At 33.6% G+C, this 143,987-nt stretch overlaps 7 protein-coding genes and 4 long non-coding RNA genes across 16 annotated transcripts; 6 read left to right on the forward strand and 5 right to left on the reverse strand.

Annotated features, from left to right (window-relative positions):
- The first annotated feature begins 7,905 nt into the window (after positions 1-7,905).
- Positions 7,906-9,854, forward strand: LOC108470561 (BURP domain protein RD22-like). Its single transcript, NM_001330035.1, is given in 3 exon segments — positions 7,906-8,024; positions 8,126-8,231; positions 8,648-9,854. Coding segments are annotated over 3 exon segments (1,131 nt in total). The 5' UTR covers positions 7,906-7,988; the 3' UTR covers positions 9,637-9,854.
- Positions 9,855-14,440: 4,586 nt separating this feature from the next.
- Positions 14,441-16,413, forward strand: LOC108470527 (BURP domain protein RD22-like). Of its 2 annotated transcripts, NM_001330034.1 has the most exon segments (5): positions 14,580-14,698; positions 14,810-14,915; positions 15,330-15,654; positions 15,657-15,665; positions 15,667-16,413. In NM_001330034.1, coding segments are annotated over 5 exon segments (1,005 nt in total). In that variant the 5' UTR covers positions 14,580-14,662; the 3' UTR covers positions 16,196-16,413.
- Positions 16,414-38,292: 21,879 nt separating this feature from the next.
- On the forward strand, positions 38,293-43,729 carry LOC128292603 (uncharacterized). Its single transcript, XR_008282588.1, has 3 exons — positions 38,293-38,404; positions 42,807-42,888; positions 43,577-43,729. It is a non-coding gene; the product is annotated as an uncharacterized LOC128292603 (long non-coding RNA).
- A 6,955-nt stretch (positions 43,730-50,684) lies between these two features.
- Positions 50,685-56,779, forward strand: LOC108474244 (protein ANTI-SILENCING 1). Of its 4 annotated transcripts, none has more exons than XR_008283029.1 (13): positions 50,685-50,975; positions 51,317-51,702; positions 52,238-52,406; positions 52,513-53,213; positions 53,830-53,856; positions 53,990-54,082; positions 54,233-54,311; positions 54,773-54,863; positions 55,444-55,543; positions 55,711-55,827; positions 55,911-55,992; positions 56,106-56,186; positions 56,406-56,779. XR_008283029.1 is itself a non-coding variant. In XM_053028043.1 (12 exons), exons 2-11 carry the CDS (start codon positions 51,358-51,360, stop codon positions 55,959-55,961), a joined length of 1,773 nt encoding a protein of 590 aa, XP_052884003.1. In that variant the 5' UTR covers positions 50,685-50,975; positions 51,317-51,357; the 3' UTR covers positions 55,962-55,992; positions 56,455-56,779. The 4 variants fall into 4 exon arrangements, 1 of the variants encoding a protein (XP_052884003.1); XR_008283028.1 differs by having other exon boundaries at positions 56,455-56,779; XR_008283030.1 differs by lacking the exon at positions 55,444-55,543 and having other exon boundaries at positions 56,455-56,779.
- Positions 56,780-57,622: 843 nt separating this feature from the next.
- On the forward strand, positions 57,623-61,463 carry LOC108473998 (protein ALTERED PHOSPHATE STARVATION RESPONSE 1). Its single transcript, XM_017775847.2, has 4 exons — positions 57,623-59,122; positions 59,618-59,793; positions 60,019-60,242; positions 60,402-61,463. The coding sequence occupies exons 1-4, from the start codon at positions 58,117-58,119 to the stop codon at positions 61,207-61,209; spliced, it is 2,214 nt and encodes a 737-aa protein (XP_017631336.1). The 5' UTR covers positions 57,623-58,116; the 3' UTR covers positions 61,210-61,463.
- A 5,009-nt stretch (positions 61,464-66,472) lies between these two features.
- On the reverse strand, positions 66,473-67,034 carry LOC108473298 (uncharacterized). Its single transcript, XR_008282725.1, has 2 exons — positions 66,764-67,034; positions 66,473-66,688 (listed from the first exon to the last, which is right to left on the reverse strand). It is a non-coding gene; the product is annotated as an uncharacterized LOC108473298 (long non-coding RNA).
- Positions 67,035-77,860: 10,826 nt separating this feature from the next.
- On the reverse strand, positions 77,861-80,161 carry LOC128293314 (uncharacterized). The gene is made up of 2 exons (XR_008283489.1): positions 80,108-80,161; positions 77,861-78,138 (listed from the first exon to the last, which is right to left on the reverse strand). It is a non-coding gene; the product is annotated as an uncharacterized LOC128293314 (long non-coding RNA).
- A 3,204-nt stretch (positions 80,162-83,365) lies between these two features.
- LOC108474038 (serine/threonine-protein kinase AFC3-like) lies at positions 83,366-86,609 on the forward strand. Of its 2 annotated transcripts, XM_053028364.1 has the most exons (12): positions 83,366-83,650; positions 83,794-83,899; positions 84,001-84,027; positions 84,117-84,270; positions 84,354-84,402; positions 84,751-84,865; positions 85,026-85,117; positions 85,209-85,356; positions 85,809-85,873; positions 85,956-86,053; positions 86,131-86,236; positions 86,315-86,609. In XM_053028364.1, the coding sequence occupies exons 1-12, from the start codon at positions 83,564-83,566 to the stop codon at positions 86,450-86,452; spliced, it is 1,185 nt and encodes a 394-aa protein (XP_052884324.1). In that variant the 5' UTR covers positions 83,366-83,563; the 3' UTR covers positions 86,453-86,609. The 2 variants fall into 2 exon arrangements, with proteins under 2 accessions (XP_052884324.1, XP_052884325.1); XM_053028365.1 differs by lacking the exons at positions 84,751-84,865; positions 85,026-85,117 and having other exon boundaries at positions 85,158-85,356.
- A 1,415-nt stretch (positions 86,610-88,024) lies between these two features.
- LOC108472512 (DDT domain-containing protein DDR4) lies at positions 88,025-92,519 on the reverse strand. The gene is made up of 12 exons (XM_053028363.1): positions 92,393-92,519; positions 92,098-92,264; positions 91,865-91,975; positions 91,500-91,586; positions 91,373-91,410; positions 91,194-91,275; positions 90,875-90,978; positions 90,639-90,798; positions 90,470-90,562; positions 90,236-90,359; positions 89,351-89,393; positions 88,025-88,785 (listed from the first exon to the last, which is right to left on the reverse strand). Exons 2-12 carry the CDS (start codon positions 92,260-92,262, stop codon positions 88,302-88,304), a joined length of 1,491 nt encoding a protein of 496 aa, XP_052884323.1. The 5' UTR covers positions 92,263-92,264; positions 92,393-92,519; the 3' UTR covers positions 88,025-88,301.
- Positions 92,520-94,239: 1,720 nt separating this feature from the next.
- On the reverse strand, positions 94,240-115,531 carry LOC108471495 (uncharacterized). The gene is made up of 36 exons (XM_053028362.1): positions 114,173-115,531; positions 112,878-113,022; positions 112,137-112,415; positions 111,848-112,015; positions 111,544-111,759; positions 110,870-110,964; positions 109,499-109,670; positions 108,714-109,138; positions 108,006-108,129; positions 106,950-107,045; positions 106,792-106,863; positions 106,098-106,235; positions 105,694-105,847; positions 105,188-105,555; positions 104,603-105,066; positions 104,176-104,517; positions 103,724-103,948; positions 102,944-103,034; positions 102,733-102,810; positions 102,349-102,639; positions 102,040-102,237; positions 101,291-101,776; positions 100,786-100,947; positions 100,248-100,574; positions 100,065-100,147; positions 99,858-99,962; positions 99,377-99,605; positions 98,799-99,164; positions 98,605-98,706; positions 98,040-98,183; positions 97,503-97,591; positions 96,842-96,924; positions 96,634-96,749; positions 95,816-95,901; positions 94,928-95,027; positions 94,240-94,736 (listed from the first exon to the last, which is right to left on the reverse strand). The coding sequence occupies exons 1-36, from the start codon at positions 115,099-115,101 to the stop codon at positions 94,671-94,673; spliced, it is 7,614 nt and encodes a 2,537-aa protein (XP_052884322.1). The 5' UTR covers positions 115,102-115,531; the 3' UTR covers positions 94,240-94,670.
- Positions 115,532-120,300: 4,769 nt separating this feature from the next.
- Positions 120,301-121,117, reverse strand: LOC128292787 (uncharacterized). Its single transcript, XR_008282698.1, has 2 exons — positions 120,824-121,117; positions 120,301-120,516 (listed from the first exon to the last, which is right to left on the reverse strand). It is a non-coding gene; the product is annotated as an uncharacterized LOC128292787 (long non-coding RNA).
- Between the last annotated feature and the right edge of the window lie 22,870 nt (positions 121,118-143,987).

The raw sequence follows: 143,987 nt of genomic DNA on the forward strand, positions 1-143,987 counted from the left end.
TGATTAAGTTAGTGTTGTTTATTAATCCGATAATTGAATAGTTATTGAAAACCATTCTTTTATAAATAACAAGTATTGTTATGAGAATAGTTTTGTCATATTAAAAAGCTGACTAAATTAAAAGAATTTTAATATTTGTATTTATTTATTTTAGGTAGTAACATGGTTGATGGGCCTACTTCAGAAACCCAAACTTTGCCCAATGATATGAGCTTTCCGTAAAGAATCACCTCTGTGGGTTAAGAGTCGAATGGGGTATTAATTATCATATCTTCATTTTGACGAGACTGCTTTAATGGAAATTAAAGGGCGAAATTTTGTGTAATAATAAAGTACAAATATAAATTTTAAAAATAATATTATTGAAAAAAATCAATCACGAATTATAAATATCAACAATAAAACGAGAAAATATTATTTAAGATGTGCTGACCTTTTTCTTATTTATATTCACTTTCAAAAAGTCAACTTTAGTTAAAATATATATTTATGCTTACTTTAGCTAATCACACTGTTTTTGTTGGATTTTCTTTTAAGTTGGTAGGTTATGAATGACTTAAAAATATCTTCGTCAAGTGTTTAAAATGCTTTTGAGTTTATATTATTCAAAATTTTATAATAATAAAATTAAGATTTAGATGAGTCTTTTAATCTTAGGTACGTATGATTATTGCATGTATAATCACTTATTTTTAATTTAATTTTTTAAATGAATTTTTAAACTTTAACCAGTATTTCATATCCCTTAAATTGATTTTTAAAATATTACATTTATAAAGTTAAAATATGCATTATGACATAAAATTTAAAATTTGCTATGTGATAACATATCTATGATATATAATTAAGTGATTTTAACCTAAATTACTTTTGTTATCTAAACAAACCCTAATTTACCACTATCCTTGTACGCTGAAATGTGAAATGACTTATTCTAATTTGTCAACAAAGTTAATTATCTAACACGAATGTTGGTTTGTCCATTAATTAAAAAGTGGAGGTTTCATCATAATTCTGGGGCATGAGATATTGTGCTAATAAGAAAGATGTTTTAACCTAATAAAAAATCTTCATCCAGAAATCAACAAATGGAAGGATCATTAATTAGCTAAGTTTACGCAACCCCTCCCCACCCACAACAAAAATTTCAGTCAAAATTTCCATCATCTTAATTGATGATCATGAGATATATAAGTTGTTAATCCAAATGTTATGCTTGTTTAAAGTGAATTTAGAGATGTTACACTTTGAAAGTGTACAGTCTTTGAAGTTGTTAAATTACGTGGCATCTTTAATGGTTTAACTTTCATTCAAATCATGAGTTATTATGGTTTGAGGATTCAAATTAATAGTGTGAAGGTGATTAAAATCATTCAGGACTCTCTTCTGATAAGTTTCAACTCTGTTTTCATTAGACGTATTCATCACCTCTTAGTGAACGCAAGAGAATATAATAAAATTGTTGTCTGCTTGGTTAAAATGGGTTTAAAAACAAATCAATGATTAAAGACATTTGAAGGAATTTCAAAGGAGGTACTAGCACTTTTTTCTATTGCCTATCCAAGTGGCAATCTCACACATAAAAACATTATGTAATTAGTCTTATTTGATTATTTTACCTGCCAAAAAAATAAATAAATCCTTAAATCATCATGGATTCTTGAATATTAATTTGGTTTGTTTTAGTTTTTGTCTGTTTTGTTGGGCAGCTAAATCAATGAATATGATAATAAAAAGGTAATAATGCACATTATTATATATAGAAAATAGTGATTCGCGTGCTCATATATAAAAATATAAAATTATTAATTATGTACTTCAACTTGTAAAAGTATTCGCAATGGTTATAGTTGACAAATCTTTGAGTATTAGAGAAATATTAAAACCGAAAGTAAAATGTAACCATCTTCTTAATTTGTCATTAGCATCAAATCATGATGATATTTAGTGGGGTAGGAAAGATGTAAAATTAAAGTAAAGTGAACTACTGTGAAAGTTAACCCACGAAAATCAATCATATATATTATCAGAGTAACTAAGAAAATCAATCATTCAAATTAAACCATTAATTTATCTTTTAATTTAATGAAAAAAATGTGCTGTCTAGCATTATTAAAAACAGTAATGGTTGATTTATACTCACCAAACAAATTAAGAAAAAATCACATGCCTTCTTCTTGTAATTTATTATTTTAGCACCATATATATAGTTTCATTGCTCAATATTTTTTTAAACGGAAAAGGATTGTATGAAACAGTGACGTCACGTCATCTGTATCATTTTCCAATAGTTTTATGCCACATCAGTACTCTTATCCTGAATTTCAGGATTTTATCCTGAAAAAAATCCAATCCAAATTAAAATATTAAAATTCAGGATAAAATCCTGAAATTTAGTATAAGAATACTGATATGGCATAAAACTATTGGAAAAAGATACAAATGACGTGGCATCATTGTTTCATACAATCCTTTCTCTTTTAAACATACTTTTTTATCATTTCTTAAAAATATATGTTTTTTAACTTACATTTTATAGCTTCATATGATTTAGTTTATAGTAATGGAAATCCATGAATTAAAGCCTATTAAATTATTAATTAACATACTTTTTCATTAATTCATCCTCTAAAATTTTCATTATTTTAAAGGTTAATATGTAATGCACTAGTAGTGTATAATTTTATGCATTATCTATTGATGAACCAAATGATAACACATCATCAAAACTGAAGTTGAGTATGTCCTGTCACCCCTTTTAAAATGAAAAAAAAATTCCTAAACCCTTTAAAATTTTTAAAATTTTAAATTAGTAAAGGTAAAATTACACTTTGACCTCCCTTAAAAATGATAAAATTTAATTTAATCCTTTAAAATTTATAAAATATAGAATATTAAAATGATAAAATTATTTTTTACTATCGTAAAAATTATAATTTAATTTTGGCCCCTAAAATATCTGACTTTTGCCCCTGAGTAAATCATAATAACAACAAATTTTTATATTGTGTAATTATCTACATTAAATATAGATCTTAATTTTAATATTATGAGAAAAAATAAAAGTATTTAGATGATCATAATTAAATTAGGTCATAAATTTGTCAAAGTGGACCTTTAATTTGCCCACATGGAAGTTGTTTAATGGGATTGTTCTCACTCTCTTATGATTGCAAATCTCTCATTATATATATATATATATATATATAATAAAAGTTCAAATGTGAGCTTTTTAAGCCCTTTTTTAAACCAAAAACACAAAAGAAACAGTTTTGGGTTCCATCAAAATATCATTGGCTACATTTGATGTATCTATTTTGATAAAGACGTGTTGATGAAGAGATTTAAAAAAAAAAAAAAACCAAAAAAGAAGCTAAGGAAATAAAACAATAGCAGAGCAAAATTCCATGGATTTAATTTTGGGGAGAAGAATCTCAACTTTGTGAGAATCATTACTTCCGCTCCCTTGTTAGGGCAACTTAATAATATAACACAGAATCTTTGTAGGGCATGTCTTTATATATATATATACACATGTATGTATGTCTATGTATTATATTAAACTTTCCCAGTTTTTTTTTTTTTTTACCCAAAGACAGTCGTGGGGACTTGTCTTTTTTTCCCCCTAAGATTTAAAGTGCATTTGTCCAATAATCAAGTTGTAGTTCCTAAAGAATATATATAATAAAACATTTTTTTGGGTATAATTTAACTTTTGTCAAGTGGTTATATCACTTCTTTTGATTTTTAATTTTTTAGAGACTTTATTTATTATGTATCAGTGTTTTATGTTCCTTTCTGTGAAATGTTTTACATATGAATGAAAATTATGTTGAATATATATATATATATATATATATATATCATTAAATGATAATATAACGACAGAAGCAATAATCTAGAGTATTAACATAGGGAACGTTTAGAAATGGAGAAAAATAGGGTATATATTATTTATATGAAGGAATGAGAAATTTGGAAAACACCAAACATCTTATCATTAATCTCATCCACACACATAATTTAGAATTATCTTATTAAAATTTCCTGTTATCCTTTCTAAATTTGGGAGATTCCTTCTCCTTTTCAAAAACCATTTAATATATATTATGATTGCAATATGATTATAGTTCATGAACCTAGTTCTTTGGGAATTGTTTCAATAATTTTATTAGGGAAAAAATGAAAATATAACTGATAAACAACTTGGAATATCATAATTGAAATTGACTTTAAAGAATAATACATTTTATTTGTTTCCCTATCTGGTTGCCTGTATGTCAAGAAGCTTGTCCACTGTGTCAAACTCTAAATACTAAGATAGTTTAAGTATATCAGTTTTGCTCATAATTTAGAATGAATATCTGACTCATATAACTTTTATGTGTAAAAAAATTATTAGGTTTTAAGTTTATTTAGTGGGGATTAATTATGAGAGCTGAGCGTGTAGATTGGAATTTTGGATTACAATTATGTGAATAAGACAAAATACTAATAATAAAAAATAGGGAAGAACTGGTTTAAGGGTTCTATATATAGATATATAAATACGATATAATGGGGAACTGAGTTTCAAGGGAAGAAAGTGTGGTTGAGCATAAATGCCCAAGAATGTTTTATAATTAGAAATGCCCGGAGAAACAAACAAAACCTATTGGTTACTTGTGTAATATAATTATATATGCGTATATGTATATATAGAAACATGATTCATGAGGTTGCTTTAATCATTTTCTTCCCCAATAATCTGAGTTTTACTGCTCTCTAATGATTATTACTATCCAATAAAGAAAAATGACATCTTAAACCGCCCCACCAGTGTTGGTTTGCCAAAAAAAAAAAAAAAATCCAACAACAATATTGGTTTTCTGAGCACCAAATAGCAGTGCTGAGAATTTTTTTTAACGAGTGGATGACACAAATCCCCACCAAAGCAAATGGTTATGAAACAAACGGGGTCTTAATGAAGTGGGGGCAAGGGTTGTTTTCAGATACATATGAATTTGGTTTACAGGCGAGATAGATCACAAATATTATATTGATACAAAGAAATAGATATATGGCTCGTGGAAAACCATTAGTGGAATGTAGGAGTTAAGTTCGCATGGTGTTCATAGAGTGACTTTGGAGTTTTGAGAGAAAATTTTAGAAAAATAATAATAAATGGACTGTGCATGCCTTTTTAGATTATTGGAAGATAGGTACATAATTATACACATCTTATGGAATAAGGATGGGTTTGGGGCGGCGGTACTGTGTGGTGCGGTGTGTTTAGCTTACTTTTTGTCTCATGTTACAGTATCGTACAGTATCTAATCTCACCGCCACCGCTGTTTTTACACTAACCGCAGGTAAACGCACCGCCCATCTAAACTCACCCAAAGTGTTTTATATATGTAATATGTTTGCTAAGTTGTGATTAATCTTTTTATACGTGGTTTGTTAAATTATATAAAGTCTTATTTTTGTAAAGAGTTTTAAGTCAATATTAATGTGACAAGATAAAATTCACGTATTAATTATATAAGAGACAAATATCATTAACTGTACAAGCAAAATGTTTGCAGAAAGTAAATTTTTTTTATCAAAATAGGTTGACTTGTCCAAATTTTTCAAGGTGAAATAATTATGGATATTTATTTATGTGTGCAATGTACATAAAAGTACCCTTAGCCCACCATAAGAGAGATGATTGGATGTGGGTTCATAGATGTTAAGAATTACGGCAACGTCAATTGCCAAAACTTTCTTTCCCTAGATGGCCAACCAAAACCAAGGTAACTAACCATGGCCTACAAACTAGATGTTCATATAGGTTTGGGGGTTGAATTCTGGTATGTAGTTCGCATAAGCATATAGATCAGATGCAGGACTAAGTATGTATAGGAAGTAGACGCCACAACCTATAAGGCTAAAACTTGCCACATGCCCACATGACATCTTACCCTCAGAAAAGAAAAAACTTGACATGTTCAACTAGTCTATCGATATTTGGTCAAAAAACCTACCCTAAGGTGGCTATAACTATCAGATTTTGAAGTTTTTATAAAATTCGCCATAAACTTCTGGACATTCAATTCAAATTGTATACAAACACCTGTGTTTGTAAGAAAACATTATCTCATTTATCGACTGTAATTATTAAATTTTACAAGTAAAATTAACAAAGTGGTACATAGATATTAGTCCAATGATACATCCGCTATATACATAAAAGGATAAATTTTATATAAAATTATATATTTTTCTTTTAAATGAATGCTAATTTAAGGAAAAAAAACTATTATATGGCTGATTGATTTTATTGTATTTTTAAAAAGTTAAGTGAGTAGTTTATGGGGAGTGAGTAGTTTTTTTTAGATCTGAAATTTTTAAAGGTTGGAATTAATGAATGTAAAAGTACAAAAAAAAAGGTAAAATTGATTAATTACTGTTTTGTTTTACATTTTCTTGATTTATATTAACTTTTAAAGAGATTTTAGTAATATCAGTTAAGGATATAAACTTAATCAGAATTTAATATTAATATAAATAGTAAAAACCTTCTGGCAGAAAAAGAAAAAAAAATGATAACCTCTTAATCCACTAATGAAGTAAAAAATTCCAGTATTTACTATCTACTTTCCCTTTTCCCGGCTAGTGTTTCAAACTAGAAACTTCTTTGGGTTATCTTCATATTAGATTAAAGCCCAATTTTAGGTTTATGTACCACAGGTTTAGACGTAGAACCCTGTCGGTCCAAATCGAAACCTGAAAATTAAATATGAAGTTGCTTCTAGGGAGTAGAATTAAATATATTGACTAAAAATGGCTTCTAGATTCTAACCTCTACCTTCCAACTCCAATAAACAAGGGCGGTGCACGTGGTTGGGAAGGATTTATTAGGGCTATAAGATTTCATTATTGCAATCCTTTGTTGGGTGTTAAGTATTTGAAACAGAATTTCTAAGCAAACAATTCTCCAAGGCAAATCAAAACTTTGGCCTATTAAATTTAGCTCCCAAATTTTGAGGCGATTATTGTTACTTGAGCCCAATGATAATATTATGTTTAAAGGCACTTTCACCTTGCATGATGCAGAAATATATTTTTATAAATATAAAAATGAGTAGTATATAATAAACGCCACAATGACAAAAATAAGACTGATATAATTAACACCAAAAGTTTAATATCTAGATTTTGTTCTTCTTACTATATTTATTTTAACATAATAAAGAAAAAAATATGAGATAAAACACACATATTATCCAGATCTATTTTCACATGAAATCTTCCTTTAAATGTACTAAAAGTCACGAAATTCAAATATGGTGGTTCCTATATCATCTAATAATATCTCCCAACAATTTATCATAAATGGGTGGCACTGATGGGCAGTTAATGAGACGATGGCGTATATGTAGGCAGAGGAGCAAACGGAAAAAACTCTAAACAATCATTGCTCACCTCAGTGCCTCCCAACAGTCTACATTGTAGCCATAGTTTTGAAACTACTAATTGAATGGCTAAAACCAAAGTTGAATACGAAATTATCTGAAAGGAACGCATACTAAACCCTCATAAATTGGGTAGTTGTTAGTTTAGTAAATCTCATAAAAAGTCCAAAATGAAATTAAAACAGATTATTGTCGAGACTGTTGATGTCACAAAAATTAAAGGCCATAACCAAGTGACGAATGGCCCAATCAGTTATGTTTGGCAAATGAATTTGAATGCACGCACCACCACCCTCAAAGCTCATCCACCAAAGCCCATGTCATAAACTGCATTTAAGTGAAACAGTGGCAGTTGGAGCCATTATGTTGGTTGAAAAATATTGTTGGCAGTGTTATTCAGCAGTACTTGTCCTAAGGCTCCTACTACATTTCTCATTATAAATGTGGAGAATTCTTGCTCTACTTTCCATTCCATGCAACACTAACTTTTAGATTCCCTTTCCATTGCACTGCTCTTTCTTTCTTTAGAATTAGTCACTCCTGTTCTAGATGAAGGTTCTCTCCCCAATTCTTGCTTGCCTAGCGGTAAGGTTTTCGATTTCATGTGATTATTCGTTGTTGAATGCAAAGAACTATGAGGGTTTTTTTTTGCCTCAACTTTTCTTGTTTGCTATTTGTTGTTGCAGCTTGCTGTGGTGGCAAGTCATGCTGCTCTCTCACCCGAGCAATATTGGAGCTATAAGCTGCCAAATACTCCAATGCCAAAGGCTGTCAAAGAAATTCTACATCCAGGTGAGTGTTTAATATCCCAAGAATTATTCTTTTTTTTTTTTTTTTGAATCGTGTTTACTCACCGACAAAACAGGACTATTGTGATATAAGCTCTTAACTTGAGATGGTCAGGAAAGTGAGGACTGTAGAATATCAGACCCTGGTTTCCCATAGAATTGAATTGAGCCTAATACAGCAAACAATCATGTAATCATGGAAACCGGGTAATAATCAGATATGAGGTGCTTAACATAGTTCTGTTCCTGCGATTTATTAAAAGAGAAAGAGCAGGATACGTTCTGTTTAGCAATATATTTCAGAAAACATAGGAATAGGATGTGTTCTGCACATATTGACTTATTATGAAAAAAATTGTTGGAATCATGCTTTCATCAGCATGTATCTGAGCTCTCTTGCCCATTTTGGTTTATTTGCAGAACTGATGGAGGAGAAAAGTACCTCTGTAAATGTAGGAGGTGGTGGTGTAAACGTCAATACAGGAAAAGGGAAGCCAGCGGGTGGCACTCATGTGAACGTTGGGCGCAAAGGAGTTGGAGTGAACACGGGTAAGCCAGGGGGTGGCACTCATGTGAATGTTGGAGGCAAAGGAGTTGGGGTGAACACTGGAAAGCCAGGAGGTGGCACCCATGTGAACGTTGGAGGCAAAGGTGGAGGAGTATCTGTACACACCGGACACAAGGGAAAGCCAGTAAATGTTAATGTGAGTCCGTTTCTTTACCAATATGCAGCCACTGAAACTCAAATCCATGACGATCCGAATGTGGCTCTTTTCTTTCTGGAAAAGGATATACACCCCGGGGCAACAATGAGCCTGCATTTCACTGAAAATACAGAGAAATCCGCTTTCTTACCTTATCAAACTGCCCAAAAAATACCGTTTTCATCTAACGAGTTGCCAGAAATTTTCAACAAGTTTTCAGTGAAACCTGGATCAGTGAAGGCAGAGATGATGAAGAACACAATTAAGGAGTGCGAACAGCCAGCGATTGAAGGAGAGGAAAAATATTGTGCAACCTCACTGGAGTCAATGATTGACTACAGCATTTCCAAACTAGGGAAAGTTGATCAGGCAGTCTCAACAGAAGTGGAAAAACAAACCCCAACGCACAAGTATACAATAACAGCTGGAGTGCAGAAGATGACAAATGATAAAGCTGTAGTGTGCCACAAGCAGAATTATGCATATGCTGTCTTCTATTGTCATAAATCAGAAACAACAAGGGCTTACATGGTTCCTTTAGAGGGTGCTGACGGAACAAAAGCCAAAGCAGTAGCAGTCTGTCACACAGATACATCAGCATGGAACCCAAAGCATTTGGCTTTTCAAGTCCTAAAAGTTGAGCCAGGAACCATTCCTGTCTGCCATTTCCTTCCTCGGGATCACATTGTTTGGGTCCCCAAGTAAAAGTCCTGAAGAGTAGACTCATACACTATAGTTTCATCATAGTGTGCATTAAAACAGCTTAAAGCAATATCCAGTTTGTTCTATAATAATATACCCACGAGTTTAGTCATGTAAAATCTATCCATGAATCATGTTCTTAGTAATGGATAAAATGATAGTACTTTCTGTATCACAAGGGTCTGGCGATAAATTTATTAGTATTTTAAGTAACTTTTCAGACATCGTATTCCAAGTAACTTTGCGGACAGTATGTTTCTCCATTAGATTACTAATTCTCATTCATCTCAGATTAGCCATCTCCACAGGAAAATTCTCTGAAGGTAAAGTATCATGTATCTCGAAGGATGCTAACTTAATATAGTAAGACCAGCATTAAAATCTTTTCAGATATGAGTAGGTTCCAAAGTACACAAATTTGAGCACCTGTACGGAACAAACCATTGTGTGCACTGCGCAGCTCTTCGTGTCTGATTCCTCCACCACTGTGATTAGCAGCTGCAGGCCCTTGATAGACTTATTCAACAGATTATGGTGATAAGTCAAATAATTATATATGATGTCGGCTCCACAGATCCTTTTATTCCTGCAATGCGGATAAATGCCCAAGAATGTTTCATAATTAGGTATGCCTGGAGAAACAAACAAAACCTATTGGTTACTTGTGTAATATAATTATATATGTGTATATGTATATATAGAAACATGATTCATGAGGTTGCTTTAATCATTTTCTTCCCCAGTAATCTTAGTTTTACTGCTCTCTAATGATTATTACTATCCAATAAAGAAAAATGACATCTTAAACCGCCCCACCAGTGTTGGTTTGCCAAAAAAAAAAAAAATTCCAACAACAATATTGGTTTTCTGATCACCAAATAGCAGTGCTGAGAATTTTTTTTAACGAGTGGATGACACAAATCCCCACCAAAGCAAATGGTTATGAAACAAACGGGGTCTTAATGAAGTGGGGGCAAGGGTTGTTTTCAGATACATATGAATTTGGTTTACAGGCGAGATAGATCACAAATATTATATTGATACAAAGAAATAGATATGGTTCGTGGAAAACCATTAGTGATATGAAGGAGTTAAGTTCGCATGGTGTTCATAGAGTGACTTTGGAGTTTTGAGAGAAAATTTTAGAAAAATAATAATAAGTGGAGTGTGCATGCCTTTCTAGATTATTATGTAATTATACATGTCTTATGGAATATAAGTGTCTTATACATATAATATGATTATTAAGTTACGATGAATCCTTTCACATTTTATTTCCTTTCAAATGTTATTTTTAAAGTTATGTAAAGTCTTATTTTTATAAGTAGTTTTAAGTTAATATTGATGTGATTGGACGAGATCCACGTATTAAACATATAGAGAACAAATATCAATAATCATGTAAAATAAGATGTAGTCTTCAAGCAAAATAGTCTTAATAAATGAATTTTTTTTAATCAAAATGAATTGACTTGACAAAATCTTTCAAAAGGAAATAAAAAAATTATCACATATATTTATATATGTGTGCAATATACATAAATGTACCCTTAGCCCACCATAAGAGAGGGGAGTGGATGTGGGTTCATATTACGGTAAAATCAATTACCAAAACTTTCTTTCGCAAATTTTAGACGGCGAACCAAAACCAAGGTACCTAACCACGACCTACAAACTAGATGTTCATATAGGTTAGATGCAGGATTAATAAGCCACAACCTATAAGGCTAAACTTGCCACATGCCCATATGACATCTTACTCTCAAAAAAAAAAAAGAAAAAAAAACATGACATGTTCAACTGGACTAAAAGTATAAATATACATGGTCAAAAAAACCTACCCTAAAGAGGCTAAAACTATGGGATTTTAAAGTTTTCAAAAAATCGTCATAATATTTTTGACATTCAACTCAAATCCTATACAAATACCTTTATTTTGTAAGAAGAAATTATCTCATTTATCGACTATAATTATTAAATTTTACAAGTAAAATTAATAAAGTGGCACATATATTAGTCCAATGATAAATTCGCTATATAGATGAAAAGTATAAAAATTATATATATTTTTAAAAAAACAATTATATGGCTGATTGTTTTTATTGTATTTTAAAAAGTTAAGTGAGTAGCTTTTTACCCTTTGATTCCCAAAAAAATGTTGTTATTGAGGATTGTTACCTATACGCAGATAAATTCAAGGAAAATTATTTCATGCAAGCTAATCATATTTAAAAGCAAGCAAAGGGTCGTAAACATTGTAGATTGGAGCATTTCATGAAACATAGTTACAAGCTAGAGTATCATCCAATGACCCATAGCAGTCTTCTATATTATTGGGTTTTTGCAAACTTGGGCTTGAATACACAAATAGATCAGTAGCGCAGACGGAATATAATTACTAAAAACTTTGTTTTTTGTGAATTGAATTTGGATTTATGCTTTATTTTATTATCAACAATGATATCAGAACCTATTTTAAATCCAACATCATGACGATTTGATTTTTATTTGTTTTAATAATATTTTGTCCCCTAAGTAATTGGCAACTGAAAACTTCTACCTTTCTATGCATGATTACTTTAGAAATTTTGTAAATAATTGTCAAGCAACGTCGTGGTTACAATTCTTGAACTGGATTCCATGATAAGGAGTTTAAGCTTTAAAGTCGACCAAAGCAAATTAGTATCTTTCACTCTTTTAACATATATTTCCAAGTTCATATATAAACATTTATTTATATTCTTGGTTTAGAAACAGGGCTAAAAAAACTCTCTTGAAAACAGATACCATTGGCGGCAGCCATGGGTTTATGTGAAGAAGAAAAGATGCCTGTATCTCTATGAGTAGAATTATTGCAGTGGGTCACAACTTCGCTTTCATTTACTTCAACCTCTCAGGTAATATTTAGCGTTGAATTGTTTGCAAAATTATTTACCTCATATTCCCACTTCCTTTGATCTCTCCTTGTCCCAACCACGTTGGATTTTGAACCATTTGGTCTTATATTACATAACATACAAATGAAAAGAAAAGAAAAACATTTGCGATTCCGGTCATAAATAAATAATGTTCTGTTCTGTGACGAGAAACAGCCAAAGCTTCCTGCACTTACAATAAGAATAATAATAGTAAAAGTAATGAGGGTAAAGGCTTAAAAGTTTTTTTTTTTTTTAAATAGAGGATAAGGAGTAAGGATTATCTTATGATCCAACTTAAATTTAGTGTTTAATTGAAAATTTAAATACAATAACTTTTCTAGCAACTCGTTCTGGGTTGAAGATACCCTATTAAAAGCGATGGAAATGGCAGATTTGGATCGTCGTTTCATCTGACCACCATATTTCCCTCCTCTGCTGCTCTCGTTGTTCTGGGTTGAGAATTTCTGATATTCTAAAGGTATTTCTCAACTCCCTTCCACTGTTTGTTGGTTTTGATTGCCAAATCTCGCAAGGTTTTGGTTGTTTTGGGTTTTCTGGTCACTGAAGGGTTTGGAAGAGGTTTTCAGAGTTGCATCGTGTTTTATTTTCTTTATTTTATTTGTTTGAACTTTATTTTCTATCTGCTTTTGTTGTGTATTTGTTTTGAACTTTGTTTTGGATTTCCAAGCCCATTTTAATTAAAATAGACAGTTTATTAAAAAAATTATTTTTTGACAAAAAAAAAAAAAGAGTACGTTAAAATTGTTTGCTTTTACTTTTGATAAAAAATGTTTTTGTAAAATATTTTTTATCCCAAAAATATTTTTGAAAAATTCAAAAGTATATTGTTTAGTAATATATTTATCTCAAAAGTATTTTTATCTCAAAATAATTTTAAAAGCAATAATAAACAGGCTCAAAAGCAATTACGATTTCTTTGTGGAACTGAAAAAAAAAGTGTTACTTTCATGTATTTTCCAATTATTATATATAAGGAGATGGTAGTGGCACTTTATTTCCTTCAATTTAATAAAAAAATTAAGTGAGTAGTTTATGGAGAGTGAGTAGTTTTCTTTTAGATCTGACCCTTTTAAAGGTTGGAATTAATGAATACAAAAGTAAAAGGATTGGTAAATATTGATTAATTACTGTTTTGTTTTACATTTTCTTGATGTATATTAACTTTTAAAGAGATTTTAGTCATCAGAAATAGTAAAAATCCTTTTTGGCAGAAAAAAAGTAAAAAATAAATAAAATAGGAAAAAAAAAACACTAAAATATGATAACCTCTTAATCCACTAAATGAAATAAAAAAAAATTACTATTTAATGATGAGGAGCGCATTTTTTCTATGCTACTAATACTTGTACTTGCTCTGCTATTCTGCTCAAGCCTAGTTGAGAAGTGTTATGGGGCGTAAATCAAAAAAAAATATGCTTATTTTATTTTGTTTTGGCTGGTAATATTATATATAAATAGAAAATAGAAAAATAAATATACAATAAATAATAAATAAAATGCCACTCCATTTCGGCAAAATATCCACGCCGAAGTTTCATACTTTGGGTCCGCTATCCAGATCATGATTTTCAAAGGTCCTTCCCTTTTGGGCCGGTTGTGGGCGAGGAGGGATTCGAACCCCCGACACCGTGGTTCGTAGCCACATGCTCTAATCCTCTGAGCTGCAGGCCCCACCTCATCTCCACTGGATATGTTCCCAATATATGTACTTCCCTTTTCCGGGCCAGTGTTTCAAACTAGAAACTTCTTTGGGTCATCTTCATATTAGATTGAAGCCCAATTTTAGGTTTATGTACCAAAACCAAAAATTAGTTACGTTTGGTAAATGAATTTGAATACATGCACCCACCTAAGCCCATGACATAAACCTGCATTTAAGTGAACCAGTGGCAGTTGGAGCCATTATGTTGGTTGAAAAATATTGTTGGCAGTGTTATTCAGCAGTACTTGCCCTAAGGCTCCTACTACATTTGTCAGTATAAATGTGGAGAAATCTTGTTCTACTTTCCATTCCATGCAACACTAACTTTTAGATTCCCTTTCCATTGCACTGCTCTTTCTTTCTTTAGAATTAGTCACTCCTGTTCTAGATGAAGGTTCTCTCCCCAATTCTTGCTTGCCTAGCGGTAAGTTTTTCGATTTCATGTGATTATTCGTTGTTGAATGCAAAGAACTATGAAGGGTTTTTTTTTTTTTTTTTAACCTCAACTTTTCTTGTTTGTTATTTGTTGTTACAGCTTGCTGTGGTGGTAAGCCATGCTGTTCTCTCACCTGAGCAATATTGGAGCTATAAGCTGCCAAATATTCCAATGCCAAAGGCTGTCAAAGAAATTCTACATCCAGGTGAGTGTTTAATATACCAAGAATTCTTTTTTTTTTTTTTTTTGAATCATTTTTACTCACCGACAAAACAGGACTACTGTGATATAAGCTCTTACTTTGAGATGGTCAGGAAAGTGAGGACAGTAGAATATCGGATCTTGGTTTCCCATAGAATTGAATTGAGCCTAATACAGCAAACAATCATGTAATCGTGGAAGCCGGGTAATAATCAGATATGAGGTGCTTAACATAGTTCTGTTCCTGCAATTTATTAAAAGAGAAAGAGCAGGATACGTTCTGTTTAGCAATATATTTCAGAAAACATAGGAATAGGATGTGTTCTGCACATATTGACTTATTATGAAAAAAATTGTCGGAATCATGCATTCATCAGCATGTATATGAGCTCTCTAGCCCATTTTGGTGTATTTGCAGAACTGATGGAGGAGAAAAGTACCTCTGTAAATGTAGGAGGTGGTGGTGTAAACGTCAATACAGGAAAAGGGAAGCCTGGGGGTGACACCCATGTGAACGTTGGAGGCAAAGGAGTTGGAGTGAACACGGGAAAGCCAGGGGGTGGCACTGATGTGAATGATCCAGACCCTTTTAATTACCTATATGCAGCCAGTGAAACTCAAATCCATGAGGACCCGAATGTGGCTCTTTTCTTTCTGGAAAAGGATATGCACCCCGGGGCGACAATGAGCCTGCATTTCATTGAAAATACAGAGAAATCAGCTTTCTTACCTTATCAAACTGCCCAAAAAATACCGTTTTCATCTGACAAGTTGCCAGAAATTTTCAACAAGTTTTCAGTGAAACCTGGATCAGTGAAGGCAGAGATGATGAAGAACACAATTAAGGAGTGCGAACAGCCAGCGATTGAAGGAGAGGAAAAATATTGTGCAACCTCACTGGAGTCAATGATTGACTATAGCATTTCCAAACTAGGGAAAGTTGATCAGGCAGTCTCAACAGAAGTGGAAAAACAAACCCCAATGCAAAAGTATACAATAGCAGCTGGAGTGCAGAAGATGACAGATGACAAAGCTGTAGTGTGCCACAAGCAGAATTATGCATATGCTGTCTTCTATTGCCATAAATCAGAAACAACAAGGGCTTACATGGTTCCTTTAGAGGGTGCTGGCGGAACAAAAGCCAAAGCACTAGCAGTCTGCCACACAGATACATCAGCATGGAACCCAAAGCATTTGGCTTTTCAATTCCTAAAAGTTGAACCAGGAACCATTCCTGTCTGTCATTTCCTTCCTCGGGATCACGTTGTTTGGGTCCCTAAGTAAAAATCCTGAAGAGTAGACTCATACACTATAGTTTCATCATAGTGTGCATTAAAACAGCTTAAGGCAATATCCAGTTTGTTCTATAATAATATATCCAGGAGTTTAGTTATGTAAAATCTATCCATGAATCATGTTCTTGGTAATGGATAAAATGATATTACTTTCCGTATCACAATGGTTTGGTGATAAATGTATTAGTATTTTAAGTATCTTTGCTGACATCGTATGCCAAGTAACTTTTCGGACATTATGTTTCTTCATTAGATTACTAATTCTCTTTCATCTCAGATTAGCCATCTCCACAGAAAAACTCTCAGAACGTAAACTATCATGTTCATCACTGGATTGCAATCAGAGAAGAAATTGTTTTTCCTATGTTCCAACAGCAGTAAATTTTTGGACCAATTTACATGGTACATATGAGAATTTTCTATGTCATGTATTCGAAGGATGCTAACTTAATATAGTAAGACCGGCATTAAAATCTTTTCAGATATGAGTAGGTTCCAAAGTACACAAATTTGAGCACCTGTACGGAGCAAACCATTGTGTGCACTGTGCAGCTTCTCGCATCTGATTCCTCCAACACTGTGATTAGCAGCTGCAGCATCCTCACTGGCTAACCTCAGGCCCTTGACATACTTATTCAACCGTGATAAGTATGACTCCTGTTTGAGTCAAATTTGAGATATAATCTTTAAATTAAACTCTATCTTTTATAATTATCCTTTTTTTGTTATTTGAAAGGAATTTTGTATTCAATTTCTCAATTTTTCAATTATTTTTACTTATTCGTTATTTAATTAAGTCAATCTCCAGCAAATAGATTATAATGATAAGTTAAATAATTATACAAGATGCCAGCTCCACAGATCATTTTATTCCTGCAATGCGGGATCTAATCTACATATTTTGATTTTTTTAAAACATCAGCAGAGCTGAATACTGCATAACCACACGCACAAAAAAATCTACTACCAGCTACAACTTCTAAAATTATAATGAGTCATTCGATGTCATCTTCGGATAAATAACATTCGAATTGTGGATAGCTTTCAATAAGAATTTCTCAATTTTCTTCATCTCATCTTACTTGCAAATAAGCACTTCTTTACATTAAAATATTTGAAAGTGAAAAGAGAGAGAGAGAGAGTAAAAGCTGCTTCAAAAACAACAAAGAGTAAAAAAATTGGAGCCAATGCTGTTACCGTATGATAGCCATGATGAAAATCTGAGTGATAATAGGTTTCAATAATCTCCCTTTCCTCAACCTTTACAAAGATAAAAAGACACCATCGACAACTATAAGCAGGGGCGAAACCCGCACCTTCCTTTCTAAAATGGAAATTTTTATTATAATTTTTATAATTTTAAATTAGTAAAAATAAAATTATATTTTTTAACTTTTAAAATAATAAAATTTTAATTTAATTCTTTAAAATTATAAAAGTAAAAACTATTAAAATAATAAAATTATATTTTTATATTATTCTAAAATTTACAATTTAATTTCCAAAAAATTTTCTGTCTTCAGAATATAACATAACAACTAAGCGGTGCTGTAATTTCTATAGTACAACAGAAAACGAAAACGAGCCAAAGTTGCGACTGTAACAAAAAAAATGATAGCAAAGACAGAACAGGGAGAATTACTGCGAGGCTAGGATGGTGATACGCAGCACTGGAAGAAACACTTCCTTCCAACATCGAATCCAATGTAGCACGACAACTTCGCTACGTATCAATTCGTGGAGTAAATATCAATAAACTCACAGTTATCAGTTATCACCATGGTAACTGACAACAAAAAAACCGCCGCTCCATCAACATTCCGGCGACAATGTCAGAAACGAATTTCTTTTCCCGAAGCAGAATAAAATGCCATTGGCTAAACACTAGGGTTCCGGGAAACAATAATAAAAAAGGAGAGTAGAGACGAATTGGGGGTTTTTTTACCCAATTGGGTTAAAAAAAATTTTAAAATATTAAAATAAGGTGTCAAATACATTATTTACGGAAATGGATTGTTTTTTTGGGTCGAGCCTATCTGACAGGCGCGACCTATTTTTTTAATAATATAATTTATTTATTTTTTTAAATATTATTATTTTATTATATTTTAATAATTTTTAAATTTTTAAAATTCAGTCGGGTCAAAATCGGGTCGAGCCAGACCCGGAGGCGTGACCAGTCGCTCCTACTGCAGAGGCGCGACCATCGCTCTCCCGCTGCAGAGGCGCGACTCCAGCCCGCCACGTGTCCCCGCCCCACCCCTACCGCACCTCCCATGCCACCGAGAGAAAAGAAAAAAATTATTAAGTTTAATAATTATTTAGAGTTTTTACTAAAATAATTTTAAAAAATTATTTATCAAATAGGTTGTCATCCCAATTATATACTGAAAATTGGGTTTTTTTCATTCGCGCCTATCCGACAAAGCAAATGATTATTTTATATTAATTTTTAAATAAAATATTATTGTTTTATTTTAGGGTTAGTATGACTTATGATAAATACGAATCAGATTATGCTTACTTGAGAGGCGCGACTAATCGAGCCTTTCTCGAGACGAAATGAATATGGTTGTGGTGGGGCCCACACGTGCTTAACTTTTCCCCTATATATACTCCCGAAAATCAAATGGTTTCATATACACAAAATTTAGCATACGAAAGTTGAACGGAAAGAAGAAGATAGGGAGAAGAAAAAAAAGATAAGAGAAGAAAACAAGGAAGAGGATAAGGTATTTTAGTATTTTTTTTGTAAATAGAATGTAAAGTTTTGTTAGTAATTTTATTATTTGAAAGTTATTTTGTTAGGTTATTAATTTTGTTAGCTTATGAATGAAAATTTTGCATTAAAATTTTATGTATTTTTTTCTATTGAAACTGTTTTGAAAATTTTGAAAATTTTTAATGATCTAGTATTGAAGATGGAGAATCAATTTTTGTTTGTGTTTTTTCGATGGAGAAATTTTGACAACAACCGTGGGATGTATATTTGAATGTCGCAAACAAGTAGCAATGAGATTTAGTAAAAATATCTCGTTTGATGATATGAAGGAAAAAATTAGTGAAAAAATTTATAAACGTTGTGGGAGAAGGATGTCAAACTTTTCTACAAGTTTCCGGTTTGACGGATCCCATAAAATTCACGAAATGGAAGTCGAGACGATGAAGACGTGGAGACAATGGTCGCTCTTTATTGTGGGACTCAAGCAACCAAAATGCACCGATTCGCTTATTTGTCGAGTTAATGGTTTAGAGGCAACTGAAGATCCCACTTCATTAGGTGAAGAAGATAGAGCTCAAGAGCCGTGTATGGTGGTTCCGATATCGTACGTTGATAGCCAATCAACTATACACGGGATCGACATTGATCTTAATGCTACACCCGAGACTGATGTGGTTGGTGATGATGTATACCATAGTAGTGATCCTTCTGATCACGAAGTCGATAGTGAGAGTGATCCCGACGTAGACGAGGTCCCGGATGATATTGACGACGAAGGCGTTAATGATGATAGAAATGTTAACGCGTCTTTAGTCGGGAACCAGATTCGTCGTATTGCGATACACAATAATCCTGGAGTACACATGTCTCGGATAGACCCGATGCAACAGACGCACTGAGTTTCAGAGTACTCAAATACTACCCGCTCACCGGATAGTCAGATATTCGATTCGAGGAGTTGTTCGTAGGCCAAATATTCGAAAGTAAGGAAGAATGTGTTTTTGCCATTAAGCGGTATGGCATGAATATATCAGTAGACTATAAAGTTGTAACGTCTAAACCGACATTATACATTGGAGAGTGTTGGAGGTCGGCGGAAGGCTGCAATTGGCGGATACGAAATGCATTTATCCAGAAGTCGCAGATGTGGGAGATACGAAAATTTGTTGGGCCTCACACATGCACTCAACACGTATGATAGAAGATCATCGAAAACTTGATTCCAAAACTATCTCAGACGTGCATCATGCCAATGGTGAAAGACATGCCTACCATTAAAGTTTCATCTCGATTGCGAAATGCGTGTACGATTCGAAAGATCGAGTATCATACCGAAAGGCATGGATAGCTAAACAAATGGCAATGGAACAATTGTATGGAGATTTCGATGCATCGTACAATGAGTTACAAGGATGGATAGCCGCTATGAGGGAGTACGTGCCTGGACTGTCATTGAGTTGCAGACACGACCTTATTACGGGCCAGATGACCAACTACAATCCGGAAAAAGAATTTTTCATCGAATGTTCTGGACGTTTGATCCATGTGTGCGCGCATTTCCCCACTGCAAGCCGTTTGTGCAAGTAGATGGGACCTGGCTATATGGAAAATATACACAGATCCTACTTCTTGCGATTGCTCAAGACGGCAACAGGAACGTGCTTCCAATAGCATTTGCCATTGTCGATAAGGAGAACATGGAATCGTGGGAATTCTTCCTTACCAACCTACGGAGGTATGTTATTAGCAACGATAATATTTGCATCATCTCTGATAGAGGGAAATGATTAATTGCTGCCATTAGGCGTTCCGGTATGCCATGGAGATCCGCTTCGTGATCCGCACATCGCGCTAACTTCCAAATGAGATTATAAGAATGCGATGGAAGAGACAAGTTGTGAGAATGGGTAAAGGATTGCTTTATCTTTTCAATATAAGTTTTAATGTTTTAGGCGGTGTTATAACTTATCTTTGCTTAATAAATATGCAGCAGTCTGAGTTAGAGCCATACATTTTTCGCCAAAGAATGACTCGACTTGAGAGCGACATGGAGGGTCAAACAAACACATCTTTCCGACAGTGGTTGGGTACTATGGAGCCGTAGCAATGGACTCAAAGTTTTGACGAGGGCTTTCGTTATGGTCAAATGACCACAAACTTGGTGGAGTGGATCAACGCTGTTGTTAAAAACACGACATCTTCCAATTTCATCTGCCTTCTCGCTACATTCTACAAAGTTGGCTACCTTAATGCCAAGAATGGGTCAACAACAAGTTAACCAAATAGAGGCAGGACACGTATTTGTAGAAGATGTCAGGGATGCAATTGCTGCAAACCGTCGGATGGCGAGGTCAATGACTGTAGAAGTATATTCACGACGTAATGAAACGTTTGAAATTATCGAGACTATCGGTCGTCGACCGGTATACCACCTAGATCCTACGGAGTTGATCTTGAAATAGACGATGCGATTGCAGGAGGTTTCAAACACTTCATTATCCATGTGCACATGTTGTAGCAGCTTGTGCTAAAGTCTCACTCAATGTAGAACATTTTATCGATGAAGTGTACACCCTTGCACGCACGTTACGTGTATGGGAGAACGAGTTCCCCGTGCTTCCTGACCTATCTACTTGGGAGGTACCTCCGACGACCTTCGAGCTTGTTCCAGATAAAGGGTTACGTAGGAACCCGAAAGGTCGTCCACAATCATCCAGAATTCATAACGAAATGGACATTAGGGAGAAATCCGACGGAAAGCTGTGTGGCGTATGCAGATTAGCCGGTCATAATTGAAGTAAATGCCCGTTCCGAAACTACCATGTTGGACAATCGTCATAATCGGGTAGAAATTGAGATGTAGTTTCATGACATGTTAAAAGGATTGAATCGAAATTTGTCAATAATTTGTTGCGTTAATCTAATTTGACTTACATAGTTAGTATAAAGTTTATTTATTTAAATAATAAATAAAAACCATAAAATTGATAAATAAAATGGCAAAAAGTCATTACATAAATACAAAGTTAACTATTTAAATTGCAAAAAAATTAAATTGTTAATTAAAATGTCAAAATATTCATTACATAAATAAATACGAGTTGCGCCATTAGGCGTTTTGGTGTGCCATGGTGATCCGTTTACTGTAGACGGCAAATCGCGGTTAACTTCTATTGAGATTATAAGAACGCAGACTGGAAACGACAAGTTGTGAAAATGGGTAAAAAATAACCTTATCCTTTCAATATATTACAAAACCCCTTAAAATTGATGGTTTGATGGTGTGGTTCTAGGGGTATATCTTTATGGAGCTCGACGTTCACGTTGTGGGCGACTACAACGATCAACGTTCTCTTCGTCCATATGTAAGGGTGTAGAGAATGTCTCAAATGCCATCGATGAACTCGAGCCGGTGGAGTAGAGAACGGCTCGGATATGGGCCGGGAGGAGTAGAGTATGATGGTGGATATGAGCCGGAGGAGTAGAGTGCGATGTGGCGTTGGGTGAATATATCAAAATCAAATAATATCCTCGGGTGAAGAGCCCGGAAATAGTCATCGGCCCCCAAATCTGGATGATAAGAACTAGTCCCTGAGTGTAGCTCCGGCTCGCCGCCGCCTGGTCCCAGACCGCCTCGCTCGCTCGCTCGCTCCGGAGCTAGTGCATGATGCGGATCTAGAAAATATTGCCCAATCCGTGTCGTATGAGGGGGAACTACCATCGACCGCCCACCAAATAAAAATGGTTTCCCTTCTCATAGTACCACTTTGTAGAGGTACTGGTCGAGGGTCAGAGATCCAAACAACGATCCATCGGAGGTATCCTACCAAACCGGTTGTTCCACATCGTAACATACTCTTCATGCACATCTCCCCAATCTGCCCAATGCATCCCCCTTCTAGTCATGCCATGAAGCTTTGTAGGCAATCGTACTGGTTGTGTCGGGATATATTGTATACAACCGAACTGTCGGAGTACTCGATCGCCATGATACCACTCCACCGTCTGAAAATGGATAAGGGGTGCGCTAATGCACCATAAGTTTGAGTGGACGTATGCATGCGAGGGAATAACGGCCATAATCTTAGGAATGTATCGGCATCCAAATGAACGCACATGATTAATAACATTTTCATATTAACGTGAGTTGAGTGAGATAAAAATAATAAAATTAAATTGATATTAAAAAAACCTACCCCCTCCCCAGAATGATTCTCGATCATCAGACGATATATCGGAACCGTGTATGACCTCCCGATACCCGGATTCGTGCTCCATCTACGGAAACAAATTGTTAGAACAATATAACCTAAAAAATTCAATTAATTGCTATAACGTGTAAAGATTCATTACCTATTAACAAGTGGAAATATATATGGCTGGTGACTAATGGATGCCAAGAATGGCATCCGATAAAGTGCCCAAGACTGCAACAGTATAAGGCATCCACCTATGTCCATCGCAGAAGGATCTGTCGTCCGACAAAGTTCGCGGTACAGCGTGGCTAACACTGCAGACCCCCAACTGTATGAACGCGTGTTATGCAAATTAGACAGTAGCGGTAGATACATCAAACTGACCTCACTGCCGTGTGAATCCGGCACGAGTACACCTCCTATAAGGTGCATAATTTAACCTCGAGCGGCCTGCATAACCTCCAATTCAGTGGCAGTATTGGGTAAATGCTCAAAATTGGCCTTTAGCCATGAAAACCGCAATGTGGCAAATTTCCCCTCACTTGGGGAGTGTCCAAGTAACTCGTAGCAAAGGCGAGCCGGCCTCGAGATCGAACTTAAGCCCGTGACCACGTTCCCGTCGATGGGGAGCCCTAGCTGTACTGCAACGTCCTCTAAAGTTATGGTGCACTCCCCGCATGGCAAATGAAATGTGTGCGTCTCCGGACGCCATCGCCGACTAAAGCGAAATTAAGTCATATCGCGAGATCAAAAGTTCGGATCAATGTCACGATCCGAACCCGCTAACTCTAAGAACGGTATACGCGCTCATCCTATTGAAACCCTACATTATAAATACGACCCTCAATACGCGGTACTCGACTTCGAGATTATTATATTTACTGAAATGGTTAATACAATATAATTTCATTCAACAAATAATGTGACTATCAAATAAAATTTTCATTACCATCTCATTAATGTTACTCAATATGTGACCCTTATTTTCATTATCAATCAACGAACCCATTTGCTGCAAATCGCAATGAAAATTATCAAATAAATAAAATTATAAATTTACATTATATCAAAATTACATTAAAATTACATTAAAATTTCTTACTCTCTTGTAATTATTTAATTCTATTTCTTACTCTCTTTAGATCGTTTATTCAACATCTTTCCATATTCAAAGTAACTTATTTCTCATATACTCACTTTCAACTAGTCAATTATGCATCTATTCAACCGCAAAGTACTACATTACTTCCAATCATAAAGCCAAATGCATTTTAACATATCATTTATATTAATGTGTTTAATTCTTTAATATATATTAATTCTCTTGTTATGTGTTTTATACAAGTTAAAATATAAGCATAATTTATTAATAGTCTATTTTACTCTTAAAAATATTTTATTTTTTCCTTAAGTTTTGATTAAATTTTATAAAATTTAAAAGAATTATTTTTAACACTTTACATAGGTAAATTTAATTAATTTTAAAAGTTTGAAATTAAATTAAATTATAATTTAAAAATATTTGAAAAGATTAACTCTCAAGTTTATACATTTTACATAGGTATAAATTTTTATTTTATTTTTAGAATGTATTAGCTACTATATTTCTCACTTTTTGTTAACAATGAAATGAATGCTAGTAAAGTTTTTTTAAAATAAAATACAAAAAATATTGATTCCAAGTAAATCCGAAATGGACAATAACTGGCAAAATATTTATTTTTTATATATTTATTTAAAAGGGAGGCTGCCATCAAGCTATCAAAATCGAGCATCAATGGCAAAATAATGGGGTTTTTTACCCAACTAGATTAAAAAAAAATTAAAACACCAAAATAGGATGTTAGATAAAAGTAAAACAAAAATCATGGACTTGAAAATTCAACAAAAAAAAGTTTAAATTAAAAAACAAATAAAGCAAGACTTGACAAGTAGTATTAAAAACAAAAACAAAAACAAAAATTAGCAATTAATAAACTATATTCAAGCACAATAATTACATAACACTCTTAAATTACTAATATTTTACTTTTTTTTGAAATGTAATTTTTTTTTAATTTTAAAATAATTACAAACACTAAAAATTATCACATAACACTAAACTACTAACATTTTAATCTTAAAATAATTATAAAAAAATTACTAACATTTTTCTTCTTTCTCCTCCTTCTCCTTCTCCTTCTTCTTCTTCTTCTTTTTCTTCTTCTTCTTCTTCTTTTCTCTCTCTTGTCTTTGCATCAAAAAATTGGGGACCGGTGCTTATATGGTCCCCATTATAACATTTTATTTTTTTCTCTCTGTTTCTCAGGTGGCATGGGGGGTGGGGGCAGGGACACGTGGCGGGCTGCAGGGGAGTCACGCCTTTGCAGCAGGAGCGACTGGTCGCGCCTCTGCAGAGAGAGCGATCGAGTCGCGCCTCGGGTCCTGCTCGACCCGGTTTTGACCCGATCAATTTTAAAAATTTAAAATTATTAAAATATAATAAAATAATAATATTTAAAAAAATAAATAAATTATATTATTAAAAAAATGGGTCGCGCCTGTCAGGTAGGCTCGACCCAAAAAAACAACCCATTTCCGTAAATAATGTATCTGACACCCTATTTTGGTATTTTAAATTTTTTTTTAACCCAATTGGGTAAAAAACCCCGAATTGGGACATTGGGAGAAGCCAGAGGCGTATTCCACGTCGCGGAGTGATGTTTGAATCTCCCAAAGTTGGCGCCTACAACTCTACCCTTTTCCCGGAAAAACTATTTACTCCTGCGCAAATTGGCTTGAAATGTATTACCCGTTACATAAATACCAAATTGTATAAAATAATTTGATAATTTGTGGTACCACCTTATTTAAATAGTGGTTAAGGTTTTTTTATGACACCTTCCTGTTGTATTTGTTTTTTTTTTTAGAAAACAGTTATCGTGTAAATATATTTTATTTGGGTTAATAATGTGAACTAATAGAATGTCTATAAAAATATTATTGGTATAATCATGAAAAATTATGTTAATTTTAAGTTTTGGTTGACTGCATGTTCATGTTTAGAACTCTAAATCGTTCTTCTCTGTTTTTTTCTTAACAATTGGCAAAAATACTATATACATACTTTTTGATACAATATTGGGGTGAGATAAGATAGTTCTAATTTTAATCATTGCTCTCTACAAATCAATATATATATAAACTTTTCATTATTATTTTACAATATATATGTGTAATTAAAAGTTGGCATATTATACCAACAATTGTTAATATGCAGCGATAAGATACGTTACATGCTCAACAGAAAATAATTGTTTGAATATTAGATACGATAGTATTGAAAGGGATAATCATGAACTATAAAACGAACATAAAAACATAAATAAAAAAAAGAGAGATGTTAATAAATTTATCAAATAAATCACAAATACATCATGACTTGCGTAATTTATAAGGTATGATATATGAGTACACATGTCACCTGTAATATCCCAAATTAAGGCCTAATCGGAATAGTAGTTTCGTGACCACAAATTCGAGATAGAAATAATTATTTTATAATTATTTTGAGGTTTATGATATGATCGCATAATTGTGTGAAAATTTCGTGAAGAAATTTTTGGCATAACGAGTTTAATTTAAAGTTAGGGACTAAATCGAATAAGTTGTAAAACTTGCATTCTAGAAGTTTTTAGTATGAAATTGCTTTGAAATATTAATTAGGAGGTCTTAAATGGTAATTTGACCAATTTTAAGTTCATGGACAAAATTAGGACATGGAAGGAATTTTTGGAAAGTTTAGTAGTAAGGGCATTTTGGTCATTTGGATATTAAATGAAATAAAAATAGGAAAAATAACCCAAAATGATCATCTTCTCCATATTGTTCTGCCGATTTTTGCTCTCCTCCATAGCTGGGGTTTATTCAACTTTCAAACTTCATAGTAAGTGATTTCAAGCCCCGTTTTTAATGATTTTTATGTTTTTGAAATCCCGGTAGCTCGATTTAGCTTATGTTAACAATAATGCAACCTATGGTTCATATTTGGAAAAATACCCATAGGTGAAATTTGTGTATTTTGGTGTTTTATGACAGAATATGAGGTTTTAAATTTTGTTAGACAACTTGTGCTACTCGGTTTTGAGTAAAAACGAGTAAAAAGGCTTAATCGGTAAAAATATTTAGTAGTCATAAATACATGTTAGAGAGAGAATTTGATGTTGCCATAGAAGGGAAAAATGATCAGAATGTCATAAAACATAATAATAAGGGATGAAGATTAATTCCTGAGTCTAGGGGCAAAAGTGTAATTATGCAAAAGTTTAGGGGCAAAATGGTAATTTTACCAAAGTTCGTATTAAGGACTGTTTTAATGAATGGATGTATTAAATAAGATTAATTTGGTATTATAGATCAAGAGAAACGAGATTCAAGTCGTGATCGAGGGAAAAACAAAGTTTACGAGGAATAGGTTCGATTGTTAAAAATTTTGTACCGAGGTAAGTTCATGTGTAAATAAGGCAGCATAATTGTTATTTTTAAGTTATTTATGTTAAATATATGATAGATATGCTGATTTTTATCATTAAATATATGCTTTGTGGTTATTTTCGAATAAAATGCAAATTAAGTGTATTATTTGTTAAATATAAAGTGCTACCGAGTATTGGTTTCGATATTTTACGGAAGATGGCAAGGAGATGTGTTCGAGGAAAATCCCGTTTGAACCTTAGGAATAGATTAGGATACAAGTGACATGTCACTAGGATGGTTGAACATCCGAACTCGTTGAGTTGAGTCCGAGTTCACTTATGGATGTGAAATGTCCGAACTCGTTGAGTTGAGTCCGAGTTCACTTATGGATGCGAACGCCCGAGCTCGTTGAGTTGAGTCCGAGTTCACTTATGGGCGGGTTACATGGTAGCTTGGTCACAAATGTGGCACTTATGTGCAAATTATCCATGTATCCGAGTTATATTCCGATGTGTTCAACGGGTAAAATTTCTAGTGAAATGGAAGAACACTTAAGATGCAGGTGACGTATTGGTAAGTATTGTGAAATGGACACTTTGGACAGGTATGTACTTAACCTTCGGGTTGAAAATAGATACAACAACGATAAGGTGGTAAGATGATTAATGATGTTTAGAAATGTGATATATGTTTTGGTGATACCATGCTAAGGTTGTTTGGTATAATTGTATTGTTATGTTACTTGTTGTTTGCATATGACTTACTAAGCATTTATGCTTACTCCCTCATTTTCATTCACTGTAGTTTTGAACAAGCCGGCTTAGGAATCGCGACAGGTCGAAGGTTCGATCACACTATCCGAAGGACTCTTTTTGGTAAATGGCTTGTAAAACTTAAGTATGGCATGTATAGTAATACACCTATTTTGTGTAAATAATTTTATGATATAGCCATGATTTGGTTGAGAAAATGCTTAATAATGATAAGTCATGGAAAATGCTAAGTTAGATCATGTTTAATGTCATGGAAGTTTAATATGTTATCTAGATCATAAAAACTCATGAAAAGATGAAATTTGCCATAAACAGAATATTGCAGCAACATTTACATGAGTTTGAAAATTTACTAAAAATCATAGAAATTGAATTTGGTGATGGATTAAATATGACATTGAAGCCCGATATGTCTAGTTTCATATAAAACAAATGAAACAAGTAAAGGAATTATATGTTATAAGATATTTGAATTTTAGTGAAACAGGGCAGGAGCGATTTCGGATCCCTGTTCCAACTTTAGAAATTTACCATAAATTTTAAAAAATAATTAGGTGGTGTATTTTATATTCTTGGAATCCTTATTGAGTCTAGTTTCGAATAAATAAACTGCATAGTCATATAAACTTTTCACAGAGAGAAATATGGTTTGTAGTAAATGAGAGGTCGGTCTAGTCAAGTCTCAAACAGGGTAACTTTAACTAATAAACTATATTAATTGGCCCAACCAAAATTCTAGAAAAAATTAGTAATAGATATATTAGTCTAGATTTAAGGAAAATTTATGGATCTTGATTTGAGTTTTTAACTCGAGATATGATTTTCTTGTAATCGTGACGCAGTAGTTAGAAAGTCGTGAATGTAGAAATAAATGATTCGAAGTTCTTAATTCTATAAATTATGTTCGGTAATACCTCAAGCTCGACTCTGGCTACGGTCTCGGGCGTAGGGGCGTTACATTTAGTGGTATCAGAGCAAGTTTAGTCGGTTCTCGGACTACGTGTTGTATGTACGGATTTTGCTATACATGCCATATGTATAAATTGTGATAGTGTGACGACTTCTGACCTATTAAATGATTTTTTTTATAGTAAATGGATCCCGATCCAACTGCGGCTGATGATGTAGAGAGTAATGCACCAGCTCCGACTGAAGGGGTGGTGCCAACTGAAAATCCACCTCCTACTATTGGTCAAGGAGGAGGAGAAGGGGCTCGGGAAGCCTTTCTCCAAATGATGAATGCTTGGTATACTGAGTTCATTCATACGAACCCAAATGAACAACCTCCCCCACCTCCCCCAATTCCTCAACCTATACCCCCGATGCTTCAGGGTGTGGATACGATAAAATTTCACAGAACTCCGGTTGATAGAATTCATAAACAAGGGGCCGAAGAATTTAGGGCAAATATTGATGACAATGCCGAAAAAGCAGAGTTCTGGCTTGAAAATTCTATCTGGGTATTTGATGAATTATCTTGTACACCTGAAGAATGTTTGAAATATGCTATATCTTTGTTGAGGGATTCAGCTTATAATTGGTGGAAGACTTTGATTTCGGTGGTACCGAAAGAGATGGTAACCTGGGAATTCTTTCAAGAAGAGTTTCGAAAAAAATATTAGTGAAAGATTTATTGATCATAAACGTAAAGAGTTTCTTGAGCTGAAGCAAGGTAATATGACAGTCACAGAATATGAAAGAGAGTTTGTTCGATTGAGTAAGTATGCTAGAGAATATGTTCCTACAGAGGCCAAGATGTGCCGACGATTTGAAGACGGGCTCAACAAAGACATCAAGGTATTTGTTGGGATCCTTGAACTAAAAGAAATGGTGGTACTTGTCAATCGAGCTTGCAAGGCTGAAGAATTACTTAAGGAAAAGAAAAAGGTAGAATCTGAGACACGAAATTGGAAGAAAAGACCAATGAGTAATGCACCCTCACAACAACTCGGAAAGTCAAGAAATATGAATCCTCGTTCCCAAGTTTCAGCTGGGCAATCTTATGGGAATTCTAAGAAGCAAAATGTGGGTCCTAAGTCCCAGACTACTTCAGCAGCCAGTGTAGGGAACTCGAGATTTGTTAAACCCGAGTGCCAGCGGTGTGGTAGAAATCATTATGGTCCGTGCAGAACAAATGAATGTTTTCGATGTGGTTCTCCGGATCATTTTATTAGAGACTGCCCAGAGAGAGCTGAGAAAGAAAAAATTTCAGTATACAAAAGCAAGTGGTGCGGATTCGAGGGGAAGGTATCCAAGAAAAGCTGGGAATAAAGCAAGCAGTAAGAATGTAGCCAGAGATGCAGCAGTTAGATCTGAAGGTAGGGCTCCGGCTAGAACTTATGCTATTAAAGCGCATGAAGATGCTTCATCACCCGATGTGATTACTAGTATATTTTCTCTTTATGATGTTAATGTTAATGCTTTGATTGATCCCGGTTCTACTCATTCATATGTATGCATGAAACTGGTGTCTAGTATGAATATACCTGTTGAGAACACAGAATTTATGATTAGAGTGTTGAATCCACTAGGAAAATGTGTGATAGTTGATAAAGTATGCAAGAAATGCCCTTTAATGATTCGGGGTCATTACTTTCTGGTCGACTCGATGTTGTTGCCGTTTGATGAATTTGATATTATTTTGGGTATGGATTGGTTGATATTGCATGATGCTATAGTAAATTGCAAAGAAAAGGTTATAGAATTAAAGTGTGAAAATGGTGAAACTCTGCGGGTTGAATCAAATAAATCAGAGGCATTGTCTAGTGTGATTTCTTCAATGTCGGCTCAAAGATATTTGAGAAAGGGTTATGAAGCTTATTTGGCGTATGTAATTAATACAAAAGAAGCTGAAAAGAAAATTGAATCAGTGCCGGTTGTGTGTGATTTTGCGGACGATATTTCCGGAAGAATTGCGGGTTTGCCTCCGATCGGGAAGTAGAATTTGGTATTGATTTGATACCGGGAACAGTTCCGATCTCGATTGCTCCATATAGAATGGCACCAGCAGAGTTGAAAGAATTAAAGTTGCAGTTGTAAGAGTTGACTGATAAAGGTTTTGTGAGACCAAGTTTTTCACCTTGGGGTGCTCCCGTGTTATTTGTGAAAAAGAATGATGGTTCTATGAGATTGTGTGTTGACTATCGGCAATTAAACAGGGTCACAATCAAGAACAAGTATCCGTTGCCAAGAATTGATGATTTATTTGATCAGCTAAAAGGAGCGACATGGTTTTTAAAGGTTAACTTGAGATTTGGATACTATCAGCTGCGAGTAAAATAGTCGGATGTGCCTAAACGGTTCCTGAATGGAAATGGGATCGAATTACCATGGATTTTATATCAGGGTTACCGTTAACTCCGGGGAAGAAAAATGCCATCTGGGTAATAGTTGACAGACTGACTAAATCGGTTCATTTTATTCCGGTACGTACGGATTATTCTCTTAATAAGTTGGCTGAATTGTATATCCGTGAGATTGTTAGATTTCATGGAATACCTTTGTCAATCATTTCAGATAGAGATCCGAGATTTACTTCACGGTTTTGGCGAAAGTTGCAAGAGGCATTAGGTACAAAGTTAAATTTCAGCACTGCCTTTCATCCACAAACTGATGGACAATCAGAGAAAGTAATTCAGATTCTTGAATACATGCTCAGATGTTGCGTATTGGAATTTCAAGGTAGTTGGGAAAGGTACTTACCGTTGGTAGAATTTGCTTATAATAATAGTTATCAGACGAGTTTGAAGATGGCACCTTATGAAGCATTGTATGGTCGTAAATGTCGGACGCCATTGTATTGGACTGAACTTAGGGAAAATCAGATTTATGGAGTTGATCTAATAAAAGAAACCGAAGAAAAGGTGAAAGTGATTCGAGATTGTTTGAAAGTCGCTTGGATAGATGAAATCTTATGCGGATTTGAAATGAAGGGAAATCGAGTTTCAAGTTGGTGATAAGGTATTTTTAAAAGTGTTTCCATGGAAGAAAGTCCTTAGATTTGGCCGGAAAGGCAAGTTAAGTCCTCGTTTTATTGGATCATATGAAATAATTGAAAAAGTTAGACCGATAGCATATCGGCTAGCATTACCACCTGAATTAGAAAAGATCCATGATATGTTCCACGTATCTATGTTACGTCGGTATCGTTCAGATCCTTCACATATAATTTCACCGATAGAAATTGAACTACGACCGAATATGACTTACAAAGAAGAGCCGATTAAGATTTTAGCTCAAGAGGTCAAGAAACTAAGAAATAAAAGTGTCGCTCTCGTGAAAGTATTGTGGCAAAAGCACGGGGTAGAAGAGACTACATGGGAACCTGAAGAAACTATGAGAAACCAATACCCACACTTGTTTACCGGTAAGATTTTCGAGGACGAAAATCCTTAAAGGGGGGGAGATTTGTAATATCCCGAATTAAGGCCTAATTGAAATAGTGGTTTTGTAACCACAAATCCGAGATAGAAATAATTATTTTATAATTATTTTGAGGTTTATGATATGATCGCATAATTGTGTGAAAATTTCGTGAAGAAATTTTTGGCATAACGAGTTTAATTTAAAGTTACGGACTAAATCGAATAAGTTGCAAAACTTGCATTCTAGAAGTTTTTAGTATGAAATTGCTTTGAAATATTAATTAGAAGGTCTTAAACGGTAATTTTACCAATTTTAAGTTCATGGACAAAATTAGGACATGGAAGGAATTTTTGGAAAGTTTAGTAGTAAGGGCATTTTGGTCATTTGGATAATAAATGAAATAAAAATAGGAAAAATAACCCAAAATGATCATCTTCTCCATATTGTTCTGCCGATTTTTTCTCTCCTCCATAGCTGGGGTTTCTTCAACTTTCAAACTTCATAGTAAGTGATTTTAAGCCCCGTTTTTAATGATTTTTATGTTTTTGAAATCTCGGTAGCTCGATTTAGCTTATGTTAACAATAATTCAACCTATGGTTCATATTTGGAAAAATACCCATAGGTGAAATTTGTGTATTTTGGTGTTTTATGACAGAATATGAGGTTTTAAATTTTGTTAGACAACTTGTGCTACTTGGTTTTGAGTAAAAAACGAGTAAAAAGGCTTAATCGGTAAAAATATTTAGTAGTCATAAATACATGTTAGAGTGAGAATTTGATGTTGCCATAGAAGGGAAAAATGATCAGAATGTCATAAAACATAATAATAAGGGATGAAGATTAATTCCCGAGTCTAGGGGCAAAAGTGTAGTTATGCAAAAGTTTAGGGGCAAAATGGTAATTTTGCCAAAGTTCGTATTAAGGACTGTTTTAATGAATGTATGTATTAAATAAGATTAATTTGGTATTATAGATCAAGAGAAACGAGATTCAAGTCGTGATCGAGGGAAAAACAAAGTTTACGAGGAATAGGTTTGATGGTTAAAAATTTTGTACCGAGGTAAGTTCATATGTAAATAAGGCAGCATAATTGTTATTTTTAAGTTGTTGATGTTAAATATATGATAGATATGCTGATTTTTATCATTAAATATATGCTTTGTGGTTATTTTCGAATAAAATGCAAATTAAGTGTATTATTTGTTAAATATAAAGTGCTACCGAGTATTGGTTTCGGTATTTTACGGAAGATGGCAAGGAGATGTGTTCGAGGAAAATCCCGTTTGAACCTTAGGAATAGATTAGGATACAAGTGACATGTCACTAGGATGGTTGAACATCCGAACTCGTTGAGTTGAGTCCGAGTTCACTTATGGATGTGAAATGTCCGAACTCGTTGAGTTGAGTCCGAGTTCACTTATGGATGCGAACGTCCGAGCTCGTTGAGTTGAGTCCGAGTTCACTTATGGGCGGGTTACATGGTAGCTTGGCCACAAATGTGGCACTTATGTGCAAATTATCCATGTATCCGAGTTATATTCCGATGTGTTCAACGGGTAAAATTTCTAGTGAAATGGAAGAACACTTAAGATGCAGGTGACGTATTGGTAATGTAACGGCCTAATTTTCAGTGGTGTCGGAAATGGTGATTTGAGATCACTAAATTCGACAAATGAGATTGAACAAGATAGTAATTTAATATTTATGAGTCAAGTAAGAATTTAGAAGAATTTGTGAAATGGTGAAATTAGTGAATTAAAAGAATTTATTAGGTCAAACGGGTCAAAAATGAGGTATCGAGACCTCAAAGTTGAAAATCGAGCTATAAATATTTTTATAAATATTTATGGAGTGTCATTGAGTTAGTATTAAAGTTTCGTTAGAAAATTTTAACGTTTGGATGGCTAATTAATTGAAAAGGATTAAATTGAAAATAGCACAAAATTTGTTAAATTGTGAGTAAATAGCTTAAGTATTTAAAAAGATGGATTTAAAGAGCAATTAGACCCAAAGGTTAATGGCTGGACGGTTTGGGTATGAAATAAGCAAGAAAACAATGTGAACAAGGGCAAAATTGGAAATAGATAAAAGTTAATAGTTAAATAATGATGTAATTGAAAAATCTAGACATTTTCTTCATAATTTCTCAGCCAAAACGCCATAGAAGGTCTAGAGAAAGCTGGTTTTTCATATTTTTACATCATGTGAGTCTAATTCTTACTTTTTCTTGATAATTTTTATGTTTTTATGACTTTTACAATTAGGTCCACTTGTAGAATTCATTAGTTTTTGATTTTATGGGTGAAATTGGAAGTTACCCTGGATGGATAAGGGAATTTTATGATGAATTATTATGAAATTTAAGTTCTAATTTCATATTAAGGTGGTTTTATTAAGTGATTTTGATAGGAAATGATATTTAGGACCTAATTGTGAAAAAGTTGTGAATTGAAGGTTGCTGTTGAAATTCAGAATATAAAAGGTTTTGAAATAGTTTATAATGATAAAATAAAGTGTTAATTGAGAAAAATTAGTTCAATTGATGGGTGAATTGAGTAGGGACTAAATTGTGAAAACTGTAAATTTTGGGGTAAAAGTGCAATTTCGAAATTTGAACAGCATAAATTGTGAAGTGAAATAGAAATCAAATAAATGCTAATGAGTAGAAATATTTTATATTATAGATCAAGAATCCAAAGAAGAACGAGGAAAAGAAAAAGTTGCGGAATAGTCCCAAAATTTCAATATCTTCTACAAATTAGCGGGTAAGTTCATATGGTTGAAATTAGATGTTTATTTGTGAATGATTGAAGTATATAATGTGTTATTATATACGAATTTGTTGTGGGATTGTGTAGATTTTGTTAATGAAAGAATAAATGTGGAAATGCAAATTAGGAAAAACGCAGGATTGAGTGCGTTAAGATCGTGACGTGTGATGAATTGACGGATAAGACCATGGTTGTTCCATGACAAAGTGTGAAATGTAGGTATGGTATCATCCATACTGAGTTGTGAAATGTAGGTATGGTATTATCCATACTGAGCTGTGAAATGTAGGGATGGTATTATCAAACCCATACTTGAGTTGAGAAATGTAGGTATGGCATTTCCCATACCGAGTTGAAAAATGTAGGTATGGTATTTCAATGAGGAAAACCATACTGAGTTGTGAATCGTGGCATTGAGCAACGACGTACTCAATTTCGTAAGCCGTTTCCTAATTTGATTATAAGAAATAAAGAGAAGTGATCCAAATGAAAGAGATTGAGTAGTTATTCTTTGTTGAGCTCAACTATGTGAATTATTATAACAATGGTTGTGAATCGCAGGAAACTTTAGTAAATGTTTTGGTATTGTTTGGAAATATTATGTTTGGTAAGCATTACTTTTAACCTATGAACTTACTAAGCTTCAATAAGCTTACTTGTGTGTGTTTAATATTTTTATGTAGATTGACTTGAAGTGAAGTGGGTAGATCGGATCAACACAACAAAGCACACTATCCAGATCAATTCCGGTAGCTTTTGTTTTATGTTTGAAGATTTATATGGCATGTATAGAGTTTGAATGAATTGAAGTAAAGATGTTATAAACTAGTTAACAATATTTGTACTAAAATAGTTTTCGGTAAGTAGCAGTAGTTTGACTTTGAAAAATCACTAAAAATAGTAGAAATGGAATTAAATAATGAATAAATTATGGAATCGAATCTCGATGAGTCTATTTTCATATGGAAGAAGCAAAACAGGTATATGAGCTATATTTTATGAGATGTTTAAATTTTTGTGAAACAGGGCCAGAGCAATTTCTGGATCCCTGTTCTGACTTTGGAAATTCACCATAAATTTTACAAAGATAATTAGAAGTCATACTTTATATGTAAAGATTCCTTATTGAGTCTAGTTTTATTAGAGACAAACGGCATAGTCATTGAAGCTCTGTACAGAGAGATATCTGATTCGTAATACACAAAGGTCAGAGTAGTCAAACCCTGAAACAGGGAGATTTTAAATAATAAACTGTACTAATTGGCTTGACCAAAAATTCTAGAAAAAATTGGTAAGTAGATATATGAGTATAAATTCAGAGAAAATTTACGGATTTGGATTTCGAGTTTTATAACTCGAGATATGAATTATTTAGCAACTATGACATAGTTGGACAGCTTGTCTGGAAAGTGTGATATAAATTGTTTGAATTTGTTTAAGTGCTCAAATAAGTTTAGTAATGCCTCGTGCTCGACTCGTGACGGTCTCGGGTAAAGGGGCGTTACATTTATTGGTACCGAGCCTGGTTTAGTCGATTCTCGAACGAATTTGATGTGTAAAGTGTTTAAAAATACATGCCATATAAATCATGATAGTGTGATGTGAATGATCCGATCTAATTACTAATTTTTGTTATAGATTGTAAAGATGTCGATAGACCGATGGTGCTAGTCGGAAGAGGAAGTTAATAGTGGAATACAGACTTACGAGCGGGGAACAAGTGGTAATGTCCCGATTTCTTTGATGAGAGAGGAAGAACTTAAAAATATGATTTACGGATTAATGAATCGGTGGTATCATGAAACAATACAAGGAAGAAGTCAGCACAACAACCTCCTCCTCCCCTCTTGTACCACCAGTTACAACCCGGTTGCTCCTCCTTTAATAGATGAATCTAGCAAAGAACACCAATTGAAAAACTCGAAAGTTTGGAGTGAAGAATTTCGAGGAGATCGGACGATGATCCGGTTAAAGCGAGTATTGGTTAAAGAGTTTGGAGAGAGTTTTAAACAGATGATGTGTTCTCCGGAGGACTATTTGGGATGTGCGCCGCTATTGAAAGAAGAAGCGTATAATTGGTGGGAAACCATTGAGGCGATGGTACTGCAGATAAACTTACAGGGAATTCTTCCAAAACGAATTTAAGAAGAAGTATGTGGAAAGAGATATTTAGATAAGAAGAAGAGAATTTCTTGATATTCGACAAGGGAATAAAACAAAGGCGAATATGAAAGAGAATTTGTGTATCTCAAGAGATATGCTCGGGATGTTGTACCGACAGAGGAAGAAATGTGCATTAGATTTGAAGAAGGGCTTAATGATGAAATCAAAATGATGATTGGAGGTACAGAGATTCGAGAATTTGTGATTACATCGATCGAGCTCAAAAGATGGAAGAAGTGTATAACGAAAGATGCAAAGAGAAAGAAGAGGTAAAGAGGTATACAAAAGAAGTTTCTCTAGACCAACTTCGACTTTTCCGCCAAAAGTTCGAGAGATGATTCGGTCGACTGTTACAATCCCGAACGATCGAATAAAAGTAAAACGACTCAACAAGATGTCGAGTAACTAAGAAACCAGCAGCTAGTGTTAGTAGTGTGCAAAATATTCGAGACTTAGATGTAAAAATTGTGGTAGATTTCATATTGGTGAGTGTTGGGGAAGAGCCGAGCTTGCTATAAATGTGGTGGAACTGATCATTTTATTCGGACTGTCCTCAATTATTAAAGAAGATAGAGAACAAGGGAGAAGCAAGCAAATACTCCTCGAAAAGGTAAACGTTCGGGTCAAAGTAGTCTTCTGGACTGTTCATTCGGGAACGAGAGATACTGCAGCTCGATCAGAGACAAGAGTACCAGCACGTACATACGCTATCCGGGCAAGGGAAGAAGCTTCTGCTCCAGATGTGATAGCTGGTAATTTCTATCTTTTTGATGATTCTGTGTATGCTTTAATTGATCCTGGATCTACACATTCATATATTTGCACTGCATTAGTGTCAGAAAAGAAAATGACTGTTGAGTCCACTGACCTTGAATTGCAAGTCACTAATCCACTAGGGCAAAGTGTGTTGGTTAATTTAATATGTCGGAATTGTCCACTGAAAATACAAGGCTGTGAATTCTCTGCTGATTTAATGTTGTTACCTTTCCGAGAATTTGATGTTATTCTTGGAATGGATTGGTTGATTGAACACGATGCCATAGTGAATTGTAGAGAAAACGGATTGATTTAAAATGTCGATAGGGAAATAGTTTCAATGAGTTTGGGGATAAAAGAATGATGTCGAATTATTTCACCTTTTACATTTCGGAAATTGATTCGGAAAGGTAATGAAGCTTTTTAGCTTATATTCTTGATACTCGGGTTCGAATTGAAGATGGAACAATTGTCGATTGTTAATGAGTTTCTTGATGTGTTTCTGAGGAATTACCGGTTTACCCCGGATCGTGAGGTTGAATTCACAATTGATGTAATTCCTGCATGCAGCTCAATATCAATAACACCGTATAGAATGGCACCACCGTGAGTTAAAAGAGTTGAAGACACAGTTGCAAGAGTTATTGGATAAAGGGTTCATCGACCGAGTACATTACCTTGGGGCGCTTTGTCTTATTTGTGAAAAAGAAAGATGGTTCGTTGCGATTGTGTATTGATTACGAGCGGTTGAATAAGGTAACAATTAAAATAAATATCCATTACCTCGTATCGATGATTTGTTTGATCAAGCTGAAAGGTCTTGCAGTGTTCTCAAAAATAGACCTTAGATCCGGGTATTATCATTTGAAGGTTAAAGAGTGTGATGTGCCAAAGACGCTTTTGAACTCGGTATGGTCACTACGAATTTTTGGTAATGCCTTTTGGTTTAACGAATGCCCTCGCTGCATTTATGGATTTAATGAATCGAATTTTTCAGTCTTATTTGGATAGATTTGTGGTGGTATTTATTGATGACATATTGGTCTATTCAAAGACGAATCCAACATGCACAAAGACTTGAGAATTGTACTACGACTTTGAGAGAAAAACAGTTATATGCGAAATTTAGTAAATGTGAGTTTTGGCTTCATGAGGTTGGATTTACGGGTCATATTATATCACCAAGGAATTCGTGTGGATCCAAGTAAAGTTTGGCGGTGGTGAATTGGAAAACACCAAGAATGTAAATCGAAGTGCGAAATTTTCTAGGATTAGCGAGGATACTATCGCCGTTTTGTAAAGAATTTTTCCATGATTGCTTCACCAATGACTCGTTTATTACGTAAGAATGTTGAGTTTATGTGGTCGATGAATGTCGTGAGCTTTGATCGATTAAAGAAAATGTTAATGAAGCTCGGTCTTAACTCAACCGAATCGTATACCGTATGTTGTGTACAATGATGCATCTTTAAGTGGTTTGGGTTGTGTGTTAATGCAATGGAAAGGTAGTGGCTTATGCTTCACGGCAATTAAAACCACATGAAAAGAATTACCCTACACATGATCTTGAGTTAGCTGCAATTGTTTTTGCCTTAAAAATTTGGAGACACTATTTATATGGTGAGAAGTGTTATATGTATACGGATCACAAAAGTTTGAAATACTTAATGACTCGAAGGAACCGAACTTAAGAGCGAGAGACAAGTGGTTAGAGTTCTTTGAAAGACTATGATTTGGTTATTGACTATCATCCGTGGAAAGCTAATGTAGTTCTTGATGCATCGAGTCGAAAGTCATCCTTGTTTGCACTTCTGCAATGAATGCTCATTTAGCTCTTAATGAAGAAGGTGTTGTATTAGTAGAATTGAAGGTAAAACCAATGTTTCTTCAACAAATTCGAAGCTGCAGAATGAAGATCCAAAATTGGTCTTTGAAACGACAAATGGTTCGGGATAATTTAGATTCAGAGTTCAGTATTGATGATGAAGGTATATTGCGCTATCATAATAGGATTTGTGTTCCCAATAATTCTGATTTAAAGAATGATATTCTTTCTGAAGCACATAATAGTATGTATTCTATTCATCTGGGTAGTACAAAAATGTATGGTGATCTGAAAAAGACATATTGGTGGCCTGGTATGAAAAGAGAAATTTCAGAATTTATTGCAAAATGTTTGATTTGCCAGCAAGTTAAAGCAGAGCATCAAGTGCCAACGGGTTTATTACAACCCATTATGATTCCCGAATGGAAGTGGGAGCATATTTCAATGGATTTTGTGTCGATTGCTGTGACTCAGAAAGAAAGATTCGATATGGGTGATTGTTGATAGATTGACAAAGTCAGCACACTTTATTCCAGTCAGAATAGATTTTTCACTTAATAAGTTAGCAGAATTGTATGTGTCAGAGATTGTGAGACTACATGGAGTTCCAATATCTATCATTTCAGATCGGGATCCGAGGTTTACTTCAAGATTTTGGAATAAATTGCAAGAAGCCTTAGGCACCAGATTGAATTTTAGTACAACATTTCATCCTCAAACAGATGGACGGTCGAGGCGAGTGATTCAAATTTTAGAAGATATGTTAAGATGTTGTATACTCGAGTTTGGTGACAGTTGGGAAAGGTATTTACTGTTATTGAGTTTGCTTACAACAATAGCTATCATCTAGTATAAAATGACACCATTTGAGGCTCTTTATGGTAGAAAATGCAAGACTCCATTGTGTTGGTCTGAATTGAGTGAATCAAAATAGTTGGGGTTGATTTGATTCGAGAAACCAAGAGAAAGTCCGGATTATTCGAGATAGTCTAAAAGTCGCTTGGATCGTCGAAGTCATATGCGGATTTAAAACGAAGAGACATAGAATATGCAGTGGGTGATCGAGTATTTTAAAAATTTCACCATGGAAAAGGGTGTTACGATTTGGTAAAAAGGAAAATTACGTCCGAGATTCATAGGGCCATATGAAATTGTGGAAAGGGTTGGTCCTATGGCTTATCGTTTGGCTTTACCTCCGAACTTGAGAAGATTCATAATGTGTTTCATGTGTCTATGCTAAGCGCAATAGGTCGAGATCCTTCACACGTAATTCCCATACTGAAATTGAGCTTCAACCGGATATGACTTATTCAAGAACCAATGAAGATTTTGGCTCGTGAAGTTAAGGAATTGCGGAACAAAAGAGTACCATTGGTTAAAGTATTATGGCATCGACATGGTATGGAGGAGGCAACCAGGAAACAGAGGAGTCAATAAGATCACGATATCCAAATCTATTTTCAGTAACAAATTTCGAGGACGAAATTTTTAAAGGGGGAGAGTTATAACTACTAATTTTCAAATGGTGTCGGAAATGGTGATTTGAGATCACTAAATTCGACAAATGAGATTGAACAAGATATTAATTTAATATTTATGAGTCAAGTAAGAATTTAGAAGAATTTGTGAAATGGTGAAATTAGTGAATTAAAAGAATTTATTAGGTCAAACGGGTCAAAAATGAGGTATCGAGACCTCAAAGTTGAAAATCGAGCTATAAATATTTTTATAAATATTTATGGAGTGTCATTGAGTTAGTATTAAAGTTTCGTTAGAAAATTTTAACGTTTGGATGGCTAATTAATTGAAAAGGATTAAATTAAAATAGCACAAAATTTGTTAAATTGTGAGTAAATAGCTTAAGTATTTAAAAGATGGATTTAAAGAGCAATTAGACCCAAAGGTTAATGGCTGGACGGTTTGGGTATGAAATAAGCAAGAAAACAATGTGAACAAGGGCAAAATTGGAAATAGATAAAAGTTAATAGTTAAATAATGATGTAATTGAAAAATCTAGACATTTTCTTCATAATTTCTCAGCCAAAACGCCATAGAAGGTCTGGAGAAAGCTGGTTTTCATATTTTTACATCATGTGAGTCTAATTCTTGCTTTTTCTTGATAATTTTTATGTTTTTATGACTTTTACAATTAGGTCCACTTGTAGAATTCATTAGTTTTTGATTTTATGGGTGAAATTGGAAGTTACCCTGGATGGATAAGGGAATTTTATGATGAATTATTATGAAATTTAAGTTCTAATTTCATATTAAGGTGGTTTTATTAAGTGATTTTGATAGGAAATGATATTTAGGACCTAATTGTGAAAAAGTTGTGAATTGAAGGTTGCTGTTGAAATTCAGAATATAAAAGGTTTTGAAATAGTTTATAATGATAAAATAAAGTGTTAATTGAGAAAATTAGTTCAATTGATGGGTGAATTGAGTAGGGACTAAATTGTGAAAATCTGTAAATTTTGGGGTAAAAGTGCAATTTCGAAATTTGAACAGCATAAATTGTGAAGTGAAATAGAAATCAAATAAATGCTAATGAGTAGAAATATTTTATATTATAGATCAAGAATCCAAAGAAGAACGAGGAAAAGAAAAAGTTGCGGAATAGTCCCAAAATTTCAATATCTTCTACAAATTAGCCGGGTAAGTTCATATGGTTGAAATTAGATGTTTATTTGTGAATGATTGAAGTATATAATGTGTTATTATATACGAATTTGTTGTGGGATTGTGTAGATTTTGTTAATGAAAGAATAAATGTGGAAATGCAAATTAGGAAAAACGCAGGATTGAGTACGTTCGTATCGTGACGTGTAATGAATTGACGGATAAGACCATGGTTGTTCCATGACAAAGTGTGAAATGTAGGTATGGTATCATCCATACTGAGTTGTGAAATGTAGGTATGGTATTATCCATACTGAGCTGTGAAATGTAGGGATGGTATTATCAAACCCATACTGAGTTAAGAAATGTAGGTATGGCATTTCCCATACCGAGTTGAAAAATGTAGGTATGGTATTTCAATGAGGAAAACCATACTGAGTTGTGAATCGTGGCATTGAGCAACGACGTACTCAATTTCGTAAGCCGTTTCCTAATTTGATTATAAGAAATAAAAGAGAAGTGATCCAAATGAAAGAGATTGAGTAGTTGTTACTGTTGAGCTCAACTATGTGAATTATTATAACAATGGTTGTGAATCGCAGGAAACTTTAGTAAATGTTTTGGTATTGTTTGGAAATATTATGTTTGGTAAGCATTACTTTTAACCTATGAACTTACTAAGCTTCAATAAGCTTACTTGTGTGTGTTTAATATTTTTATGTAGATTGACTTGAAGTGAAGTGGGTAGATCGGATCAACACAACAAAGCACACTATCCAGATCAATTCCGGTAGCTTTTGTTTTATGTTTGAAGATTTATATGGCATGTATAGAGTTTGAATGAATTGAAGTAAAGATGTTATAAACTAGTTAACAATATTTGTACTAAAATAGTTTTCGTAAGTAGCAGTAGTTTGACTTTGAAAAATCACTAAAAATAGTAGAAATGGAATTAAATAATGAATAAATTATGGAATCGAATCTCGATGAGTCTATTTTCATATGGAAGAAGCAAAACAGGTATATGAGCTATATTTTATGAGATGTTTAAATTTTTGTGAAACAGGGCCAGAGCAATTTCTGGATCCCCTGTTCTGACTTTGGAAATTCACCATAAATTTTACAAAGATAATTAGAAGTCATACTTTATATGTACAGATTCCTTATTGAGTCTAGTTTTATTAGAGACAAACGGCATAGTCATTGAAGCTCTGTACAGAGAGATATCTGATTCGTAATACACAAAGGTCAGAGTAGTCAAACCCTGAAACAGGGAGATTTTAAATAATAAACTGTACTAATTGGCTTGACCAAAATTCTAGAAAAAATTGGTAAGTAGATATATGAGTATAAATTCAGAGAAAATTTACGGATTTGGATTTCGAGTTTTATAACTCGAGATATGAATTATTTAGCAACTATGACACAGTTGGACAGCTTGTCTGGAAAGTGTGATATAAATTGTTTGAATTTGTTTAAGTGCTCAAATAAGTTTAGTAATGCCTCGTGCTCGACTCCGGCGACGGTCTCGGGTAAAGGGGGCGTTACAGGTAAGTATTGTGAAATGGACACTTTGGACAGGTATGTACTTAACCTTCGGGTTGAAAATAGATACAACAACGATAAGGTGGTAAGATGATTAATGATGTTTAGAAATGTGATATATGTTTTGGTGATACTATGCTAAGGTTGTTTGGTATAATTGTATTGTTATGTTACTTGTTATTTGCATATGACTTACTAAGTATTTATGCTTACTCCCTCCTTTTCATTCACTGTAGTTTTGAACAAGCCGGCTTAGGAATCGGGACAGGTCGAAGGTTCGATCACACTATCCGAATGACTCTTTTTGGTAAATGGCTTGTAAAACTTAAGTATGGCATGTATAGCAATACACCTATTTTGTGTAAATAATTTTGTGATATAGCCATGATTTGGTTGAGAAAATGCTTAATAATGATAAGTCATGGAAAATGCTAAGTTAGATCATGTTTGATGTCATGGAAGTTTAATATGTTATCTAGATCATAAAAACTCATGAAAAGATGAAATTTGCCATAAACAGAATATTGCAGCAACACTGACATGAGTTTGAAAATTTACTAAAAATCATAGAAATTGAATTTGGTGATGGATTAAATATGACATTGAATCCTAGTATGTCTAGTTTCATATAAAACAAATGAAACAAGTAAAGGAATTATATGTTATAAGATATTTGAATTTTAGTGAAACAGGGCCAGAGCGATTTCTGGATCCCCTGTTCCAACTTTAGAAATTTACCATAAATTGTACAAAAATAATTAGGTAGTGTATTTTATATTCTTGGAATCCTTATTGAGTCTAGTTTCGGAATAAATAAACAGCATAGTTATATAAACTTTTCACAGAGAGAAATATGGTTCGTAGTAAACAGAGGTCAGTCCAGTCAAGTCCTGAAACAGGGGTAACTTTAACTAATAAACTGTATTAATTGGCCCAACCAAAAATTCTAGAAAAGAATTAGTATATAGATATATGAGTCTATATTTAAGGAAAATTTATGGATCTTGATTTCGAGTTTTGTAACTCGAGATATGATTTTTCTTGTAACTGTGACGCAGGTAGCTAGAAAGCTGTGAATGTAGAAATAAATGATTCGAAGTTCTTAATTCGATAAATTATGTTCGGTAATACCTCAAGCTCGACTCCGGTGACGGTCTCGGGCGTGGGGGCGTTGCATCACCCTATCTGCACTATATATAAAATGAAGTCCCTTCTTTGACACTTATCCAAGGCTTTTTGGTAAAAGTATCACAAGACCCCTTATACTATACTTTAGATTGTATTTTAATTTTTTTATTGAAAAAAATAGACAAATTAGCCCATATATATTAGATGGGTAGGCAAAACAAACATTTCGTTAAAATTTGTTGTATACAAGGTATAGCAACAAGTTAACTCTCAACCTTTACATATTTATTCAAATTGACCCATACTATTTTATTGAAAGTAAATTGGGAATTTTTAAAACTAGTAAAGCTAAATGGCAAAAAAGGCTTCCATAACAAATGAAAAAAAAAATCAATTAAGCCATTTTAAAGTTTAAAATTTATTAAAAAATCATAAAAATTTATGAAAACTTTAAAATTTTAAATTTGTTTTATTAAAATTTAATAATACCGATCCATTAAATTTTAATGGTTATAAAAAAAAAATTGACCCCTATTCTTTTATTGGGTTGATATATTGTTTGTAACACCCCCAACTCGTATTCGTCGCCGAAACAGAGTTACGGAGCATTACCAGACATTTCGGTACAAATACAAACATTACATAATTATTTAACATTCACATCATAATTTAATCATATTGTCCCTTATTTAATATCCACTTAAATAACAACTTAAACATATTCTTCCTTAATCACAATATAACAGACATATATTAATGCATAAAGTAACCAATGTCATCATTAACATTGTTTACAATTATTTTGTAAAATGACATATATGACATCCTAGGTTCGTGCCATTACCAAAATAAATGTTCATCACCACAATGAGTTCGGGATCGGCTTTGGATGCTGATTCAATGATCTGACTTTAACTTGACTTGTGCACGAGAACAAACTGTACATTGAATATAAACTCAGTGGTATTTCTATAATCCGAATATTTAAAAATAAAACAATATAATATGTATAATAAAATGTCAAGCACAATTGAACATTTAAAACCATACGATACTCAATTATCATCACTTGCTATAAATAATAGCTTTCCATAATTTGTTCACATATCATTTAAACAATGATACTATCCATTCCACATTCAATTCATGAGTATATAACTTGTGTATTCCATGTATTTACAACATATTTCACTTTATATTTTCAATTCATTATCATATTTCACATTCTATTTTCAATTCACTATCTCATATTCTTAGCCCAAAGTAGACTTTATAAAACACACCGGATATACGGAACAAATACAGAGGTGCATTATTATACACTAATGAACAGAGACAATTGAAGTGCCATACAGAGAGCAATGTACTAAACAGATAGCAATAACGTGCTAATAATCAGAGAGCACTAACGTGCTAATAATCAAAGAGCGCGCTAAAGTTCCTTAATGGCATGTCATCTACTTGGGCATTAAAATTGAATTTCATACATATAAAAATAATTCAATTATCATAGTTGCACAATTTCACATTTACACACACACACATGTATATATATATATTCATAATATATATACCAATTCAATTCAACCAATATAAATTCATCACATACCAAATCAATCCATTTCAATTATAAAACACAATAATTCTCACCTTAATCACTTACCACAACATTTAATCTAAATACAACAATTAATAATTATATTTGAATTATAGAAATACAAACCAGGAATTCTGAGTTATTCCTCGTCGACTATAATTTTCCCCCTTTTTAGTCAAGAATTCCAGTATGACGCTAACTACGGAATTAAAACAATTAAAAATCATCAATACAACACAATTCAATCTCACATTAAATATTTCAATTTTTACTCAATATTTGCCTAAATTCCAATTTAGTCCCTGACCGAAGCTAACTTTTATTCTCAAAACTAATTTCATATTTTCATTCCATTCCCACTTTAAATTAATTTAACTCTTTAATTTCACCATAAATATCTAATTTCAAAATTCTCTCAATTTAGTCCCTATTAATTCAAACCCTATAATTTATTTTACAATTTAATCCATTTCTTTATTCTAACTTGAAATTCTATCAATTTAATCCCCGATTCTTCAATTTATTCAACATGAACAACATCTAAAAATTCACAAACTTTCAATATTTCAACTTAAATTAAGTAGTATTTTATTTTAGGATTTCAAAAACATTAAAATTATAAGAAAAAGAACTAAATTAACTTACCAAATTAAGCTTAAACCTCAATAACCCCAATTCTCCCTTTTTGTTTTCTCTCCTTTTCAGTTCTGTTTCTTTCCTTCTTTTCTATTTGTTTGTTTTATTATATAATATAATATAACATATATAATATATAATATATACTTAACTTTTAAGTAATATTATAAATATTTTAATTTTATATTTTAAATAAATATCTACTTTTTGCCGCTTCAACTTTAAGCAATGGCGTAATTACTTCTTTGGTCCCTTTAATTTTTCTTAATCTATAATTCAACTTTCACCCTTTATGCAATTTAGTCTTTTTAATTAATTAATTATCGAACGTTAAAATTTCTTAACAAAATTTAATACTACCTTAATGACACTCCGTAAATATTTATAAAAATATTTATGACTCGGTTTATAGAACACTTCATTTTCTAAAATCACTTAACCAAATAAATCTTTATAAAACACAAATTACTAATTCAAAAATCTTTCTAAAATCATATTTGACCCATAAATATTAAATAATAATATTTACTTAATTTACTTGTCGGATTTGGTGACCTCAAACTACTATTTCCGACATCACCGAAAATCGAGCTATTACATTGTTATTTTAATAAAAAGTTTATAATTTTAAATTTTTATACCTTTTGTTTATAATTATTATGATTTTAAAATTTAAAATTACTTAACTCATTTTTTTAATTTGTTACTAATGTACTTTTGACTCTTTAACCTTATTAGTTTAAAAAATTCTACTTACATTCAATAAAAGAGTAGGGGTCAAATTGAATAAATATTTGAAGGTTAAAGGATAGATTTGTTATTATGCCTTACATATAGACACCACTTTTAACTAATGGGGTTGTTTTTCTCACTCATCTAATACGCAAACACTAATTTATCTATTTTATTAGTAGATGAGCTAAAATGCAATCTAGGATATAGTAAGGAGTTTTTCTTTCCTTATAAAATAATAATAATATTGTAATATTAATCCCTCTTATTAAAGTTTTTCTTTTTTGAATTATAATAAGAGGGCAAAACATTAATAACAAAGTGACTAGTGCAACTTGAATCCAAGTCACACCTAGGATGGTGAACACCTTAACCATCAGGTCAAGAAATTTCCCTCTCACTAAAGTTTAAGATTTAATATATATTAATTATTTTAATAAGCATATATTAGAATTTTAATCATAATTTGAAATTTTAAGCCCAACCAAAACACATTCTAGTACATATAATTACATATATCATATAAACCCATTGTATTATACGCTAGTAAATGAAATAATGTAAAAAGAAAGTAAATGCAATAAATTTTATGATAGTTATTTATACTATTATTTAGATTCTTAATTGAGTTGATATTACGGGTTAATTGGAGAGTAAATTTGAGAAATTATAAAAATACTCATTCGTAATTAAAATAAATTATATTTTATGAGAAATTTTAGTCTTTTAATTTAAAAATCTAATAAAAATTTGTATATAGTTTAATTTAAACCTATGCTATTCACACTAATAAAATATTAATTTTACAAAAAATTTAAAATTTTATTTTAATATAATATTAACATTTTAATTTTACTATGCATCGTATTAGTGTATTAGCTCCGTAAATTGTATAATTATTGATAACTTTTAATAAAACTCTTGATTGAGTTAGTGTCATAAGTTAACTCGGATAGAAAATGATTAATACATCCTTTTATTAAATTACTACTATTATTATTTTAGTACCATTTTGTCTTTTCATACTCTTATATAGTTTTAATAATTCTTGAATGAACTTAAAAATTAACATAAAAATATTTTCTCTTACCAAAATTTTGAATATATATAATATTACTAATTGCATTAGTGTCACAAGTCAACTCTATAGTTAATTTTTAAAAATAGATTTCCAATATTGATTTTTCTTCTCACTAACTTCATAGTTTTTTGACGTATTGTAGAAAAATTGTAATACCATGATAAACAGTTGGAGTGCATTTAATATTCTTAATTTTATATATTTACCTATTTCAATTTTCTTTTACTCATAAGTTAAACTCTCTTTCTTTTTTATTTTGTACATACCGCCTATGTATTGTCAATATTACTAGTTCCAAACCATACATTTATTATTTATTTTATGTTTTTTAAACACACACTTGCGTTCTAAATAGGTGGATTTCATACGCATCCGTGTGCGACATAATTTCTAGTATTGAAAATATAGTTGAATAAGTTGGTGTCACAAATCAACTCAACAATTCCTCAATATTTATGACAATACAATGATAAACAATTGTAGTACATTTAATATTTTTAATATGATATATTTAAGTGTATACATTTCATTTTATTCACAATTTAATCTAGTTTTCCTTTTAATATAATACATATTACCTACGTATATTAAACCATACATTTCACTATTTAACATATATATTTTTAAATCAATTTCTATATTTTTAATACGTAATTTTCACATGCATAAATTTACTATATAATTTACACAAATTACAATTAAGAGTGCTTTAATGTAAATTGAATGATAGAATCTTTATTTAAGGCAATAAATATTAATATTTAAAATGAATAATAACGATGTATGTAGTAAAATATTCATTTCTTAAAAAAAATGCACTCGGAAAAAACCTAAAATACATTAAAAAAAAAAGACATTCTAAAGTTGATCTACGAATTAAAAATAAAATAAAAGCTAATCTATTTAGGATATTATTATTTTTTTGCTATAGGTTTTAAGGTAATATTATACATAATTTATAATAATAAAAATCAGAAATACTTAAATTTTTATTTAAAAATAATTCCCATTAAATAGCAACCTCATAAAAAATATTTTTTATAATTAAATTTTTTAAATATGATTAATTAATTTGATTTTGATTAAAATTGTGTTTATTTTATTATTATCTCATATTCTCATTATATAAAAAGACTGCCCATTAGTATAACTGCTGAAGAGTTGTTGAGTTGAGACCGATGGTGAATGAAGAGAATCCAGGAAGAAAGACGTCACAAGCAGACATATAAATAAGATTATTATTTTTGGTTTTAAAAGATTACAAGAAGAGGAAGGTTAAAGATAGAGTTAACTAAAGCGAGCGAGACGAAGGCGGGACATTAAGGGTGCGACTCGCTAGGGTTTAAAAACAAAGAAAACAATTGCGAAGGCAATCACTCCTTACTCTTGGTCTCTTCTGAAAACGTAAGATAATTTCTCAAGAATCTTTCTATTTATCCAAGACATTAGTAGCTAGTGCTCACGGCATTGGTTTATACGAATCAATTTTAGGGTTTTTTGCGGCTTTTGGTCCCCCCCTCCCGGAATGTAGTTTCTGGATGATATTTTACAGTAAGAAATTGTTTTCTTTGCGGTCGTTCCTAACCTCATTGATATTCAATTTTCATCCTGTGTGTTTTTGTAATTGATAATTTTGGGTCCGGCTACTTCTTTTTTGTTTTATTTTAACAAAATACGTGAAAATATCACTGGAATGTTTTATTTATATGTTGAATATTTCCGCCATTTTATTATTATTTTTTCAGGTTTTGTTATTTCTGGTTAAGTCGAGGCCTGCTGTGCGAGTATGGTAGAAGTCGATGGAATAGAGAACCTTGAATTCAAGTGGGGTAAAAAAAGAGGAACTGGGGGGACAAATACGAAAGTTCAGTTTTACGAATCATTTACTTATGACGGTCTTGACTACACTCTTTATGACAATGTTTATCTTCACAAGGAAGGTGAACCATTGCCATATCTTGGAAAACTTATAAAAATATGGGAGACTGCTAGTCGGTTGAAGAAAGTGAAGGTTTTATGGTTTTTCCAACCTTCTGAGATCTCAAATTATCTTTTCGTTGAATTGGCACATCCAAATGAAGTATTTTTGGCATCTGGTGAAGGAGTAGGCCTTGCCAACATTAATCCATTGGTAATTGGGATTTTATAAAATTCAGTACTCTGATATTTCATTTTCTGGAAATCAACAGTTCTAGTTTATGTGGGGGGTGTGACTTGTAATTTACAGTTTGATTTCGTGAGTTTTAATAGTGACTACTCAAGTGTTAATTTCCCCTTTTTTGCTTAGCTGTTGATATATTGTTAAATTTCTTCCATGAAGGAGGTAGTTCACAGTTGGACTGGAATTTGTCTGAAAAGGGCAACTGGTGTCCAATTCACTTTAGCCTCAAGGATATTAAATCTTTGAATTGAATTGTTTGTCAGTTTATGTCTGAAGTAGCATCACGGACCTTGTTGTTGTTTTTTTTTTTTTAGCTAACTTATCTTGTTAGATGTGGTTCAGTTTTAAAGTTTTCTTGGCACTTCAGGTTATATTTTTAAAATGTAATTTTGTCAATCAGTAAGGTACAGTATATAAGCATATACAATTGAAATATCTTGTGTTTTTGACAGTGTTAAACATACATTTATCTACTTAGCTATTAATTCAGTTTACATTAATACAGGAAGCAATTGCTGGAAAATGCAATGTAGTTTGCATTTCAAAGGATGACAGAAATCCACAACCTTCAGACGAAGATATCCAAATGGCTGACTATGTGTTTTACCGTACATTTGATGTCGGGCAGCGCATTATTTTGGACAAGATAGATGGAAAAATTGCTGGAATTGATGGTATTTATTTTCAGTCATCTCATTTCTCTTCATTGTGATTTTTTTTTTTTGGTGATGCTGGTTGTTTTGATTGTTGAACTTCCTGCTGTTTCTCAAATTCTTGCAGTTAAATTTATTTTTAACCAATCGGGTTCTCTGAAGCCTTGTTCTATTCATAACTTTAGTGTGGATGAACCTGCTAGTGAAAATGCTATTGAAACAAATGGAAGAGTGGTTATGTCTAAGCTAAACTCATCTGAGAACCAAATTCCTGAAGATGATAGACAAGTGGAACAGAAACCTGTGGTTGCAGAGAATGGCTTTAACCACAAAGCTGAAGAGAATTCAGATGTAAAAGCTTCATCAGTTAAACCGAATCTCTCCCTGCAACAGGAAGTTGTTCCTGGTGTAGTTTCAGAGTCAGGTGAACTGGCCAAAACCAATGACAGATCTGGTGATAGGACAGGTTTGAGCCTTAAAATTAAAGCAAATGCAGACTCTAAACTGAAAAATCCTTCTGGTGAGGAGATAGGTTGTGTCAATCAAGTCAAAAGTGAAGAAAAATTAAAATCCGTTAAGGATACAGTTGAGTTGGATGAGAGGCCACATAAGAAAGCAAAGCTTGATAATTCTGTGAAAGTCTACAGTGACAAGGAAACTACAAAATGTGCTACAGAACCTTGTGGGACAGCCAAAATCCCTTCCAAAAAGCTGAAGATTGATGATAAATTCAAAAAATCTACTAACTGCAAATCTCCTGCAGTGCCTTCAAATGATGGTATTAAAACTGGTGACAAAGCTATGGAAGTTACCCGTAGGCCTGATTCTGTAAGTGTTATTTTGGGGTTGTCTTCTTCTTTCCCTTTAATATTCGTGTCAATTTCATTTAAAAGCGTCTTATGTTGAACGAATGGGAGGCTTTATTTCACGTTACGCACAAAGCATGGGGTTGTAACTAATTTGTTAAGAAAGATGTGATTACTTTGCAAAAATTCAATTGTTATTATGCTATTGTTTGACGTGATGGCTTTGTTGCAGTTCTTGTATTACTATATAGGTGATAGGTAAATCTTGTGACACCTTTTCTTTCTTTGTTCACTTCACTTTATAGCCTATTTTTTTCCCTCCTGCCTTGGATCTTTTTTTTTTTTATTTTTAAAATCACATGACCTCAAATTTCAATTTCTTTTAACATTTAATGGAAGAATAATGTGGTCTCATGTGATTGTTTCTCCTACCTGGTTCTTGCTTCTACTCGAATTTCTTTTTGGATGAATAAATTTATTTGTGTAATCCTCATCATCCTGTACAATATCATGCTTGCAAGTTTCTGCTTTCCTCCTTATTGTGGATTTACTATCCTGTTATCCCTCTGTTGTTCTCCTTGATGTGTAAATTTCTTGTGAAGAAGTACTTACATTTTGCTGTTTATTCATGCTTACAGGATAGGAGCAAATGGTTTGGAGAACTCGTAAGCACTGCTTTGTCACTCCTAAACCAGTTGTTTAAATTATTTTCATAGCCTACTTTGATTGCTGTCATTTGTGGGAAAATTAGTCTACATTCTTTAAGCTGATCTTAAACTGCTTCCTACATTGTTTCAGCCTTGGGAAGAAAGTTTGCAAGATGCACACGAGTTTGGAAAACTTGTTCTGTTTCAGAACTTGGATCCAGCTTACTCTTCAGCAGAAGTGGAGGTAATCTTTATTATGAATCACAATTAGGTTGTGTTTGAAGCATTTTGTATTTACATGCATAAATTTCTGTTTTCTTTCACTTTTCCTCTCCCTACATGTGTGGTTTGTACCTTTTATCTTTCTTATGAATAATGCATATTTATATTGCAGGATATAGTTTGGAATGCCTTCAGTGAAACTTGCAGAGCAAAGATGGTGCAGCAGACTGCATATTCTAGCCCTCATTTTGGTATAAACCTTTCCCAGGTGGAACTATGATGGGAAACAGTTTTCCTTTTGCAACTTGAAGAAGTAATATGGATTATCTGAAGTATGAAACAGAAATGTTGCCAAAATAATAGGAAATGTTTTCTGATATTTTGATTATCTAGAGTCCCGATACAAAACTTTGCTATTATTCTCATTAGGTCAAGATATATAGTCAATATTTTGAAATATCAAACTGGATATGTCAGTGAAGGTTTCAAGAAAGGTGGACTGAGTATTATGGTTATTGCCATTGGTGTTTGCCTTAAGTGATTTTTTGTAGTGATGTGTCTGTCATACTTGCTTCTTCTTCCTAACATAGGTTATCAATATACCAATATCTAAAGCCTTCTGTAGAACTAAAGCAGAATTTTTGGTGCCCTCAAATATAGCATGCAGTTGATAAATTGTGGATTTAAGGACATTAGTTGGTTCATGTTGTAGGACAAGCTTTTGCTATATTCAAGTCAAGGGAAGTTGCAGAGGATGTTATTAAAAAATTGGATGAGAGATGCCTGTTGCTACCAAATCGGAGGTATGTAATCATTATTAATAACTGGTGCTGTACATATTTAATCAGTCAATACCTGGTCTGATGCTTCTTGAACCTGTGGGTTCAGCATCCATTGTAAAGCTATGCTGTGATTTGCTTGAGCTCATGTTGGTTAGAGTGTGTTGCATCAAGTACTGTATGCCCTGCTGATGAGCTACTGGTCTAGCAAACCCATCTCGCCTCCCCCAAAAAAATATTGTAGAATTTGTATATGCTTTTGTTTCGGTACCAAAAAACACTGGTATGCCCCTTATGACCCAAACCATTGAGATGTTTCTTTTCACAACTTGGGCATTTTCGTGTTTATCCTTCTTTTTTTTGATGAACTAGTTCTTGACCAGCTTTCCTTTTGCCTTTTGGTCCTACAAAAAGATATAGTTCTAGGTTTTCTGGTCATATGATCTTATATTCTGTTGTGCCTTCACCTCATTGGCTCTATGCTGGTCCGTCTATTGTGAATTCCCGTCTTATTAATGACCTTTAGATTAATTTTCAGCATGCAGAACTGGCTTTAAGAGAAAGTGAGGATACTCTTTATTTTCTTTTATTTCTTGTTGTGTAGGCCGCTTGTAGCCAGCATTCCGAATCCTTGCTTCTCAAGGAAGCAGTCAATGTTTGCAGGCCATCTTATTGTTGATAAACTCAAATCCCAAAGGGAGATGGTACTCTCTCTCTCTCTCTTTCTCATTGTAGGTGTCTGTTAGGTGTTAGCATGTTTGCTTGGTTAATTACACCCACTGCCACATGGATGTAGTAAATTTGATTTATTTTGTGGTTTACTCCTCTTTCTTTTAATTTGTTACCGGATGTTCCCTTTTCCCCCTCACAGAAAGAAGCAGTATCTACTTCACATTCTTCCCAGCCTAACACAGTTGAATATGATATGGCCATGGAATGGTTTTTAATGACTGAAAGATCCAATCAGTTCTGGAAAAAATTATACGAGGTTTTATGCTTCTGTTAACTTTTATTTTTGTTTCTGCCTTTTCCTGCTTTGTTTTTGCTAACTAAGTATTTTTGGATTTTCAGCAACAAGGGAAAGAGCTAAAAAAACTGAGGGTTAACTTTAAGTCCAAATGAGCACTAATAATTTTGTCTTCCCCTGATTTTGGTGAGTAACTTCTAAAGCAACCTACTTGCTATACCACCCACTTCTGTTGTAAGCATATTAGTGCATCTCGTTTATAAACGATATGGTTTCTAAAGTGCCAATTTTCTGTATAGTATGTTCCTTTGAATTAAAAGGAAGCCATTTTATGAAGCAAACCACTAATGCGGAGTTCTGTTTAGACCTCTGATATGAAGGTATGATCGCGGTTACACTATTCCATTTCCCTACTTTTCACCATTTTGCTGTTGTTGTTTGAGTTATCCATAGGCAATCTGGTGCTGCATGTGAACTGCTTTTCTTCATGTTGGAAACTTCGTCCTAGGGTCCTGAAACTTCAATTGAAACATCTTTGATATTACTGGTTTTGTTTCTCAAGTTTATGTTGCCATTTTCTTCTGAAAAATGTTGTGCAGTTGTCAAGGTGATGGAAGTGTGGAAACTTGATTTTAGTTGTGTTCTCAGGTGCACTTCAATTAGGCGGTGCAACAGACGGGGTATGCAAAAATGGAGGCCCGAGCTGTGTTCGGTATTCAGGCAAATTTTGGGAAGTGTAATTATGACATGCAGTTCAGTTTTAGCAAGATGGTTAGATCCTCTCATATACATATATTTTCTCGATTATGGGCAATTTGTATAATCCTTTCTGCGATGCCCTCTTTTTTGCTAGGATACGTTTTCCTAGCTCTGGCTGTTGTTTAGTTTTGTTTCCTCCTGCCGAACACTCTTGGGTTGTTTTTTGCAGATTACAACTAACTTCCATGTTTGGAACTTTCAACTAAAAACATAATATGCTTAATCCTACAAGCTACTCAACTATGGGTTAAAACTTTCAGAAATAATAATCTAAAACTTGTTCTTACCAACATTTGAGTGTTTCTAAATGGTAGCTACGGCCCATGGAGGCGCTGGGTGTTTGTCAACAAATACAACTTATGATCTTTTGCGTACGTTGCTTGTAAGTAATGATACAAAGAATGTTTTTCATGGGTAGGTTTTTTTTTTTTAATATTGACATGCCTACTACCGTATTTACCTGTCCTTTTCACTTTTCCAAGTTTGGATTTTATTATTAATAAGAAACTGACATTGGACATGCTTTGCCAAGAAGAATATCAAGACAACTTTTGTTCATTTCAATCCCCGTGACTATTTTATTCTGTCAAAAACATAAAATGAAGGCAACTAACGTGGCTTAAAACTCAAAAGTTAGTCTTTTTCTTTGAAAAATGAGGGTGGAGGCATAATTTTTCAATCGAGGATTCGCTTTTATAATAAATGACATCTGGCTGTTGGCATCTAGTTGCAAAGTGCCAGAGTCATGCTATTGTTGCTTTAGAATCTTAGATCACAAAGTTTCATTATTTATTTTAAATAATAAAAATCTAAACACTACTTTCACCGAGTTTCGTTTTTCTTCAAATTTCAACTCTTCTTTTTCCAACATTGTTAAAATTTAACTGTTGAAGTTGAAGTAGTCACACAAAAAATATTCCAGCTGAATCCGCTCACCTAATACCTAATTCATGGAGATTAATGGTTAACTTAATTTGTAGGGTCTTCTCTTTTGCTTGCTTCTGTTTCTTTTCAATCTTCTAATTCTTAAACATAATAATAATACTGACTATTAGAGCCCAGAAAAAGAAAGAAACTTAAGAGTGCAATTTAAAAATCGTAAGATTTGATTCATCAAAACTTGAAGGGGATGAGAGACGTCAATCAAGAGGACAAAATTGCAAGGTTAACAAAACAAACGGCGTCGTAATACCATTTTTTTTTCCCTTTAATATGACCGTTATTTAAATATTTCATATAAGAAAGAGAAAAGACACCTGGTAATCAATTAGAGCGAGTACAAAGGTATCACCCTGCCCTACCCCTTCTCTCATTTCTTTCTTTATTTCTTTCTTTCCCTCTCTGCTCTCGCAGTCTGCACCTTGCTTTGCCTTGCCTTGTTTACTTCTCATCTCTGTTCCTAATCCTCTTTGTTTTCTGTCACATCTAACTCCGACCCATTTTCAAACTAATAAGAAAGAAGGAAAACCGAAGCACCGTCTGCTGTTCGGTGCTCACTATCCCAGTTGGTGGAAACGGAAAGGTTTTTATATATTTTCCCCTTTCTCGCAAATGGGTTGCGCCCAATCCAGAATAGATAACGAAGAATCAGTGGCTCGTTGCAAGGACCGGAAAATCTTAATGAAAGAAGCGGTGGTAGCTCGCAACGCTTTTGCAGCTGCTCATTCTGGCTACGCCATTTCTTTGAAGAATACCGGTGCTGCTTTGAGTGACTATGGTCATGGTGAAGCGGAAGTGCCTCTCCAACACCCTCACCAGATCCCTCCCCTCGACTCTACCCCTCAACCGCCTCCACCGCCTCCGATGATGGACAACCTCCCTCCACCGCCTCCGCTTCCTAACTTCTCTCCTAGCCCCGTTGTCCCCATCAAACGCGCCGTTAGTATGCCCGCAATGCCCGTCAAGAGTCGTAAGGAGTTCGATGCTTCCCTCGCTATTGAAGAAGAAGAGGAGGAGGAAGAAGAAGAAGAAGATGAAGAACATCACGAGGGACACGAAGTGTGTGCCGGTAATAATAAGGAAGATTTGAGAAAAGATTCACGAGGGTCCCATAGGGAGGAGATAACTCCACCAAGGACTCCTGAGAACAACAATGTGGACCACCACACGCCTCCGATGCCGGAAGCTAAAAACGTGGCTTGGGATTACTTCTTCGTGGTCGACGGTAACATGCCGGGTCCGAGCTTGGATTTGCACGACGACAATGACGAAGAATCTACTAATTCGAATGTCGATGCTTTAGAGAACAATGTCAGTGGTGTGGGCCACGTCGAAGTTGATGGTGAGATTGAGCCAAAGACGCCGGAGAGGCCGGATAAGGTTGCGATGGCAGCTGAGGCTGACGACAAAGGGAAGCAACAGGTACATATCGAGCACTCGAAAACGGCTCCGGCAGATTTCAGAAGAATGGTGAAGGCTGTTTCCGGTGTGAATTTAATGCAGGTTTTGAATGAGATTGATGACCATTTCTTGAAAGGCTCAGAGAGTGCTCAAGAGGTTTCTAAGATGCTGGAGGCCACAAGGTTGCATTATCATTCCAATTTTGCTGATAATCGAGGTAATTTACTTTGGTTTTTCATTGTTTGATCAAAGGCAGGAATCTGTCAACATCTTTTGTCAGAAAGATTGAAGCTTGAAGCTTGTTTTTTTATCTGATTTTTTTTTTTTGAATTATTTAATACGCTTTTTTTGGTGTAAGGTGGCTTTACATTTAGATCTTGTTGTCCTTTATTTTTATGTGAGAATCTGACCTTGACCTTAGATCTTTCCTTTTCTTTTCTTTTGTAGTTTTACATATATTAATATTTTTGGGGTCAAATGGTGCCTAGTTGACAATTCTAAAGTTTCTAATAGTTTGAAAGAGTCATCATTCTCTTGGATAGAGAACTAAGAATATGAATTTTTGGCTTATAATCTTCTCTTACAGGTTGTAATTGCAGTTCTAATGAGAAATGCTTGAATAATTATCCTAAGAGAAAATGGAAAAATAAATGCTTTAATGTCTTTATATTGTGGACATATGTTGATCATATTCGGATCCTGTTGATTGTAGGACATATTGATCATTCTGAAAGGGTAATGCGTGTCATTACATGGAATAGGTCTTTCAGAGGTGCGATGAATGGTGAAAACCGGAAGGGTGAATTCGATTCTGATGAGTCTGAGACTCATGCCACTATTCTGGACAAGTTGCTAGCATGGGAGAAGAAACTCTATGATGAAGTGAAGGTGCACTTTAGATATTGGCTTTATTGTTTCTCTGTTCAAATTATACTGCCCGCTGCTTCCGATAGCAGTCTATAGAGATTCCTTTATAAGCACCATTGTGAAGTTCTTTTCTGCTAAATCTATTGGATGAATGAAAAGAGTATTTTTAACTGTAATATTGAAAAGCTATTCTTTTCTTTGGTTTGGTGTTCTTCTGAATCTTATGGAATTTGGTCCCTGTTGTAGCAAGGAGAGATGATGAAGCTCGAATATAAACGGAAGGTTGCTTCGTTAAACAAGCAGAAGAAACATGGAACTAGTGCCGAATCATTGGAAAAAGCAAAAGCAGCTGTAAGTCATTTGCACACGAGATACATAGTTGACATGCAGTCCATGGATTCAACAGTATCGGAAGTTAACCAAATACGTGATGAGCAGTTGTATCCAAAACTTTTTATGCTTGTTGATGGGTAAGTTTTTGTATGAAAATATCTAGAAAAAGGCCCGCATATTGCTTCTAATATTGCTTTCGTTGTATTTGGCATCGTTCTTTTATAAGTTAATCCCAAATTGTTTGTGTATGAAGTGAATTTTATCATTGCCATAAAATTTGACATTCTAATTTGCAGGATGGCTAACATGTGGGCAAGGATGTGCATGCATCATGATAGCCAGCTGAAGATTGTTGAAAAGCTTAAATCTCTCGACATTGCCTTTGCCTCCAAAGAAACAACAAAGCACCACCACGAGCGCACCATCCAACTTCATAATGTTGTCCAAGAATGGTATTCTCAGTTTGATAAGCTTGTCACTCATCAAAAGCAATACATCCAAGCTCTCAACAACTGGTTAAAGTTGAATCTGATCCCTATTGAAAGCAGCCTGAAAGAGAAAGTCTCGTCTCCTCCACGTGCACAGAATCCTCCCATCCAAAAACTCCTTCATACATGGCATGATTATCTTGAAATGCTTCCCGATGAGGTTGCTAAATCTGCTATCTCTTCGTTTGCTGCTGTGATAAAAACCATAATCATCCATCAAGAGGAAGAGATGAAACTAAAAGAAAAGTGTGAGGAAACCCGGAAGGAATTTCTGCGAAAGAGTCAGGCTTTCGAGGAATGGTATCATAAGTATAGGCAACGGAGATCTGGATCAGATGAGATGGATGCTGAAAGAGGGGAAGATGCAAACGCAAAGGATCCTGTATCGGAGAGGCAGTTTGTGGTTGAGAGCTTGAAAAAGAGGTTGGAAGAGGAAGTCGAAGCTCACGAAAAGCATTGCATTCAAGTGAGAGAGAAATCTTTGGGAAGCCTTAAAATCCGACTGCCTGAGCTATTCCGGGCTATGTCGGACTATTCTCATGCCTGCTCTGATGCTTATGAGAAGTTAAGGACTGTTATCCAGTCACAAAAACCAAATACTGCTCCCTCAAAATAGAATCAGCTCTGTTTTGCTAGTAATTTCCTATTAACTTATATCATCTCAGTTAACTGCAGCTTTAGGCAATGCAATAGAGCAATGTGTAATTTAATATCTATGTGCAAAAGAACATGTGCTATGCTGGTAAGGTTACTGATTTTGATTTTGACTCTAATTCCCATCTAAGGATAGGGACGTAATTTGGTATCTGAAAGGATGAGCACGTGATATCCCAAAATATGTAAAACGAGTGCAATATTTTGAATCTCAAATCTTCTAGATGTATGTTAAGCAGCAATGATAGCGACTTAATAGCTGATAAAATATGACTTTCTAAAACATTATCCGCTTGCTGTTGCAAGCCAACATTTATATATGTATATATATGGGGTAAAAACGTCTTTTCCATCTTCCAAAATTTTAATATTGAGTAGGTAAGGCATTAATATGTTCTGTCAATTATAATTGTGGTTTACATATATGTAAATTTTGAGAGTAAAATTTATTATACCTATTAAAATATACAATGTTATGATTAATTATTCACTTTTAAAAATGATATAAATTATTTTTTTACAAATATAAAATATATATTTAGGGTATACTCACGAGATCAAACTTCTCAAATAATTGATTTCCATTCTAATTCAATTTCTAATCCTTGGAAAAATCGTGTCACTTTCAGCTCTCTTCAACATTAATCTATCTATATATTTTATATAAAACAAAATGCAAAAATGGGCACGCCGCTAGCAAAGGATGACTCTTTCGGCGGTTTAAGTTTTTAACTTTTTGACTGTTAAAGCTTCAAACTTTCTAGTTTCTGGCTTAATCATACTTATATTAGTCTTGTTGCTTACCTTTAAACTCACTCAAGGTCAAGCCTTTAACCTTATTTCCATTCATTCCTCATTTTTTTCTTCTTCCGGGTCTAATTTTTCTTTATTTATTCCAATTTCATCATTATCTCTTAAGCAAAATTAAATAAATTACATTGAATTATTCTTAAGTTGGTCAAAAGCTGTTATCTTTTTTAGCATTCTTTTCATGCAAAATATGGATAGCCAAGCCGTTTTTGCAGCCAAGTTAGTTTGGTTTTAAACATTCTCAAAGCATAACGTCATCAATGGACATTTCTCTTTTTTTAAAGACGAAATGATAAAATGTAGTTACTTAAATCATGATTATATATATAATTAAATTATACAGTCACGTTACATGCATTTATATAAACCTTATCATCCCATTCTCACCCAAGCCTAGAACGTGACTTTAATGCCAAAAAAAAAAAAGTCATAGTTTCTTCATTTCTAGCTTAGCCATGGAAATCAAAATATGGCACAGGCAAAGCTCAAGCAGATTGGAAACCATCAAATTAGGCCGGAGCTACACGCAACGTGGCCACGATGAACATTCGAAGCCCAAGTGGAGAACGTTTTGGAAGATATTCACAAGAGAAAGGAAGAAAATCTTCGCTTCTCCAGTTGGATTCCAGGCTTCTTATGACCCAGATGAATATTCACAGAATTTTGATCAAGGAACCGGTTGGGCTGAACCGGATAATCTTTCTCGGTCTTTCTCAGCTCGGTTTGCTGATCCATCTAGGATCTCAAGAAGGAACCCGTTGCGTTCATGTGATTGGAAAATGAATGACAGCTAAGAATGTTCTGCTCTGCTGTGTGTGTTTTACTTATCTTCTCAGCTTGATCTCCTGGTTTTGTATAAATATTTCTCTTCTTGTTGCTACTCTAAATTTTGATTATAAGATCATTTACGTAGTTTGGACTGATCTTTTCTCTGCAATTATATTGGATTCAAGTCAACAATTAGAATTAAAGATGGTAAATTCTTACAACATTAATGTATAAGTGATTCAAGCCATCATTTGAGTCAAACCCATGTTCTGATTTTGGTCCAAAACTATTGCTTTAGCTGATCATTTAAACCTAGATAATATGTTCCAAAGCATGTTTGAGTGTTTCTATGTTGTGGTCTCAATACAAAAAATGATGAACACAAAACGGAGAAAAAAGAAACGGAATGTTTCAGCTTTCACTTGCTCTTTGCTTTATTCACAAGTAGAAGAAGATACTTTTTTTGAGAGGCTTCAGTTCAACCCTCATTTCTTACTGTTCACTAGTGGAAGGCACCATGATATAAAAAGCAAAGAGAATCTTGCAGTACTTTAGTGTTTGTTTCCTTTGTATTTTATGGATATAGTCATACATATTCATATAGATCTGATTCTAGTCATTTGGCACTGCCAGTGCCAAACCATCTTGATGGTGGATCCACTTGGAGTCCATTGTCAGTCAATCAATTATGCGTAAAGTTGATCAAGCAAAATAAACAACTTTTTTTCCTTATAACAAATCTAGAAAGAATACTGATTAAGAAAAAAGGTACGATGATCATATATTCCTTGATGTAATGTCCTTAACTCGAATCCGTCATTGAAATAGAGTTACGGAGTATTACTGGAGTTATCGATTCATTTATCAGATATTTCATTAATTCGATATCTTTTTTTTTTTCACGTTCAAGTCTTGTATTCAACTCATCTGGATCTTTATAAAGAAATTTGATCGTCGTTTTCATTTATTTCATGTTATAATACATTCAACTAATGCTCTAAACAAAATTATCATTTTACCCCTAAACTTTTAATTAATGACGATTTCATCCTTAGGTTAAAATAAAATAAAATTATTGTAATTTAATCCTTATTTCCAGCTGTTATTCTCACACAAATTGATAACAACTTATGAATTCTATAAAATGTCAGAATTTTTCATAATTTCAACACTTTTCAATTTAATCCTTAAAACATGTTTTTCCCTGATCTTGAGCTAAATTAATAATTTAAAACATGTTTTTTCCTGATCTTGAGCTAAATTAATAATTTCATTCAATTTTGTAATTTAAATAATAAAATAATCCATTTCATGCAAATTGGTCATTTCTAACATTTTTTTTACAAAATTGCCCATAAAATTTTACTTTTATTCAATTTAGTCCATGAGCTTAAAACATACAAATTAGCCATGCTAGCTGAATATTCATACATATTTTCCTCCTCCTCCTCTCCATTCCACATCCTTAATTTATATAACATGCAACAAGTAACATTATCAATAATTTCACTATTTACTTATGTATATTCAAAACTGTCTATTTGTGTTATAGTCACTAAATTATTTATATCTTAAGCTACAGAACTCGAAATTAAGATCCGCTAATTTTCCCTAAAACTAGACTTACTTATCTTATTACCATAAAATTTTCATAATTTTTGGTTTAGCCAATAAGTACAGTTTATTCTTTAAAGTTGTCCCTGTTCTGTTGTCTGACAGTTCCGACCCTTCTTCACTAAGAAATAATTATCTCATCATACGAGATTCGGATGATGTTCTCGCTTATTTCTATTGAAAATAGACTCTTTAAGGATTTTAAACATATAAATTTAATCCCTTAATTATTTTTCTAAAATTTTTTATGATTTTCCAAAGTCAGAACAGGGGAACCCAAAATCATTCTGACATTGTCTCACAAAACTTATTATATCTCATGATTTACAATTCCATTGCTTACACCGTTTCTTCTATAAGAAACTAGACTCAATAAGCTTTAATTTCATATTTTATTCATCCTATAATTAGATTTTTGAGATTTTTCAAAGTTAGACTATTGCTGCTGTCCAAAACTGTTTTAGTGCAAAATGTTGATTTTCATTTTGCCCAAAATTTCACAGTTCATACAATTCAGTCCTTACTTAATTAACCCCTCAATTAAACTAATTTTCTCAATTAATAATTTTCCTAGACATTATAAGTTATTTCATAACTATTGAAATTCAGAATTTCCACATAAAACTCTAACTTCAAACTTTTTTACAATTTAGGTCCCAAACATTCACTTTCTATTCAATTCTTTCAATAAAATCAGCATATAAACAATTTAAAGCTCTAATTCTATGTCAAACCATCATAGGCTTCCAGCACATATTCATATAAACTTTCAATTTCTTTCATAGAATCAAGAACTAATGAATTCAACAAATGGACCTAGTTGTAAAAGTCACAAAAACACAAAACTTTCAAGAAATAATCAAGAATTGAACTTACTTTCAGTAAAAATATGAAAAACCAGCTTAAGGGAACTCTTCCATGGTGTTTTTTCTGATGAGAATGCAGAAAAATAAAGAGAAATCTAGATAATTCCACTTTAGTCCTAGCTTTATTAAGTAAATTTTGCAATTTTCCAATTTTTCTCCTATTTTCTTGGTGATTTCATGCTCTTGCCGTCCAGCCCAAATAGACCTTGGGTCTATTTTCCTTTTAAACCCTCTTTCTTTTATCATTTAAGCTATTTAATCATTTCTCACAATTTTGCATTTGATACAATTTAGTCCTTTTTGTTCAATTAGCTATCAGTACTTTAAAATTTCTTGACGAAACTTTAATACTAAATTATTAACACTCCATAAATATTTATAAAAATATTTATGGCTCGATTTAAAATTCCCGAGGTCTCGATACCTCTTTTTCAATTCTAATTATTTTAATATATATATATTTTGTACATTTCACTATTTCAAAATTTTTCCTAACTTCACATTTAACTTATACTCACTAAATTAATAATATTTTCCTACTCATTTGTCAGATTTAGTGATCTCGAATCACTGTTCCGACACCACTGAAAATTAAGCTGTTACAAGTTTATTATTTTTAAAAGGATTCCTTTCATGATGATGACATAAACCTTGATGCCTTAACTTTTTAGTATAGATTGTTTATAATTTATCTCCTAAGCAGGGTTTAATCATTCTTCTTTTTCACACAAATCAGTGTTGGAAATTGAAAATCATAGATTCCGAAGGAAAAAAAAGTAAGAAAACTTTATTTTTTTTTATTTTTCATATCCGTTTTAGTATTAATGTTCGGAGTTTACGACTCCTCTTAATAATATCATTTCTCAAATTTGAACTTGAATACTATATTTTATCAATAAATTGGTAAAGAGTATGAGCATCACATTAGCGACTCATGAAGCCAACTTAAATCACTTTGGAATGAGTGTCTTAAACATGTAGCTCACATGGTTGGAGACTTCGAGGCCCGTCCCATTCCATCCCATCCCATGAGTTGTGGTCCTTGTAGATTTGCAAAAGCCAGTTTAGCTACAGCTGCGACCGTGTTACCATGTAGCAGAACCTTAATCAATATCAGTTCAGTTCGAGTGCACGGAATCATGGACAACCAGTATAATACAATCAGTATTAATGTAAAAGGTTCACGATTTATTCATATAAAACGACTGTGTATGTTACAAGTTACAACGATACATGGTTAATGAAAGCCGACATCCATGGCTGCGTAAGGATTCCCGTTAGTAAATTTATGATGCAGCTGGTTTGCTGGCCCCATGCTCTCATGGAACTCGTTGGTTTTGATTCTTCAACTCATCACCAGCCACGAGAAAGAATGCAGTGTGCCTGAGAAAACAAATTATAAGGAAAAGCACAATATATTAGGAACAAACAAAGATGAAGGAAGATAAAAATTTGTACCTAAAAAATTTCCTCATTTTGAGTTTTGAATTGGCATCGATGTATGGGGTGCTCTCTAATGCCTTCTCCATATGATGCAACCACCTCTCTGCAGCTTAGTGCGTGACTGGAAATGGCCTATTACGCCCAATCAACGCAGGGTCACCTGCCAAGGCATCACAAGAAAAGCTGAAAACAGCAACATAAATCCAGTCCATGAAATTGTTAAAACAATAAAGGATAGAAGCATTATTTCCAAAACTTTTATTCTTTATGATTTATTACCCCATGCAACCGCAACATTAAAAGGGAAACTTTATCCTTTTATATCACTCTCACATGATACAGTAAAAAAGCAAGGCTGCTCCTAGAGCCATCAAATATACATAAATGTCAAAGCTATGAAATTAAAAGTAAGGCTATGATGGTTTGCTTTTGGCTTTCTCATTGTAATGTCTCACAAGGAAAATCAAGGAAAAAAATTTGTGACAGCCGGAAGATATTTTAGGTTGCAATTTGACAGTAGGTTAATGTGATTGCGAAGTCAGTTAAAAACTAACGGTTGATCGTGGCGGTGCACCTCGGGTAACTTTTTGGTATTGTCAATTTGGCGGTCCTTGTTATGTATATCTCTCTCTTCCACTGGGCTTTTATTAAGACCACAGCATGCAACTTTAGAACCACGGGAACAGAAGGTTCTAAATCTGGTGTCTTTTTATGTTTGCACTTAATTACTCTTGTTTAGAGGGTCGTGTTTCCATTCTAACTTGTTTTTTTTTTCTTGAATAAATAGAAATACTGTATCTTTTTTTTTTAAATACAATTTTGTCAAGGAAAAAAGAAACATGTTTGAAAAAGGCCAAACCAGGGTATGGAAGACTCTGCTTTTGCCAAGCCTGATAAAGGTGATTCTAACTTATAGAATAAAAAAAAAAAAAAAAGAAGGGATAAACCAACAAAGAGTTGAGCTTACATTTACCGTTGAAAAATTGGATCTCATGTTCACAATATTTACTCAAGAATTCTTTTCTTTCAGTTTCACATTCTTGAACTAATGTTCACTAAAACAAACTCCCAAAACCAGTGGAAAGATTTTGATAAAAGCTTAATTTTGAAACAAATAATAGAAGCAGTTGACGATGCAATAATGAAAATAAATAAAATAGGAAGTTCCCCAACCTTCCCTCTCGGAATAAAGGGCAGGTCCTCCCATTCGTTCCACAAAGAATTCATATTGATTCTGAATGGCTTCTTCTTTCTTGGAATTAGCAAATATTGATCGAAACCACTCTTCTTCGTCATTGTAAACCCTAATTTCCAAGGCAATCAATAAAAAAGAACTAGATATTGAATTCCAAAAAAGACCCGTTTGAGAAAGAACAGAAGATACCTGGTGTAAAAATTGGTGGAAAGGTTGATGAAAGTTTGAAGACCCAATTTATGGAAGAGATTAGTATCGTCGATGGCAAAGGCATCGGCAGTATCAATGCCGCTCCACTCCGAAGCCTTTTGCCGAAGTTAATGCATGCCTTTTTTTGTTGTGTTTTTGGCTCCAACTACAAAGGAAGCAAATGAACAGAATATCAGTTCAAGTTTTACTTGTGTTGTCGCTGGACTACATACATATACTGGAAAAATGTGTGGCTAAATTCTGTTATAGGTCCATCTACTCTTATCAAATATGAAATTTAGTTCTTGGAATTTAGTCATTTTAAAATTCAGATTCAATTATGGTATAATTAAAATTATTTTATTTGATTTAAGTTTATTACAAGATCATTTTAGTTACATAACTATTTACCAAATGAGTATTTTTTTATTTTAAAGTATGGCATCAATAAATTTACCAAAAAAATTAATTGTATTAAAATTTGAAATCTAAAAAATAGAGATATTAAATTTATAAAATAAAAGTATCAAAACTAAATTATAAATTTGTGAAGAATACAAGTATTTATAATATATTTTAACCATAATTTCTTTTATAGTGATTTAAAACGAGTAAAATCTGAAATGAAATCCCTGGGCTGTGTGGCCGATGGTTTTGTTTTGTATTTTATTGTTTATATAAATAAGTTTTAATTTTGTGAGATTTTATAGATGAAATTTTATTTTGATTTAATTTTTATATATTATTATTAGTATTATCGAATTAACATTATTTTATGTTGATACATTGTTACACAAATAATTATATTAATTTAAAATAAAATAAATATATGTATTAATTTTTTAAATGTATACAATTGAATCAAAATTAAAATTTTATATATACATATGAATCACAATTCAAATTTTATATGTATAATTACACCAAGTTAAAATTTATATATTAAATTATACATTAAATCAAAATTTATATATAAATTAATATGTATACCTGTATAAAACTACTGTCGACCAATAACTTCCCTTTTTCCATTTTTACAATTAACTTTCCTTTTTCCAATAAACTTTCTTAAATTATGGAATCCAAAATAAGTGTACAAACTGTTCTTTATGCCTTTTATAGTATATATTGTATAAGTGGCTTTTTGCAATCTTATCTTAAAAGATTAAAAAATTATGAAAATGACTCAATTGAAAATGACTCAATTTTAAGATTAATTATGGGAATGATCTAATTTTTATAGTAGAGTTGAATGTTGCCACTTTTTTAAGCGTCATTACTCTAAAAATTCCCCCTAATAATATTTTAATCATTAAAAAAAAATTTGTGTCACCTAATAAATTGATAGTACCAAATTGAAGTGTGCAAGGACAAAACTTTCAAGGACCTGATGAATTAGTTATCCCTTTTAGATTGGTTGAAAAGAAGGGTGCGCATGATAGTATGGCCGCAACAAATTAAACTTTTAGTATATTTACATGTTAGGTCTGTCTTATTTTAAAATTAAATTTAAATAGTCTTTAAAAGATACAAGAATAACAAAAATAAACCATTCTCGTTTTTTATTTTTAAAAACAACAAAATTAATAATATATATAAACTTGTTATTTAAATTGCTCAAATATATCCCTAAAAAAATTCCTCAAGTTTATTTAAATTTGAACATTTCCAACTCATTCCCTCAGCCAATCTAATAAGGGTAATTACTTCATTAGATCCCTCAATATTTTACCCTTACACGCTTCAGTCAGGTGCCGCCAATTTGTTAGGCTGCACTAAAAAAATTATTATTATTTTTTTATAATGATCAAAGAATGGACTTGGGGGGATTTTTAGGGTGGTGCCACTCGAGAAAGTGACGACACTCAATCTACTGTAAAAATCAGGTCATTCCCTGTCATAGTCACTAAATTATTTTTATCGTAAGCTACAGAACTCCAAATTAAAATCTATTAATTTTCCTTGAAACTAGACCATAAAAATTTATAGAAATTTTGATTTAACCAATAAGTACAATTTATTCTTTAAAGTCACCCCTGTTCTGCTATGTGACAATTCTGACCCTTCTTCACTAAAAATTAATTATCTCATCGTACAGGATTTGAATGATGTTCTCATTTGTTTCTCTTGAAAATAGACTCATTCAGGATTCTAAACATATAAATTTAAGCCCCTAATTATTTTTCTCCAATTTTTGATGATTTTCGAAATTCAGAACAGGGAAACCCGAAATCATTCTGACCTTATTTCACAAAATTTATTATATCTCATGATTTACAATTTCATTGGTTACATCGTTTCTTCTATAAGAAACTAGACTCAATAAGCTTTAATTTCATATTTTATTCATCCTATAATTAGATTTCTATAATTTTTGATGATTTTTCAAAGTTAGACTACTGCTGCTGGCCAAAACAGTTTTAGTGTAAAATGTTGATTTCTATTTTGCCCCAAATTTCACGGTTCATACAATTCAATCCTTGCTCAACTAACCCCTCAATTGAGCTAATTTTTCTCATTTAATACTTTATTCTATCATTTTAAACTACTTCATAACCCTTGAAAGTCAGAACTTTAGCACTAGACCTTAATTCCAAACTCTTTCACAATTAGGTCCTAAAACCAATTTCCATCAATTTTACTTGATAAAATCATTATATATCAAAATTAAAGCTTCAATTCTATGTTCATTCATCATATGCTTCCAACACTCACCCATAAAAACTTTAAAAATTAGCCATGGAATCAAAAACTAATGACATAGTAAGTTGGACCCAATTGTAAAAGTCCAAAATCTTAGAAATTTCAAGGAGAAAGCAAGAATTAAACTTACATGAAGCTAGAGTATGAAAACCAGCTTGAACCCTCTTCCATGGCTGTTTTTCAGCTGTTGAAAATAAAGAAAAATGAAGAGAATTCTAGATATTCCAATTTGGTCCATTTTTATTTAGCTAATTTTGGCAATTTTCTGATTTTACCCTTATTTCAACCATTTCCTGATTTTTCTCAGATATTGCCACCCAAAATATCTCCTTTGAGCTTATTTTCACTTTAGGTCCTTCCTCATTTGACAATTGAGCTATTTAATCCTTTTAGCAACTTTTATACCTTTTTCAATTTAGTCTTTTTTATTTAATTAATCACCCAAACGTCAAAATTTTTTGACGAAATTTTAACACTACCTCAGTAACACTCCATAAATATTTATAAAAATATTTATGGCTCAGTTTATGAAGTCGAGGTCTCGATATCTCATTCTCGACCCAATTTACTTGATTAATTCTTTTAAATTACCAAATTCACTAATTCAAAAATACTTCTATAGTCACACTTGATTCATAGGTATTAATTTATTAAATTTTTGACTCACTCGTCAGATTTAGTGATCTCAAATCACTGTTCTCGACACCACTGAAAATTAGGCTGTTACAACTCTCCACTCTTTAGAGATTTTCGTCCCTGAAAATCTTACCAGAAAGGTTAAGGTTTCTGCATAACTCCTCCATCCAGTAATGTTGCCTAAGAACATTCACTAAGTTTATGCTTTTATATATTGACTTTTTAACCTCTCACATAAAAAATTTAGATCAATCCTTTCCTAAGCGACACGTCGGCTGAATCTTAACCTCTAGAGAATGAATATACAAAGAAATCTGATCGGAACAATCACAACATAGATACACAAAACACATTTTGAACCTTTCTAACTCTAACTGTGAAGTTAGTCAATACATCACTGGTCTTATACTCTTTATCAATACATCACTGGTCTTATACTTTTTATAATCTCATATTGCCCGATAAATTACAGACTCAACTTTCCAGTTACCTTAAACCTCTGGAATAGAAATGGAACATATTTTCAATATTCTGAATCACTTTTTAAACTGACCATCAGTTTGAAGGTGAAATGCAATGCCAATAATACAATTGCTTATTCAGAGTTTCCAGTAGTTTTCTCCAAATTCACAATATAACCCTCGAATTTTTACCCGATTAATAAAGACTAACACTCCGCGCAATCGGATAATCTCTGAAACATACACTCATTCAATCCATCACGGGTCAATCAAACAATAACAGTCCAGGTAATCTCAATCTTTTTCAAAGATAGGAAAGTCCCGTTATGAAGTTTACAATAACTTTATCTCATTTCTACTTCAGTATCATCACTGGTTGCAGTAATCTTAAAAACACTGTACATTTGGCTTAACCTGTTGACAAGTCAAATACCTGAACACGGATTCAGAAATGTCGCATTTCATAACTGACTACCATTACATCTATATCAAATCACCATACATCACGTTACTTTCTGAATGAACAGACAAATTACCGTAATGAGCTTCGTACTAAAAATTTCCCGTATAGCTAGGGATTCCTCGGTAAGCAAACTTTTTCTCAGAATGTCAAACAATCATTGGGTTTATTCTTATACTTTGAATTGGAAGTCGACTTACATTATACTCGATTACTTTCAATTTACTAACACATTACTAAAATTCGCAAATTCGAAATAAAAGCATCAATTTCAACCTTTATCTCAGTTAGGATCGAACTGTCATTATACAAGATCAATTGAGTAATCATCGTTCGCAAAGTAAACAAAGACTTCACTACTCAGAGCATACATATCTACATTTACTCCTTTCAAAGGTTAATAGATAGCTACTCACAATCTTTCAATAGCTCAAATCATCATTGTTGTCTTAAATTCAAATATTTCTGTGATATTCGACACTTTAAACTCTTGGGATCAAGAAGTATGTAGCATTTTTTTTCCAGACTATATGTCTATTTACCCATAAATACATAAAATTCATTTCCAAACTCGAGGATCGATTTACATGCATATATCTTAATTTACCTTTCAACTGAATAACTTGTACTAATTAAAACATCTGAGTCAATCTTAACTATTAAACAATAATAACCTTGCAAATTTCCTCTTTAAGCTGTTAGAACAACTCAAACACATAATTTTTCATAATTTCCGTAACATGCTAGTCAAAAAGCTTTACTAACTGCATTAGCTCAAACAAAACACCACATCTCGATTTATTTCATTGATCTTAATCAATCTTACCTAAGAAAAGAAAACCAATATACAAATTTAGCTTGAACAGTCACAATCCACACTTTGTCGATGTCAATCTTCTCAAGAAAACTCGAAAAATTCCTGATAACACATTCTTTAGATATCATACCTGTATGAGTCAATTGTCCTCTTCTTTAACTGTGGCATTGCTTAATTTGAATGATTTTCAGAACAATCTATCATCTCTTCCAGAACCATTTTTACTTGCTAAACCATTCTCATCTCTGACCATAATATTAATTATTCCACTTATTGAACTCTTTTGTTTCAAACTTGTGAACTTATTCGATATAAATTTCATAAACTTTATTATATAACACCATAATGATAGGGGGTAAAGATTGTAAAACCTCGACTTTTAACTCTTATATATGTACACATATCTAACATAGCATTTATCAACAACATAACATCATATAAATACCAAACAACATAGACGAGTTCATCACATGATAAACTTTTATTTCATTTCTCTTTTCCCATATTTCTCGATTTATGATTGTTTCATTTCGTACATCATCCATCCATATTATTAACTCTTTTTTATACCTTTCTAAGTTTCGACTCATCATAAACACATTATTATTCAAACACTTTAGTGTCACTTTCAACACCTTCTGAAATAACTCGATTGAAAAGTATTTCTGTCTATAAGTAAAATAAAAATTAGATCGGATGATACACATCACACTATCACAGATTTATATGGAATGTATTTCTAAACACTTTACACATCTCATTCCATCCGAGAATCGGCTAAACCGAAGTTGTGAAATGTAACACCCCCTAACCATATCCGTCATCAAAATAGAGTACGAGGCATTATCGAAGAGTACGAAACACTTACAAATAATTTAAATTTATTTTCATAACAACTTGTCTTGATTTCATACTATTTCATATTTAAGCTTTACTCACCAAAGTATTTGAAATATCATCTTTATGCAAATAGCACACATGAGGTACATAATTCCATAATTATGAATGAACACATTTATCAAACATATTCCATATTCATATATCAATGTCTCATGTCTCCATATATTAATAACCGTGATGGATAGCTTAAATATTCACATAAGTAAATAGTAAAAATTATGGATAATGTTATTTACAAGTGTGATATTTATACTAAGGGTGTGGATGGAGAGGAGGAGGAGGAAAAAAAACATGAATGACTTGTGTATAAATTGATCACATGCCCAATTATAATCGATAAATGTTGAATTAGAAATGATATAATGTTTTATTTGGAATATTTATTACGAAATTATGATTATTGTTATAATACAAAAATTGAACTTGTAAGTTTATATAACTAAATTTTAGTGATCATTTGTTAATTTTATGAATTTCATGATGTGTTATTTCATATGTATTGATGATAAAATTGTGAATAATGTAAAAGCACGAAAATTGAATAAATGATCAAATTGAGACTACAGTTCAGTAGAAGATGAATTAATGGAAAAGACCATGGTTGATCCATGGCAAAGTGTGAAATGTAGGTACGACATTAACCATGCTGAGTTGTGAAACGTATGTATGGTATCATCTATACTGAGTTGTGAAACGTAGGTATAGTATTAACCATATTGAGTTGTGAAACTTAGGTATGGTATTATCCATACTGAGTTGTGAAACGTAGGTATGGTATTATCCATACTGAGTTGTGAAACGTAGGTATAGTATTAACCATACTGAGTTGTGAAACGTAGGTATGGTATTAACCATACTGAGTTGTGAAATGGAGGGATGGTATTATCCATATTGAGTTAAGAAACGTAGGTATGACATTTCCCATACCGAGTTGTGAAATACAGGTATGGTATTTCAATAAGGAAAACCATACTAAGTTGTGAATTGTGGCACAGAGCAATGACATACTCAATTGCGTAAGACATTTCCTAATTTGATAATAAGTAATCTGATAAGTGAGAACTGGTAGCTTCGGCTATTTGATCAGTTAATAGTGGTAGCTTCGGCTACAAGTGACAAGTGATTTCTGTGTAAGACCATATCTGGGATATGACAGTGGTGTGACATGTGTTTAAGATGTAAGACCATAGCTGGGCTATGGCATTTTAGTAAAAAAAGTGATGAATTGATGGATAAGTCCATGGTTTCACCATGGTATTATGATAATAAAAATGTAAGACCATAGCTGAGCTATGGCATTTTAGTGAAAAGACCATAGCTATGCTACGGCATCAGTGATTATCAGTGAAATTCAGTGCATACCGGTGCAGACCAATGAACGTAAAACGTTATCCAATTTGACAAAGTTTTTGGTAATTATTATTTGAATTTATATGACAGATTTTAATGAACATTGAAATTGAGCTCAATTATGTGATCTCATCACTCGGAAATTGTGTTTGACATGTTATGTTAGTAAATTATGAGTATGTGAATCAAAGTGACAATATTTAAACAACTAATGAGGTTGAGCTCATTCACTTGAATTTGTCATTTGAAATTGTGATTGACAAGAAGAAACAGTGAATTGCATGCTTATAAATGGTTACACATATTTATCTGAAAAACAAGAAAAATGACGGTTATTGATATATGGAGACATGGGACATTGATATATGTAACGACCCATATTTCACGGGCACCGAAAAAGTGAATTTAGGGCCTCCGTCTTAGGAAAACGAGTCCGTAAATATTTATTAAAAATATTTATGAAGTTAGTTATGGGTTGAATTAGATTTTGATTAGGTGAATTTAGTTTAATTAGAAGTAATTAGTAGAAAGGACTAAATTGAATAGAGCATAAAAGCTAAATAATAGAATAGAGAAAGGATAAAGGATTAAATTAGCAATTAAACCAAATTAGTGACATGTGTAAGATAGAGAATAAACACATGTATTTTTAAATTATTAGTACAAATGTATGTTATATGTATATTTACTTATTTATTAAGTGAAATATATTTACTTATTATTATTATTATTATTATTATTATTATAAGTATATTTTATCTAATAATTGAGATAATGACAAATGTGTGGTGATGAATATTTTCATGTGTACATGTGTGTATGGATACATATGTAGTATTTTTATTTGTTATTATATAGTTATTTTATAATTAAATATTAATTAAGTAAATAAAATGAAATAAAGAATAATAAAATGAATAAAGGAAAGAAAAACAAGAAAAGTTACAGAGAACCAAACGAAATAGGAAGAAAGAAAGAAGAAAAGAAAAGAAAAAGGGAAAATTGAAGGTTAAGGGCTTAAAGCTTGATTGGTAAGTTGATTTAGTTCTTTTTCTTGTGATTTTTATGTGTATGGAATCCGAATTCAAAGTTCTACATGTATGAGGTTAATATGAAGAAAAATAATGAATTTTTAGATGTTTGTTTAGATGAATAATTTGAGGATTTATGGGTTAATTTGATAGAAATTTAAGTTAGAAGTGAAAAATGAGTGAATTGTTAAAAGAATTTTAAGTTAGGTTTAAGTAGGGACTAAATTGAAAGGAGCTCAAAAGTTATGTTTTATGATGAATTTTATGAGCTAGGATTTATTAATGAGATGATTAAATGAAAATATGGAGATTAAGTTAAAGAAAAAATTGGTTATGGAAAAAGGACGAAATTGGAATTTTTGTAAAAGTTCGATAGAAAGTGAAAATGTGATTTATGAATTAGTGTATTGATAAATTTTAATTGTATAATTGTTCATAGCTAACGTAGCACCGGAACTGTCGTTGAAGGAGAACGGAAAGGAAAAAGTCATCGAGGAATAGCTCGAGAAAATATCGGTTTGTATTATCATAATTCAAGTTATTTCTTATTAAATGTTTAATTTTAATATATGTGTATGGAATTTGAATGAGAGGTAAGTAGTGATATTTGAATTGGATTTGATTGATGAATGTATATATGTGATTTCGATACCCTATTAATTAGTCGGGCTAGGGTGGATATAGTTGGCATGCCATAGGATATGAAGAATTCAGGAATTCTTTGACCTCGAGTGTAACGCCCCCTTACCCGAGACCGTCGTCGGAGTCGAGCACGAGGCATTACTAAACTTATTTGAGCACTTAAACAAATTCGGACAAGCTGTCCAACTGCGTCATAGTTGCTTAAAAATTCATATCTCGAGTTCCGAAACTCGAAATCAAATTCCGTAAATTTTCTCTTAAACTAGACTCATATATCTATCTACTAAATTTTTTTCTAGAATTTTTGGTTAGGCAAATTAGTACAGTTTATTAGTTAAAGTCTCCCCTATTTTAGGGTTTGACTGCTCTGACCTCTGTGTATTGCGAATCAGATATCTCCCTGTACAGAGTTTCAATGACTATGCCGTTTGTTACTAATAAAACTAGACTTAATAAGGAATCTGTAAATATAAAGCATGACTTCTAATTATCTTTGTACAATTTATGGTGAATTTCCAAAGTCAGAACAGGGGATCCAGAAATCACTCTGGCCCTGTTTCACAAAAAATTTAACTTCTCATAAAATATAACTCATATACCTGTTTTGTTCCATCCATATGAAAATAGACTCATAATTCTTCAATTACATATTTTATTCATCAACTAATTATATCTCTACTATTTTTAATGATTTTTCAAACTCACGTCACTGCTGCTGTCTGAATCTATTTTATGGTAAATTTTGCCTATTTCATGGTTTCCATGGATTAGCTAGCAATTTAGCATACATAACACCAAATATGATCATGATTAGCCATTCCAATGGCTAATCATTACCAAGCATTTCCATACCACTCAATATCCATATCATAAGACCATATATACAAAATGATTATAATGCTATACATGCCATACTCAAAACATACAAGCCATTATGCCAAGATGGTATACGGATAGTGTGAGTGGGCCTCCGACCGTTCCCGATTTCTGAGCTGGCTTGTCAAAACTACAAGGAATAAAAAGGAGGGAGTAAGCATAAATGCTTAGTAAGTCCATATGAAATTAATAAGCAACTACCAACATGCTTTTAAGATAAAACACCACAATTGTACAATTATACATACTCAGCTTAAACTGTTTTATCGAGATATATTTACTAAATAATTTATTTCTGGAGCTACGAAACTCCAAATTAAGTTCCGTTAATTTTCCTTGAAACTAGATTCATATACCTTTCTTCCATAAAATTTCCATAATTTTTGGTTTATCCATTTAGTACAGTTTATTCATTAAAGTTTCCCCTGTTTCGCTATCCAACAGTTCTGACCTCTCTTCACTAAAAATTATTTATCTCATAATTCGGGACTTGGATGATGTTCCCGTCTATCCATATTGAAAATATACTCGATAAGGATTTTAAATATATAAATTAAAACTCATAATTATTTTTGTACAATTTCTAATGATTTTCTAAAATCAGAACAGGGGATCTCGAAGTCATTCAGACTCTGTCTCACAACAATTTAAATATCTCATAACATAAAGTCCAATTGCATGTACCGTTTCCTCTATATGAAACTAGACTCATCAGGCTTTAATCTCATATTTTATTCAGCCCTTAACTCAATTTCCACAATTTATCGTGAATTTCAAAAGTTACACTACTGCAGTAACCCAAAACTGCCAATGCCATATTTATTCATTCACCACTATTATTCACTAAATCCATACAATATCATTTCATCCATCATGGTAAGAACACATAATTATGCTTCATAAGCATAGATCCATAATCTCAATGTCATCAAGTATCAAGAACTTATTCCAAATCGTGTCATTTTCATAGTATTCACCAATTCTTAATCTTTTCGGGCCATTTTACATTTTCGTTCATAATCAAATTAGGGAACGATTACGGAATTGAGTACCTCATTATCACAATGCCATAGTAAAACTATGGTCTTGCACATAGTCACATATCACATACCGAGGCCATAGCCCAGCCATGGTCTTACACGGATCACATATCACACTGATGCCATATCCCATATATGGTCTTATACAGTAGCACATATCACACCGATGCCATATCCCGGATATGGTCTTATACGGAAGCACATATCACATTTCTCCGAAGCCATAGCCCAGCTATGGTCTTATACGGAAATCACATTTCACATGCTGCCATGGTCCAACCATGGTCTTTTCCGTCAATTCGTCTTAGCCACTGAATGAAAGTACTCAAGTCCGTTGTTCCATTTAATTTATACTTTTATTCAAATATCATTTTACAATTATCACAATTTAATGACATTTTATATGCAATAATATACTATATCATTCATGAAATTTTCATTTCAAAACATTAAATTACACATTGCATTATTAAAAATCATATGAACTTACCTCGATATAAAATATTAGCAATCGAGCCTATTCCTCGTAAACTTTATTTTTTTTTCCTCGATCACGACTTGAATCTCGTTTCTCTTGATCTATAATATAAATTATTTCTACTCATTAGCATTTATTTGATTTCTATTTCACTTCACAATTTATGCTGTTCAAATTTTGAAATTATACTTTTACCCTAAAATTTACAGTTTTTACAATTTAGTCCCTGCTCAATTCACCCATCAATTGAACTATTCTTTTTCTCAATTAACACTTTATTTTATCATTATAAATTATTTCACAACCCTTGATATTCTCAATTTCAACACCAACATCTAATTCACAACTTTTTTCACAATTAGGTCCTAAATACCATTTTCTATCAAAATGACTTAATAAAACAACCTTAATATGAAATTAGAACTTCAATTTCATAATAATTCATCATATACTGCCCTTACTCAGCCAGGGTAACTTCCAATTTCACCCACCAAATAAAAACTAATGAATTAGATGATTGGACCTAATTGTAAAAGTCACAAAAACATAAAATTACTAAGAAATAGTAAAATTGAACTTACATGGTGCAAAAATATGAAAAACCAGCATAGGAGACCTGCTACGGCGTTTTGGCTGAGAAAGATGAAGAAATGTCTAGATTTTCAATTACATCATTTTTTTAACTATTAACTTTTATGCTAATTCCAATTTTGTCCCTTGTTCACATTGTTTTCTTGCTTATTTCATACCCAAACCGTCCAGCCATTAACCTTTGGGTCTAATTGCTCTTTAAATCCATCTTTTTAAATACTTAAGCTATTTAATCACATCTCACAATTTTGCACTTAGTTCAATTTAGTCCTTTTCACCTAATTAACTCATCAAATCTTAAAATTTCTTGACGAAACTTTAATACTAACTTATTTACACTCCATAAATATTTCTAAAAATATTTATGGCTCGGTTTATGAATTTGAGGTCTCGATACCTCATTTTTATTCCGTTTTATCTACAACTTCCTATACTACATAATTTCATTTAATATCCAAATGACCAAAATGCCCTTACTACTAAACTTTCCAAAAATTCCATCCATGTCCAAATTTTTTTTTCCATAGACTTAGAAATTGGTCAAATTGCTATTTAAGACCTCCTCATTAATATTCTAAAGCAATTTCATACTAAAAACTTCTAGAATGCAAGTTTTGCAAATTATTTGATTTAGTCCCTAATCTCAACTTAAGCACTTTATGCATAGAATTTCATCACGAAAATTTCACACAATCATTCAATCATATCATAAACCTCAAAATAATTATAAAATAATTATTTCTATCTCGGATTTGTAGTCACGAAATCACTATTCCGATTAGGCCCTAATTCGGGATATTACATCGAGTCGATGGGACACTTAGTGTGTCATATTTACTTCAGATAGATTCGATGAGGCGTTGGTCACCACTTTGCTTCGGCTTAGCTGATGAGACGTTGGTCGTCACTTATTTGCTTCGAACTATCCGATGAGGCCTTGGTCGCCATTCTGGTGTGTTTGGTTGGATTTGTGTATCCGCCAAAGTTCGAGTCATGTTAATAGGGAAAATAAGTGAAATAATAAAAATCAAATGAATTTGATTAATTGAGCTATCAAATAAAATGAGAAAGTGATATTGTAAGATGGTATGTGAGATGAAATTTGTAAAGAGATTGAAGGCATGGACAAAAGGTTTATGAAGTGTTTATATTTGAAATGTGAATTGAATAATTATATGCGGTTAAGAGATGAATCAAAGGTTCATTAGTTAATTGAAATCCCTTTGATGATTTACTGGATCTAACCTTTAAAAAAAATGATATAATAGAAATATGATAGTTTAGTATGAATTTATATATATGATTTGTATGGATGATTTGTTAATTATCTATGTATGTTATGATATTTTAATTGTTGTTATAATTTGAATTATGATAATACCACTGAGTATTTCCAATACTTAGTGTACGGTTGTTTTCCGTGCGCAGGTTAGGTAGAGTTGAAGTTCAGTCAAGCATCCAAGTCAATCCCGACCTCAGCTCAATTTTGGTGATGCATTTATCTTTTAGAAATGTGGCATGTACTAGGTTTGGTGTTTGTCACTTATAAATGTTTTATATTTTGAATGTAAATATAGTGTATAATTATTAAGAAGTAATGAACTGAATGAACGAGAATTTACTAAGTCTGAAAGGTTTGATGAATGTTATTTGATCAAGGTATATAAGTAAATGTTTTGGGCATGAATAGGGTGTGTTTAGTATGTAAAAATAGCTTAAAAATGGTGAAAAATTAGGTTTTCACATGGCCAAGCCACATGGGCGTGTGCCCAGGCCGTGTGGCAAAGTCAGAATTGGCCACGGGTTAGTCCCACGGCCGTGTAAGAAAAATAGATTTGCCCACGGGCTGGCCTCACGGCCATGTTGAGCCCAAGGGCAGGCCACACGGGCATGTCCAGGTCACACGGGCGTGTGCCCCTATTCTCAAAGAAAAGTTTCCAAAGTACCCGTTTTGGTTCCAAAATACTTTCTAAGTATATTTTGGGCCCGTAGGCCCAAATTAAGGACTCTAAGATGTAATTTGATAAAAATTGATGTGAAATGTAAAGTTTATGTCTCGGTTTTGTATAAATGTTAGTGTATAAGTCTGGTAATGCCTCGTAGCCCTATTCCGGTGACGGCTTGAGGTTAGAGGGTGTTACAATATATGAATATGGAATATGTTTAATAAATGTGTTCATTCATAATTATGGAATTATGTACCTCATGTGTGCTATTTACGTAATTATGGAATTATGTACCTTGTTGTTATGAAAATATATTTAAATTATCTGTAAGTGTTTCGTACTCCTCGGTAATGCCTCGTACTTTATTCCGGTGACGGATACGGGTAGGGGGTGTTACATTCGCATAATTAATCTTAAAGTTAAGTTATTTTCATAATTTTTAAACTTATAGGGCATTCCTAAAAAAGCCTATATTTACAAGATAGACAAGTAATTATAAATTTTAATTATTGAAATATCAATTTATAGTAAAAATGTTGAAACACTTAAAAATTAGCTTCTAACATTACATAAGTTAAATGTGATTTTATGTGTTTAATATTTAATCAGTTTTTAAATATTATATTATCAATTTTGTTAATTAATGTAAAATAATATTATTTAAATTATTAAATATAATTAAAATATATTAACTTACAAATTCAAATATTATAATAGAAAATTTTCAATATAACTACAGCACTTTTAACATATTTAACATATATTATAGTTTTACTTTATATAATTAATACAAAATAATATTATTCAAAATAATAATCAATTAACATAATTAAATATAATATTAATTAAGTGATGATTAATATAATTAAATTTATATTTAAGTAATAAATCTATTTTACCTAAATAAAATTAGCACAACTTATTTTTTTTATAATAACTCTATTTTAAAATTAGTATAATTTTTTAATTAATAATAATGATCACAATTTCTATTTTATTTCTATTTTTTATTTTAATTGTGAATTTAATAATATAATAAAAATAAAGAGTATTTTCGTGGGAGTTCAAATTTTTTCTATTTTCTATAATATTATAGATTATATATTGTATAAATACTTAAATATTGTCTTATACGTTAAGTAGTAATTAATTTTTCCTAACAGAGACACTGTTGATGGTTTTTAGAGCCTATAAAAGCCTGAAAATATTGGGCTAAACAGGGGAGAGGCTTAAAATAAGCATTTTGGGCCCAAATGAAGTAACCGAAATACGAAACCGCCATACTGGGAGAGAAGTAAGGAAATATATATATACATTGCAATCAGCAAATCCGCGCAAAAATTAAAAAAAAAAATCCCAAAATCCATATTTAAAAAAACCCTAACTGGCGAACCTTCTCGTTAAAATAATCTAAAACATCTACGATTGTTTTCATCTTGCAAAGTTTATAGCTTTTGTGTTGCAGATATATAGAGGGATCTGAGGCGCGACAATTTAACGATGGCAATGGAAGTGGAAGAAATGGAGAAGGCGCGAATCAGGAAACGGCCTCGTCTTGGTTGGGACGTGGCACCGTCTCGTCCAGAGGTTGGTTCCTTATATCAAAAAAAAAAAAAAGGGTTAGGGCACAGCTAGGTTTAGAAGGGAGAAAGCTAACCTAAAGGGACAAAAGTTGTTTAAATGGTGTGAAATGAAAATTTGACCTTTTGTGGGGTGGGAATTGTTTGTAGGCACAACGAGCTTTGGTGACATCTCGGCGTTCTTCACCGCCCAAGAGGGATGATGATCACGAAGGCCATTACGTCTTTAATCTCGGTGAAAATCTCACTCCAAGATGTAAGCTTCGTTTTTTTTTTTTTTTTGGGTTCTAAACTCAATTCTTAACTTTTTTTTTTATATTCTTCATCTATGATTGTTTGTAATTATTGTTTTGACAGATAAAATTCTTAGTAAGATGGGTGAAGGTTAGCCGTCAAAGTGCTCTGCTGTGAGATCTTTTAATTTTTGTGATTCTGGTTGTAGCACATTTCAGCCAAAATTGCTAGTGTTGTAGGCACATTTGGTCGAGTTTTGGAATGTTGGGACCGTCAAAATCGAGAGTATGTTGCAATTAAAGTAGTCAGAAGCATCCGTAAGTACCGTGATGCGGCAATGATTGAAGTTGATGTTCTTGAACATCTGGCTAAGAATGATAAAGGCACCTCACAGTATGTCTCTTCCCATTTTTAGTTTATGGATATTGCATCTCGTCTCATTCATGCTAATAGACTCTTTTGGTTACTTCTTGCAGCTTTGTGCAGATTCGCAATTGGTTTGATTACCGCAATCACATTTGTATAGTAAGTATTCAATGAACTTTTAGCATTATCTATTTCTTTTCAGTCGTGCATTTGGAAATTGTAGTATTGGGAACTTTTTATTTCAAGCAAGAAGATTAGCTTAACATTTTGATAAGAAAGAAGTGGCTGAAGTGTTGAATTTGCTTGTTCTTTTAGACTGAATGGTGTTTGTCTCCTCCTCAGTTTGCCATGGATCTTTTTAGGCGAACTAGTTGAAATTGAAAGCTTTGATGAGATAGTTGAATCAGTTATAATTCCTTGATTATATTTTGCCCTTGTGGACTTCATTCATGTAAATTGGGACTAAACAAGAACCTTCCTGTGGATGCATTTTAATGGTGTTACCAGGTATTTGAGAGGCTTGGACCAAGTTTATTTGATTTTCTAAAGAGAAATAAATACTGCCCATTTCCTGTGGATCTTGTTCGGGAATTTGGACGTCAGCTTTTGGAATCTGTAGCATGTGTGTGGATTGTTCTTGCCTCCTGTTTTATCATATCTCATCTTCTAACCACTCACCCTGTTCTGTTTCACGGCCTGTTTTGTTGTTCAGGCTTAGTGTTGGATCGCTTATTCTGGTCCTTGTGTTTAACGTCTTTCTATGCTTTTAATATATCTGGCAGATATGCATGATTTACGCTTAATCCACACTGACCTGAAGCCAGAAAATATTCTTCTTGTATCTTCTGAATATGTAAAGCTTCCTGGTTGCAAGGTATTTGGCCTTCTATAATTGATGATTTATACCATTCTAGATTTGGGGTACAAACTCAGGTATGACAATGAAAATGCTTGGAATGGTACAGAGGGGTTCTTCAGATGAAACACATTTCAGGTGCTTGCCAAAGTCAAGTGCCATTAAGCTGATTGACTTTGGTAGTACTGCATTTGATAATCAGAATCATAGCTCCATTGTTTCTACGAGGCATTACAGAGCCCCTGAGATTATTCTAGGTAACCGATTATTGTGTTGGAAAATGAGAATGTGGTTTTCCCTTTGTTTCTTTGTTTTGTACGAGTATTACAGAGCCATCAGTAGTCTTCTGCTCTATTCCCCTTTTCAGGATAAGTAAAGAAGTTCACTTTCCAATGATGAACTCCCAGGTTCTAATTGAGTGAAGCCTGTTTGAGGATTACATCATAGAATTTTAAGAGTCCAACGATACTAGAATGACTAATAATGATTTCAACTGAAAATACTAACCGGAAGTTTAATTAGTCCGCTCTCTCTATTGCTCATCTTGGATTATGTTATTCAATTGCTGGTCTGGATTTTTAATTTGATTTTTTTTTTCTGTTGGTTCCTAATTACCAAGCTTGTTTCCGCATGTACTTTGAATTACTCTGATACCTTTCAAGTTTCTAGTGGCACTGACTGTTTTGAGACAAATAAATACTTGGCGCAGGTCTAGGTTGGAGTTATCCATGTGATCTGTGGAGTGTTGGTTGTATCCTGATTGAACTATGCACGGTTAGTCCTCCTTTTCTTCAGACACATTTATCTCAATTCATATGTGGAACACGGGATTTAATATTGTTTGAATCATGTGCAGGGTGAGGCATTATTTCAGACCCATGAGAACTTGGAGCATTTAGCGATGATGGAGAGGGTGTTAGGACCTCTTCCAGAGCACATGATTCGAAGGGCCAAGTAAGTTATGGCTTGACTTCTAATCTCATAATCAACTTGTAATCAGATGTCTCACCCTAGTGTGGGTTTAAACACAGCCGGGGTGCTGAAAAATATTTCCGGAGAGGCTCAAGACTAAATTGGCCTGAAGGAGCAGTATCTAGGGAGAGTATTAGAGCTGTTAGGAAGCTTGATCGGCTGAAGGTATGATTTACTTTCGTTTATCTGCTTTTGACAATTGACATGTTGTCGTTCTCTGATCGAAACTCGGGTTTATTTCAGAATATAGTATCACGGTATGTAGAGAGCTCAAGATATTCACTCGCAGACATGTTGGAAGGATTATTGAAATATGATCCATCCGAACGGCTCACTGCACGCCAAGCTCTAAATCATCCATTTTTTAGGTATCCAAATTAGCTTGAAAGAGTAAATTAATGGTTCCGTAGTGCTTTGATGTTTATGGGAGACAAATGGCGAAGGCCTGAAATTTTGAGATTCCCTTGTTTGTATACTAATAATGTTGGTTTATCAAAATATGGAAGAAGCTGCGTCTTCTTTGAAGTCCTTGTTCTAAGTTTCGGGTTTCGTCCTTCTCTCCATATCCGAGTACTGAACGAGTTTTTTTTATAATGTCCACCATAGATAAGGTGGACTTGCTTGTCATAAGCCATTCAATATCAAAAGGGGTTTGCCCTCTTTTTTCACATTTGCAGGTTTCCAAGAACACTACAAGCACCGAGCTAAGTGTGCGATTTCCTACCCTTCATTTGGCTTTAAAAAGCATGCTTTCAGTGACGTCCCTGGCTTTCTGCCTCGTGTAGGATTCTGAGGTTGAGGTGCTTTAATATCTATAATTGAAGAAGGAATCTTAACTGCGTATGAATGCATTTGGTTGCCTTGCTCCAGAAGTGCAAAATCAGCGAAGCACTCCCATCCAATTAGTGCATTTTGAAGCAGTCTGAACAACTCAATGACCTCTGCCAAGCACCAGAATTAATCCACTCCAAGATACTACGTTGTTCTCTTCAATCTGATTAAACTAAGTACAACATTTCACATACAAATCAATAACAGTGGATGCCTTAGCCGGACATGGAAATCCGCTAGAGCTCAAAAAATATGTAACCTCGTATTCTTCTCTAATCTTACCAAGACCATTAGATAGGGGTGTATAATCGGTTAGCTGATTTGAATTACTATTAACTGAATTAATTAATCTTTCTAAACTGTTAATAGAACTGAAATTTAAAAAAAAAATTAATTGAACAGAATTTTTTGGTTAATTCGGTTAGTTAATCAATTAATTGAAATATATATATATTTATTTTGATTAAAATAAGTATAAAACATATTAAAATTAACCGACTTAACCGATCGATTAATTTATATTTTAAAAATTAACTGAATTGACTGAATACTTACATATTATAATATTATCTAGTAAATTCAGTTAATTCGATTAACGAATGATTTTGAATAGAATTAATTGTTAACCGAATTTTTAAAAAATTAACTGATTTCGACTGAATTAATTCAATTAACCAACCAATTAATCAGTTAATTAAATTAATTTAATTTTACTTGAAATTTGCACGCCCCTACCATTAGATGCTTTTATCATATGGTTGTTAATAAAATATGGATATTGGAAAAACATGCAACTCAACATGAATCTGAACGCAGTTAGACAGTCATTGATCGCTCCACAAAATTGCGTTTTAGTTTTGACGTGGACCAAAACATATAATGCTCAACACAAGTAGAAACCAATAATTGGAACCATTAGAATATTGATAAATGAGAGAGGCCTTTCACGACTAGAACTTTGAGTCTTACGCCTTACACCACTTAGCCATCCTGCCGTAAATATTTTTTGTCAGTATCAGTAATCGTTAGCTATTATTGTTTACTTTTCAAGTGAAAATTTTAGCAGTAGGGTTTTTTCTAGCAAGCAATAGATGAAAGAGAGAAGATACCAGCAAAGGATGCTAAAAGGAAAAATTGACTAGTACTACTTTGACTTAAGATCAAACTAAGGTCTAAGGCAATGATGTTAGGATACTTCGAAGAACTTAAAGAAGAATGGTTCTCATAAATTACACCCAAAAACCGATAGGTACGAGGCTTGTCACTATACAAAAATTTCCAAAAAGAGTGAGAAGGACAAACGCTTTCAGCATCTGCATATCCGCTGACTTGGTTAATTCTCAAGCTTTCGGCTGTTAGTAATCTCCAGGCAAGCTTTCAGGACCTCGTATCCCGATGCTTATGTTGTATGATCAGATGGGACATCATCCTCTGAATCAGACACGATAATTTCAAGGGCAGAGTTAACCATTGGCCTTTGCCTCAACCTATTCTTTGTGCCCAAATTTCCAGTTCTTATGCCAGGATGGATGGCACCTCCAGCCAATCTCTTACTCCGGCACAATCCCATTAACACGTCTTTCTTGTGGTCCTCATCGTTCAAATTTTCATTTTCATCTGCAGAATTGCATGAGTCACTACCATTGCTGTCATCACCATCTGTTCCGCTACTATAATCATCATCATCATCATCATCCTTCCCATTACCATCATCGCCAGCTTCGTGTAGCTTGTCATCTTCAGTGTCACTACCCGAGGAGTTTGCTTTCCCATCTGAACTGCCTTTTGAGACAGAGCCTTCCACGTCTGAACCTCCGTCGAGGGCAAAAGATTGTCTTGGAAGCTTCTGTCCATGGCTTTGTTCCTCAACAGTCTTCCTTTTCCTGTATCAAAATTGATATTGAAGTCACAACCAATTAATGGTCAAACCATCAAAGAAGAACACACGATTGACAGTTTAGTGTAACTGTAAACTCCCTTCTGACAGAAATTCTTAAGGGCATTCAGTTCAATTCAAGTAGAAGCCACTCTTTGGCGTTGACCTCCTATCTCAAGAGTAAATGCTTTATAGAATTTTTTTTGCTTTTGGTACAATGTAATACTAGTTGGGGTTTTACAGTGATTTCAGTTGCGCCGGAAGCACAATACACAAACAAGCATACATTAAACAAATAACACAAAACCCAAAAGACGACAGCAGACAAAAATGCCCAGTAACCAAAAGTTTAACAGTTCTCGAAACAAAATAAATAAATCAGTTAACATGACATGTTTAGAGAACCTACTATTACTTAATAACCCAGACAGAAAGACATATGCACTTCTACACATCAGATGTGCGTATGATTAATTAAGATAATTAAGAAGATGAAGATAAACAACAAATGTAAATAGATTAAACAAGTCTTACTATAAACAACAAATGTAAATAGATTAAACAAGTCTTACTTTGTTAATTCTATAGCCTCATCAATAGCACGATCATATTCATCTGCATGATTATAAACCCATCATAAGTCGATCAATGTGCATTTAATAAAAAACAAATGCTAAAGTTTAACTAGACTAAGAGCAAAAGCCGAGTAGATCAATACTATTGATGATCATATTTATCTGCATGATTATAAACTCATCATAAGTCGATCAATGTGCATTTAATAAAAAAACAAATGCTACAGTTTAACTAGACTACGAGCAAAAGCTGAGCAGATCACAGCTAAGATTCAACTACACCTGATTGGCCTGCCTAAGCCTTACACTACAAATGGTAAGGAAAATGGAGGAAATGGAATAGATGAAGATATGACAAAGGAGACGCTAAAGAGACATATTTCCTTCATCCTGTTAGGCATGTATGACAGGAAATAAAGAAAACAAGGTTAAAGCAGTAAATAAAATTGTTAAGTTGAAATAGTGTTTTCATCCCACAATTGGAAGGATTGGGTTTGGATGAAGGAAAAATGGAAATCTACTCAGTTTCCTTCCATCTTCCTATTGCTGTCTTACCAAATGAAGGAAATGAAGGAGGCAGTTTTTTCTCTCACCATCCATCTTTTCTCTCCTACCATAGTGTTAAGTTTACAGAGGAAGAGAACATAAACCCTTTGTTTTTCCTTTTAAAATATTAAGTAGAATGTAAATTCAACATAAATCAACAATAGCTTAACTCAGGTAGGAACTTTCAGCATTTCCAATCACCATAGATTCAAGTGAAGTTATTAACTTGACCTTTATAGAATGCATGTCCAAATAAAGATAAAGCAATTTTTACAGGTTTATAGCTAAAAGGATCATCGGATTGTAACAATAGCAGGAAAGAAGTTTCCATCATACCAAATGTGTAACTGACAGGCCTACGATTGCGACATGAGCGGGTAATCTCAGTACCAGAAGAATTTCTCAAGTCATTTAGGAGCATTTCTTGCCTTTCCTTCCGTTTCAGTGCCCTGTCTTTCTTCTATATAACACAATAAATTGAACAGGTTTACCAACAGAAATAAAACAGAAGCATAGGAACAGTGAGATACACCAAGATTTAGTAGAAGATAAAGGACCTGTCAAACTTACCTTTTGAAATTTCTCCACAACAGGAATGACATCATTATTGATAGTCTTGCCAATAGCAACTTCTGCTGCAGTCCTGCTAGCCAAGAGTTTATCCTGCCATTTATAGCATGAAAGAAAATAATTGCTTAGCATTTCAGCATTGAGAGAAAAACAACTATTGTGAACTTACCACAACTTCACGGAATTCCTTGAAATCCACTGCAAGTGTTTCCCAGTGAGAACAGACAGTTGGTAAGGTTGAACTTGCTTTCCCCTTTGCTTTTGATTTAGATTCAGTCCTGTTTATTTCCTTGTACAATCTATAACCAAAGACTGTATTTCCATCATACCTACAAACAAATTTGAACTTATTAGTGTAAATCACACAACTGATTTTACAGAATCCAGAATACAGTCAACAATTACCAGTACAAAACATTTCCATTCGCCCCTATCTTCTCTTTCCGGAAGCAAGAAATTTCTTTATTACTTTTCATAGCATCATTAATGTATGACACTGCATCATCTTGCTGTAGGATAATAGGATCCATAAAAGAAAAGTCAAAATGATATGGAATTACTACAAACATTCATCTCAAAACTTACAAAAATAGAAATTAGACATTGATTTTGGGATGATACAAAGAAACCATTTCAAAAGCACATGGACGAACATGATGATAGATAGAGACACAATCACTAATTCAATTAAAACAGAACAGAATTCAAAAGGATGATAGATTACATCTGCTCGAATTTCACAAAGTGCTTTTAGGAGAAGCAAGCGGCTAGTTGGATCAAGTTCTTTGTATTTAGATATCTCCTCTCTGCAAAACAATAAAATAACAAAGCAAAACAACCTCGTTAAAAGCATGATCCACTATCAAGGATTAAGTAAGCAACTTTGGTTTTATTCATTAATACCCATTGCGAGCAGTGAGTGGAATCTCTCCTTCAGCAACCTGCAGTAATAGATGAATGAGTACAAAACTCATCAAATCATCCAGATTACCATGAAGGTGGCACATCCAATAGAAAAAATTTGCCTCACCCATGGCCACCACACGGCAAGTTTCTTGCAAAGTACGGTCACCCATCCATCAGAAACATTCAACAATTTACTCATAGGTGGTGTCCCCTGTCACCAAACAGTTCCACTTAAGACATAGTAAAGAAAAAAAAATCCCCAGACACGAAACTTTTTATTACAGGGGAAAATGCCAAAACCAGGGAGCAATAGCTCCACAATCCAACAAAGAACAAACATATTACATAAGTAAAGGTGGTCTAATGCTAGTAATGTAAAATATTTCTATAAAGACTAGACTCAATGTACTTATAACAAAAACATGTTTCAGGAAAAGCAATAAAAAGATTTAATGCGGATTTATCAAATGCAAAGAAGAAAGTTTGGACCTTCAAAAGTTTGACATGAAGTGCGGCAATTGAGGTATTAGGTTTAACCAGCCCTAACTCGATCTCTTCCGCTGTCAGCTTCAAATCAGTCCCGATCAATGGCTCAAAAACCTGTCAAAACCCACGATCAATTGCAAACACTAATATATGTTCTCTCATCTCATGATCTACGGTTAAACGTTGCCTCCTAAAGGAAAAGAATGATCAAAAGAAAAAAAGAAGATTTCTCTTACAATAAGGAAATTGAGAACCGAGGCGAGTTCCCATCTGTTACGTAGCTTGGTGACCTCCGAATTGAAAAACGAGTCGTCCAAAATCAAGACCGAGTCGTCTCGGGTTTCTTTGCCTTCCAGAGACGGCATTGGTCCGAGAGAGGGTTTTCGGCGATCAACGACCATTTCTAGATAGAGAAAACGAAGAGTAAAGATTCACATAAGAAAACTAGAAAAGGGTCGTTGGAGACAGTGTGAGGGTTTAGGGGTGGGTGGAGGAGAAGTAAGGGATTTTTCCCGCCTAAATGAATATTACCTCAGAATACTGAAACTGATGGCGTGGTTAGGGTTAAATTCATATGGGACTGTCAAATTTCAGAATTTAACCATGCTCTGCCTGTCACGTTAATGATAGAGTAAAGGGAGTGTTTATGGGCCTTTTAGGCCCACTTATATGTTGGAAAACTCATTTTTGTTTTCGAGTTTCCACTATGATCCAATCCAATTCGTCGGGTCAAGCTGTAAATTATGTTGAATATCAGTGTATTGAAACACAGGGGTATAAATGCAAGTCACAATGACCAAAAAAGAAAACGATAACCCTAACAAATAACAAAATTCAAAACAAATGATACTATCAACAAATTCAAAATGAATGATAGACTATAAAATTTAAACATATGCTTAGTGAGAACCAAAATAATAGATTAATAGAGGTGAAAATTTTGTCTTGAGTCTTCTTATTTAATCGACATTCACACACACACACACATATATATATATATATATATATATATATAGATAGATATTGATACATTATGAAATGTAAAAATTCAAATCAAAATTCATTATGAGTTGTATTTTAAGATATCAAAGTAGTTGTTTTATGACTTGCTAATGAAGTCTTGTAGGAATATATACTGAGTTGAACTGATTTATTAACATGTAAATATGAAAGTTTTCTAAAACGCAACGATATATAATTTTATTAATAATAGATTTAGCAGAATCCTATACAAAAAATAAAAACATAAGAACGTATATTTACAGCATTGCATTTTGGGTTAAACAAAATATTAGATACATATATAGCTTGAAAAATATAGATTCATCGTGAATTATGTTGACCTCAATGCATAGAAAAGATTGTAAATATTCAAGATTTTTAATGAAAACTAGGTTTCACTTCTTTTATGGTTTTAAGTCATTGGGTTTGATCTCTTTGGCATTGGTTTTATATATTGACTTCTCTATCTATATATTTGATAACATTTTTCTTTTTGGAATTTAATGATTGAAATGTAAGAAATGAGCAAAAGAATATAACTTGATAATATATATAAATTTTAAAAGATTAAATTTATTATTATATCATTAAAAATTAATTCTATGTTAAATTAACTATTTAACAATAAAGTGATGAAATATTAAATTTGTTTGAATTTCACCCACGAAAGTTGTTCAAGAGTTACATGGTTGTCAATGCTTGGCTTAACCAAAAATACTTATGATGTAATTGATATATATTTTAAATAAATTAAAATTTCTAAAACATTAATAATGAAATTGAATTGTGTAGCTAGATTGAATAAGAACACCAAAAATAGTTATGACACCAAAAATAGTTATGATGTAATTGGTATTTTTTTTTGAAAAATAAATTAAAAATTCTAAAATTAGATGAATGAAATAAAACACCCCTTTTAAACCTATAACGATGAAAATGAAACATTTAAAAATTCTAAATTCTTTTTTTGATTATTTACCCATACATTTCTTTTCCAGTTATATAATACCCGATTAAACTGCGAGACTTACCGACTGCTTTTAATCTGCCGACAACCACGGTTTTATTTATGTAATCATATCCCTTTAATTTTATCAATATATATACAAAACCAAAATTTCACATATTTAAAAAAAAAATCGAATGCATTAATATGAACAGAACGAAAAAGATAAAATCTTTTAATGGTTTAAACATTTGCATGTAAAAAATATAAATTTTTAATAGTTTAAATATAATTGAACAACAGTAGACATATTTCTCATTTTTCCCCATATGTTCCCTATTTCTTTCTCATTCTTTACATAGCAAAAGACAGAATTAAGCTCCTCCACAACAAATTCCTCTGCTTTAAAAGGTGATTGAAAATTGAGAGCTTCTATAATATGGTATGGATAAAACCATGCAAATAGCTCCACATACTAAAAATTATGAAGCTACTGCATGCTATCCTATTATCTTTATTGGATGGGTGGTTTCATGTCATAATAATTTACAAAATTATTTAGTACATAAAATTAAAACCCAGTTTCGCGCATACACACACCCCCTCTGAACAGAACTCATCAATGACCATGAGCCCGAGAAACCATCAAAACTTTAAAGTTCAAAGAAATCAATACATGTATTTGATTTTGCCCAATGAATTGGAGAATATATATACAAAAAAATATATTCATATTATTTATAAGAAAATGGTTGCCAGAATCTGAATCAGCCAATCGCATCCGCTTCCAGAGTTGTGAAATCCGGTTCTTGTAATAGTGGACTTAGCAACCACGTGAATATGAAGTAGCAGAAATACATGTTACATGTACTGAGACAGCCATTGTTTACACATATCAAGCACGGGAAGAGCATTGGCGTGTAAAGCCTGAAAGGTATTAAAACAACATCAGCACTTTCTCGTCAGCTCTGAATGATTATATCAGATTAGAGTTAATGGGCATAAGATACCACTCGAAAATCGGTTGAAGAATGTCACACATTTACAGTTTTTAACTTCAGAGGACCTTCATGAAAGACTAACTCATAAATTGTGACACTAGAGAAAAGGAGGACAACCTGATGTGCAACATATTGAACATCGGCCACGCTTCCACTTCGAGATGCAATTTGGAAAGCACTTTTTAGGCGACCACAAACCACACATGCCAGCACTTTCCTGCAAAGAGGAGTTAGGAATTGAAAAGCACACAAAAGTTATCAGATGCAGTTTTTAGCAACTAATACAAATATAAGTAATGAAACCAAGGAGGCTGCTTACCTCCAACTATATGACATCTTTTAGCAGAAATTAAAAACTATAAATATTCTAAATCTCCACTAAAAAGTAACAAAAGATGAACCCTTTTCCCATTAAATGGCTAATTCCCAGTTCAAAGTTTTCTATTTCTCGGTAATTGCTGTAAGAAAAAGATTATGGATATAACAGCAAAGAATATTAGAAGTGAGGCATGCCCTGTAAGTATTAACCATCTATCAACTAACTTGGGTTTTGTCGTAATGAACTTGTGACAACTAACTGCAAAACCTATCGCTTTTTCAGTTGCAATTAAAACATAACAGTACATCTGGAGGAGTCTACTATCAGGTGACCATCACAATATTCAACTGATTCACTTAAATTAATGAGCCAAACCAGCTTTATTATTTTGTAGGCAAGGAAGAAAAAGGACAGGTTGGAGATAAATAGCATGCATGAATCTATTTCATAAATAGAACATTGACTAGCTCAGTGGGTGAAGGTTGGATTGCCAGGCACAAGTCCTTCGAACAGTTGCCTTTCAGAAACCTTTTTCTAGTTAGAATATTACCTAGCAGACTAGTCCACCTATTTGAGGATCCAATACAATAGCCTTAAATGAATACATACTGTGTATGATCTGCTGTACCTAGAAAAAAATGCAAAGTGACAACAACAAAAACTTGAAATATCCAAAAAAAGATTACCTGTGACTACTAGTCAGCATGTCAATGAGACGGTCTGGGCGTTCCTTGTGTTTGTTAGCATACACATTAATAGCAGCCCCCAATACCTACAAATTCCAGAAGTCACACGATCACTCATTCATGAAACAAAAGAAACATTTTTTTTGGGGGGCGGGGGGGAACCTATATTCTGGTCGTTTCACATAATTGCTTATTTCATTTTATCAAGAAACTACCAAATACACTAAAAGGTCACCATTGAGCTCAATTTGAATAAACTTGCTTCATTTAATGGATTGGATCGCCTTTCAGATTCAGCTAGACAACAAGAACTTATTGGCTGAACTCAAATGAAGAAGCTAACATGCAACCATGCTTATGGCACCTCTGCCTTTTGACGACTAAACAATACAAATAACCAGAGCATGCACCAGCCTTTGGCAAGTTTGTTTAATATTTTGATCTGCATAAAGTATATTCAGTAGGAACTAATATTCTAAGTAACTTGTATGCCAAGAAGATGCTAGTGGGACCCGTTTTTCATAAAAGTTTCGATTTAGAGCATCAGCACAAGCTAATGGGTAATAGACAGAATTTATAGCTCAAAAGTTCAACTGAATGCCTTTTAGTGCTTTTAATTTGTCAATATTGCCGACAGAATCCAAACACTAATTTCTTAATTACTGTGGTTCCTTCCATAGCATACAACTTTAAAAAGTCTAATATTGTATTTTCAACTAAAGGACCTCTGGAACTATCAGAACATAAATTCAAAAAGTGTTGGCCCTCCGGTAAGTACTATTGTGTTCACTAGACCACATCAAAAGAAAGTGCACTACCTGGTCCCAATCATCATCATCAATTGTTCCTTTAATGTTTCTGAAAAATTCCGTCAACTGGCTGCCCTTTTTCCTTTCAGCAAGCGATGCAGCAACAGCAGCATATATGTCAACAGCTGCATGGAAAATACGCCAAATGTTAAAAGCAGAACTGCATTAACTTAGATAACTTTAAGAAATTGACAAAAAGGAAAAAATGTGCAGCCACCTGGAAGATTAAATTCATAAATAACTTGGAATGCCAAATCAAAGTTCCTCTCGACAAGAGTTTCTGCAATCTCACACCTCCTCCTGAAATGCAGCAAGCATCACAAACCAGTCAACATCGATAGCAATGTGCATTCCACTAACAATGGATCCGCACAAAGAAGGTGATACATTCTAAAGTGTAGAGTAATTCTATGCATGGTATAGCATCCTCATGTGGATGCTTAATGAATGTAATTAATATAGTTAACCACCTTATGAGATGGATACTAACAAGTAAGCAAATTTCATTAGCCTTGATTAACTTCAGCATTACACGATACAACTAATGTTCCACCACTGCTGGCAATTATTTGACAAAGACATAATTACTAACCACTGAATTGAATTTTTCCCCAAATAATAATAAAGCTTAAAAGGCCTTTTCACTTTATGCATTATTGTTTGAATTAAAATGCCTTAGACAAAAAGCTTCAAGTAATATACACCAGTGATTGAAATATATTTAAACTAGCTGCATTTTCTCATTTCTGATAAATAATAATTAACTAAGGAGCCAATCATGGTTGCCTAGTTGTTAACCAAATATTCCAACAAGTTGAAACATCAGAAAAAAATTTTGGCTACTCTCATGCCTAAACATAATTAAAGATGAGAATAACCTAAAGGTTTCTTGATCATTTGGATTCCCAAAAAGTGAATGTCTCCACTGTGGTCCATCTGCGTCATTAAAGGTTTTCACAACTTCCACCTGCAAAGCCCGACAAATATAAACTAAACATGAGACTTACCAATTAAACTGACATTAAATGAAAGCAATTGGAGCTTGAATTTATTCTTTGTGAAATACAGTAACTGATATCCAGTTTAATCAAATGCTGGCAAGCTGCTAAGATGGCAACTAAAACATAACAGTATACTGAGTATTGCCATGGACTTGTTCATACAAATTCAATATCTGAAAAAAAAAAAAGAAAGAAATTTCTAGGTTCCTTAGCTGCCGAAATTTTATTTCACAAAGGGTTTCATATTTTCTATTTCAATTTTTTGGTGTAGGCAAAGGTGGGGTTTCAGCATAATAGAAGGTAGTGATATGTGTATTTAGACTTTCAAAAAGGAAAAGAATTCAATTACAAGCAGAATATCTTTTCTAAATCCATTCATTACAAGCAGAATATCTTTTCTGTAGCTATTATTACCTGGATTGCCACTCTAGCAGAAAACTTGACAAGTCCTTCTTCTGTAAGTTTCTCAGAGGCACTTCTTCCTCTAACGCCCTTTGTGATCAGCTTGGTAGATTCTCCACCTTTGTATCGTGCTGATAACCCCTCATCAAAATGCATCTGTAACAAAAGAAAGCATGAGTAACAGGAGCATTTACCACCATTCAGTTTCATGTGATTTTGTATGCACAACTAGCCTTACTAATACCTGAGACATCTCAACGGTTAATACTTTTACTTTTTGGAGCATCTTTCTTTTTTCTTTTTTTTTGGATAATTATACTGTTTGAAAAATCAATCTACAATACTAAGTAAGTTTTTCTGAATTGTAATTTTTGAAACACCTTTTTTCTTCTTCTTCTTCTTCTTCTGGATAATTACACTTTTAGAAAAAACAATCTATAATACCATGCAACTTTTTCAGGATTGTACTTTTTCGAACATCAATCTACAGTATTGTTGGTTTTTCGTGGATTCTCTTACATATAATAGGCATTTCAGTGAAATAATGAAAAAAGAGGAGTTTGTAATGCACAGTTACCTTAGCATGTTCCAAATGTCTGATAGCTTCCTCTTGAGACAAAGAATTCATAAATAACTGGATACAACAGAGTCCGGCTGCGACATGATCCTTCTTGATTACCTAAGCCATCAAATAAGTTCAGAAAAAAAAAAAAAGTAAATGCAGCTGTTTAGCAACATGTACAGAACTTGTTAACATTCCATATCAGTTACCTGAAATTTGTATAGATAATTAAAGTGCTTATGAGTTTCACAATAAGTGCAAATACGGCCAAGAGCAGCAGCTGTATATTGATTTATCAATGCATTCTGCTGTTTCGCAACTGAAATTCTTTGTGAAATCACTTCCTCCAGAACTGACATAGCACCATACCCAACGCACAAGTCACACAAATCATCAATGGTTCCATAATCAGTTGTCAAGGGGTCTGATCTTTGAGGGGACGATGATGAAGTTACTACTCCCATTGTTGAAGGTTGAGCAGGTGTAGGAACACCATTAGGAGGAAAGAATAACAAGCATGCATCATTGAAGTGACCATGCTTAAACATAAATCCAAGCAAATCCTGACGAGCATACTACAATAACAAAAAAAGGACAATCAAATCAAAGATCTTATCACTGGGATGGAAACTGACTAAAACAATGCATATGTAGGTAGGTATCTGTGACATTTATGGAAAGAGAAACATAAATGACAAGAAAGCTTAATCATAGATGGTAGTTAAAATGCAACAAATTTAACATCAACACATAACCAAGCATGTGAAAAGAATTAATTTCAACTTACTTCTTGCAAATAGCTAACACACTCAGTATAACGAGCACTGTCCAAGTTACTACGTGGTCCATCTTCAGAGTCAGGGCCATATGGAGAATTACTATTTGAAGATTCTAGAGACCGCCTTGATCTCTCTGAACGAGGGAAGGTAGATGGCATGTACAGAACATTGAGATATGAATCGGCAGAAAGAGAATCATCCAAGATTGTTGGTGCACTTTTGGCCAAATGTTCATACCTGCAGCATAAATTGCATCAGGCAATTCCATTACCACAAACAACCAAATGTTTCATCTCACTTTTTCTTTTCACTGATCAAGTTATCAATAGCTGAAATGTAACTATGATAGAGGTATGGAAGTAGAGGCCTCAGAAAAATAGATGCAGGGTCCATCATTCAATAATTGAACCCTGCTTCATGTTAAAGATTTGGACCAGAACAATCAGCTTCTTGCTAATCTATAGTGACTCAAGTTGCACGTCATCTTACATGGAACGAACAGCTGACACGTCCACAGGTGGTCCTCCTTCAATTGTATTAATGATCTCTAGAATGACAGGTGCAGGATCACCCTTGTAAAGTTGAAGAGCTTGCCTGAGCCATAAAATTAGCGAAAGAATAAGAAGAAATTCAGCATTGCAAGAACCCAGCGTAGAATTAACAATCTCCTAGCATACTACATAATGCTTGACATACTTAAACTTCACACGCGCTTGCGCATAATGCTCCATCCGAATCAAAGCATGTCCCCATGCATTCCATACAGGAAAAACATCAATCTGCGAGATCAAAGAATTCATAACTCCAAGACATCCAAATAGAGTAGATTTGAGGAAAATATTAGAATCAATTACTGCAATATCTGCACAAAATAGTTACCTTGCATTTCTTGCAAGTATACACAGCCATGCTATACTGTTCATCAACAATCAACCTGTCACGGAGACGGCCAGATGAGTCCTTGTCAGCAATATCATCAAGAGAAGCAGCTATGCCAGATCCCAGAAGGCTTTGAAGAAGCTCAGCACGTCCCAGCCAAACATCTGCTTGTGACAAAACTTCAGATAACTCATCCGTCTGGCTACCCACACTTGAGCTACCAGCATCAGAGTATGCATCATCAGCATCCTTGCTTCTTTCAGAATTACTGGACAAATCGTTGCCACCAGTGAGTTTCCTCAACAGCGATTTAGCATATATTAGTCCCTGCACATGCAAAATAAGAAAGATTGATAACTACCTTGGATAATTAACTCTTCCATTATGCAAGTTAAAAAAAAAAAAAAAGAAGACAATGAAAAAGAACATACATCATTGATTTGGTTGGAGGTGGCATTTAAAGAACAATAAACCCACAATCAGTTATATAACTACTTCTAGCTATTGGCAGTTGAAGGGGATTGGAATAGCCAAATACCTGGACAAATGTCTCAGTAGCATGATATGCTCGACCAATTGTTTCCATTGATGCATTCTCAGGCAACTGCTTGGAGCCCAAAACATTTTTCATCTGATTAACACATAAGTCTAGGGCACTCTTCGCAGACACAAACTCATCAGAACATAAGGAAAGCAACGCCTAGAAACAAGCAAAAAGAAGAATCAGCAGATCAAAAGGTCCAATGATCAGAAAAAAAAAAAAAAAAAGCGCTATAAATCACACATGATACTAGCATAGTTGATTAAAGAAAGCCTGACATGAGTTCTGCTCTAGACAGATATGCATAGAAATTTGTTACAGAAATACTCAACCCCAGAGATCCAACCCAACTGATCCCACAGTGCGATAGCATAAACATTCCCAGAAAACTGACATTCTACAAGGATCTGTACCATAATTTTTGAGCTAGCAACGAATAGACAATGCCTATACACAGTTCAACCGCATTAATTAGAACTATTTGCCTGTTCAATTACCAAACCTTGAAGAGAATAATGTCAGGGGAAGTTTCGTATCTGTGAGATGCTCGAACAGCTTCATCTTTACCAGCATCACCTGTTAGCATCCATTCCTCAGCAATTGAGACAGAAGGAAACCGCTCTTGCCCATCCGCATACGCTGATACCCGATCCTCTTGAATCCCAGCCATTGCCTCCCAAGTAACTCTTTCAGAAGGTGGCAGACCAGAATTCTTTCTTTTCCGATAAACATCTTTGGGGGCAGTCTTGTCTCCAGTATTACGTGGAGCCCAGGAAAAAGCTCTACGAGCCTCCTTTTGCAAGTTGCTTAAACTACTAGTGAAGGATGACCTTGCAGGTACACCTGATTTTGTTTTTGGTTTTGGCCGTGTTCCAGAAACAGATATCCGAGGCTCCCGAATTGGAGAGCTAATACTAACAGCAACAGCTTTAGCAGCATATGATATGATAACACTGTTGTCTCTCAAAGAAGGAAACTCTTTAAGGATCTGTCAGACATAATATCAAAGATAAGATTCAGGATTCATATAAATGGGAAATATAAGCAAAAAACAAGTTCAAAGGAGAAAAAAAAAAGTGAAAGAAGAATCAAAAGGTGCCATAATCTTTGCTCTCAAGTTTCAAGATGAGGAACCAGGAACCAGTAGTCAAGCTCCCATGAGATCACAAATAGTATCATTTAGAAACTACAGAATTTAATTTGAAATTAAAAGCCATAAAATGCATCTAAAGTGTTCTTTAAGTGTAATACCTGTGAGGCAGATTGCAGTTGTTTCCTCATCAGTAGAACCTCCAATATTAAATGTGGGTGCTCATGCAAGGAAGAACATCGTTGCTGCCAAGGCAGTGGTAAGGCAGCTAGAACACGAAGGCCTAAAGCCCACGAGTTAAGTCGAGAAACCTCAACATCTGACAGACTCCCATCTCTTCGCTTCAAGAAGAAGTGAACCTTTACAAAAGGACAGAAATGAATCATTTACAGATTGTTTTCAAACTCAATAAGCTTTACGTACAGGACAGTCAAATCCCAAAAAGGAGGCTGATGAAAACAATTAATTACAAGAAGTTGTTTTGACCGTAGGTTGGGTAATAGTTGCATTGCACCCATAGCGACTGGTAGAGCATCATCAGAGTCACCTAGTGATGATAAAAAACGGGAAGCTTCTGCTGGTCCTCCACCATTCAAAGGATCCGCTGTGAGAAGCTTCACAAGCTGTCGGCCCTGAAGTTCTCTCCGCAGTTCTGCTGATAATCCAGCACTTTCAGCAACTTCTAAAGCAGCAGAAACAGCTCCTTTCTCAGCTAATCTTAGCGCTAAGCCTTCAGGATCTTCCTTACACTCAGCTTCAACCTGAAATTTTCAGGAAAATGAAAGAAGCATAAGATGGTTAGTTAGAGACTAGAGTACTTTCTCATTTAGTTCAGGCACTGAAAAGAATACAACCTCTTGCCAGCTTCCATGGTGATGATCTACACTTAATATATGGCTGTACCGCTGCAAAGCTTGTCTCCTTTGCAGGACCTGCATGATCCAAAGAACGTATCATTTTCCAATAAGTTATTACAAAAAAGCAAAGAAATCATATCAAGAGGAAATAAGAACACAAGTTCAAGCATCCAGGGAAAAACAAAGCATTTACTATCAAATCCAGAACCTCATTCCTAACTGGATCATTTTGAGGCAGGTGGCAGCTGCACATGGTCAGAACATCCAAAGCAGCATCAAGTTCCCATCTGTGCATGTACCTGGGAAAGAAATTGAGATTTGAGAGCCCTCGAGTCCAGGCACATTATAAATCTTCCATGAAGTGCAAGTATTGGCAGTTGCTAAAACAGGCTTCAGATAAATAATGCTACAAGACATGGATTACTATACTCAATCCCCTTCATTGTAGGGCCCATAAGATACTTTTTCAACTGCTCTTATTCAGGCAATCTTGTAGAAAGCAAACCGCTGGGTTTTGTTCCATGCTGTACGTCAAGAGGGGAGATATGTCGTAGTAGCCAAACATCCTAGAACAGCCACCTTATTACAACACCAATTGACTAGTGTATTTTGCCTCCTCAAGGCCAACAAACAATACCTTAGCCACTTTAAAAGAGGAATAGTGATTTTCATATTTTGAAATTCTGACATGAAACAACTTAAAACAGGGGGAAAAAGCAAAAGAAAGTGTGCCCACATATGATGAATTTGATACAAAAGTATGTACCCAATACCATAAAGTGACAAACCTACCATGCAAGGAAGCAAAATGTCCAAGTTTAGAGATCTTAGGTATCATATATTATGAAGATAACAACTATAATGGATTAGAAACAAAACATTCTTTCTAGCCCTTTTTGTACCCTCATACTGCAAAATCATCTCTTAATAGATTACATTAAGCAGCCATCATTGCAGCAGAGAAAAAAAGATTGGAGCTTTTACATACTTGAGGGCAAGTCCAGCTGCCAGTTGCTTGTCCTTCAACCGCAGGCAATACTGCCAACTATTGCTACAGGTGCCATGCCCCCCATAACCCTGAGGTTGCCCAGAGGCTGAATGGCTTCCTTCTCCTCGTTCAATTAGTAGTTGAAGCAACCGGTCTGAAGCTCCATTACGCAGAAAACGATCAGAGAGTGCAAGAGCATCCATTAACTTTCCTTCATCAATCAACCTAAGAGAGGGAACAAAATGATAAGTAGTATGACACACTAATCACGAGTGTCAAATACTATTTATAACTACCAGTAGCTCAAATCTTTGCTCCTCAAATAAGGGTGCTAGTGCAAAAACTGAAACCTCATACGGTGATACTTGTAAATGTTAACAATCATATGGAGCTGGAAAGTAACATATTAACTGTCACAATTTGCAACAAATACATAGACAAAGGGATAGTACCGTTCCACAGCTTTCTCATATGGATCTTCATTCTCTAAACCAAAAGAAAGAAAAACTGTACTATCAACATCAGCTGTTTCAGGTTTTAAGGAGTCATGCCATGGGTCTGGAGAAGTGTTATCTTTAACATTTAGGTCCAAGGATGTTGTGACGTTAGAATTATTGACAGTTTCATCAACTTCTGACTCAGTGTCACTGTCAGATTCTCGCAGTCTTTTAATAACAGTTCTTGTTTCAGGTTTAACCTTGCCATCATCATCTCTTTGCATAGCTGTCACGGCAAATTCTGAAACTCTATGAAGATTAGTCTGCATTTGTATCCATCTATTCAAAGTAGGGAACCTGTTTCAGAAAAATGGAAATTAAACAAAATTGTGAAGCAAATGAGATAGATGCGCATTAACATTCTGCAAGGCATGCTGGGCACCTTTCAGATTGATCAAGAGCAAACTCATAAAACAACCGATCAGCATCAGGTGCCTGCAATAAATCATCATCCAAGGAGCTAGATATAGAAGAGTCACTGCCGCTGTGTAACATACTGCTTCCAAAAACACAAGCCAATACAACCCTGACAGGAGATATTTTAACCAAATGTTTCACAATATCCAATTGTAGAGGGTAAAGGGGGATCCCGGGCGTTGCAGAGGAACGACTGTAACAGCTAGGCTTAGCGTCTTTAGCAGAAGGAGAAAGTACTTTATTTTCTGAACAACTACGAGGGCATGTGGGGATGACAGGAATACATGCCCAACCATTACCAGACCGTGGAGGATAAACCGGGGGTACACATGCTGAAATCACTTCATGAACAAAGTCAGCAGACATTATCTCTGCTACTTTTCCAGCTGCATCTGTGCTGCCTCGGTCAAAGACCAAACGAGTTAAAAGCTGAAAAGCAAAATAGTAAACAGTGAATATATAGCAAGTAAAAAAGAAACCATTGAAACACATAGCAAGAACCTCAGCTTCAGTAAAATGATATAGGAAGGAAGGTAAGAAAATTCCTTACATCTTTAGGCCATTCATATACAAGTGAGAAAAAGTTGAAGTCATGAGTTGTATCTGTTCCATCCACTATGTCACCTATTGCAGCAATATGGAGAATAAATTGTGACAAATAGGTTGTGGGCTTTGCACTTAAAGGACCAAAAAGCCTCTTCCCAGCATCCATCATATCATAACCAACCGACTGCACACTGTTATCTCCAGTCGTGGAAGTTACTGATGTCTGATTGACAGCTTTTAGCCCAAGCCCAAGAACACCATCCTTGTCAAGAATGGATTGTACTTTGCGATCACTTCCTGGTCCTTCCTCTTTAGCAAAATTGACTTCCATTTCTTCATCAGTAATAGCTCTGGCTAGATTGTGAAGCTTACCTAAGGTTTCACAGCACAAGGACACATGAGAAGCAATAGAACATATTTACTGCAGCAAAAATCAAAATAACAACAGGCACTGCAAATAAAATAGTTTAGGATCCCTTTTCCCTGAAGAACGTAAAAAAGAACAAGTACCACTAAGAAACTGCCGCTTGCCCATATGAGCATCTTCAATCATCTGATGTAGAAGTGCAAGGGCACGTTCTTTTTGTCCCAGTCGATGAGAGTCCTTAGCTGCTGAAATGGAGATCTCCCCTGTCAGAATGGCCTGAAGAACTGGAGGACTATCCTGGAAGGTCACACAGAACAATCAGAAATCCTACAATCATCTCCTAAGAAAAGCACACCATATAAACTATACTTGAAATTCTCCAGTGAAATATATAAAGCACCATCCAGACAACTTTTGAAGGAAATACAGAATGCAATTTTTGAAAAGCAAATATTGTTTCCTATATCAACTAGAAAAGAGGACACGGGAAAGGAAGCAAAGAGGAAAATGCAGGCAAAATGAGCATCCAAGAAATTCAAACACTTGCCTGTTCCAATAACTCGTGCAGACGTTTCAGGACACGTCGTAATACAGAAATAGCTCCAACTTCATGGATCTGATCCCAGTAAGTGGAACCCACCTTTGGTGAACCTCCTGGATATATCTCAGATAACATAACTTGAGCCTGAACATGAATAGAGTCAATAACATAACCACAAAACGCATCAACTAATACACTAGAATCTCTTAAGATTAGAATCTTGTTAGATTAGAAGTAGAAAGGGAAGTTAAAGTCTACAAGATTTCTTCCCCTAAGAGAACATAATAAGATCATGAATAATGACGAAAATAGAATACTATTTTGTTTCACACTGAAATATCACTTATCAAGCCATATTTAATACAAGAACATGTTAAATGATCTTTCTAAATCCCACATTGGTTTAACTTGGTTTGTTTTAGCCTTAACAATGGCCCTTCCACATACTACTATTTGGGATCATGTTGGAAGCTAGGGCTAGAGTTGTAATCATCAGTCAACGCTGTAAGAAATTGCAAAAAGAACTAGAAGAGGAAAGGTAGTTCCACAAGTTCTCATATAATTCTGAAAAAATAAAATTGTAATCAATACGGCCAACTAAATTACAGCAATAATGCTAAACCACCAATGTTAATGAAAAAGATAACACTTGACTATTAAAAACTCAAAGTTTTAAGTTCATAGGTAAAATGAAAATTGCCTGATCCAGAAGCAGTAGAGACATACTGGCAGACCTAGCTAACGTTGCAGCAACATCAATGCACAGAAAAATCTGCAGGACATATGAAAGGTTTAATATTTTCCAAACTAGAGATATGAAAAGGGAAGAAAGAATTAACAATGTAAGTAAGCACTTACGGTAGCCAAAGGACCCAATTGAGAGCACAACAATGAAAAATCCAAATCCTGTACCGGAGAACTCCCATTAGCTGCCCGAGACACTGCATTTTCTACCTGCATAAAGCACATATATGAGCTAGGAAGTTTATAACAGGGGTGATAAGACCCAAGTGCATGAGCCACAAGAACCATTAAGTTGTATTAGCAAATGACCTGTGTCTCTTTTCAATTTAAATTAAAGCAGATGACCTCAGAGGAGGCACCACCAAACAAAGTAATTTTTGTAAAGTCAAGATCACCACTCAAAATATGGAAAACTGCTGGGATCAAGATGGCTAGATTGATCATTTAAAAGTTCTCATTAAAATACGATAGTGTGATAAGAAGTGACATCTACAAAAGAAAGCACAATATCTACAACAGAAACAAGATCCCATATGATCATCTTCATATCACAGCCAACCAGAGGGGAAACAATCATGTTGCTAGGAAATACGCACATGCAACATTTTATTTGATGACCTATAGGTAAGAAAGTTTAATAAGATTTGAAAACTAGGCTCTACCTTCCCAAGTCATATTTTTAGCCCAAGACCTAGGAACATTTCAGATGCAATCTTCAAGAAAAAAATATAACCAACTATATTAGAAAAAGAAAAAGAATATGATTGAGCACAAAACCCCATGGCCATTTTCCAGAGGCAAGGATTGAACCTAGATCCTTCCAGACATGCTGCTAAAGGGACACATGACCACTTGGACAAACAAGGTTTTTCTCACAGACTAAGAATGCCAAAACAATATTTGATTAAGTTCTTCATCTCTCAATCATTGTTAAGACATTGTTTAAACCTACTTGGCATAAGAAAACCCACAGCCAGATATGCATAGAACATTGTGAAATGACACCTGACTCGAACTAAATTCAAAATAAGATTACCCTCCACAAGTTGATTAAATTCAGAAAAGCAGGGAGAACAATTCACAAGTACCATAACAAGAACCGTAAGTTATAAAGAGTATAATGTGAAAATAAATCTAAAGAAATTAGCCGGTAAATGATCTGGCACTTACATGCACATTTCCAAATGCGTTATCAACCCACTCAGCTAATTCAAGGGTAGCTCTGTCTTCTGCAGACAATGAAAACCGATGAACTGCCTCTTCTCCAATGTCATATTTTGCTCTTTGCATACAACTGACCGGGGAGATTAATAAACAAATAAGAGAACCTCAATGCACATTTTTAAGATTTATGGATATTTATAGGGAATCAATATTTTTGCATCCAAAAGCAGCATTGATCATAAATATAATAAGTATGCTTTGCAGAATTACTTCCACTTCTACCTCTACTCTTACTCTAATTTATTTGTCATAATTTTCTTCGAAGACATTTTATTTTACATGTGCAAAGGAGATGTCATAAAAATGTTTCAGTTGATTATGAAAGTAATAAAGGATATTCAACCCCATATATTCAAAGGAACTGCTGCAACACAGGCAACCAACTTGACTAAGTCCTAAGTTAGCAGCATGCTACATCATGCTGAATATCATTATTAACTTGAAAAATAAAGGAATTCAGATATTCCCCCAGCAACCAACTATAGTGATTACCAATTCCAACAGATACTTTGCCATATGGAATAAACAAACATATTTGACAGGTTCATATCACATGACCTGTTATGTTAATGAGATGCATTTCCTGCACAACTTTTTGCTTTTTCTTGGTTGAAATTAACAAATTTGACTAGAATGTATTATCATCAAGCTTACAGACTAAGTAGCTTAGACGGGGCTGCTCGTAATATAGTCAATGCCTCCTTCCAACTCCATGGCCTTTCAGATAACGGGAGAAGGCGCTGCAAAATTGATAATCGCCATTCCCAATCTTCAATGAAACGTTTACCCATTGAAATTCTCCACTCCAAAGCCTGCCTCCCAGACATGCTTAAACCATCAGTGGATGCATGCTCCTCCTCAGCTGTGCTTGATGGAAGACTATGACGTACAATATCAAGTAGCAACCCTGTGAAAGATATAGCCATTTTGTTTCCACCTTCATATATGGTTAAATCAATATGTTCGGAACCACATTCAACAGACTGTTTAAAAAGGCTCCCGGGTGAGGCACAATTTGTCAAATTGAGAGAGATATCATCCATATGTAAAAGTGAAATTATCACATTCACCATCAGTATCTGCATTTGAACAAAATGAACATTATGTAAATTCAGGAAGTAAATAACAGGAAACTAAAATGGAAAGTCTACCGGCACTAATGTAAAAGTAAGATAATTCAAAATAAGTCAGAAAAAAAATGACAGTATGAAGAACTTAAAGAGTAACCTAAATGTTTGCTACATGCAAATAATGATAACCGAGTTACTAGCAAAGAAGTCTGACTTTAATATATGCATAACCATTTAAAAAACATTTTTATAGATAATTCACAATCCAATAGATTTTTCCAGGACAACTTGCAATTTTTCATGAATGAAGAAAAGCATAAGAAAACAAAATTCTTCCAAAAAAAAAAACTGCAGACTGTAACAGAGTACCCTGCGTGGAATATTTTTTATGGCCGCCAAATGGTTCTTTAGGTCTTGCAAATGACATAGTGCCACTTGATGAGTCTCTTTCTCACCAGTCATGCTACTTTCCATTGCTCCTAGTGCAAGGACGGTGGATTCCAAAGCATAACGCATGTGCATAAGTTCAATATCTTCCACCCTACCAAATTAAGGAGCTATTAAATAAGAAACAACATCCTAAAGAGAAAAAAGTCATTTACACAAGTGATACTTGGAAAAGAAAGTGTGCATGAAAAATGGAATAAATAGCAGCCAGTAATAATAATCTCTGTTATATGTTGAAGCACAGCATGCATATATGTGGCAACCAGGCTAATTCAATATCCATTTATTGTACTAACCATACGATAAAATATGCAGTCAGTAAATAGCACTATCTTTAGTCAGATAGATGAAATTAATTGCAACATTTTTAAGCTAAAAAGTCATAACCCTTTCAAAATCCAGTGATGCAGACATCTCCAGAATCTATTCAACAAAATCATCAGGTAAGTGGTTGACTTCTTACTATAGAAGACATAAAATCAGAAAATTGCTTTGCAATCACATCATATCTCATCACTGGCACCAAGACTACCCCATAAAATTGGCTGCATACTGCTCCACTACAGAGACCAAACTAAGTCTCATCTGTGCTGTGTAAAACAAAGGCTTTTTAGTAAATTGAACCCCTAAACTAAAGCCCCAATTCTCAGATTGGTCGTAAAGTTTTTTTGGTTAGAAGTGGTCCCTAAACCATCAATTTTGTCCCAGTTTACTCTACAAAATGATATAACCAATAAGAACATGACACATTCTTACTGGATGCCATACACTTTTTTTGGGTAAAATGGGACAGTTGATAGTTTAGAGACCACTTCTAGCAGAAAAAAAACTTAAGGACCAATTCGGGCATTGGGATATAGTTTAGGGGCCAATTTTACTAATAAAGCCTAAAGCAAAGAATAATTTGTGTGCCAATGGAACACCAAAACTGGTTAGCTTCTATAACATTCATTCCAAACGTTATAAGTTAAAAGGGCAGGTTAAATTAAATAACACCAGATGACTATGTAAAACAAATATTCAGCTAACAATTTGACAGAAAGTAATATTTTTGTAATCTAAAGGTCAGAGCAAAAACAGACAAAACCTTGCAAACAAAAACCAACTTCCTGAACCAACCACACCATCCACCACTACAGTACAATAACAAATGTTGATTATCTGGAATACCTACCATCAAAGTTCAACATTCCATGGATGGCCAACCAGACTTTAAAAATTAAATAAAGCTTTAGGAATTGCATACATCCAAGTGTGACAATACTAATGGGTTAAACCGCTCAATCAAGATACCTTTTCCAGCCCTCAAGAGTAGAAGCAACTGGCTGCATGCTAATCAATTCAATAGCATCTTGAAACTTTATGCTTGGAACAGCATCAAACAGTACCTAAAGAAAAGAAATCCAGTTACAGATCAATACCACACTAAAAGGAAAAAAGGAACTGCTTACAGCTTGCAACAAGCAAAATGTATAGCATCATGATTATTATTGACAAACAGTTAGGTTTCCTCCTCTTTTAAGTACGGGATGAGTAACAAGTCATTCTTAAACAGAAGCCTAGAAAGAATGAGGTAAAACTATGCAACCTAGACCAAGGAAGTTCCACAGAATATCCATCAACCTCAAAAGAAAAGGACATATTAACAAAAAATTACAACTACAGCTGCAAACAAGTTATAGCAATGTCTCAGATTTGAATAGTTCTAATGACTTTAGATTCTCACAACATGCAATTTATTTTGCATCTGATGGTAAAACCACGTCTAGTGTGTCATTGTTATTTATGGTCATGATGTTTCTAAGGGTGCTTTGTTTGTGTTAAAAAATATATCTTAGTCATCTAGTTGGTTTTTGTGCTTTCATGTATGATTTAAAAGTACAGTGACTTATACTGAATCAGATGCAACATTACTGTTCATAGTATTATGAATAAAATTGTTCTCAAAAGAGGTTATGGAGTCTTACCCGAAGGGGAGATTGAACAGAAAGCCTTTCCAACACAAAATTTTCAACAAATGTGTCTAACTTAGCATCTTCACTTCCAGATACTATGTTTTCATGTCCAGACAATAGTAATGAGAATTTTGAACTCCATGGTTGACCGGAATTGACACAAGCAACAAAAGAGGCAATATCAAGGTGATAACATAATTGTTCACAGAGATGTTCCACACAAGATACCTGTCAATAATATAAAATATTAAATTTTCATTTTTTATCTATAGAATATTCAACTATAACACCATGAAAGTTCAGAAACATGAATTACCTCGTCTGATCGGTTTCCGTAGAGAGGATATTCTTCCAGCTGAAAAACATGAGATTTACTTACCCAAAGAAATTGCATTAAGTTCCGCCTCAAAATTGGTTTACCAGACAGCAAATCCCAACCCATAGTAGCTATCAGGGGCCGAAGCCGAGGGAACAGTACAAGAACCTAACCACATTTTTTAAAAAAAAATGCATATAAGATTGACAAAGTAAAAGAGTAACACATAAAAAATGCCTGCTACATTTTAGGCTGATGAATTAACTTAAACATAAAATAAGACACATACATCAGTTGCCTCTTCAATGTTCTCCCTTTTTATGGCGGATAAAACCGTATTCATCACACACTCTAGTACATGTAACCCAGAAATGCGAGCAAAATGGAACAAATCTCTCATGCAAGAACTTGCTGCCATACTCAAGGGCCAATGCTTGTTATTTAAATCTGCATTAGTTTTCAGTTCCACTAAATACTTATGAAAATGCTCAAGAGGTGGAGGAATTTGGTTGTTATCAAGAGATCTATACATCTCAATCTCTTCAACAAGCAACTCGTCGTGAATAACCTGCAAGAAAGCAAGGTAAAATACAAGGTGACAATATGTAAAGGATTTAACTAATAGGGCTAGATCTTCTATTTGAAAGTCAAAGTTCAATTTAGGAGACATTAACATCACAAGAACCAATAAAAAATAAAAAAATTCATTTCAAAACTAACCAAAACCAATTGGAGGTTTTAAATGAACTCCAAAGTCAATAAATTTTATTACACGTGAAACAAAAATGAAATGACAATTACCAATTTTACGGTGTGTCAAGGAACTTATTTCATAAAGATGTTAGTATTAAAATTGTCACAAAAAATGATGGTATGAAGCTAGCCAAACTATTATATTATAACCGGGTTATGGCATCTCCAAAACAGACATCAAGCAAGCCAACATGGTTTGCAGAGAACTATAGGTAATATACAAGGATTACACCAGTATGGATATTGGGAGCCAGTAGAAGAAAAAAGAAGGTAATACTTGAATCATTTGGACAAGATGCCTGCAATTTGATGACAGAGCTTCTCCATAAATCCGTAACAACTTTTCCTCTGTGGAATGCCGGGACACTCCGAATCTTTCCTTTTCTGATAAAACCCTCTTGAGTAGATCTCGTAAGAGTGTGCTATTAGAAATACCAAAGGAAATGTAAATAAAAATACAGAAACAAATGAATGAAATTATGTCAATGCCAAAGACAATGACAAATATAGATCTTTCAAATCACCAAAAGATCTAGGGAAGAAAACTATTGAGCAGATAAAGCATACAAGGTTATTTTGTTGATAAATTTTGTCAAATAAAACCTTCATGAAATTTACTTCCAGGAAAAAGGTTTTTGAAGAATTCTAAGAAAATGATAGCAATAGTAGACCAAAAGCATGCTTATAAACATCTTTTATTCCATCAAAGAAAGAATATAAAACTCTACCTCATATCTAAATGGCCACACTGTACACTTTCATTATACAAGAATATATTTCTCTGGCATCTAACCATCTTCAGCATATATAGAATGGTTCTAGTACATCCAGGAGCAGTCAATCTAAATATATTGACTTGATTTACATCCAATTTACACAAGAAATGTTTCTGAAACCACGATTTCATGAAAGATACACCAAGAAAAAAATTGAAGTTTATTTATTTACATAGACAAAAACTTTATATATCCTTTACTGAAATATATTATTTAAACCATTAACAGAATGACAAAAAAATTGTTAAAGATCTATGGTAGCAGAGGAAGCACCCCTTTGGTTGGTTAAGTTGGTATTCAGCTTCGACCCCTTTTTATGAAGCAATTTTCACATACTTAGCTTAAATCAAACTCTCTACTGCTCTTGTACAAAAAATCACCATTAGAAAATTTCTTGTGTAGTTCACGTGAGGCATCTTAAAATAGCATAACTGTCCTCTATACAAGATGCTAAACTAAATTTCATGCTTAAAAGCTGTAGGTTAAACAAGCCTGATAAGATTTAAAGTGAAGTCTAAAACCATTTTTAATGAGAGCACAACACTGATCCTATGCATATAGTTGAGGCCAAGCAGAAAGAGTGAAATTACTCAAGCTCTTCGCTACACTTTTTTACTACACTCGCAGAACAAAAGAAGTATAACAAAGCACATACCTACCACAACCACAATTGGATCAATTTTTTCTACTTTCGTATCTAACAGTGGCTAGATGTCCTACTAAGCATCTTGAAAGAGAAACTACATTGCACTTAAACTGTAAATTTCAGATACATTTTAGCAATAAATGCACATACCGATACACATCGTCCTCGACTCCATAACCAAGGTGAAGAAAACGAATGCGAGAAACCACTCCTTCAATATCCCCATCCTTCAGATATTCCTTTATAGCATCCAAATGGGCTAACTGAACACTCATTTGTATTAAACTAAGAACCCCCTTATGTTCCTCATCGAATGAATCCACTATCACCTTCTCCTCTCTTCGTACCATTATAGCCATCCCCGAATCATCACCGTCCAATCCTTTCAATTGCCTCCGAATATTCTCAGATAAGGCATCGAAAAGATCTGCGTAATCCATAGTCACGTTCCTCAAACAAACCATTTCTTCTTCCTCAATCAAAACCTTCTCCAAGACAGCCTTGTGCTCCTCGTCACCATCAGCATCAGCATCACCACCTTCCATGACCACATCCGGTCTCAACCTCCTCATTCCCAATTCCAGAAACCTATCTAAAACCCTAACACAATCTCCCAATTCACCATTTCCCTCTTTCAAATCATCACTTCTATCCAACAACTCAGGTTTCTCTTCCTCAAAACCTTCGCTCTCACTTTCCTTCTCTTTTTCAATCTTATCCAAATCAACATCTCTTCTCAGACTAGCCGAGACCTTATCAATCAAAACTTGAACTAACAACAAAAATTCCGCTCGTAACCGCAATGTATCGGGATCGAAGCTCCATATAGATGTAGCATTATTAAATTGCAAGAGTTCGAGAGTTGAAAGATAAGTTAAAAGAGCTGGCGATGGACAAGAAGGTGACCAGGCAATGTTCTCGAACCGACCCGAGTTGGCGACGATCGTTTGAAGGATTGCCAGAGCAAGTTCGGGGTTTTTGGTTCGTAGAGCTAGAAGCGTAGCTCGCAACGGTTCGAATTGAGCTAGGTTTAGATGGTTTGCGGCTAGGCGCGAGAGAAGTTCAGTTTCTTTGTCCATAGAAAATTGAAATGGAAACAAAGTAGTTTTTTTGGATTTTGGATAATTATTTCACTGACAATTTGTGATTGATCGTGACCACTTGGTGCTGCATGATTTGGATTCTTTTCTTTTTTTTTGGGGGGGGGGGCGCTTGGATTAAGAATTCGGTGTTTGGATGCCGGGAAAACAATTGGAGAAAACTGGGTCGGAATTAAGATTTGGGAGAACTGAAAGTTGAAGACAGTGAAAGCGGGGATTCGATATTACTCGGGTCGGGAACCTTCTCGTGCTAAATCAAATGATGCTGACGGATTGTTAAGCCAACGATGTCGTCTCGGGATTCAATTGTTTAATGTGAGACTTCAAGCTCGAACCAAACCCGCTAGGACCTGTTAGGCAAAACCCGCAGGTCTGTACTGCTTCAGCAATAAATCAAGGCCCCATATACAAATCCAATTCCGAGCCCCATATATTACAGTTATTCTAAATTAGTCTTACGAGTTAATTTAATATTAAATTGATTAAAAATATCGTATATCATATATAGTATAATAAGGTATATGTATTATATATGCGATAAGTGATACATTTATTTTTATTTAATTTTATTATTTTAAAATAATTTTGATAGTTAAATTTAATATTTTTAAATTTTAATTTTAATCTTAATCTTAATTTTTAAATTTATATTTTAATTTAAAATTAAAATATATATTTTACTTATTTAAAATTGCACTATAAAAATCAAAAATATTTTTATAATATCAAACCAACTTTTATTAAAATAAAAATATTTAACTTCTTAAAAGTTAAGCACATTATCCTACTATTTAAGTGTTAGGAAAAGAGTTATGAGTAGTTTTAAACATTATACAAAAAAAAACAGATATGATAAAACTTATAATGTGATTAATATTAAAAATTTAAATAAAATTTTAAATATTTAATTAAGATTTTTAAAATAATTTAAAAATAAAAATATTGTTAAAATATATTTAGTAGTTTAAAATCATGTTTAAAAGCTTAAGATATTGTTAATAAATTAAAATGATTAACTTTTACTTTTTTAGTCAGGTTTTTACTTAATTAAAAAATTTTACACTAATATAATTTTAAAATTAAAATATGCTAAAATTTTCAGGGCATAATTTTTAAAATTGATTTTAATAAATTTAAATATTTTAGCTAATAATAGACATGAATTATTTTCATTCACAATAATGAATGACAAAATTAAATAAAATTTTTCTCTCGGCTGGGCTTGACTTGAGCGAAGGATTTTTCCCTTTGAACCTAAACTAAATAAAATTTTAAATGTTTTTATTTGAATTTTAACAGTAAAATATGTAACAGCCAAATTTTTCAGTGGTGTCGGAAACAATGATTCGAGATCACTAAATCCGACGAGTAAGTTTAGAAATTTTAACAAATAATAATTATACGTCAAGCGCGAACTTAAAAGAATTATTTCTAATTAGTGAATTTTGCGATTTTAAAAGAATTAATCAGGTAAATTTGGTTGAAAACGAGGTATCGAGACCTCGGATTTATAAACCGAGCCATAAATATTTTTATAAATATTTATGGAGTGTTATTAAGTTAGTATTAAAGTTTCGTTAGAAAATTTTAACGTTTGGTTAGTCAATTAATTAAAAAGGACTAAATTGAAAATAGTGCAAAATTTATTAAATTGTGATTAAATAGTTTAAGTGATTAAAAAGGAGAGATTTAAAAGGCAATTGGACCCAAATTGTATGGACTGGATGGTTGGGCAAGAAAATCAGCAAAAAAGACGAGGAGAAACAAGGGCAAAATGGGAAATTTTGCAAATTAAACATATAAAACAAGATAAATTTGAAAAATCTAGAGATATCATCATTTTTCTTCAGCAAAAACGCCATGGGAGGTCTGAAAGCTGCTGGTTTTTCATACTTTGACATATGTGAGTTCAATTCTTACCCTTTTCTTTGAGATTTTTATGTTTTTGTGACTTTTACAATTAGGTCCAAGTGTTTAATTCATTAGTTTTTGATTTTATGAACAAAATTAAAAGCTATCATTGATAAGTTTTAGTTGTTTATGATGAAATAAAATGAATTTGAAGCTTTGATTTTGTTGTTTGATGATTTTATCAAGTAATTTCAATAGAAATTGATTTTAGGACCTAATTGTGAAAAAGTTGTGATTTAAGGTTTAGTGTTAAAATTCTGATTTTTAAAGATTTTGTAATAGTTTAGAATGATGGAATAAAATGTTAATTGAGAAAATTTATCTTAATAGATGGGCTAATTGAGCAAGGACTGAATTGTATGACCTCTGAAATTTAGAGGAAAAATGGTAATAAACATCTTGAACTAAAACAATATTGAACAGCAGAAGTAGACTAACTTTGAAAAATCACCATAAATTATAGAAATCGAATTATAAGATGAATAAAATATGAAATTAAAGCTTATTGAGTCTAGTTTTTCATAGAAGAAACGGTGTACGCAATGGATTTGTAAATTATGAGATATAATGAGTTTTGTGAGACAATATTAGAATGAATTCGGGTTCCCCTGTTTTGACTTTGGAAAATCACTAAAAATTGGAGAAAATTAATTAGAGTCTCAAATTTATATACTTGGAATCCTTAATGAGTCTATTTTCAATAGAAATCAATGGGAACATTATCCGAGTTTTGTACTGTGATATAATTAATTTTTAGTGAAGAGAGGTCAGAACTGTTGGATAGTGAAACAGGGGAAACTTAAATTAATAAACTGTACTAATTGGCTGAACCAAAAATTCTTAAAATTTTATGGTGGAATGATATGTGAGTCTAGTTTTATGGAAAATTTACGGATCTTAATTTTGAGCTCTGTAACTCGAATTATAAATAATTGAGTGACTATGACTCATGTGAACAGATTGATGTGAGCATTAATAAGTAAATTGTGAAATCGTACTTATAAGAATGTTATATACATTAAGGATGTGGAATGGAGAGGAGGAGGAGGAGGAAAAATATATATGAATATTCAGTTAGCATGGCTAATTTGCATGTTTTAAGCTCATAGACAAAATTGAATAAAAGTAAAACTTTAGGGGGTAATTTTGTAAAAATATAAAAAATGACTAAATTGAAGGGAATAAATTGTTTTATTATCTAAATTAATAAATTGAATGAAATTATCAATTTAAGATTGGGTGAAATTTGGGAAAATGGTAAATTACCAATATGCCCCTAAATCTTGGTATTTTTGCAATTTAGTCAGGTAGGTTCGGATATGTAAATATGACAATTTAAGTATTATATCGTATTTTATATGATATTTTGAATTGAATATATGAAAAGGATGTTACATGAAACATGAAAATGAATACTAAATAATATAAATTAATTGAAATTATTCGAAAATTTCGGTAATGCCTCGTATCCTATCCGGTCTCGTGTATGCGGTATGGGGTATTACAAAATATATAAATATTACTATAACTTAATATATTTTTAATATTTTATTAATTTTAAAAGGATAAATTTTAAAATTATACATGAACTTTGATTTAATGTTCATTTTAATACATTATCTTTGATTTGGTGAAATTATACATATAAAATTTCAATTGTGGTTCAAGTATATAGATGAAAATTTAATTTTAATTTAATCATACATATTTAAAGAAATAAATACATTAATTTACTTTTATATTGGATAACTATAATTATTTGTGTAAATAACATATAAGCATAAAATGATATTATGTCAATAATTATGATAGTAATTTGTGAGAATTTAATTAAATCAAAATTTCATGTATAAAATTATACAAAATTAAAATTCATGTATAAAATTATACATTAGATTAAAGTTTATGTATAATTTTGAGAGTTATCTCTTTTTAAGATAATGATATGGATTCTTTGGATGGGTTAGGCTGAGTTGAGCCCAAGCTCGAACCTAGATTTTTACAAAATTTAAGTTTCAATTCCTGTTCATAAACAAGTCTATTTATCAAATATTTATGAAATAAGTTAATTTTTTAATACAAACTTCTCATTAAAATTTATTTTTCATTTTCAAAATAATTTTATTTATGAAATGTTGACAAATTTGTAAAAAAAAACTTTAAAATATATATAACATATTTTAATAAATACACACAATCTAGTTGTGCGATATACAAGTTTTGAAATTTTATTGTGATTAGATTTAAAATGTTTTAAAACTTTTAAGTATTAATATGAATATACATATATGATTATTGTACAAATTTAAAAGGAATAAAATATGTATTCTATGTTTTTCTTTTTTTTTTTTTGGTAGAAAATGAATGCATTAAACGATTACATTAGATAAAATCATAATCAAGAGTAAATAGATATGTTGCGATCTCTTTTCAACAAGTTCATAATCGAAGTCGGTTGGGATTTAAATAAACGTATCAAAGAGCTACTTGTATCAATACATTTAGTCATGTGATCAACAACACCATTAAGAGTTCTCGAGCTATATCGGATACGAATCTCGCATTTCGACGCAAAACTTGATGTAACACCATTTAGTCTATGTTTTTCTTTTAATGAAGATAGCTTTATAACTATGTATGATTGTGTTAAATATAGTAAAATTTATATTTCTAATAGATTTTGAGATCGCTTTTAATTTTTGAATTTATTTCATAATTAAATTTTTAAATAAATAGATATTTTAACTAATATAGAAAAATATTAATTTATTATAATTCATGCAAAATGAATTTTGTATTTTAATTGTGATTCATTATATGGATTTTTAATTATAATTGTGATTGATTATATGAATTCCATTATAAAGATTTTATATTAACATGTATGCGAGTAATATATTTAGAATATTATAAATAAATTTATTCTAATTGTGATTCATTATATGAGTTTATATTTAATATTTACATGATTGAATTTTTTTTAAATTAGTAAATAGATTTCATAAATAAAAATTTAATAGATTTCATAACACGTTTTCATGGATGTTTGATCTAGGAAATTGTATAATAATAATTTAAGACAATATTTTTCAAATAAGATATTAAATTAAAATATATAATAAATTATAAAATGATTTAAATTTTCTTATAGTATAAATAATTAAAGTAAAATTATACAAAATTATAAAATAAATTTAATATATTTTAAGCCTAAATTTGCCCAAGCCCATGACTCAAAACCAAAAACAAAAATAAATAAAAACCAAATTTTCAAACCAAAATAAACAGCCCAATAAAAAACCCCAAACTCAAATTTTAGCCCAAAACTTAAAACCACAATCAGCACAATAACAAATACGCCCAAACTATCAATCTAATGCAAAAAATATCGGCAGAACCCTAGGAACGTTCAGCCATCGCCCCGCGCCTCTTCGTCTGCTCGCACGCTGCTCCATCAGTCTCCCTCTACGCGTCGTCTGACATCTGAAACAAGCACAATAGCAGAGAAAGAAGCATGGGAGCGCAGAGAAATAAATAGCAAAAAACAAAAAAACTAAAAGGGAATCGATTGTAAATGGCTTTAAAAGCCCGGATCTACTCTCTTGTAATTTTTTTTACGTACATTTTACAAGCAAAAACTAATAAAAAAAACAGAATACTCGTTTTAAAGGTGATTTTTTTTTTTGTGTGAAGATTTCTGTCTCTTTAACTTATTTTTACTTTTGTTTCTCTTAGTTTATTTTATTTTATTTTATTTCACTTACGAAAATAAAAGGGAAATAAAACTTACCGGAAAACTCCCATGGTCGGTCGTCGGAGACTTCTTTCTCCATCGGAGTTGAGCCCAAAAGGGGAGGTTGGGAAGTCCCTTTATTTTTGGGCACTCGACCGAGGGATTTGGGACCTTCAAAGGCACCACAAACAGAGGCTAAGTAGCCTATTTCACTTGTCGTTGGCCACTGATTGTAATGGTGGTGTGACAAACCACTGAGGGCGACGATGAGGGGTTCAGGACCCTAGCCGAACGGAAGAGAAAAGGGGGTAGGGAGGCTGAGTTCTTTTAAAAAATAAGCAGCAGAAATCTGCCTACAAAAGGAAGAAACCCTTTTGTTTTCTTTAAAAGGTGAAACGACGCAGTGTAAAAAGGGGGTCATTTTCAAAGCCCGAATGGGATATTTGCTACTCAGGTCCCTCTGTTGTCTTGCGTGTTTCAATCATCCCTTTTGCATTTTTCTACATTTAAAATTATCCCCGCAAGTTTGTGTGATTGTTGCTTTGGTCCCCTTGTTTAAAATCTTTTATTTCTTTTATTTTGAGTTCTTTTTTCTTTGTCTTATTTAAATTGTTTTACATATTATTATTATTTGGTATATTATTTATTATTGTAACACCCCTTAACCCCAAACTGTCACCAGAACGAGGTTATGAGACATTACCAGACATATTAGACAACTTACGAATAATTTACAATTAATATAACTTTCATAGTATAATATAATAATTAACTCCCTATATTGGATTCTCAAAGTTCAAACACGTATTAAAAGTAGAACGGGACTTGTTCGAGTATTCCGGGATTTCTTTTTTTTATAAAAAATTTCGACAGCATTTCTGCTTATTTTTACCTAAAACCCCTGCAAATTCAAACAAAAAAAAAACCAACACCAATGTTTCACATTCATATAACTAATATTTATATCATTAACATATTTTTTTTAACTTCATAACTATCATAGCATCATTCTAAATTGATTAAAAACTTCATTCATTTAACCATCTAAATCTTATAATTCATCCTTCACTACCCAAAGTAATATACATATTCAAGTGACTAAACAATACCTATGTACATGCCACCTTTACCCAACAGAAAAATATACATCACCAAATTTGTGTTGGAGTCGGGATTGTTCTGGATGCTTGAGCCGGACACTTGACTTCTACTAATCACAAGACGGAAACAACCGTCTGTTGAGTATGGATATACTCAGTGGTATTACCATAATTCAAAATATATCATCAATAATAAAAATATAAATATTAAAATACATAACAATTAATTTCTTAAATACTAATTCATACTTTATTTTTATTTTTATTTTCATCATTTCATAATAACACTTCAATTTAATTATTCATCAATTAATGTATTTTTCACAAACTTGAATTTAAATCACTTATGAACATTTAGCTCATACTTTTCTCTTTCTATCACAATTCCAATTTCTATTCATAATTCAATATCTTTCTTTTTTTTATTTCAATGCCTTAAATTCACATGTCAATTTTTCACCCTATTAACGTAACTCGGACTTTGGCAGATACACGGATCTAACCGAACACACCAATATGGCACCCAGTACCTCATCGGATAGTTCGAAGTAATAGTTGACACCCAGTGTCTCATCGACCTAGCCGAAGTAAAGTTGATACCCAGTACCTCATCGAATCTATCCGAAGAAATTTAGTGATACCCAGTGTCTCATTGACTCGAGGTTGAAGCATCCCTGAACGTTTCTAATCCTATGGCATGCCAACTATATCCGACTCAGCCCGACTAGTTAATAGGGTATTCAATTCACTTTCTCAATTCTATATCACTTTCAATTCACAATTCAAATCACCATTCACTTTTCAATCAATACACTTTTCAAATAATCACATATTCCAGAATTCACTTATTCTATTCAATTTAATTCAATTTGCATCACTTTCATTTTCACTCAATATTCATATCAATTTCACATACTTACCTCAAGTCTTACTTACCATACATAACAATTAAAAATTCAGCAATCAATAATAATTAAAATTCGAATTATAGTAATACACACCGTAATTCTCCCGTTTTAGTCCTCGATGACTTTCTCCTTTCCTTTTGATGCTGATGCTTCAGGTTCTTTGTTGGCTACGAAAATAATAGTAATTTACATTATTATTTACAGCATTAATTATAATAATTAATTAATTTCTAAATAATTCCTACCTTATTCCCAATTTAATCCTAACTAAACATAATTATTTTCTTAATCCAATTCACTCTCTTTTTTATTCAAATTTTGTCTAAACTTATATTTAACTATAAAATTTCCTGCATATTTCCCTAATTTCGAAATTTCTTCAATTTAGTCCCTACAACATAAAACTTATAGCCTAGTTTACAATTTAATCCCTTAATCAATTCTAACTTAGAATTCATTCAATTAAATCCCTAATTCCATAATTTTTCCAACATGAACCATATTTGGAAACATATGAACTCTTGAACTATCAAATTAATTTCATCAAAATCTTATTTCAAAGCTTCTAAAACATCAAGATTAACTAAAAAGGACTTAATTAACTTATCAAATTAACTCCAAGCTTCAAATCCTTAGTTTTCTTTTATATTTTCTTTCCTTTTCTTTCTCTTTTCTCCCCTGCTTCCCGTTTTCAATTCTGTTTCTATTCCCTTTTGTTTCCTTATTTCTCTTTTATATTTATTTGCTTTACTTATTTAATTAGCATATATTATAATATATTTATTTTAAATATCTATTTTAACATCATTTACATATTTTATAATTGTACACATATTTAATTCTACATTTGTACCAATAATTTTATTACATTTGTCATTATTTAATTTGTTTCTCAAACAAAATCTCATAATTTAAAATTTTAATTATTTAATTAACAAATATCTTTTTACTTAAATTATAAGTAATTTAGTATTTAAATTACAAATGTACCAATATAATTTTTACACATGTATATTTTATTACCATATATTTATCAACTATTTAATTTATTTAAATATAATATTCATTAAATAATCATAATAATTATAAAACCATAATAATAATTTTAATATATATAATACATACATTCAAGAAAAATCTTGATTTTTCTTCCATTTGCCGTCTCAATTTATGTAAATGGCTTAATTGCCATTTTGATCCTTTTATTTTCTATTACTTTAGAATTAAACTTTTACCCTTTTTCAATTTAGTTCTTTTGCTAATTATTCTAAATTAAGCTAATTTCACCTAATTAAATCCTAATTAGACACACCACTAGGCTCATAAATATTTTTAATAATTATTTTCGAACTTATTTCACTAAGTCAGAGGCCCTATAACTCACTTTTTCGGTGCCCGTGGATTTTGGGTCATTACAATTATAGGCTTATATATATACATACATATATATTACCTTTTAAGTTTTATAAGTTACTTTATTTCCATTAAAATAAAAAGTTTTATGTTTTATATATATATCATTTTATTATATTTTATTTTAAATTTCTTTCATATTATATTCAAATTTTTATTATTCATTTAAAAGTGTTTTCTTTAAAATCATTCGTTTAAAATTTTTATACCTTATATATTATAGCTTAGATTTATTTAGGTATTATTTAAAATCATTTTATTACTTATTTTAAATTGATTATATACCTTATTTTGAACCCTATTTACTTATTTTGAAATGTTTTGCTATTATTATTTACTTTAATTTTTATACATTGTTTTATACTTTTGTATATATATATTATCTATTTTAAAAGTTATTCATATGTATATATCATTCGTTGTTTCAAAAAAGAAAAACGTTTTGCATATTGTTGATTTTAACCTTTTTACATTATTTATTTTAAATTCATTCATGGTCATTTAAAATTCATCTTGCAATTGTTATTTTAGTTTGATTTTAACTATTTATTTATTACATTTTTTAATTGTATTATTTAATTCATTTGTTTTATTATTAATGATTAGTTTTTAAAGAGTGCATATTGTGAGATTATTGCTATTGCATGTACGTTAATTTGCTTACTCGTGTTCATATTATTGCCATGCGCTTGTGGAATATTTTATACATGTATCATTGTTCCATGTTGCACTATACTTTTATTTTATATCATCGGCCCATGAATCAAGTCTCTTTATATTTATCCAATAAATCGTTGTATCTTGACCCAAACAAATAACGTACGTCATTTAAGTATCGTATTCGCTATTATTCAAAAATAAAAATTTTAAAATAAGGCAATGTTTCGCGTTTTGGAACATCGAGAAGTTGTGCCCTAACTTACGAGGTTTCGATTTTCTCGTTGGTTCTAAATAGCCAAATATCCTTTTGAGTTTTAAAATACACGGAATTCTAATTAAAATTAAAGATAAACTTGCGCTCGGGAGTTCATGGTATTGTGTCCTAACTTACGGGATGTGATACTCCTATATCTCGAGACGAGGAAATCTTTAATAATCATTTTGAGCTAATTCAAGCATTTTTAAAATCGACGTTAATAAAAAGAATCGTATTTTAAATCCATTCTCGATTTTTAACTTTCGACATTAAGACACTAACTAATCAATTTGGTACCAATTTTGGGCGTGACGAGGGTGCTAATCCTTCCTCGCACTTAACCGACTCCCGAACCCATTCTCTCGAGTTTCGTAGACCAAAAACACCGTTTTAGTAAACTAAAATGTTTTATTAGAACAAATGTGATCCTATCACACCTAATAAAGGTCGGTGGCGACTCCCGTTTTAATTTTCGTTTTCAAAACCAAAGTCAACCCCTTTTCAAAAATTGGTTTCGACACATACAACTAAACACCCCATCTCGGGGTAACAAAACTAGTTATGAAAATAAGTTTACATATTTTAAATAAATTATATTATTAAAAATGTGAGTATTTGATATAGTGTATTTTTTTATTCCATAATTAATTTTTAACAATTGACATGTTTTTTTTACTATCTTATAATACTACTCATATAAGACACTTGTTAACCCTTAACTTAACTTGACCAAATATATAGCTTAAAAATAATTTACTTCTTTTTTTTTTAAAGGTAAATTTAGAGAGAAAATATAACAAATACTCGTCGTAGATGGTGAAGGATAAACTCCACCAACACAAGAAAGGCTTTAGCTTCAGCATCAATAGAACATCATGATACGTTGACAATTGGCATTGTCACAACTTAAGCACAATATATTTGAAGTGATTGCAATGACTTAATACGATAAAAAAATAAGCCCCGGATGGTCCAAAGCGGTGAGCAAAAATCGATAAAAGAATCGAGCATTCACCAAACTAGAGAAAATAACAACAAAATCATCCCTAAAATCACTTGTAAAACTAAGACACTTGTTCAAATTTATTCAAATTTGAAAGCTAATTACATTTAAAGACACCTTATGTTATCGGGTCCTAAGTTCAAAATATTTCTCGAATGACAATTTTTTCCACCCTAAAAAGTTGACAAACCCTCCTATACGTGGTCTAGTATTTTTACGACAGCAAAGGCCTTGAAGATGGTTTCGGTTGGCAAGTAGGTGATGGGAAAAGCATTAAAATTTGTGAGGATAAATAGGGGTTTGAAGGCCCGGACGGTAAGTCCCTTTGCTATTCTGGTTCTACTATCCCTGAAAGATTGGTACATATATGAGCTCTATGGTGATATTGTGGGGGATCGCATTCGTAATTTACCTATTATTTCTAATGGCCCGAACGATAGGATGATATGGTCTCATAACACCCATGACTACTACATTACAAAATCAGCTTATGCGTGGCTTCTTCTCAAGCAAACTAGTTTTGGTCCGCATAGACTTTTCTGGAAGACCATCTGAAAGCTTAAAATTCTTCCCAAAATACGTGTTTTTGCATGGAGATTAGGTCATGAGCTTTTTCCCACGAATGTCAAAATCTCCTTCGTTAAACTGAACTTTAGACGGGAATGTTCAAGGTGTGGTGCAAGTACAAAAATGATTATTCACGCTCTTAAAGATAGCCTAACTGCTTGAGCCATTCTCACCCTTGGCGGTTTAGATGGCAGACTTATTGATAAAGAGTACTTCCACTGTATTGATTGGCTTGAAGATGCAATGCGTATTTTGGACAGGAAAGCATTTGAATACTTAATAACGACACTTTGGAATAGCTGGAACAATCGCAACAACTTTTTCTTTCGTGGAAAGGAAGAAGAAGCTCGGATCGTATGGGAGAGGGTGAGAACACTCAATCATGACTTTTGTATTCATAACATTGTAAATAAGCCGATTATTCTAGTGACCCCTATTGTTCAAAAATGGGAGAAGCTCCCAAATGGTTTCGTGAAAATAAATGTGGATGCTACTGTCTTAAGCAACAAAACTGGTTTTGGGGTGATTATCCGCGACTGTGATGGTTTTGTCATTGTTTGTGGTGGAGGCTTTAAGGATGATTTCATGACGACGGATGGGCGGAGCTTTATGCGTTCGAGGAGGGTATCAATCTTGCTCATTCCTTTAATGTTGAAAATGCCATTTTTGAAACATTTTGCACCAGTATTGTTAATAGGATCAAAAAACGCTAAGGAGATGTTACTATTATCGGCCACCGAACCAAAGAGATTCATAAATCAATGGAGCTGTTCACAAAAGTGGAAGTTAAGTGGATCAATCGAAGTTACAATAAAGTAGCGGATCTTATTTGTAAATTAGCACTTTCAAATAATTGTAATATGTTTTTTTGGCATGGATTATCCAAGGGGTATCCATGATATTGTAATTCACAATTCAATTTAATTGAGTTTTGATATTTGGATAGTTTTCTGTAAAAAAAAAACAATTAATATTATATGCATAAGTAAAATTAAAAATATACTATAAGAGTAAATAAAACTTTTAAAACAAAAGACTTATTAAACCATGAAAAATAAACAAAAAAAAAGAAACAAATAATTTAGAGAAAAAAATATTTTTAGGGTTTTATCAATTTACTTCTTTTAGTCCTTTATAAAAAAATATTCATCTTTTATCACTGTCTAAAATTAATAATTAATAATTTATTTTAGTAGAAAAGTTTTGCTAATGAGATTTTACATAATTAATAAAAAATACACCTTAATGCAAAATTCAAAATTCACTCTGTGAATCGCTGTTCAAATTTATTTTATTTCAAATCCCGTATTATGTGCAGTAGTATTCAACCCATCTTTTATTTAATTTATTATCAGCGGAATAATAGCAATCACTACAAACAAATTCTTTAGTACACTTTCAAAATAAATAATTCTCAAAATTTAATTTAGTGCAATTATATAAGTGAAACTCTAATTGTGATTCAAATAAATACTTAAAATTTTAATTTTAATTTAATCATACACATTTAAATAAATAAATATATTAATTTATTTTTAATTAAATAAATATAATTATTTATATATACAAAATGATGTTATATTAATAATTGTATTTGTAATAGCCAATTTTGGCCCAAGTCAATAGATCCAAAATAACAAAAAGAGTTCAAAATATAAACAGTCTATTTACAAATAACCCAATTATTAAACAAACCCTAACCCCTACCTTGTCTGCCACCACTCTTCACCAAATGGCCACCGCGTACACCACCAATCGCAGGCCTCACGCGCATCTGACACCACCTGCAAGCACGCAAACAACAGACAAACAAACAACAAGCAAAAACCAAAAAAAAGAAGCAGAAAACAAAGAGCAAAAAAAGAAAGAAAAATAGATAATAGAAGTAGAATGAGTCGATCTTCGCTATAAAAGGCCACATTCGACTTCTTTGTTTTTTACGATATTAGGCAATCAAAAAGCAATATACCAAAAAAAAGGTTGATGTTTGGCTTTACTTTTCTTTATCTTCATTTTCGTTTTTTTCATTTCTTTAATATTTCATTTTGATTTTAACACAAATCTATTAAGTAAGAGTAGATATAAAACAAGAAAAGAAAAGAAAAGGAGAGAGGAACCTCACCGAATCGTTCATTGCTAAGTCGTGAAGGTCTCCCTCGTCGTCGGGACTAAAAGGGTGGGGATCCATTTTCCTCGCTTCCTTCGACTCAAAGAAGGCCAGCCTTCGAACTCCTCTTGGAACAAGGCCGAGCGACTCATTTCGGTGTATTACCGGCCACCAAACACGGTGGTGGCGCGGTGGTCGCATGATCGAGCAAAATGGGGGCTTAAAACCCTAGCAGAGGAATTGAAATGGGGTGTTTAAAACTTTTAAACAAAGAAGAAAAGAATGAAATCTTTTCAAAAAAAAGAAGAAATTTTTAGCTTAAATGAAAGGAGCAAACAACACTGTTTAGAAAGGGAGGGTCCGCATGTCTCCCTTGAATGGGAAATTGCCCACTTTGACCCCTCCCCCGTTTCTGACCCTTGATTTGATCCTGATTTGCGTTTTTATCCTTTCAAATAGTGCCCAATTATTTTGTTTCATCACTGATTTGGTCCCTGACCTAGACAAATTAAATGTTGTGCATAAGGGGTTGGGGAAAATTTCCCAACCAGTCTCTTGAGGTTTCGGCACATTTTAAATAAATCTATTACCCTTCTTTTTTCTTTTTTGAATTCTTTCTTTAATTTTATTTAGATTTTAATTTAGTCCTTTTAATATTCACATTCATTTTATTCGAATTTGGACCCTTAATTTTTATTGTTATTTGTAATTTCCCCCTTTTTCACATCAATCTAAGCCTTCTTTTATTTGTTTATCTTAAACTATTTTCATTTACCTTAAATTTTATATATTATACTTGTTTTAAATTGTCTTAAATATCTGTTATTTTAAATTGTTTCATATACTTTAAATTGCTTTATCCATTGTTTATTTTAAATTCATTAAATTGTATTATTTATTCTAAACTGTTTTATTATGTATTTTAAATTTTTTTATTTTTACTTCCAAATTTCTATATGTGTTATCCATTTTCTATGTATACCCTTTTTAAATGTTTTGTACGTTATCTATTTTAAATTTCTATCTGCCTAATATTTATTTTTGACTTATTTTCATTATTCATCATAAACTATCTTATATATTGTCTATTTTATACTGCTTTGGTTTTACATATCATTTTAAATTATTATATACATGTTAATCATTTTACATTACTTTTCATTTATTCATTTTGGACCTTTTGTATATCATTTTGAATTACTTATTATTTGTAAATTTACATAATGATTATGCTTATAACGCCTTTTGTATAAGGCATTTATTTTCAAATTTTCATATGTCTTTATCTTAAACTCTTTGTACATTGTTTATTTTTTATGCATATATTTATGATAAGTTTTTATACTATGTATATTATTTATTTTGAACTCCTTTTTATGTATTATGATTTTAAACTTTTCATTAATGATTTTAAATTTTTTATTTACTTTAAGTCGCCTTTATAGTATTTATTTTAAAATCCTTTATGTATATATTTTATATTTAAGACTATCTATTGGTTTGATTCAAATCATTTTATATTATTACCTCAATTATGTGTTTATTAAGCTTATTATTTAATTGACATATGCTATGTTATTGCCATTGTGTGTTATAATTGCTCATTCAGATTTCCACTATTGTCATTTGCTCGCGTAATACTTTATTCATGTATGCATCATTTTTTTCATTATCGCTTTATGAATTAAATTTCGCTACATTTATCCAATAAATCACCTTATTTTAACCTAAATAAATAACACTTGTTGTTTAAATATTGCATTCGCTACTATTCAAAAATGAAAATTTTTAAAAAAGGCAATGTTATGCATTTTGAGATATCGAGGAATTGTGCCCTAACTTACGGGGTTTCGATTTTCTCGTTATTTTTAAATAGCAAAATATCCTTTTCGAGTTTTAAAACACATGAAGTTCTCATTTAAATTAGAAGACAACCTTGTGCTCGGGAATTCATGGTATTGTGTCCTAACTTACGGGATGTGATACTCCGATATCTCGAGATAAGGAAATCTCTAAACAAATTGTTTTGAGCTAGTTCAAAGATTTTAAAATCAATATTAACAAGAAAAGATCGTATTCCAAATCCATTCCCGATTTTCAATTTTCAACATTTAGACACTAATTAGTCAAATTGGTACCAATTTTTGGGCGTGTCGAGGGTGCTAATCCTTCCTCGACGTAATCGACTCCCGAACTCGTTCTCTTGGATTTCAGAGACCAAAATGCCGTTTAGTAAACTAAAATTGTTTTATTAAAATAAAGGTGACCCGATCACACCAAATCAAGATCGGTGGCGACTCCCTTTTTAAATTTCTTTTTCAAAATCAAGTCGATTCCCGTTTTCAAAAAAATGGTTTCGACAGCTTGGCGACTCCACTGGGGAAAGGTCGAGAGTCGAGCCATAAATTGATTATTTTTGCCTTTTGTTGGAAATGAAAAATCTGTTTTAAACGTGCGGTCATTGCATTGCATTGCATTTCATTTTTTGTGTTATATTTGATTTGCTTCTGGTTTAATTCTCTTGGTGTATTTTTGCGCATCATACTGCATTATTGGTCAATTTTACCCCTTTAAGTGGAAGTGAGAAACTACTCCTTCGTAAGGTCTTCACCTCCGTATAGGATAGTGGATCGCTTTTAGAATACACCTGTACCTACATCTTCGTGAGGTTTTCATCTCCGTATAGCCGTAGGGAAGTGTATTCCCCTGAATTGAACTCGGTCCGTATGAGCCTATAATGGGTGAGGATTGAGGAATCTGCGGGTTCAGGTACCTTTACTTTAGAACCGAACCACATGTAATGAGCCCTAAGAGCCTGCACTAGGTAGAACCACACCGAACCCTAGTGTTTACCCGATTAGGTGTTTTGATTATTCCTTGATTGCTTTGATCTCTATTCTTTGTTTTAAATACTGACTTGTTTGTGTTTCGTTGTTGTTGCATGACATCTCATCATAAAAGGGGCATTGATTCATGATTCGATTACTAAATAGAAGAGTTTAGCATGGAAAAAGGGTTTCTTGATAGAGTGGAGGATAATGCGGCCGTCCGAGTATGGTCCGAGAAGACACAACGAGAGAAAGGTGATAGTTTGGCTGAGGGATACGAGTCAGAGTTATGGGATTTCACTCACATCAAGGTGACTCAGAACGACCTGCGAGAACTAAGAGAAATATGGAATAGTTGGAACGACGAGATCAAGCAACTTTTTTACTGCAACTACGGCGACTTACCTTATTTGCTCGACATAAAGGTGGATAAATATTTATTCCGGGCCCTCGGGCAGTTTTGGAACCCCGCTTACAGTTGCTTCACCTTCGGAGGAGTCGATTTAGTACCCACTGTGGAGGAATACATGGCGTTACTTAATTGCCCGAGGATTCAGGCCGATAGGGCCTATTCAAGACCTGTTAACATCCCTCCCTTCTTGAAGAAATTGATGAGTATCACGGGAATGAGTGAACAATGGGTTACAGCCCGTATCAAGCAGAAAAGGGATAGTAAGTGTATTCCTTGGGGGAATTTGAGGGACTTGATCTTGGTACACCCGGATTTAAAAAAGAGGGTTGATGTTTTCGCCTTGAGCATCTACGGTTTGGTCGTCTTTCCCAAGGCATTAGGACATGTAGATGAGGCTGTTTCGGACTTATTCGACCGACTTGATAAAAGTACTACACCAGTCCCAGCAATCCTAGCAGAAACTTTCAGATCCCTGAATGCGTGTCGGAGAACGGGCGAGGGAAGATTCATTGGTTGTGCACAGCTTCTTTTGGCTTGGTTCCATAGCCATTTTTGAAAAATAGAAAAGGTCTCCTATCGGGTTTTCTCTAGGGACTATTCCCCATTAAGAGAAGTAGTGGCCACATCGAGACGAGATGACATCTCAGAAGAGAAATGGATAACTATCCTCCGAATTTGCAAGTCAAAATGTTGAATGGAGAGCTCGTGGTTGATCTCTGGCGAGATCTTATATAAGTCTTGTAATTTTGACCGGGTCCTCTAGCTGGAATATGGGGGGCTTCTGGATACACTCCACTACTTGTGTTAAGGCAATATCGATCGAGGCAGTTCATACCGGTAACACAAGGGTTAGTTCAGTGTGAGTTCTCCTATAAAGATGACGGTTATAAGAAAAAGGTCCGTGAGATATCAGATGCGTGGAACCAGACTCGAAGAATGAAGGGATTCACCGCGGGCCCGATGATAACCCCCGAGTATGAATGGTGGTGGGTTAAGAGAGTCAACGATAACATTCTTAAACCGGATCAAGGGAGCACTCAGCCAATAGAAAAGCATTTGCGAGTAGCCCCATCTGAGCTAGAGATCATCAAGCAAGACTTCGAGAGAAAGAGCTCAGAATTTGGAAAGAGGATAGAGCAGTTGGAGGAAGAAAAAATACGGCTAGGATTAGATATCGACATCCATAAGCTAGAGGCCGAGAAGCTAAGAAAAGGGAAGAACAAAGCCGAGGAAGACTTGGATAGTTTGAAGACCGATTATAAGAAGCTGCGTATGTCAATAAGAACTGCCGGTTTGGGCAAAACGTCGGAGCAGTGGCGTCAAGAGATTGGAAAAGAAAAGACTAGAGCCGATCAGTGGGAGAAAAAGTTTCATGATGTCAGAGTGCGAGAGGATGTTCTGAAAAAGAACTTGTTAGAAAGCCAAAACGAAAAGGAAAAGTTACGAGCTCGGGTGGTTGAACTAGAAAGATCACTATATCAATATCGTAACCGCAATTCCGTAATCGAATTGAAAGTCAGTCTAAGTAGGATCGAAGAGTTGAAAGAGGAAATAGGAAAACTCGAGGCCGCATTATAAAATAGTAAAATTCGAGTGGAACTGCTTGAGGCAAACAACGACCATTGCAGGGAACAGCTTCACCACTCTCAGAACCAAATTAGAGATAGAGATTATGTCATGGGCGAAGCTGTGGCTCAGGTTCGAGAGGTAGCCGATCACTTGTAAACCTTGGCAGTCTAAGCTGATGTATTAAGCTTAAAGTACGAGTCGGAATCAAATCGAGGTCGAAAACTAGCTTGGCTCCTTAGAAAAATTAAGGCTTTTGACATTAGGGCAAAGTCGTATATGTAATCATCCGTTCTATGTAAAGAAATTTTTCTTCTAGTGAAGTTCTTCTAATGAAATTGAATTGGAATCAACGCCTTTTTTTTTGCATTCATTCATTTGCATTACATTTCATCATGTACATTAAATTTCGCGAAAAGACCCTAATTAAACAAAATTATTTCAGTTAATCTGGAAACCAACGAGAATCAACCAACCGAACACAGCTACTATACCCGCCAGAAACCAAAGCAATGGATCGAGATTAGAGAGAATAGAACAAATGCAAAGGAAATGCAAGAGCAATTACAAGCACGTATGCAAGAGCAATCGCTAAGATACAACAAGATATGAAGGAAAAATGGAAGAATCTCAAAATAATCTAATAGGCCAGTTGGCGCAGTTGCTGGCTAGAGAACGCGAGAAAGGGAAGAGCACCATGGGGAACGATAATGAAGACCCTATCTATCCTCCAGGCTTTGCTCCGATAAACATCCAACCACAACCGGAGGTGCATCTACGAACGGTATTTGCTGGCTAGAGAACGCGAGAAAGGGAAGAGCACTATGGGGAACGATAATGAAGACCCTATCTATCCTCCAGGCTTTGCTCCGATAAACACCCAACTACAATCGGAGGTGCATCCACGAACGGTATCCGTCACTATTAAGCCCCAGCAATACCAGGCCAATGCCTCGACACCAATAAACATTCCTATAGGATCAGGCTCTAATCCCGGGGATAATCCAGCTAATCCATTTGTCCCGGACCTTGATGACATGGCAGAAATAGAGAAAGGAAAAGTAGATATGGCAAAACAACTCGATAATCGGTGCAAATGGCTTGAGGAAAAATTCAAAGAGATGGAAGTCTGCGATTCATGGCGGGATCGATGCCAAGGACTTAAGCTTGGTCCCGGATCCGGTGCTCCCACCAAAATTTAAAACCCGGAGTTCGAAAAGTATAACGGACGAGCCGCCTGAAGCTCATATTACGATGTTCTGTAGAAGGATGACAGGGTATGTTAACAATAATCAGCTGTTGATCCACTGTTTCCAGGACAGTCTGATCAAATCTGTGGCCAAGTGGTATAACCAGCTCAGCCGTGCCCAAATTGGTTCATGGAAGGACTTGGCTCAAGCTTTCATGAAACAATATGGTCACGTAACGGACATAGCACCTGACAGAATCACCCTACAAAACATGGAAAAGAAGCCGAGTGAAACCTTCAGACAATATGCACAACGGTGAAGGGAAATAGCGATGCAAGTCCAGCCACCCCTCTTGGAGAAGGAAATAACCATGCTATTTATTAACACTCTAAAGGCCCCATTCATTAACCACATGTTAGGAAGTGCTCCTAAAAGCTTATCGGACATAGTAATGTCCGGGGAGATGATAGAAAATGCGGTAAGATGTGGGAAGATTGAAGCAGGGGAAAATGCCAAGAGAACGGCTCCAAGAAGGAAAGAAAACGAGATGAACAATGCAAGCGCATATTATAAGGGTTATTCCAAGCCGGTCACAGTAAACCAGCTGAGGGCAGTGACTACTAGCCATCAGGGCTCCGCAAGTCAAGATTCCAATCCAAGGCCTAACACGGAAAGAGTCCAGTTCACGCCAATCCCAATGACGTATAGGGAGCTTTACCAGAATCTGTTCGATGCGCATGTAGTGTCTCCCTTTTACCTAAAACCCATACAACCTCCATTCCCAAAGTGGTATGATGCAAACGCTCAATGTGAATACCATGCAGGAATTGCGGGGCATACAATTGAGAACTGCACGGCCTTCAAAAAATTAGTCGAAAGGTTCATAAAGATGGGCATTGTGAAGTTCGATGATCCCATAAAACCTAATGTGGCGGGAAATCCGTTACCCAGTCATTCAGACAATGAGGTAAACGAGATAAGTGAAAGTAGAGGAAGGAGAACTAAGATGGACGTATCGGAAGTAAAGACCCCGTTGAGATGGGTTTGGAAGAAAATGGTGGAAGAAGGTTTACTTATACAAGGTTTAGAGGAGAAGCCTGAAGGAGGGAAATACTATTGTGAATTCCACGACGAGGAAGGGCATGAGACCCAAAAGTGCAATAAATTTAGGGCTCTGGTACAGAGATTGATAGAAAATAAAGAGATCGAATTCTTTGAGTACACCGAGGGCCCGAAGGGAGAAGATGTGTGCACGTCAGAGCAGGGGCCAACCAACAATGTCCGAGGGGTTAATCACCTGGTCGTAATTATATCCCGACCAAGAGTCAATGAAGTCGGAGTACCAATTGCGCCAAAGGTCATGATTCAAAAGCCCGTTGCTTTCCCTTATAAAGATAGCAAAAGGGTGCCTTGGAATTACGACTGCAATGTAACAATCCCGGGAGGGGAGAATCCAGTTGTCACTTCGGAGAAAGGCTAAGACGAGGGTTTCTATACACGCAGCGGAAGGCGTTATACTCCAAACACAAAGGCAGAATCAGCTAAAGGAAAATCCGTGGTCATTGAACAAGAAAAGGGAAAGACTACTGACTGAATCACCCACAATGAGCTCAGAATCGAAAAAGAGGCTAAGGAATTCTTAAAATTCTTAAAACACAGCGAGTACAGCGTTGTGGAGCAATTGCACAAACAGCCAGCTCGTATATCCGTACTAGCCTTGCTCTTGATTTCAGATACTCACCGAAGTGCATTAATGAAGGTTTTAAATGAAACATATGTTGCGGATGACATCTCTGTCAACAAACTCGATCGTCTGGTCAATAACATCAGCACAGATAATTTTATTTTCTTTAATGATGATGAAATACCACCAGGAGGCATGGGATATACAAAGGCCCTACACATTACCACTCACTGCAAAGGATACACATTGCCGGGGGTATTGATTGATAATGGATCGGCATTGAATGTCATGCCCTTGTCCACGCTAAATAGGCTGCCAGTTGATAGCTCTCACATGAAGACATGTCAAAATGTCGTGAGAGCATTTGATGGTACGGAAAGGAGAGTGATGGAAAGAATTGAGATACCTCTCTTGATTGGCCCAAATACATACGATGTGGACTTCTTAGTAATGTGTAATATCCTGATTTTGGGCCTAGTCGGAATAGTGGTTTCGTGACCACAAAATCTGAGATAGAAATAATTATTTTATGATTATTTTAAGGTCTATGATATGATTGCATGATTGTGTGAAAATTTCGTGAAGAAATTTTATGCATAAAGTGCTTAATTTGAAATTTGGGACTAAATTGAATAAATTGCAAAACTTGTGTTCTAGAAGTATTTTGCATAAAATTGAATTAGATTATTAATTAGAGGTCCTTAAAGAGTAATTTTATCAATTTCTAAGTCTATGGACAAAAATTGGACATGGATGGAATTTTGGAAAGTTTAGTAGTAAGGGCATTTTGGTCATTTAGGGTAAAATGAATTAAAATACAAAATTAAAAGCCAATTTTGCTCATCTTCAACCCCATGGCCGAATATAGCAAGGAGAAACCATGTCTAGGGTTTTTCAAGCTTCCAAGCTCGATTGTAAGTCCGTTCTAGCCTCGTTTTTAATGATTTTTACGTTTTTAGAGTCCCGGTAGCTCGATTTAGCTTATGCTACCAATAATTTAACCTAGGGTTTATATTTGGAAAAATACCCATAGGTGAAATTTGTGTATTTTGGTGTTTTATGATAGAATATGAGGTTTTAAATTATGTTAGACAACTTGTGCTACTCGGTTTTAAGTGAAAACGAGCAAAAGGGCTTAATCGGTAAAAATACCTAATAGTCATAAGTACATGTTAGAGTGAGAATTTGATGTTGCCATAGAAGGAAAAATGATCAGCATGTCATAAAACATAAGAAAATAGGCTGAATTTTAATTTACGAGCTTTGGGGCAAAAGTGTAAATATGCAAAAGTTTAGGGGCAAAATTGTAATTTTTCCAAAATATGATTTTGGGTCAATTTGAATAATGTGAGTCCTAATTAGACTATATTTTAAATGATAGAGCAAGGAAAACTGAAATTGGGCTAAAATGGGAAAATACCAAGTTGTGGACGAAATGGTAAAATAGCCATTTTCGCATACGAGGTAAGTTCATATGTAAATGTTGGTAACATAGTTATTATTTTAAATGTTTTAATGTTTTTAAATGATATGATAATTATTATGAAATATTATACTTGTGATAATTGTTTGATAATATGTCAAATTATGTGATATACTTGGAAAATGTGAAATACTACCGAGTATCAGATTGGCATTCCGTAGAAGATGGTTGAGACACATGATTGGGAAAAGGTCCCGTTGAACCTTAGGAATGGATTAGGATACAAGTGACATGTCACTAGGATGGTTGAGCATCCGAACTCGTTGAGTTGAGTCCGAGTTCACTTATGGATGCGAATGTCCGAACTCGTTGAGTTGAGTCCGAGTTCGTGAGATGAGTCTGAGTTCACTTATGGATGCGAATGCCCGAGCTCGTTGAGTTGAGTCTGAGTTCATTTATGGGCGGGTTACATAGTAGCTTGGCTACATATGTGGCACTTATGTGCAAACTTTCCATGTATCCGAATTATATTCGATGTGTTCAACGGTAAAGTTCTACTCAAATGGAGGAATACTCAAGATGAAAGGGACGATTGGTAAGTGTTGTGAAATGGATACTTTGAACAAGTATGTACTTAACCCTCGGGTTGAAAACTAGATATAACAACAATATGGTAAGATGATAAATGAAAAGGTGATATGAATGTCTTGGTGATGATTATGCAAATGATGTTTTATGTTTGCTTATATGGTTATGTTACTTGCTATTTGCATGCGAGCTTACTAAGCATTTATGCTTACTCCTCCTTTTCATTCCTTGTAGTGTTGACAAGCCAGCTCGAAATCGGAAACGGTCGGAGGCACGCCACACTATCCGTATACCATCTTGGCATAATGGCTTGTATATTTTGAGTATGGCATGTATAGCATTATAATCATTTTGTATATATGGTCTTATGATATGGTTATTCAGTGGTATGGAAATAGAAATGCTTGGTAATGATTAGCCATTGGAATGGCTAATCATGATCATATTTGGTATTATGTATGTCAAATTGCTAGCTAATCCATGGAAACCATGAAATAGGTAAAATTTACCATAAAATAGATTCAGACAGCAGCAGTGACGTGAGTTTGAAAAATCACTAAAAATAGTAGAAATGGAATTAAATAATGAATAAGTTATGGAATCGAAGATTGATGAGTCTATTTTCATATGGAATAAGAGAAACAGGTATATGAGCTATATTTTATGAGATGTTTAAATTTTTGTGAAACAGGGCCAGAGCGATTTCTGGATCCCCTGTTCTGACTTTGGAAATTCACCATAAATTTTACAAAGATAATTAGAAGTCACGCTTTATATGTACAGATTTCTTATTGAGTCTAGTTTTATTAGAGACAAACGGCATAGTAATTGAAGCTCTGTATAGGGAGATATCTGATTTGTAATACATAGATGTCAGAGTAGTTGAACCCTGAAACAAGGGAGACTTTAACTAATAAACTGTACTAATTGGCCCAACCAAAATTCTAGAAAAAATTAGTAGATATATATATATGAGTCTAGTTTCAGGAAAAATTTACAGAATTGGATTTCGAGTTTCAGAACTCGAGATATGATTTTAAAGCGATGTGATGCGCTTAGCCACTTGTCTGAAATTTTAAAATGAATTGTATGAAATGTTTAATTAATGAATTAAGTCCGTTAACACCTCGTGTTCGACTCGAAACGGTCTCAGTGCACGGGGTGTTACATAATGGACATCAAGCCCTCATACAATTGCCTGTTAGAGAGACCGTGGATTCACTCGACAGGCGATCACGTCCCCTACACCAAAAGTTGAAGTTGGTAATCGAGGTAGGTTGGTAACGATAAACGCGGAGGAAGACATCATTGCATCTGTCACCGGATGGCCGCACCGTGACGTGGGTACGCACGATGAGGCGATAGAATGTTCTTTTCGATCACTAGAATTTGTCAATGCTACATTCATCGTCGAAGGAAACAAGATCCCAGCACCTAGAATATCCAAAACCACAAGGATGGGCCTACGATTAACTGTTGGCAAAGGAGCTTTGCTAGGGAAAGGACTTGGAAGATGCCTCCAAGGAAGGATCAAGGTACCAGTGTTGAAGGAAAAATGAGACCGCTTTGGCTTAGGATTTAAGCCAGATGCGAAGCAAAATAAGAAAGAGCTGGAGAAAAGGCAAGAGATGAGGAGAGCGCGCTTGTGTGGTGAGGAGGTCAAGTGGGAGCCGATGACCTTCCCTCATTTATCCAAAACATTCGTCTCAGGAGGGACTATTCACTCTAAAGGAAGATCAACAAGGAAAGAGCCCGCCGAAGAAATATTGAACAGTTTGAGCATTAACGCCATATCCGAGGGGAAAACTGAATAAAATTTAGCTGGAATTCGCCCTTACATCCCTGGAAGCGTTTTGAACAATTGGACCGTAGAGGAGATCCCTGTAACTTTTAGGGTTAACTCGGAGTAATGTTCAAAACAAGCTTATTGCTCTAAGCCTAGGGGCAATAAAAATCCTTTTATGAAATAGGCATATGTCCAAATATCGTTATTTCAATAAAAAATGCATTTTTGCGTATCATCTTGAGTGAATATTCTTTTATTCTTTCCAATTCATTCATAATCATACCATACAAATAAAATATTCTTAGATTCATTGTTCTTTGGATTTCTTTCTTCATCTATAACAGGTCCCCAGATATCAATGATATGAGCGATATTGCTAATGACTCAGAGATTCCTTTTGAACAAGACTTGTGTATAGAGGACACAGAGGATTTTGAAGATGACCAAAATTGTAGCCTATCTCCTGATTTGTTAAGAATGGTAGAACAAGAGGAGAAACAAATCTTACCTCATAAAGAGTCGGTAGAAATTGTGAGCTTAGGAGAAGGAAAAGAGGTGAAAATTGGAGCTAGTATCGCTGCAGAAACAAAGCGAGGCCTCATCGAGTTACTCCGAGAATTCAAGGATGTCTTTGCCTGGTCATATAAAGACATGCCCGGATTGAATACCGATATCGTGGTGCATCGACTCTCTATAAAGGAAGAATGCATGCCAGTTCAACAGAAACTCCGAAAGATGAGATCCGATGTTTTGTTGAAAATAAAAGAAGAGGTCAAGAAGCAGTTCGACGCCGGTTTCTTACAAGTGGTCAAGTACTCAGAATGGGTGGCCAATATAGTCTCAGTTCCTAAGAAAGATGGGAAGGTACGGATGTGCGTAGATTATCGGGATCTAAATAAAGCCAGCCCAAAAGATAACTTTCCGTTGCCTCACATTGATACATTAGTGGATAACACGGCGAGTTACTCACTTTTCTCGTTCATGGACGGCTTCTCGGGATACAACCAGATAAAGATGCATCCGGAAGACATGGAAAAGACCACATTCGTAACCATGTGGGAAACATTTTGTTACAAAGTTATGCCATTTGGGCTAAAAAACGCGGGAGCAACATATCAGAGAGCCATGGTAACTTTATTCTATGATATGATACACAAAGAGATCGAAGTTTACGTTGATGACATGATTGAAAAATCCAGAACAGAAAATGAGCATGTGCAGGTCCTGAGGAAACTATTCTTAAGGTTAAGGAAGTTCCAACTAAAACTCAACCCCGCAAAGTGTACCTTCGGAGCCCAGTCAGGAAAACTGTTTGGATTTGTGGTCAGTGAAAAAGGAATTGAGATCGACCCAGATAAAGTCAGGGCTATACAAGAATTACCTCCACCACGTACTCAAAAAGAAGTTCGAGGTTTCCTAAGAAGGCTGAATTACATCGCTCGGTTCATCTCACAACTGACAGAAAAATGTGATCCGATATTTCGTCTCCTTAGGAAGCATAATCCAGGTTGGGATGAGGAGTGCCAGAGAACTTTTGACAAGGTCAAGCATTACCTATCCAATGCCCCAGCACTGATGCCACCTTGTCCGGATAAACCACTGATATTGTACTTGACGGTGTTCGAGAATTCCATGGGATGCGTGCTAGGCCAACATGACGAGACTGGAAGAAAATAAAGAGCAATATACTATCTCAGCAAGAAATTCACTGAATGTGAAACGAGATATTCGCCGATCGAGAAGTTGTGTTATGCTTTGATTTGGACAACCCGAAGACTGAGGCAATACATGTTGTACCACACAACTTGGCTCATCTCAAAACTGGACCCTTTGAAATACATGATGGAATCAAACGCTTTGAACAGAAGAATGGCTCGTTGGCAAATTCTACTTTCTGAGTTCGACATAGTCTACGTGAATCAAAAGGCTGTAAAGGGGAGTGTAATAGCAGACTTTCTGGCTAGTAGAGCTTTAGAAGATTATGAGCCATTGAGCTTTGATTTCCCGAATGAAGATCTAATATATGTTGCAACCACAGAAGAAGACTCTCAAGAAGGCCACCCTTGGAAGCTGAATTTTGACGGAGCTTCAAATGCTGTAGGTAATGGAATCGGGGCAGTCTTGGTATCCCCAAACGGAGATCATTATCTTTCGCCAGTAAATTAGATTTTGACTGCACAAACAACATGGCGGAATACGAGGCATGCATCATGGGCATCCGTGCAGCCATAGAACACAAAATAAAAGTATTAGAGGTATACGGAGATTCTGCGCTAGTGATCTATCAGCTTAAAGGTGAATGGGAGACAAGAGATCCCAAGCTGATCAGTTATCGAAGACTGGTTCTTGAGTTAATCGAGGAGTTTGACGATATCACTTTCTGCTATCTCCCACGAGATGAAAACCAGATGGCTGATGCCTTGGCAACTTTAGCTTCTATGATCAAAGTGAACAAGCAAGAGGATATGAAGCCTATCCAAATGAGCATTTATGAGGCTTCGGCTCATTGCTGCAACATTGAAGAAGAAGAAGAGAAAGATGATCATCCTTGGTATCAGGATATTTTACGATATGTGAAGAGTCGTGAATACCCAGACCAAGCGACTGAGAATGACAAGAGGACATTAAGAAGGTTGGCCAGTGACTATGCCTTGGATGGAGAAATCTCGATAAAAGCGTAAAAGACCAAGTGCTCCTAAGATGTGTGGACGCTGCGAGGCTAAGCAAATCCTAGAAGAGGTTCATGAGGGTGTCTGGGGACGATGCTAATGGTTTCACCATGGCAGACAGATCATGAGATTCGGATATTATTGGTCTACTATGGAAGGAGATTGTGTCAACTATGCCAAGAAGTGCCATAAATGCCAAATCTATGGAGATAAAATTCATGTACCTCCTTCACCCCTTCACGCATGACTTCTCCATGGCCTTTCTCCATGTGGGCATGGATGTCATTGGCCAATCTCACCAAAGGCATCTAATAGACATCGTTTCATCTTTGTGGTTATAGATTACTTCACCAAATGGGTAGAGGCCACTTCTTACGCCAACGCCACAAAGTCGGCAACAAGAAGTTCTTGAAGAAAGAAATCATATGTCGATATGGGATGCCCGAAATAATCATATCGGACAATGCACCGAACTTGAATAATAGCACGATAGCAGAGGTCTCAGAGCAGCTCAAGATTAAACATCATAACTCGTCACCGACGCCCAAAGATGAATGGTGCAGAGAAGCGCCAATAAAAATATAAAAAATCATAGGAAAAATGATCGAGACCTATAAAGATTGACACGAGAAATTACCATTTGCCCTCAGATGCCTCACCGGACGTCGGTCGTAACATCTACCGGGGCAACACCATTCTCTTTAGTTTATGGAATGGAGGCGGTTCTACCTATTGAGGTCGAGATTCCCTCTTTACGTGTGCTTTCAGAACTAAAGTTAGATGAAGCAGAATGGATCCAGTCTCGATACGCCAGTTGAACTTGATTAAGGAAAATAGGCTAAAGGCTATCCGTCATGGTTAAATGTATCAAAAGAGAATGATGCGGGCTTACAATAAGAAGGTTCGCCCTAGAGAATTCCATGAAGGAGACCTCGTATTGAAAAAGATCCTTCCCATACAAAAGGACTTCAGAGGAAAATGGATGCCGAATTGGGAGGGACCTTATGTGGTAAAGAAGGTTTTCTCTGGAGGGGCTCTGATTTTGACCGAGATGGATGGTA

Source organism: Gossypium arboreum, chromosome 5, assembly GCF_025698485.1.
Source record: "Gossypium arboreum isolate Shixiya-1 chromosome 5, ASM2569848v2, whole genome shotgun sequence".
In the NCBI taxonomy this organism is placed as follows: domain Eukaryota; kingdom Viridiplantae; phylum Streptophyta; class Magnoliopsida; order Malvales; family Malvaceae; genus Gossypium; species Gossypium arboreum.

Excerpts from the sequence above, each read along its gene's own strand:
- LOC108471495 (XM_053028362.1), bottom strand. The coding sequence starts at position 115,101 with ATGGACAAAGAAACTGAACTTCTCTCGCGCCTAGCCGCAAACCATCTA. Across the intron at positions 109,671-110,869 it reads ACTCTTGAGGGCTGGAAAAG|GGTGGAAGATATTGAACTTA; the intron begins GTATCTTGATTG and ends TTAATTTGGTAG. Across the intron at positions 100,148-100,247 it reads ATACTTGCAAGAAATGCAAG|ATTGATGTTTTTCCTGTATG; the intron begins GTAACTATTTTG and ends TTGATCTCGCAG.
- LOC108470527 (XM_053027417.1), top strand. The coding sequence starts at position 14,663 with ATGAAGGTTCTCTCCCCAATTCTTGCTTGCCTAGCG. Across the intron at positions 14,699-14,809 it reads CAATTCTTGCTTGCCTAGCG|CTTGCTGTGGTGGTAAGCCA; the intron begins GTAAGTTTTTCG and ends TTGTTGTTACAG. Across the intron at positions 14,916-15,308 it reads CAAAGAAATTCTACATCCAG|CCCATTTTGGTGTATTTGCA; the intron begins GTGAGTGTTTAA and ends TGAGCTCTCTAG.
- LOC108474038 (XM_053028364.1), top strand. The coding sequence starts at position 83,564 with ATGGCAATGGAAGTGGAAGAAATGGAGAAGGCGCGAATCAGGAAACGG. Across the intron at positions 84,028-84,116 it reads TCTTAGTAAGATGGGTGAAG|GCACATTTGGTCGAGTTTTG; the intron begins GTTAGCCGTCAA and ends CTAGTGTTGTAG. Across the intron at positions 85,874-85,955 it reads TCCTGATTGAACTATGCACG|GGTGAGGCATTATTTCAGAC; the intron begins GTTAGTCCTCCT and ends AATCATGTGCAG.
- LOC108472512 (XM_053028363.1), bottom strand. The coding sequence starts at position 92,262 with ATGGTCGTTGATCGCCGAAAACCCTCTCTCGGACCAATGCCGTCTCTG. Across the intron at positions 91,976-92,097 it reads CGGTTCTCAATTTCCTTATT|GTTTTTGAGCCATTGATCGG; the intron begins GTAAGAGAAATC and ends GGGTTTTGACAG. Across the intron at positions 90,979-91,193 it reads TTTGTGAAATTCGAGCAGAT|CAAGATGATGCAGTGTCATA; the intron begins GTAATCTATCAT and ends ATTATCCTACAG.
- LOC108474244 (XM_053028043.1), top strand. The coding sequence starts at position 51,358 with ATGGTAGAAGTCGATGGAATAGAGAACCTTGAATTCAAGTGGGGTAAA. Across the intron at positions 53,857-53,989 it reads GCAAATGGTTTGGAGAACTC|CCTTGGGAAGAAAGTTTGCA; the intron begins GTAAGCACTGCT and ends ACATTGTTTCAG. Across the intron at positions 54,312-54,772 it reads ATATTCTAGCCCTCATTTTG|GACAAGCTTTTGCTATATTC; the intron begins GTATAAACCTTT and ends TTCATGTTGTAG.
- LOC108473998 (XM_017775847.2), top strand. The coding sequence starts at position 58,117 with ATGGGTTGCGCCCAATCCAGAATAGATAACGAAGAATCAGTGGCTCGT. Across the intron at positions 59,123-59,617 it reads CAATTTTGCTGATAATCGAG|GACATATTGATCATTCTGAA; the intron begins GTAATTTACTTT and ends TGTTGATTGTAG. Across the intron at positions 59,794-60,018 it reads AACTCTATGATGAAGTGAAG|CAAGGAGAGATGATGAAGCT; the intron begins GTGCACTTTAGA and ends TCCCTGTTGTAG.